Here is a 125,270-nt window from a genome sequence, read left to right as displayed (position 1 = left end):
AGCCTAGTCAAAGGGCCAAAGTGCGCCCTTTCAGCCACAGGAGGGCGCACGAGAGAGAGAGAGCCAAGAAGGGAACCCTGGGAGGGAGAAGAACCACTCGCCCTTCCTGCTGCCACTAGAGGGCGCTCCAGGACACGAGGGAGGAAGAATGGGGTTGCTGCCGGCGCACTTAACGAAGGCAGGGACTTCTTAGCTTTGGACTACAATTCCCATCACCCCCCCAAAAGAAAAGGCACAGGTATTCCTTCCTTCCCGCCTTCCTTGCACCTTGCCTTGAAAAGGGTGCCTTTACAGTGCTGTGTGTAAACTTACAGCGCTATATAAATAAAGCTTAATAATAATAATAATAATAATATTTACCTTCCTGTTGTCATGCGTCGGGTGAGACACAGGAGGGCGCTCGAGAGCAAGAAATGAGGCGCTTTTCCCCAGTGACGTCACAGATGCACAGATGCCTGAGAAGACAAGTTTACCTGGAGAACCTCCATCCATCGGGTATTCGGGGCGCCCAGTGCTGACCCCCTGGACAACTGATTGGCCAGATCGAGCACGTGCTGTGCCTTTTGATGCTTAGAAATCAGGAACTTTCATTATTTAAAAATTTTAATTAATTATTTTTTTATTTTATTTTATATACTTCACTAATTCACAGGTACTTAATGATACTGGGGTACTATATATCCCCCATGACAGAGTGGGTCTGAACCAGGTGGCCTTTCAGGGGTACTTAATAATACTAGGGTGCTATGTTTCCCCCATGGCAGAAGGGGTACTTAATAATACTGGAGTGCTATGTATCCCTGCATAACAGAATGGGTTTTGACCAGGTGGCCTCTGAGGGGCCTTTTAAAATTCTGTGGTGCTATGTATCCCTCAAGATAGAATGGGCTTGGACCAGATGGCCTTTCAGGGGTACTTGATAATACTGAGGTGCTATGTATCCCCCATGACAGATGGGGTTTGGACCAGGCGGCCTTTCAGTGGTTCTTTCAATGGAGATCGCAAATGAGATTGATCTTTTGTGGTCTATATCGCAAATGTGATCATCTTTTGCAGTGGAGATCGCAAATGCGTTTGACTTTTTGCAATCTATATCGGAATTATGATTGACCATCTTTGCACTGGAGACAGCATTTGCGGTGGACAGGATCGCATTTGGGTTGTAGGATCTCCTTCCTGGCTCTCTCTGGGGCGCCCTCCTGTGGCTAAAAGGGTGTACTTTGTCCCCTGGAGGCTTCGGTGCAAACCCCATTCTTCTTCCCTATCCTGGCCCGCCCTCTGGTGGCGGAGAGGGGGCATTGCTGCTGCTTGCCCTCTGGCTCTAAGGGTCTCATGCCAAGCACATGGCCATTGCCCTGGAGAGCTCAAGGATTCTGGGGATTTCCAGAAAGGAGCTTGAAGGAGCCCAGGGCTAGAGGGAGACCTCCCCCAACCTCTGTACGGCCTGGGGATGATAGGAAGGGCCCACCAACCCCAACCCCTCCTACATGCTGTGCCTTATGAGGATGATGGGAAGTGTCCTCCAAGACCCCTAATACTGACATTTAAGTCACCAATAAAATTATGTACGTGTGTTTGTGTGTATACACGCACACACACACACACACATATATAATTATATATGTATATATGTGTGTTTCTATATATATAATTGTATATATATTTATAACTTTGTATATATAATTATATATATGTGTGTATATATATACACACGCACACACACACACACACATATATATATATATATATATATATATATAATGTATCTATACATAACTGTGTGTAATAGTGTGTATGTGTGTGTGTATTAAATTATATATATGTATACATAACCATGTGTGTAATATTATGTATGTAGGAGAGGCAACAAGGAGGTCAGCTATTTTGGATCTGATCCTAACCAACAAGGATGACTTGGTTAATGGGGTGCAAGTGGTGGGATCATTAGGTGGAAGTGATCATGTTCTCCTGGAGTTTGTTATACAGTGGAAAGGAGAAACCAGGCATAGTCAGACATGCATTCTATACTTTAGGAGAGCGGATTTCAGTAAACTTAGAGAAGTATTAAGGGTGATCCTGTGGTCAGAAATACTAAAAGAGAAGGGAGTTCAGGACGGATGGGAGTTTCTGAAAAGGGAGATACTAAAGGCACAATTTCAAACAGTTCCATTGAGAAAGAAAAATGGGAGGTGTTTCAAGAAACCAGGATGGATGAATAAGGAACTTTCAACTGAGCTAAGTTTGAAACGGAACATGTATAAAAAATGTAAAAATGGGGAAATCACCAAAGGGGAATTCAAACAAATAGCAAGCATGTGTAGGGGTAAAGTCAGAAAAGCTAAAGCGCATAATGAACTTAGGCTTGCTAGAGAGGTTAAAAACAATAAAAAGGGCTTTTTTGGATATGTCTGCAGCAAAAGGAAGAAGAAGGAAATGGTAGGGGCCACTACGTGGAGAAGATGGCAAAATGCTAACAGGGGACAGAGAAAAGGCAGAACTACTCAACACATTCTTTGCCTCAGTCTTCTCAGAAAAGGCAAAGGGTGCTCAATCTGAGGAAAATGGAACAGAAGACAGAATAGGGGATTTTCAGCACAGAATAAGAGATAGTACAGGAATACCTTGTTAATCTAAATGAATTTAAGTCTCCAGGACCAGATGAACTACATCCAAGGGTATTAAAAGAACTGCCAAATGTAATATCAGAGCCATTGAGAACTCCTGGAAAAACAGGAGAGATCCCAGCAGACTGGAGGAGGGCAAACGTTATCCCCATCTTCAAAAAGGAGGGGGGGAGAGAGGACCCCAACAATTATCATCCAGTTAGTCTGATATCAATACCAGGAAGGATTCTAGAGCAGATCATTAAACAGAGAGTCTGTGAAAAATGAAATGCACAGATATAGGATGGGGGACACCTGGCTGAATGAAACTACATGTGAAAGGGATCTGGGAGTCCAAGTAGATCACAAGATGAACATGAGTCAACAGTGCGATGCGGCAGCTAACAAGGCCAATGAGACTTTAGGCTGCATCAATAGAAGTATAGTGTCTAGATCAAGGGAAGTAATAGTGCCACTGTATTCTGCTTTGGTCAGGCCCCACCTGGAATATTGTGTCCAACTCTGGGCACCACAATTCAAAAAGGAAATTGAGAAACCAGAGTGTGTCCAAAGGAGGGCGACTAAAATGGTGAAAGGTCTGGAAATGAGAAACAACTCAGGGAGTTGGGGATGTTTAGCCTGGAGAAGAGAAGGTTAAGAGGTGATATGATAGCCCTGTTTAAATACTTGAAGGAATGTTATATTGAGGAGGGAGCAAGCTTGTTTTCTGCTGCTCCAGAGTCTAGGACCCAGAGCAATGGATACAAGCTGCAGGAAAAGAGATTCCACCTCAACATCAGGAGGAACTTCCTGACAGTAAGGGCTGTTCGAGAGTGGAACACACTCCTTCCTCGGAGTGTAGTGGAATCTCCTTCCTTGGAGGTCTTTAAACAGAGGCTGGATGGTCATCTGTCAATGGGGATGCTTTAATTTAGATTTCCTGCATGGCAGGTGGTTGGACTGGCTGGCCCTTGCGGTCTCTTCCAATTCTATGATTATTTCAACTATCGTACCAGTTTCAAAATTCCTTTCCTTAAACTGGAAGAGAGAGACAGAGACAGATTTAGCCATGCTTCAGGGCAGAACCCATTTACTAACAGCAAGGATGAGCAACTATACACCTCCAGATGTTTTGGACAGACTGCAACTCAGCCAGCATAACCAACGGAAAGAGATTATGGGAACTGAAGTCCAGCAACACCTTGAGGGATACACTCACCACTGACTTAAAAGCATAGCTATCTTCAACTGAGAACATTTAAACAAAATGTATTTTGGGCTATGTAGCCAGGTTCTAGAAGTGTTTATTCCTGACATTTCACCAGCATCTGTGGCTGGCATCTTCTTCTCTGGAGATACCAGCCACAGATGCTGGAGGAACGCCAGCAATCAACTCTCCTAGAACTTGACCACAGAGCCCAAAAAACCCACAAAAACCAAAAATTCATTTTCTTGGTAATCTATAGACTCTACTATCCCTGTAAGCCTCCTTGAATCCCATTGTGAGAGAAAGGCGGAATATAAATCTTTGAAATAAATAAATAAATAAATAAATAAACAAACAAACCAACACATCTTCCAGCTGTCCAGATATGTCCTGTCATGCCTGTGGTGCCCGGGTGCTATCTTGGCACATGCCCGTTCAGATGGTTCATGCCATGATGTTGTATCTTTGGTGCAGCACCCAAATGGCGCTGTTCCAAAGGGAAGTTATCAAGCCGCACAGCAGCGGCTATGGTGCCCCTTCATGGGCACAAAAAGAAGAAGCCACCAACCCCCCAAAAAAAAAAACCCGGCTCCTTTTTGTGCTCTGCAGAGGTCAGATTGGTTTTGCGGTGTGCGTTTGCTGCAGCACCAATCCAGGGCTTCCTGCCCATCTGTATAGCCCCTATATTTCAGAGGAAGGAAGTGGCAAAATGACCTCTGAATATTTCTTGCCTAAGGAAGCCCTGGGAAATTCATACAGTTGCCATAAGCTGACAGGTGACTTGGAGGCACACACACATGCACACACAGCCTAACCTGTCAAACTCCTTGGTATTCTCTTCAGTTAAAATATTCATCCTAACCCTCTCAAGCTGGTCTGCACAATGTAGGCCTTTACTATGGAGTTAAAGGAGCGGCTTTTATGTTTAACCCTTATACTTTGAAACATGAATTAATCACAAAGTAATAACCTTTCCCTTCTAAAACCAGAGTTCGTGAACTCTTAATTCCCTCTCAACTAGTTACTTCATTAATATTGTTACCTAAATTGCAATGGGTTCTGAGAGGGCACCCACAATTTGTGTTCAATGGGGAAACTGATTTAGCTCAATAGGAAGCAGCAAGAGGGCTTTGGTAACATAAAGCCAAGATCTTAAGCCTCTGTATATCAGTTCTGAACCCAGAGGACTTCAGATGCAGGTTCCAAATTAGTTCAGTTTATTTATCAAAGGTGGAATCAACACACACACCAAGAAATCTCTCTCTCTCTCTCTCTCTCTCTCTCTCTCTCTCACACACACACACACACACACACACACACACACACACACAGCACACTAAGCACATGGACTAAGGTATATAAAAAGGTGCTAGTGGGTAGCTAATTAAAGTGTTGCAATGAGCAATGCTTGCCAGTCCCCGAAGCCATGCTCCCATCTGGGAGTCGAATGTGACCCACTATGCTGGCTGTTTGGTACTGACAGCAGTACTGAGAGGTCTTACATTTGATAAGAGTTCCTGCCTGGTTGCAACTGGACCAAATTGCTATTGCTCAGGCACATGTATTTACAGCAAGAAATGGATCCTGTGGCAGTGTTTCAGGAGTTAAATGGTTTTTCCAAGAGTTAAATGACTTTCCCAGGGAAGAAGAATAGAATGAGGTATGGAGGAAGGATCACACAGTTAGCGTGAATGTCCTCAAACAAAAAGAGTTTCATTCTCAGAAACAAACTCCCTTTGTCTGTAGTATGCAAGCAATTTCCAGGTTCAGCTCTCATCCTGACACTCCATAGTGAAGTGATTATGCTGGTTCTGATTTGAGCAATCTCATCTCGGCTAAGTGCGCTGGCTTCTCCCATGCAGAGCCAACTGGATTTCCTCATATGGTATGGCTGGTTCCCTGTGCTGTAGAGCCTGCTTTTGGCTACCTGCCTAAACATCCCTTTTTGATATTAATTTGATATCAAGGGTCAAAGAGGGGTGACTTAGGGCTTCATCCTGGGGTAACAGTATATAATCTGAAATGAACAGATTCTACCCAATTCTACCTTATAGGGCAGAGATGGAAAGAAGCTAGAGGGAGATCTTTTGATAGATTTCTCTGATTTGGAGTGTACTAAGAGAGATTTCCATGAATTACCATAATTCATGCTCAACAAGCAAAACTCAACGTTTAAATCCAGGGGTAGAGGGAGAGTTCATAGGCATAGGTGTAGTAACTAAAGGGGGAACAAAATGAGGGCATCACCTGCCACACAGAAATTCTATCTCCCCAAGAATTTTTTTTCAGTCCTCAAACTTCTAACATTTCATTGGGCATTGAAAATCAGTCACACAGAGACTTCTTCTGTTTGTTGTATTTGCATTCCTTTGGGAAATTTGCCTGCACCTTTTCTTTGGATGTCCAAGCTGTGTTTCTAAATGTTTGACTAAAGTTTCAAGGTACTGCAATGCTAGAAATTTGGGGATTGATGGAAAATTTCATTTGGGGAAGCAGAACTCTTGTTTATTAGGACAATACTCTCATTCCCCCCTCCTCAAAGTTACATCACTGTTTGCAGTGGAGATTTAGTGGGTGGGATAAAGATTTTTGCCCACTGCTTTTACCTGCTTGTTAGCTACCTCAGTCTTCAGTTTGGGGAGATAATCCACAGAAGGATGGGAGGAAATTTCAAGTTTCAGGGATTGGGGCATGTTGCAAGAAGAGTTATCAGGTAGTTGAAAGTTGAAGGTGTCATTTTCTATTCCTTGATATTTCTGCAAATGTTTCTGCATCCATCTCTGCCCCCTTCTTATATTAACACTGTGAGAGATACACAGCAGGAGAAAAGAAAGTTGATGCACCACCCTACAAAGAAACCAACTATGTTATGCCATGAGATGCCTCCTCAGAAGCATGACATGGGCAGAAATGCAGCTGGGCTAGCACACCAAGATTGAGATACCATGGGGGGGGGGGGAGTAACAGTCGAGAAGGCAATGAATCTAAAGATTACAGAAATGCAAGAACACACCTCTCAGCAATGGAGGTATAGTAATAAATGGGACCAACGCCTAATAGCATTGGGCTATGACTCTGGAGAACAGGGCTTGAATCCCCACTCGGCCATGAAACCCACTGGATAACCCTGGGAGAGTCACACTTCTTCAGTCTCAGAGGATGGTAATGGCAAACCACCATCACCCCGAAGAAAGTTGCCCAAGAAAACCCTGTGGTTTGGTTGCCTTATAGTCACCATAAGTCGGAAAAGACACATGTAAGTGTTCTTGTTGTTAGCATACATGACGTTACAGGCATCATAGTGCCTACATGAGGGAGAAGGCATCAGACAAGAGGTGTCTTGCACTGCAGGGTGCAACAGTAAACCTTTTTTATGGGCCACTTGGCAATTGGTAGCTACTGTTGGCTGGATTCTTATAAAAATGCTAAGTAGAGTTGGCTCTTCTTACCTTCTTAAGCAAGAATACCTGCTCAGGCAATTCACCCAGATTAGTTTTGCCTCAACAATAAAGAGATTATGAACAGGCCTGCATGCTTTATTGAAAAACAGAATGGTGTGCCATGGGGATTCTGATAATAAGCCATACAAGACTTGATGGAATTGTGGTAGAGATGAGATCTACCACTTGGAAAAACCATGCTGATTAGAGAATGTTGCGAGTTCCAGTCTTTAAAAAAGTGAGTTTTCCAAGGTTTGGTGGGGATTCAGAGCACATACACTGGTTGATCTCCAGGTATAGTTTGCCACAGGATTCATTCTGATGCACATTAGTGAACAGCAGCACCCTAATGACAACCTGCAAATAATTGTAAATAAGTAAATTAAAAGTGTGTCTGATTTGAGTGTGAACTGGTTGCTTTCATCAGAGCCCTGCACTGCACACCTTGGTATGCAGTCCTTGTTAGGCTACAGACAGGATCAACAGATGCTATGCTGAGTAGGAGAGGCTCAGGCTGCATTCTAGGCTAGCTGGTGGGTTTGTACCCTGTTTTTGAGGTACTGTGTCCTACAAATCCCCACTCTGATATAACCAAGGAGCAGATTAGGATGATTTATGAACTACAGGTCATTCCATCCAGGGTATATTGCATGGGATGAGTAGCTAACCATTGGCTTTGGCCTGTGTTTGAACCATGGTATCTTGCATCCTCTTACCCCACTCTTCTCTCAATCACTCTTCTCATCTTGAATTTTGTTGGTGAGCTCAAAGCTCAAAACCAAAACTCATATTGCAACCTCAGAAAGTCTGCCTGCTTGAGTTATTGTTCATAAACATGTATCACAAACAAGGATTGTTTGTCTTACGAAGAACAAATGCAACACGTATTTGCTGGCTGGCAATGTTTTGCAGGATGAAAATGATATCAATCTCTCCCCCTCCACATATCTCTCAATTCCTCTTCATTGATCAGCCTCCCAGCCACTGGGCAGACCCACCAACTAGCCTAGAATGCAGCCAGAGCTTCCCCTACTCAGCATAGCATCTGTTGTTCCTGTCTGTAGCTCAACAAAGACTGGATGCCATACTCCACCAGAGCATACAGATTCCATTCAGCAAATGCATTTGGCATAAACCAGCTGACACACTATACTCAGAGAGCCAGTGTGCAGAAGTAGTTGGACTGCAACCCTGGAAGCTAGGGTTGAATTCTCCACTCAGTCATGGAGAACCACTGGATGGCCTTGGAAACCCTGTGATAGGGTTGCCTTAGGGTTGCCATAAGTTGGAAATGGCTTGAAGGCAGTGGTGTCACAAGGGGGGCACAGGGTGTGTGGGCCACACCAGGTGACATCCTAAGGGGGGTGACTCCACTGCTCCCCAAACATCTGCTTTGTGATAGAAATGGGCTGTGTGATGTTCACCTGCATCCCTTTAAGACACTGAAGAGATTATGCGAGTGGGGTGAGGCTCAGTGGGCAGAGAGGCCCCATGGTTGTGGTTGTTGTTTTAAATAAATTTTTTTATTATTATTTAAAAAAAATAATTAAATTAATTTCTTAAATCTTTTATTCCTTTTCAGTTTTCTATAAAAAATATCACATCTTACCAAATTTTCCCTTTAACTGTATGAAACAATGCACATGTAAATACATTTAGACTGTGTGTATGATATTATCATTCAAAGCTACAATTTTAATTTTGGTAGCTGTTATTGTCACAACTATTGCCATTAAAATGAGGGATATACAAAAACATGACTGCTGCTTGCCTGGAGTAAAGAATGCAATAATGCTTGAGCTGGGAAACAGCAGATATCTCCTCCAGCGGATCCTGCAGTGGTTGTGTATCTGCCTACAACAGGGAAGACAAACAGCAGCTACCTCCAAGACTAGGCCTAAGTCTTGGGCCTAGAGTCACTCCAATCTTGGAAGCTAAGCAGGATCAGCTTTAATTAGTACATGGATGGGAGACTACCAATGAATACCAGGCATTGCAGGCTGTATTTCAGAGGAAGGAACTGGCAAAACTGCCTCTGAGCATTCCTTGCCTAAGAAAACTGGGTGAAATTACTGGAGTCACCATAAGTTGACATGCAACTTGAAGATATGTGCACGCACTCCTACCAAGAGTCTTTCCTGAGTGAACATGAACAGTCAAAAAGATAGAAAAGGGAAGAGCAGAGAAGCTTGCCTCACCAGCTACACGCAGCATGTTAGAAAAACAAACAAACCTAGATCTAGAAGCATGGTCACCAAGATGTAAATCATAAGGAAGGTGGAAGCTGGTGAAAGAAAGAACGAAAAACTATCCCTAGTGAGTGCATTTTGAGAGAAGCTTTCAAACAGTCTCTAGAAATGTTCAAAATGTTTCTTTTGTGCTTCATTTATGCAAAACGTACCTGACTTGGTTGCATTTCACCCACGCATATTATTCGTTTTGGATTGTAAAAGAGTGTTCTGATGTCAACCTGCTCTTCTTTCCATGTTATATCTGCCCCTGGAACCAGATTTTCAGTTAAACAACAACACATCGGCATCATTGACTGAGGTGTACCCGCATCTCCCACATTTGCATCCCTTGGGTCATTTGGCTTGGCCCTTTCCTTTGGATGCCTAGACTGTGTTCCTAGATACTCAGCTGAAGTTTTAACTTTCATCAGCAATAGAAACTTGAAGAATGGAGGAAATTTTCAGAGGGTATGTGGGGGGTTCTTAATAATGTCCTCTTTTTGTCACCCAGACCCCTGGTCACAGTGAGATATATCTGTTATAAATACATTGACAGTGGTGGGTGGGGGTGAGAAGGTGCAGGATGTGCCAGTGGAACTCTGCATACGTTCAGATGCACATCCGTAGGGGCCAGTAGTAATAAAGAAATGATGGCAACCCTAGCAATGAAAAGCAAAGTCATCCCTCATTAGATTCTGTGCAAGGGACAGTGTGTGTGTATATATAAATACAGTATGTATGTATGTATATTGTTGTTATTAACTACTCTCGAGTCAACCTTGGCTCATGATGACCATGTGGATGATGCCTCTCCAAGACCCCTGTCCTCTGCTGCTCTGCTCAGGTCCTGCAGGCTCAAGCCTACGGCATCTCTGAGTGAGTCCAACCATCTGGCATGTGGTCTTCCTCAATTTCTGCTGCCCTCTGCCTTATGACTCTGGAGACTAGGGTTCAATTCCCAGCTAAGTCATGAAACCCATTGGAAGACCCTGGGCAAGAAGTCATACTCTCTCAGCCGCAGGGGGAGGCAAGGGCAAACCTCCTCCAACAATCCTTGCTGAGAAAACGGCATGCTAGGGTCACCTAGGCACACAACAACAAAACCTTTCCCAGCATCATTGTCTTTTCTGATGTTCCATGCCTTCTCATGATGTGTCCAAAGTATAACAGCTTCACTTTAGTCATCCTGGCTTCCAGGGAGAGTTCGGGCTTGGTTTCTTCTAGAACCCATTTGTCCATCTTTTTTGGCTGCCCATGGCATCCTCAGCACTTTTCTCCAGCACCACAAATGAGTTGATTTTCCTTCATTCTGCTTTTTACACTAACCCACTCTCCCATCCATACACTTTGGTGTTCAGATTGAGATCTTTACTCTTTAGCATCTTAGCTTGCCCTTCCTAGTCCTAGTCTTCACCTGATTTCTTGGCTACTGTCTCGCTTCTGATCAATATTTGAGCCAAGGAATGGGAGCTCTTTTAATTCTTTCCAGTTTTCTAGGGTGCATATGAGGTATATTATGTCGTGTAGTATATGTTGCATAACTGGCTATACAAGTATACAATATATGCAATTATATTCAATTATTCATAATTTTACAATTTATATATTTATGGAAGACCTAGGTGGAATTCAAGAGCAATTCTTGCTATCCTGGCGTTTATTTCAATACCATCAACAAGACCTACTTTGCAGAAAGTTTGCAGATTCTTTTTTTCATATGAGTGGGCAGATTATTGGTTCTCAGATCAAATGTATCATGAAAGTGGTTTTGAAAACTTGCCTGCAGTACTGACACCTTACAACAAAGCTCTGCAAACACTGGAAACAGCAGCCATCAGTTACAGAAACACCAAGAAGTAACCAGTGCTCAGAAAGAGCTATTCAAGTGATGCAAGAATTGTATGAAGTTTGCAAAGGCTGAGGATACTGTGGATGGCTGAGAAGACCAAGAAATGGGTCCCGGAACAGATCAAGCCTGAAATCTCCCTGGAAGCCAAGAGATGACTAAATTGAGGCTGTCATCCTTTGGCCACATCATGAGAAGAGACGACTCATCGGTAAAAACAATAATGCTAGGAAAGGTGGAGGGAAGCAGAAAGAGAGGAAGGCCATATGCCAGATGGATGGGCACCATTAAGGAGGCCAGGGGTATGACTTTGCAGGACCTGAGCAGAGCAGTGGAGGACAGGGGTCTTGCAGGTGTCTCATCCACAAGGTTGCCATGAGTGGGATCGACTGGAAAGCAGTTAAAGACCAACAACTACTATAAGAGGTGCAAGATCAGCGGCAGGGCTACAATATTTCTTCTCCTCCTTGACTTCGTTGGACTGAAAGGACCCCGCTTGGGAAGGGCACCCCCACTCTTCTCTCAGCCCCAACTGGGCACCGATCTGAGTGGCAGGAGTGGCATAGATCCTGGGGCTTACTCCGGTTGCAAAGGCTGCGGCGTGAACTGATGGCTCCCTCCCTCCCTCCTGGGTCCCTGGATTGACAGGTAGGGGTCTGCTTTGGGGAGGGGGGAAGAAAAGCAGAGCCCAGACAGGAGCCCACGAAGACCCACACCCACACAAACACACACACACACGCCTTGCGGTGTCTGGGGGGGTGTTTCCACTTGGCAACCTCCCCTCTCCGCTCAGAGGCAAGCTTTAGACAATAGCAGAGGAGCAGCAGCAAGGGAGAGAGGAGGACTCCCCCAGCATCTTCTCCCTCTCCTCCTTCCTACTCCTCCTCTCCTTCTCCGCTCTTTCTTCCTCCGCTGAAGGCAGACGGGACTCGCGCGGAGAGGCAAAGCCAGCCGCTGAGCTCGGTAGGTCGCCGCTCGGAGTGGGCTGGCATTGCAGGGGGAGGTTTCTAAATCGGTTTCATCCCGGTTTCATTCTATGTAGAGAACATAGAGCTGGAGGTTTCTTGTCTCAGAATCGCTTCGGGGTTGTTGTTTTTTTTTGCTGGTGCGCTCCTGATTTCCCTTCCCTGGGAATCTCTCCATTGGGGCTGAGAGAGAAAAAAGGAGGCCGCTTCCTCTGGGTTAGAATCCCGTCCCTGGCTACTTCTTCCCCGGTTTTGGAAGGGGACAGGGGAAAGAGGGAGGGAGCTAAGGAACTGACCCCTTACCAACCTATCTATCTATCTATTGTAAGGTCACGTTTTTCTTGTGGTGTGCCTCCGAGTCGTTTTGGATTCCTTGGTTTTTTTCTTGGCAAGTTTTCTTCAGCCAGGTTTGCCATTGGCATCCCTGCCTGAGGCTGAGAAAGAGTGGGACTTGTCCCCCCAAGTGGGTTGTAAGGCTCAAGCGGGTGGGACTCGAACTCGGGACTCTCACCAACAGCGCTCAAGGAAGCGCTGCGAAACGCTGGCCCTCGGTCAAGGAGGAGCGCTGAATTCCCATTTCTTGTTAACCTGAGTTTCGGTTCAAGACTCCTTTCCCCATCCCAGCATCTCCCACTGATATCATCATCATCATCATCATCATCATCATCATCATCATCATCATCATCATCATCATCATCATCATCATCATCGCGAGGGGAGCGTGTGGATTTCAGACTTCTGGAGCGGGGTCTTTCTCATCCTTTCTTCAGCCTTTTGAGACGCGACCTGTGAATAAAACTGGTCACACAGAGACACACACACACAAAACCAAGATGACCAGAGGTCCCCCCCACAAAGGAGGACAAGGCACCGCGGAATGGAGGACGTTCGATAAAACACAGAGGACAGGACCAAATAAAAGCGAAAGCCGCTAATCTCAATGTAGACTCGTGCGTCTTAGTCCTGCTCAAGATGGAGGTCCTTTTGGAATCCCCTCCTGGACAGAAGGCTGAGATGGAGGGCAGGTCCTGGAAAAGGAGGACCTCTGGTCTCCAGAACCACCCCCTACAGCTAAATCCTTGTTCTGTTCCTTCCAGTCGCTTCCGACTTAGGGCGACCCTAAAGCGAACCTGTCATAGGGTTTTCTTGGCAAGTTTCTGCAGCTAAATCTGGGTGTTCATCCAAAACAGTGGGGGGTAGGAGTGGCAAGAAAGGGGGGCACAGAGAGAACAGAGGAACTTAAGGTTGCTCGTCATTAATATAATAATAATAATAATAATAATAATATAATAATACTTGTCTCAGAATAATAATACTTACGCTTCTAGAGAACCTTCTGCAGGAAAAGAGATTCCAGCTCAACATTAGGAGGACCTTCCTGAGAGTAAGGGCTGTTCGACGGTGGACTATGCTGCTTTGGAGGTCTTTAAGCAGAGGCTGGATGGCCATCTGTCAATGGGGATGCTTTGACTGAGAGTTCCTGCATGGCAGAATGGGGTTGGACTGGATCAGGGCCCTTGGGATCTCTTCCAACTCTACGCTTGTATGATTCTATGAACCTCCATCGGCCGAGGCAATGTACCTGAATGGCAAGTTCTGGAGAGCGACAGAGAGTCTCTCGCCTTCTAATCCTGTCCCATTTGATAGTGGGTTTCTCAGAAGAGGCACCAGGTTGGTCACTATGAGGGGAAAACAGGTTGCTGGACCCCAGCGGCCTCGTTGCTTTGGGCCGGCAGGGCTCTCTCCTTCTTGCTGTGTGCCTTCCAGCCATTTCCGACCCTAAGGTGACCCTATATTGGGTTTTTTTTTTTTTTTGCCAAGGTTTGTTCAGAGGATGTTTCCCTTTGCCGTCTTCCCCTGAGGAGGCTGAGAGAGTGTGACTTCTTGCTCTCTATGGCCGAGCAGGGATTCGAACCCTCTTCTCTGGAGTGGTTTCAAAACACACTACAGATACGATCCAGTTTGAGACCGCTTTAACTGCCCTGGCTCAGTGCTAGGGAATCCTGGGAATTGTAGTTTATTGTGGCAACAGAGCTCTCTGACATCGAAGGCAAAATGTCTCACAAAACTACAGTTCTCTGAATCCCCTAGCATTGAGTGGTTAAAGCGGTCTCAAATTGGATGATTTCTGCCCTATGTTTAGGACCCCAGTCTCAAACCAGGTTATTTATTTTCTCGCCTTGGTCCAAGAAGACACACTGCAAAAATAATCCAGTTTGAGAGCGCTTTAACTGCCCTGGCTCAAGGCTAGGGAATCCTGGGAGCTGTAGTGTATCGTGGCACCAGAGCTATCTCACAAAGCTACAGTTCCCAGGATTCCCTAGCCTTGAGCGAGGGCAGTCAAAGCGGTGCCGAACCGGATTGTTTCTGGAGTGTGTTTTGGACCTCTGTCCAAAGTTGTAACCACTACACCACGCTGCCTCTACAAATCCATAACCTCCCTTTGTAGGTCTTTAGGGCGACTCTCTCTTCCAGGGAAGTAAGCCCTACATGGAAACCCACTGGGTGAGCTTGGGCCAGAAGTCACACTCTCTCAGCCTCAGAGGAAGGCAATGGCAAAACCCCTCTGAAGAAACTTGCCAAGAAAGCCCCATGAGAGGGCTGCCATAAGTCATAAACGACCTGAAGTCACACAACACACAACAGCAACAAGCCTCGCACTGGATGTGATAGCTCAGCCCTAAAAAAGAGCCGTGTAGAAGAAGATAAGTGATTTGAAGGGGAAACTCTTAACCCCTCTTTCTTGGAAATAAGCGGAAATCTCTGGACTCCAAACCTAAAACTCGGGCTAGATCCGCACTGCAGGAATAATCCAGTTTGACACAGCTTTAAGTGCCTGGCTCCATCCATGCTATGGGACCCAGGGAGTTGTAGTTTGTTGTGGCACCAAAGTGATGCCAAACTGTGGATGCAACCACTATGTGATCTAACATTTTTAGGAAACTAAAACTCTTCTGCCATATCTTTTCATTTAAACATTTCCTTCCTCTGTGGGATCGAGAGAGAGAGAAGCCCGAAGGGTCACAGGAAAGGACCTCCCCGTATCATTAAGTTACAATTTTTAACGATAGAGAGAGAGAGAGAAAGAGAGAGAGAGATACACACACACACACACACACACACACACACACACCCTTTGCTTTGTAAAAATACAGGTGTCTAGTCGCAGACAGAGAGGGACCCTTGGACAATTTTTCCCCATGGGTCTTAACAAGTGATCAACTTCAATATCTAAGGATTTCCCAATATAGATTATATTATATTATATCCCACCGCTGCAATCAGACCTTCATGCATCGGAGTGCCATAGTACTTGGGGGGTTGGGGGCCTTTTCTGTTCCGATGACCCTAGCCAAGAAGCTGCCAAATATTTATCCAGGAAGGTGAAGATTTGCACTCAGAGCCGCACAGGCGACTTTGTCCCGGGTTTTTAGAGAAGTCATTTCCAACTTATGGGGTTTTCCTGGCGTGATTGGTTCCGCCGTGTCCATCCTCTGAGGCTGGGAGAGTGTGACTTTTGCCCATAGGGTTTCATGGCCGAGAGGGGACGGAAGAGCCCGGTCTCTAGAGTTGTAGTCCAACCTTCAAACCACTTTGAGAGAGGCGACACAAAGTGTTTAAAACGCGAGGAGGGATTTAAGGCCACGATCCACGCCGCCGCCAGACTTTTCTCTCAAATCCTGCTTCGATCTCTTAAAAATCCAGAGAGATCCTCTCAAAACGTTTCCTCCAGGCTTTTTCCGATGTCAAGAAAGTGGGCCGGCAATCCTTGCTAGAAGTTCGCTATGGTCAGAGCTATAGAAAATTACTATTTTCTTCACATATAACGCGGTTTGACCCCGCTTTAGCTGCCCCGGCTCAGTGCTCTGGCATTCTGGGATTTCTAGTTTTGTGACATCTCTGTCAGAGAGCAGCAAACTGCAAATGTCAGAATCCTAAAGGATGGAACCATGGCAGTTAAAGCGGTGTCAAAGTGCATTATTTCAGCAGTGCGGACGCAGCCTTATTTGAAAGAAACGTGTCTGAAAAACCGACGGGAAGCAGGGCCGATCCGAGGCTTGGTAGAAAACGCCACGGGAGCCAATAATAATAATAATAATAATAATAATAATAGAAATGAAGTAAATAAAAGGAAACCTGGTGTTTCCTTTTGAGTGTTAGGTTGCGACATTGGGAGCCTTGGGTCCAAAACACACTGCAGAAATAATCCAGTTTGAGACCACTTTAACTGCCTTGGCTCAATGCTAGGGAATCCTAGCAATTGTAGTTTTGTGAGCCTTCTCTGTCAGAGAGCTCTGCTGCCACAATAAACTACAATTCCCAGGATTCCCTAGCACTGAGTCACACTCTCTCAGCCTCAGACCAAGGCAAGGGCAAACCCGCCCCTGAACAAATCTCGCCAAGAAAGCCCCGTAATAGGGTCGCCTTAGGGTCGCCATAAACTGGAGGAGACACACCGCAACAACAACCACGGGGGTTTAATCTGCACCGCAGAAATAAATGCCGTTTGGCACCGCTTGAACTGTCATGGCTCCATCCACTATGGAATCCTGGGATTTGTAGTTTGTGGCGGGGCACCACAGGTCTCCGAGAGAGAAGTTTAAACGGCTCCAGAAGTACAAATCCCAGAATGTCATCGCACGAAGCTTCATTACTTTTGCAGCGCAGATGAGATTTATGTCGCTATAATTCATCGCTATGTTGGCAAAATCAGGAGGATCGCAAAGAGGTTGTGCAGAATCCCAAATCTATTTGGTCTGTTACCCGTTTGGTTCTTTTTTCTGAAATGCAGAACAAACAACATCCAGGGCCGAGTTATGTCCATTTTTGAAAGCTTTCAGTCTTGTGCGCATTTACCTAGAAGTCAGTCCCTTATTTCGGAAGAAGTACGAATAAGGAGCAGACCATATGTTTCATAATAGATTCCAGGCCCTTGAAGGAATACTTCGCTGAAGTTGGTATTCCTCGATTGATGAATTATTATTATTATTATTAAAAGGAAATTTTTAGGCAAACGTTTGCCCCGAAACTTGCTAGCCAAGCCTTCCTATCCATCAGGAAATGCGACACCACTCAAAGGGACTGAACGCTTAGATTCAGGGGGACCAGGGCATGCCCTCCACTTCAGCCTTCTGTCCGGGAGGAGCTCCAAAAGATCCTCCATTTGGAGCATGACCAAGAAACATGGATTTATAATCAATCCATATATGGAACACATATATGTATGTGTGTGTGTGTGTGTGTGTGTGTGTGTGTGTGTGTGTGTATATATATATATATATATATGAGAGAGAGAGAGAGCGCTTTTATTTAGCCATGCCCTACATTTTCCTTGAATGTCCTCCATTTGTCCTCCTTTGCGGTGAGGACCCCTGGTCACCCTGGTTCAGATTAAGTATAAAGTCTGCCTTAGTCAGGGCCGGTTTTTATCCAAAAAGGAGACAAAAGGCTCCCTGAGGAGTGGATCTACAGGTGTTCAGTTCTGTTCAGAGTCTAGATAGCTATGCTTCTAATTCCAACGATGTAACGAGGGTCTGAAGGAACGTTACTGTGTGTGCCTTGAAGTCGTTTCCGATTTATGGCTACCCTACGGCTACCCTATTAGGAGGGGCTTGGTTTTGTTTCTTTGGCAAAATTTGTTCAGAGGGGTTTGCCCTTGCCTTCCCCTGAGGCTGAGAGAGTGTGAGTTGAGCAAGGTCACCCAGTGGGTTTACATGGCCAAGCTGGGATTTGAACCCTGATTTCCAGAAGAGTTCAGCTCTAGAAACCACTACACTACACTGGCTCTTAAAAGTTATGAGATCCTCTATAACGGGGGAAGGTGGCCTGCTAAATCTCATTAAGTGGATAGATAGATAGATAGATAGATAGATAGATAGATAGATAGAGCTATAGATACATACACACATACTTTAGGAACCAAGGTAGTGTTGTGGTTTGAGTGTTGGACTAGGATTCCTGGAGAAGAAGTCTTTTCTTGGCCATGGAAAACCACTGTCAAGTCACACTCTCTCAGCCTCAGGGGAAGGCCGTGACAAACCTCCCCGGAACAAATCTTGCCAAGAAAACCCTGTGTGATAGAGTTGCCATAAATCAGAAATGATTTGAAGGCACACATCAAGATGAAGAACAAGACCCAGAACAAAGGACTGTAGCCTAAAACGCTGGATCTGGGATGACTAGTGTTTCCAAAGGGATCGGGCGCCCTAGCAGGAAGCCTATGAACCTGGGAAGTGAAAACGCAATCCCTCAGCAATATCTGTTCTAGATATATGTCCTAAATAGATGACTGTTCTGAAGTATGCCTTTCTGAAGACAGGGAAAGTTGCTGCTGTTGTTGTTGTGTGCCTCTTCAAGTCGTTTCCCATTTATGGAGACTTTTTAAGGCGACCCTGTCCTGGGCTTTTCTTGGCAAAATTTGCTCATACGTACATTATTATTATTATTATTATTATTATTATTATTATTATTATTAATATATGGGGTCTGGAATCCAAGCGAAAATCTCACCCATTTATAGACACCTCAGCAAATCTGTAACACCCATTTATACTCACACACACACCCCTAAGCAAAGAGGTACACAATAGGTACTAAAGAAGAAGGACCCAGCACCTTCTCTCCTTGAAATGTTCCTTCAAATTGCAAAGAAGGGCGGGATATTATTATTATTATTATTATTATTATTATTATTATTATTATTATTATTATTATTATGGCAGTTCAAATGGTGTCAAATCGGGTTATTTCTGCAGTGCGAATGCAGCCCTAAACTCACAACTCACTCAGCAATGTCTGTGTAGAGGATCCACTGCCTTGCGTCCAAGATTGGATTGAGGCTGCATCCGCACTGCTAAAAATAATAATCCCGTACGAAATCGCTTTAACTCTCACGGCTCAAAGCTGTGCGATTCGGGGAATTGTCGTTTGTTACGGCACCAGAACCTTCTGAGAAAGAAGGCTAAAGCGTCTCACACAACTACAAATCCCTGAATCCCACAGCGTTGAGCTGTGGCAGTTAAAATGGTGTCAAACTGGGATTATTCCTGCAGTGCGGATGCAGCCTGTGTTGTATTTAAAAAGCAAGCGTCCCAGGGCTCTTATAAAACGGAGGAAATAGATCTGAGCGACTTTGGGTGTCAGATCGGGATTTTTGAAGTCCCTTAAACGCGTTTCTCCCGACAATTGCTGGTTCCTTTGGTTTCCACTGGTTCCCCACCATCTTTTTCTTAGAAGACCGTCTCCACTTTTAGGGCAATAAGATTTCTTGGTCCCTTGAGCAGCTACGTTTCTAGCCATCCACCCTTTTCTCCAAAGAATTCAAACCTTCCATTTTCCTCCTCCTCACAACCCTGTGAGGTAGGTTAGTCTGAAAGCCATGATGACCTAAAGTCAGCAGGGAATTTGGTGGCAGAGGGAGGATTTGAACCCGCACCTCCCTGGTCTTGCGTTCCACTGGCACCACGGTCCAAATCACACTGGAGAAACAATCCAGTTTGAGACCTCTTGAACTGCCCTGGCTCAATGCTAGGGAATTCCCGAAACTATTATAGCTTTGTGTGCCACAATGAACTACAATTCCCAGGATTCCCTAGCACTGAGCCAGGTCTCGAACTGGATTATTTCTGCACTGTTTTTTTTTTTTTGTTTGTTTGTTTGTTTATAACTTGGTGTTTGATTTTCTTTTTCATTTTAATTACTTTTCAATTGCTTCCACCTTTTCCTGAAAGGCAGTTCCGTGAAATATGTTTTAAGCCCCATCTCGCAACTAAGGAAATCTTCCTAGGTAACACAACTCCTTAGTGGTTAGAATATATTTTTTACAATAAAAGGTATATAAATCCCATACATAACAAAGCCTATCATGTTCGGTGGCTTTTTCTCTCTTGTAAATGTTTTTAAGGTGACAGATCCAAAACGTCGCAGGATATTTTCACGTTAGGCTTTATGTACAATGAAAATACGGAACACTCCTTTCTCATCAGGGCCATTTGCCTTGATTTTTATTTTATATTACTTTATTTGGGGGGGGGGGGGAGACATTTAAACAAGAAACATTTCCAAACAATCGCAATTTCAAACAAAATAATAAAATGATAAATGATAAAATTCAATATAAAATAATGTCAAAACAACCATTCACACGTCTGAAAGAAAAAATACCGCTTTATTTTTATTTGCTTTTTAAAGAAACGGTTGCAATTTTGACTATATAATAATCCATCGTTATATATTATAATAATAGTATATATTAATTATATATTATTATATCATAATATCATAATAATTCATTATTGTTATATGAAGATATATCATATATATGAATATATAATAGCGAGGCTTGGGGGGAGAACCTAAAATTCAAATAAGTCTCTCTGTTAACACTTTCCTATTCGTACTAAAAGGCCAGAATTTTTTTCTTTGGATAAAATTATATTTTTAAAAATCCTTAGGAACCTGAGATTGAACAAAATCCTCAGCTTTTAAAAAATGCGGCAACTATTTAAAGAAAACACAATCCGTTTATTTTATTTTTATTTTGCGTTTTACTATAAATATTATTCGAATTGCATCGATAGACTCACATATATATATATATATATAAAATTGCTGCAAGGCAATGGCAAACTTTTTGGAAAAAGAAAACTCCGGGATAGATCAGCTCTAGGGCCGCTATAAATCAGCAACGACTGCGAGGCACGCAACAACGCCAACTTTGTGGAAGTTGTTGTTGCTTTATTGTTATTGTGTTTCTTCCTGTATATAGACAACCTTTACCTCCCACAAAAAAAGGGGGGTTTCGAAAGAAAAGACCTTAAGGAGACACATCGGTGGGGAGAGATTTTTAGTCCAACAGAAAAGAGGAGCGCGGAGCCCTTGGGCTGAAAAACTTGCGACGCTAAAGGAACGAACCGGGTTCGTTACTTTTGATGCGCCACGTTCCATCGGAAGGCGGCTTTGTCTCTACGTTCCTTTCCCTTCCCCCTACGTTCTTCTTTCCTTCGCACCAAGGAAGGACTCCCTCGCTGAAGGTCCCAGCCGGCTCTTAGGCTCCATCCGCATTGAAGGAATAATCCAGCTTGAAACCTCTTTAGCTGCCATGGCAGCTCAAAGCAATGCAGTTCTGGGGCTGCATCCACACTGGAGAGATAACCCGGTTTGGCACCGCTTTAACTGCCCTGGCTCAAGACTATGGAATTCTGGGAGTTGGAGTTTGCCATGGGCCCAGAGAATTCCTAGAATTCTATATCATTGAGGCAGGGCTGTTAAAGTGGTGTCCAGCCTGGTTATTTTGCAGTGTGGATGCAGCCCTAGAGGAGAGGGAAATGGGACCCTGAGGAATTAGATGGGACCTCGGCCCTTCTCTCTCTCTCTCTCTCTTTCCTTCTCTCTCTTTCTTCCTCTTTCCTTCTCCCTCCCTCCCTCCCTCCCTCCCTCCCTCCCTTTCCTTCTCTCTCTCTCTCCCCCCTTCCTTCCTTCCTTCCTTCCTTTCTTTCTTTCTTTCTTTCTTTCTAATTATTTAGTGTTTATCTCTAGCGGGGAAAGAAAGAAATCCAGATTAGGACAGGCAGGCAAAAAAGAGTCAAGGTGGTCAATGAAGGGCTCCTTTGGGTACCAATAGAGGGTCCTATCTGCTGCTCAGCAATTTCTGCCCATGTTGACCCTGCATCCATTACCCATATCGTCTAAACCTATGACTATTCTGAAGTAAGCCCTTCTGAATTCTGTTGTTGTTGTTGTGTGCCTTCAAGTCCTTTCTGACTTATGGCGACCCTGAGGCCACCCTACCATGGGGTTTTTGTGGCAAGATTTGTTCAGGGGAGGTTAGCCATTGCCTTCCCCTGAGCTGAGAGAGTGTGACTTGCCCAAGTTCACCCAGTGGTTTTCATGGCTTATTTAGGAATAGAAACCCTGGTCTCCAGGGTCATAGTCCAACACTCAAACCACTACAGAGCATCCATTTCAGGAGGGCAGTGAAGCCACAATAGAGTCTAAAGCAAACACGGAAGGAGCTATCCGTGGTGCTGACTATTGGGGGCCCAAATAGGTCCAGAGCCTTGGACAGTTCCTCAAAGTTCAAAGTGAAGCCCAGAGTTATTTTGCCACCCATCCACCTGGAAGCCACCAGACACCTCTTCTTGAAGCTCTAATGAGCTCAGTAGGACCTAATCCCATGAAAACAAATAGAGGTTTAACACAACAAAGTGTTAAAGGCTCCCATGCTGGTCAGTACCACACAGGAATTCTCTGTCTCTCACATTCCTCCAGGTTTGGGCCTTAAAACTAACTAATGTTAGAGCTCATCTGTTCATACTGTTGAGATGATGTGCAAATAGCATGGAGTATTGGTCTGAGCACTGGACTACAACTCTGGAGATCAGGGTTGAAATTCCCATTCAGCTATAAAAACACACTGGGTGGCCCTGGGTAAGTTACATATTCTCATCTCCAGAAAACCCTGTGATAGGTTTGCTTTAGGACTGCCATAAGTCAGAAACAATTTGAAGGCACACAGTGGCTTAATAAATAAGGACAATTTCCCATGACCTCAAGGGTCTCCATCCACATGAGAGGCTCTGTTCTGGCCTTGCCTCTGGCTCAAGATCTGTTGCTGCCTGATGCAAAGGATAGATTCACCCCCCACCGCCAGCATCCCACCTACAAAAGCTAACCAAATTGGCAGCAGAATCTAAATTCAACACTGGCGATAATGAGGATGGCAGACTAGCTCAGGAACTGTAGGGCAGATTGCTTAGAAGTCCACAATTCAGTCCTCCAACCAAAGAGGACAGTCGGGTCAAGTTGCTACCCTGTTCCTGTCTCATCATCCATCATCAGCTGTCTGAAGCAACTGCTTTATGACTGATTTATGGTAGGGCCACCCCATCTTTTTTATTGTAGTTGTGTGCCTTCAAGTTGACTCCAACTTATGGTGACCCTAGCATAGAGGGTTTTTTTTCTTGGCAACATTTATTAAAGAAGGCTTACCACTGCTTTCCTTTTAGGCTGGGAGAGTGTGACTTGCCCCAAGTCACACAGTGGGTTTTCATGGCTGAGTGGGGACTCAAACTCGGTATCCTAGAGTTCTAGTCCAACATTTAATCACTACACCATGCTGACTCCTCATCCTTGTAGTCCTTCTGAATTTTTATTCTATTCTGTATGTATTTTATTGCTGTAACCCATCTGGATTCCTTGTCATTCGGCAGGCTATAAATAAATAATTTATTATTATTATTATTATTATTATTATTATTATTATTATTATTCATCCTGTGTGTGAACCAGAGAACTGATATGAGTCAATAAGCCTACACTATTACTTGGAAGGGCAGCTATGAAGGAACTAGACAAGATCCCGAAGTGTTAAGATATATCATTAGATACGAAAGTTAGGATGGTCCATGCCATCATATTTCCCATTTCTATGTAGGGTTGTGAAAGCTGGACAGTGAAGAAAGCTGACAGGAAGGAAAAATGAAACATGGTGCTGGAGAAGACTTCTATGGATACAGCGGATTGCTCAAAAAGACAAGTTAATGGGTCCTAGAGAAAAGGAAGTCTGAACTCCCTCTGGAATCCAAACCACTAAACTGAGACTCTCACACTTTGGACATATGAAGAGACACACATCACTAGGAAAAACAATAATGCTAGGTAAGGTAGAGGGCAGTAGGAAAAGAAGAAAACCACTTTGCAGATGGATAGATTCAGTTAAGCCAGGGCCCTGAGTCTGCAAGACCTGAGCAGGGCTGCTGAGGCCAGGGTGACTTCAAAGTCCACAGTAAAGACTACTATTGGCTAATGCCTGCTGACCTCAAGTTATTGAATGGCCACTCCAGTTTCCCCTTTTTCCCTTTTAAAGTCTCCCTTTAGTAGATAAGGGAAGTGGAGACTGAGGTTAGATATTGTCCATCTATTGAATTCCTGAGATGAGAAATACTTCATCATTCCTAATTTATACTCTCAAACTATGTATTAGATATATCAGCTCCCTAAAAAGCTTTGTTTTGCCAAATTATGAGTCATATCAAATTCTGTGTAGAGCACCATGTACCATTACTAAAAAGGCTACGATTAAAAAAAAAAAATTAGAAAGTTTAAAAATGGTGGTGGTCTCAATAAGGTTGCCAACTATTTTACTTCTACTTGCTCCTGCGTCTTTAACAAGGGCTTATTCTGCGGCCATGAAAACTCCCATTGGTGGACTTCTGCCAATCATCCTGCTGCCAAAGGCACAGGAACATGTTGTATTGGCTTTTTCTGGCCATTTGACAACGCCTAAATCTTAATATGTCTGACTTAGTTTTACAGACTGGACTTTTCTCATGGCGCAGGACTAAACAACATCTAAGTTTTTGGAGAAGCACCTACTGTATTTCTCATCACTCCTTCTAACTTATAATGGCTGTGGATTCAGAAGGAAGGAAATTTGCACAAATACTGTACCTGGCCAAGATAGGCTACAACCATTAAGCTGTTCTCTCTTCCCTCAAGTGCACCTGATGCCACCATCACTTGTAACCAGTACTTCTAATCTCAACTGAATTAACTGTAAGGTCAGACCAATGAGACAGTGATTATCACACTAAGCTGAAACCTAGGGCCCAGCCTTGGAATATTACTCTAAAGAAAGACATGTCTCTGTTCAGGTCCAGAATGCCTTTGTTTCCTCCATGAATAATCACAGACAACGCTCATATGTCTGGCATTGGAGGCAAATGTTTCCAGGCATGATCCACCACCGCCATAACATTATATGCAGGTGTCAGGTCTGCTAAGAAATGATGACTCTTATCTTTCTGATAAATGTTTGTGGAGATGTGTTTGTGGACAAATAAGAGGGAAGTGGGCAATCTTGCCTTATACAGAGCAGTATTTATGTGGCAAGTAACAAGTAACATGGAAAAGACCATGTTTCAACTCCCACCCTGACCATGGATTCAGCAAGCTACACAATGGAAAATAGCAAGTAGGATCTATTTTGCAGGATACTTACAAAGTCAGCTGAAATAGTGTTGAACACCCCCCCCCCCGCCAAAAAAAAAAAAAAAAAAAAAAAAAAGAAATCCTCACTTTCTGTTGTGATTTTAAGGTGAGGGTTCTCACAGCATGGAGACCAGCATTGTCTCTGGCTTCTGCACACTGATTGGGGTAGGCAAGTCATTTTCCTCCATATGTGTTGGACTGCAAGTCCCCTTTGGAGGAAGGTGCTCAAGTGTGTGTTGGCTGGGCAGCTTCAGATATTTGGCAGGGGAGACAGATTATCTGGATCCATTTCTGACTAGTTGCAGGCCAGCTTTCAGTACCAAAACAGTCTTGGTTGCCCCGATTCATGACTTGCTCCAAAGGAAAGTTGGGGAGTCCTCCTGGATCTCTCACCAGCATTTGGTACCATAGATCATGGCATTTTTGGGGACCACCACAGAGAGAGGGTGATTAGGAGGACCAGCTTTACACTGATTCCATTCTTGCTTACAGGACTGGTTACTGAGAGTCACAAAGAGAGGTATCTGTTCAGCCCCATGACCTTGTCACCACAGAGGTCTATTCCATTGCCTATGCTATTTAACAATTATATGAAGCTGCTGGGTGTTTTGAAGTTGCTGGGAGTTTATGAGTTGGGTGTCATCAGTATGCTGATAACACCCAGCTTTAGTTCTTACCACCAGACTCAGGTGAGACTGTGAAGATGATGAATCAATGTCTGGATACTATAATGTGCTGGATGTGGACCTTTTGGTGCTGAATCCCAACAAGATAGAGGCTATTTGGAATGATGGTTCCCAAGTCAAGGATTGCATAAAGTGACTTAGCCTAGATCGGGGTTCATTTTCTTTTGAAGGAGCAAGTGCATAGTTTAAGAGTACTCCATTATTTTTCACCCTTGCTGCTGGAGGCCTATGTAGACTCTATGGTTCAAAATCCCTAGAGTTCAGACTTCATGGTTCAGAATGGCTGACTACTCTACAAGCTATAGCCTTTCCTGCACTGTGAAAAATTGGACACATGAGAGGTTCAAAAGGGATTGCACTGACTGCCAATACACCTCTGGTCCAAGTGTACATGGGGCTGCTCACGAAGATGATGCAGAGGCTGCAGCTGGTGCAATATGCAACAGCTGGATTGCTAGGAACCACATCAGTGGTTCAAAAGGGATTCTACTGGCTGCCAATATACTTCTGAACCAGTTTTAATGCATCAGTGATGTCATGCAAAACCCTAAACAGCTTGAGACTTTGATACTATCTCTTCCTGCATCCACCTTCCTGAGATCTACTTGAGAAGCCTTCTTTCTCACCAATGGAAAAATTGCACTTCTGGTCCAAGTTCAAGGTGCTGATGGAGACACAGGAGGCAGTTTTCTCTGCAGTTTTACAATGTCTAGATACTGTAGTTGTTCACCCCTATTAATTGCTCAGTCTGTTGCTAGTAGCAGTACAGGGGCAAAACAGTTTTCAGACCTATGTTGAGATGTGAATGGAGTGTTATGAACACTCTAGTTTGAAGGTGAGAAACTCAGGATCATCCAGATAGTTTTGGACTACAATTCCTTTCACCCTTACCCAGCAATAGCAATGTCCTGGGATGGTTGTAGACCAGCAAAGTGTGGAAGGTGATCCCTTATTCTGGAGGATCAGATGGAGTTCTCTGTCATGGAGTTATCAGAGCCATAGAAGTTCTGCTAAATAACCAAAGACGGCAATAACAACTCTACTCCCCAATTCTAAAAACAGTCACCAATAAACTGTACTGACAGCATGCTGAGCACCACTTTGGGAGTTTCCTTGTTGGCAAGATCTTGAGGAGGGAGAAGATGGATTTGTGGAGAACGTAACCATTTCTCATTCCCCTCCTTCATTCTGGTGGAGTGCAGCACTGCCTGCCAGACTCCCTTGTCCTTATCTTTCCTGCTTTTATGACTAGCCATGTCTTTTCTCCTCCTTGGCAGGCCCATCTTCTGCTGCCAGGCCTGGACAATGAAGACTGAAGAGGCCCCTTCTTGTCTGCAGCAGGCCACACCAGTCCTGGGCTATGGTGAGTTTCTGAGCTCTGTGCATAGCTGGAGCACCACAGACGGTGGGGTGAAGTTTGCTGGGCTGTCAAATTCCAGCAGGGTAAAAACCCTCACAATCCAATGGACTTTGTCAAAAGCTTTGATATCCCATCTCTGAGTATGTGCCAGCTGGTCTCAGTTTTGTGTACATTTTTGGAAACTAGTCACTCTCTATACCAGGCAAAGAGAACATTTGGCCCTCACAAGGTTTTAGACTACTCCTCTCAGCAGCTCCACCTAGAATGAACAACGAGAAGAGGTTGCAGGAAGTGTAGAGAGTGGTAATGGATAGTTTTCATGCCAGTGGAGTGGTGAATCAACTGTAGATTTTACTCTGAAGTTTAATGGAGTAATCCAAGGTCCCGAACCCCATCTCCAAAATAGGTCCAACACCTAGAAAGCCCCCTTAAAATTCAGAGGGAAACTTGGAGTAGATTCACCACCCCACTGATATGGGAGCCACCAGGTGCAGCTACTCATATGTTGACTGCATGTTACTCTTTATTCCCCCCCAAATTGCACCATTGGTGCCATAATGTTATATTACTTCTAGGTAACATAAAGTAATGACTAAAAATAATGTCTGAAAGAACTACTGTTAATATACTGCATCCTAGCTCTGACCTAATGGACCATTTCCCTTCCATACCACTCTGGCCACTCAGTTCAATGTGGTGGAGACCTCTGCTGAGCTGATTCTCTCATGGGCTGGAGTAAAGCAGCCACCTCTGAGTAATGGATGCTGTGGATGGCAAATGACACTCAACCTAGCCATCACTTTTTACCCACCCGCAACCGGGCCATTCCAACATTCTCAGCTAGTACCAGCAACAACACTTGCTTGTTGCCAGCTTGAGTTGGCTCCTTATTTGCCCTCTCCTAATACTTCACATATGGCAGTGTTGGAAAAGGCTCCTGAACAACAAGCAGTTGAGGCCATGTTTGCTGTTGTTGTGTGCCTTGAAGTCAGACAACTTGAAAACTTGGTTGTTGTTCTGGTTTTTGTTTCTTTGGAAAGAGTTGTTCAGAGCAGGTTTGCCATTGTCTTCCCCTGAAGCTGAGGCCATGTGACTTATACATTTTTACAAATATTGTATGTATAATGATGCATAATAATAATAATAATACATTTTATTTATAGACCGCTATTCCGCAATGATCATAGCGGTGTACAGTAAAAAATTGCAATACAATACAAAATACAATGTGACAGTTAAAGGAGGGAGAAGTCTCGTCCTTCAGGCAGTCCCTGATGTTGCTGGATCTGCCTGATCGCTCCCTCTGAGGCCAAGATGACAGTTGAGGAGGGAGGGGCCTCTTCCTTCAGGCAGTCCCCGATGTTGCTGGGTCTGCCTGATCGCTCCCTCTGAAGCCGAGATGACAGTTACAAGAGGGAGGAGCCTCTTCCTTCAGGCAGTCCCTGATGTTGCTGGGTCTGCCTGATCGCTCCCTCTGAGGCCAAGATGACAGTTAAGGAGGGAGGGGCCTCTTCCTTCAGGCAGTCCCTGATGTTGCTGGATCTGCCTGATCGCTCCCTCTGAGGCCAAGATGACAGTTAAGGAGGGAGGGGCCTCTTCCTTCAGGCAGTCCCTGATGTTGCTGGGTCTGCCTGATTGCTCCCTCTGAGGCCAAGATGACAGTTAAGGAGGGAGGGCCTCTTCCTTCAGGCAGTACCTGATGTTGCTGGGTCTGCCTGATCGCTCCCTCTGAGGCCAAGATGACAGTTAAGGAGGGAGGGGCCTCTTCCTTCAGGCATGCATTCATACAGGTTGCTGAGCAGCTGCTGCATTGCAACACTGGTTTCATCAGGAAGGCATCACAATAAACCATCAGTGAGATAGGAGGAGGCTTGGAGGCAAAGTTTCCCTAGCCCTGTAGAAGTGAAAGAGTAGGGAACCTCAGGCCCTGGACAGATTGTGCACTCACAGGGTCCCATTCTGGTCCTGGTGGGGTCCATGAGAGCAGCAATGCCTCCTTTCCCAGAACACCGTGAAAGGAGTAAAAGCTTTAAGGTAGACAATGCTGACAGTGGCCCGTTCTACATGGGCCTTTGCTTTGCCCCCAGTACGTACTAGGGGTTGGCCGAGGATGCAACATCCAATTAGGCGTCACCCCTAGGACGTACTGGGTACATCAAAATGGCGGCACCCTATACACCCTATACACATGGGCGCCTCCATTTTGATGTCGTGGATGCTTTGCATCCACATATCACGGCATGGTTATGCCACAAGTGCAGCATTGGCACCTTGCAACGTCATAACTGTGCTGCAAAAGGAACCTGCTTTTTGCGGGTTCTTTTTGCTGCGCCAGGGAATCGCGCGGTTTGTCTGCTGCGATTCCCTGGCCCAGCAAACACAGGCACCAGCAGAGTGCCCTTTCTGGGTGCTCTGTAAAGCGCCATTGTTTTGGTCCCACCACCATAGCTCCCAAGAACCTCACTGAAAATGAATTCAGTTCACAGACTGGACATAGCGCCCTACTTGTAGCCTACCCATAGAAACCTAAACTTGTCTGTTGCACTTGGGAGAAGATGTGACTGAATGAAGAATGTCATACTTTCAGCATATCATGAGATGATGTGACTCATTAGGAAATAAGATACTGCTTGGTAAAGTGGAAAGCTGTAGGAGAAGAGGAAGACCATGTTATAGGCAGCTTGATTGAACCAATTTTACTTTCATAAGTGTTGACTTACTATATTACCGCTAATGCAATGGGTCTGCTCATGTAGGAACTAGCAATAGCATTTACATGAGCATTCCTGCTCATGTAGGAACTAGCAATAGCCTTTAGATTACTGGTGAATGGTTTTGTGTTGACTAATATAGTATAGTAGTTGTTAGTTTGCTGCTAGTTAGCTGTTGTTCTTTCTCTTTTATGCCTTTGATTGTGGTGGTGATTTTATTTTGTTTTGTTGTGTTTTTCAATTGTTTTTGCAATGACTTGATAGTAGTTTTCAGACAGCAGAAACAGGGATTCATTTTACATTAGTAAATAAATAAAGTGGCTTCTAAAGTCCTATACAAAACAAACTTTTAGTAAATTTTTACAAAAATAAAATCAGAATGCCTGTAACCGTTGCAGAAATAGTTACACAAAGAAAAGATTTGTGAACGTAACACTGCAGTTTTATGGGGAATGAAATACTGACAGCTGAAGGAACTGTGTTTATAATCTGTTCTCTTACAAACTAACACAAACAGTTCAGAATCATGATACAATCAACCCATTAATAGTTCATTTAAACCCGGAATTTTCAAGAGCAAGAAGTTGGTTTTCTGGTTTCTAATGCCTTAGCCGCAGTCTGCTTTTTCAGCTTCTGCACACACAACCCATATTTTCCAGTGCATTTTCCTAATAAACATCAGGCCCAGAAGTCTGAAAGCAAACAATCAATTACTGGGGATAAAATATTCAAAACCATAGCTGTAGCCTCTTAAAATGGAGTGGCTCACTGTGAAAAATGTAAAGGGATAATTTTTATCTTCGTTGATAATAGCAATGGAATATATTGCTCAGTGTGTTTTCATTGACATTTCATGCTAAAGGAAAGTGACCTTCCAGTGCATGTTTCTCCCATTCTGTTTGCTATGGCTAGGGGACCCACAGCTGCCTTGATGTTGTTGAACTTGGGTTTCCATTAGCCCTAGCCTTTCTGGGCAATGGGAAAGCATTATAGGAGTAGGAGTTGTTCATCAACATAAAGGAGGGCAACTTCCCCATGCTGCCTTGAATCTCATTTTGGGAGAAAGGTGGGATATTAATGCCATAAACAAACAAACAAATCCTATGGACTTTTCTCTCTAGGATTGCGAGAATGAAAAATGGAAAGGTCTCTATCTCCAGCAGTTGTGTAGAAGCAGGAATTTCAGCAGGTGTTGCTTGTGATCCTGGTTGCCTGTCAAATAGCACCTGCTGAAATTTCCTCTTCTGCACATCCATTAAAAGTATATGAGCTCTTTCCAGTTTTCACTCTGGCAATCCTAGGAAAACTAAAAGTATGAATGAATGAATGAATAATAATAATAATAATAATAATAATAATAATAATAATGTTTAATTCATATAACACCTTTCCAAAAGATCAAGGTGGTTTACAAAATTACATAAAATTACATAAAATACATAAATGATTTACATAAGCAAATAAATAAAATACCTAAACAGTAGATAACGTATACAAACTAAAATTCCATCCCTCAATGAAGGTAAGGTTGCTCTTTTTTTAAAAAAGATTGTGGAGGAAGATGAAATTTCAGCATCCTTTCTTATGCTCCCATCATAAGCTGACTATTCTTTTGAACAACTCTGAAAATACAGGATGTCTTTTCTTGGCATGCAGTTATTTTACTGTGTTTGTGTATGTGCGTATGCATTTATGGGGAAGCAGACTGTGTGCATCCAGCCAGTGTCCCTGCATCTTTACTCTGGAACAAGACTCTCAGTGTTCAGTAGGGCTTACTTTGTTGAGTAACTGGTCATAGAATCAGAGCCCAAATGGTAAGCTTTGCTTGCTTGTGTAAGCAGTGCCAAGCTCTAAGGGGAAAATATATCCCTCTTAGTAACTTTCAAATAAACAAACGGGAAGCAACTAATACAGGGAGGCGAGTACAGAGACCTTTGAAATGGCATCTGTGGGACAATTATGCCAGAGAATTTCTACTAACGCAGCAAACCTCGACATTCTGCAGTTAAATAAACTGGAATAATGCAGCACCAGAGAGGACTGCTTTCATGGAGACCAAACCATCTCCATTTCTTTATGACTTTTAATTTCAGCATAATTATGTGCTCACACAAGCTGAAGGGCTGGCCAGGAAAGTACATTACAAATGGAATAAAAGGTCTTGCTCACAAATATCATACGTAGGGGTGTATGTGTGTGTGTGTGTGTTATATCTGCCAATCAAAGGTAAAGAAATATATAGCAGGGGATGCTAAAATGTGGCTCTGAGGAATTGCAAAGGCTAGTTTTGTGAGCGATGCAACCTTTGTTATTTAGTTATGCTGGAATCTCAGTGCTTTCATTCACTTAAGACTGGATTTGTTCAGCCAAGAAATCAGTCCCCCCCCCCCATTCCCTGTGTATACAAATCTTGAAAAAGTTATTTTAGGACTTCAGCTGTCATACAACTACGGGGGGGGGGGGGGGGGTTGAGTCCCCAAAGTAGTATTCCCAAGCTTTCTCCTGTATATTTGAAGAAATTAGCAGGAAATGCTTGGGGGTGGATTGTTTTGATGCAAAGAAGATCATTCCCTTCTCCTAATTAAAATCTGTGTAGAAGGGGGGAGAAAGGTACCGAATGTTCAAAAGAAATATTATTTCATCTGACCCATAATGCTACCTACCCCGCCATCAAAATTTGTGTGCTGTTTCCTCCCCCTAAAAGGTGAATTTCCACTATTACAGCTTGACATTATTCTCTGTTGTTCAAAAAATGGAAACCCTAATATCAAATCTGCTTCCTAATATCAAAATTTGGACTGTAATTCTTTTGATCACTGTACCCAACACCAGCAGAAACCTAGTGTTTTCTAGTAATATGTTAACCCCAAAGCATATTTCATGATCTTACCATACCACAATGTATGAAAGCACAAATATTTTATATAGCCTTGAGAATACAAGACCCCCCTCCCACCCACCCCCATGAATCTATGGATTTGTAAAATAAATGCACGGAAACATCCAAGACCTTTGATTGAAACAAGTGTCAACGACTGAAGAAATAGACAGATCACCACCTTTTAAATAAATAAATAAATAAATCTTGCTGAAAGTAAAAGAAGCTAATGGACTTCCGCTGGACTCAGGAAGAACAAATTTAAAGCAAAATTCTCCTTCCCAGTTTCACACATTGCTAAATACTATTGAAGGCTGTCATTAGACTCCCTTCATGGATATACTTCCACATACGTTTTAATTTGGGAGATATGCAATACCAGTTATATGCATCGTGCTATTTTATTATCACTTCTGGTATAAATGCTATCAAAAACCAATCGGAGTGGCAACAAAATGTTCCAGTCTAAATCATTCCACACTCCCTGATAGCCAAACATACTGTTTTCTAGGATATTCTATTCCACTCCATCTCCCCCTCATCAGGTTTCCATTTATTTATTCAATGCCCACTGTGCATACTCTCTCCTCAGCAGACTGTTTCGTGGTTCACCACATCTTTGGGCTCTCCCTTCCAAAGATTTTTTTGGACTTTTGCACATTTAGGGATTTTCCCACTCCCCTGTCAACTGAGAGCTCCTTTTTGTGCATGGATGTTGCCAATTTGCCTATATAAAGGTCTGCATTCAAATAATGAGTTTGTTATTAGAAAATATTGCAAGGTAATTATTCATAAAGATTGAAACAAAAGGCCCAGGGGATGGTTAGGGCTGCAATCCTGTACCATCATAGATTGCAATCACAAACACATTTACCTGTAAATGAATTATAGTGAACTCAATGGCACTTAATTATAATTGCACATATAGGCTCGCATTGTTGAGCATTGTTGAGTCTCTAAAGGAAATATGTGAGCTGTTCCCTTTGATTTGAAAATCTCTTTCTTTTAATGCTTGTTTTTTAAAAAAATAATAGGGAGATTGTTTTTCACCTTAAAAGGAAAAGCAACGTAATTGTATAGCACGTTGAGATGACAGATCGTCATTTGGTATTTAACCACTTATTAAAAATCATATTAAAATGTTACAAATGTGCATATTTATCATTCCAGAAATTTAATAAAAGATCACTTTCCTTTAAAAGGTGTTAGCCTCTTGAATGTGTTGAATACACCTTTCAAATGTATTGAATTTCAACACAGTTTTTGGATTTTATATTCAGATTTTTTTTTTTTTTTGTGGGAGGGGGGACTCCAAAGATATTGAATCTCAGAAAACCTGAAATTTGACTGCAAAACCAGATTTACCACTGAAATCTAGATTGCATGGTTTATGTCCAATTGTATATGGCTTAAATTTTCATCAGTCATAGGAACCATTTGTGTAATTATGCCTCCTGGAGACAGTGTTCAATATATTCGCACATGAGCTATATTTTTTCACTAGCTTAAAGTAAAGCTTGTAACATTTCATGGGCTAGCTGGAAAGTGTTTGACCAAGGGCAGCTATCAGTAACTGCATATAGGTCATGTCACAAATAGCACTATGGCAGCATAAATTGCTACAAACAGGCCACTATAAAATAGTAGTGAGCTAAAACAAATTGCAGTGAGGACTTCTGATTGGTATTCCTTGGAGAACCATTCTGCCGTTCTGTTTTTGTTTATCTTTGTTACACTTTTCTTCAGAAAAGTACTGGCTTGGTTTGAAATTTCACAGGCACAGTATCTAGAGAGATAGAGGCTGCATTCGCACTCCAGAAATAACCCCCTTTGACACCACTTTAACTGTCATGGCTCAATGCTATGGAATTCTGGGAACTATAGTTTTGTGAGACATTTAGCCTTCTGTGCAAGAGAGCTCTGGTGCCACAGCCACCTGCAGTTCCCAGAAATCCATAGCATTGAGCCATGGCAGTTGAAGTGGTATCAATCTGGATTATTTCTGCAGTGGAGAAGCAGACAGAGTCTGGTTTTACTAGCAGGAGCACAGAAAATAACCAGTGGTGGATTACACTAAATGTTTGTCTAGTCCAACACCTGAATTTCTCACAGCACCAAACCAGATGCACCAATGGGAAGCCCACATGCAGAATGTGGGCAGAATAACACCCTCCAACTCATGTTACCCAGCAATTGGTATTCACCATGGTGCCTGCAATACCTTTCACACTACACAGTTATAGCACTATGATTCTGCGTTAATGGCCAAGTGCCCATTCTAATAGAATTCTAGGATCTTACGTTTCTCACCAAACTTCTCCAACCCAGGATTCTATAGGATGCAGCCATGGCACTTGAAGCAGAACCACAGGACCTATAGGTACTGTAAACTGGCCCTAGGAAACAATAAATGCAGTTATGGCCACCATCAATAGGCTGCATGAAGTGCCTAAGAGAATGAAAAGAGAAAGCACACTGTGGACTGAAATGGCTGCATTTACCCAACCCAGATATTCTTGTTGCCCCTTTTGCTTTGGATACTGATGAGACTAGGAACTTTGATTACACCAGGAAAGGCCAATGATGGTTGGTAGCTCTCATGTCAGCGGCCTCATTGTGAGTACATTCTGGGCTTTAATCTGAACTCTTCAAGCACTGTATCCACACTGCAGAAATAATCCAGTCTAACACCACTTTAACTACCATTGCCCATTGTTATGGAATTCTGGGATTTGTACTTTTGTGAGACAGTTAGTCTTGTCTGTCAGAAAGCTCTGGTGCCACAACATCTACAATTCCCAGGATTCCATAACTTTGAGCTATGGCAGTTATAGTGGTGTCAACCTGGATTATTTCCGCTGTTCAGATGCAGCCAAGGTGCTAGATCCTGTCCCCCAAATAGGCCCAACGCCTTGAACAGTTCCTTTAAAAATCAGATTGAAACCCAAAGCAGATTCAGCACAGCCATTGAGATGGAGGCAACCAGATGCCACTGGAGGAAAGAACAAAAACAGTACATAGGAGTGAAGACGTCTCTTCCTACAAGTGACATTAACCTCTTAGTCCTGCCTTTAATCAAAGAAAAGAGTTTCCACTTGAATATTGCCTTATCATATCAAAACAGAATATTCACAAATTTCAGACTGTTCTCAATTTGAATGATGAAATGCAGTGCTGGAATTGCAGGAGGAAACAGCCTGGACCCATAACCTTCAGAAAGGACCTCTTAGCTATGGAGATGGGAGCGTGGGGATTTGGACAGAACTGAGAGGAGCTGGGATTCATTCCATAACTGCACCTCTCATTCCTTTAATAATTTGAGTACAGAGGAAATAGAAAGTGTCCGTCATTTGTCTTTCCACCATGTCTCTGCACCTCTTGATTCCCAGTTACAATCCGATTCTATGACAGTGATATAATTCTTCAGTAATTTTCTTTCCAAAGGAAGCAATGAGGAATTTTAGCAATTTTCTTCCTGTTCCAAGAAAGTCTTCAAAAACTGTGCAGTTTTCAAAGATTATTTACAAATCGCTATTTATTGTGTGCAAGATTCACCCTTTTTTTCTGTGCAACTCCTCCTCAGCATTTTCTGTGCAGAAAATACTATTTTTGCCCCGAATTGCTTTCTGTGCAGCAAATGCTGCTTTCTATGCAAAACAACTGTGTGTGAATTTGTGCAGAATACGTCCCAAATAGCAAAAATTCTCATCAGCCCAACATTGGTCTCAATAGGGTTTCTCAGCACTTGAGAAACATGTTTTTTTTAAAAACCATTTCCCAAAAACGTTTGAATATTTTTTCCATCCCTATTGCATGGCTTCTTTTCAACCTACACATGCTAGGATCTTTTATGTTAACCAATCTTTTATACTCCAATTAGTAAAAGGATGGCATTTTCTACATCTTTTCAGTGTTTGAAATGTTGCATGGGTTTCTTGTGTGTTAGACTTATAAGAACTAATAAGTGAAAGAATCAATCCATCAGTACATTTTGTTTGCTTTTTAAGCAGTGGGCTGAAATGCTCAACTCCTTTCATGTTTGTTGAACACCATTATGAAACCGAAGTCCCTTTTTTGGTAGACTACAGGAGGAATGAAGCAAGTGTGAAAGGAAATAAACCTCCCCATTCTTTCATCTTTCCTTGAGTGATTCGATTACCTTCCTTTAAAAATAAAAATTAAGCTACTTCGGGGCCATCAGGCCTGCTGTCCAACAATCTTTGAGGTGTGACTTGTAGCCTAATAATTTATGCCTTGTGCTGTTACACAGTTCATGAGCTTGCTTCTGAGTAAAGAGCAGTATATTGTTGACATGGCAGGCCTTGGTCACATACCATAAACCTTAGCAACCGGATCGCTTAGTTACTTCATCATATAATTTAAAGGCTGCTTAAGCTCAGAAGGAGAAACTTGAATGATTCAGTTTCAATCAAATTAAACTTGCAAGTTTTCTTCCCCCCCCCCCCCCCCCGAATAGGTCCTGTGATTCTTTCTTTAAAAAAGATTATATCACACCATGAGTATGTTGGCCCAAGTAGCACAATGCATCAATCTAGGCATGCCAGACTGAAAACTGGAGAAGTCTCCTCTACCTTTAATGGTTGTGCACAAGGCAGAATTTGAGCAGGTGCTGCTTGTCATGCAACCAGGTAACAAACAACAACACCCACTGAAATTCCCTCACCTACACAACCATTAAAGGTAGAGGAGCCCTCGATAGTTTTCATTCTAGCAACTCTACTGACGACAGGAGCGATGCCTAACATCCTTCATTCCACAAGGAAAAGAGAGTCAGTTCTTCATGGGAGAGACAGTAGCCATTCGTCTTACATTTTAGAGGGTACCGCTATTTGTAGCCATGTTATATAAATTTAAACTCCTGTTTAAAGATAAAGAACCATAAGAAGGAAGAACTGCAGAGGCCTTGAAGTTGCCCATCACCTGGAGACCAGACATTGATTTTTATTCTAAACATAACATAGACCTATGTCCAAATGTTATCCCTGCTTAGAGTAGACCTACTAAATCAATAGTAACTTGGTATGGTAATGCATACGTAAGTTTCACTGATTCAGTAGGATTACTCTGTTTGAGGTTTAAGCGTAAATCTTAATCTAATCCAACATGGGTTTTTAACAATCTATATTGTAAATTACATAGGGAGCAGCTGTGTTATGAATCACTACACTGGTCTTCATTTGTATGTAATTCAGCTACTGAATTTTGACTGACACACCTAAAGGTGTGTGGATATGGATGTGTAACCTAGACACGTGGTGTGATGAAGAGAGACTACAATTGCTATATTTCCTAGGGCATCTATCAAGAAAATAAACTTTACTGCAAGCTATTTCCCCCTGCTTCTATCTAATACTGGCCAGATGCAGTGATTTGGCTCAGTGATCCCCTAGGAGCAAAGAGGAGAGTCATGGTGCGTGTGGTTTATTTGCTTGTTTGTTTGTTTGTTCAGTCCATTCTAAAGATGGCTGAGATCACTGGTTTTATCTGGATGAAGGGAAATAATGGTGTTGTACAGTGCTTTGTACTGGACAGTGTCCCAAGAATATGAACTTTTCTTCTGAGATGTCTTTTTCAAAGTGATGGTATATATGAACCTAAGGGCCTAAACACCCCAAAGGCACCAAATCTTGTCTCATCCTGGAAGCTAAGCTAAGCAGGGTCAGCCCTGGTTAGTACTTGGATGGAACATCACCCACTAAACTGGAATATTTCAGAGGACGGAACTGGCAAAACCACCTCTGAGATTTCCTTGCCTAAGAGACCCTTGGAAATGCATGGGGTTGCTATAAGTCAACAGGCAACTTGAAGGTGCACACACACACACATAGGTGAACCTGTTTCTTTGCACACCTTTACACCCACATTTGGTTTGCTGGAGAAACACTCCACCTTTCCACATATTTAAAAAAGCTATATTTTATGGTTGCCTACAGTACAAATTAGAAGCAACAAAAACACCACCAAACATTTGAAGAATCCAAACAGCATTATAGCCTGTGAAGGCTAACACCACAAGAGCAAAAAGTTTTTTGTTTTTTTAAAAAAATCAAAAACAAACTGCATTATTGAGCTCAAAGTTAAAAATTCAAAAATAAACATTATTATAGTTTGGGAAGGATAACACCAAGGGAACACAAAGTTAAACTGTGGGTCCATACTAGAATGTTTGGATAGCTGGGTTTTGTGCAGTTCAACTATTTGACATCATTCTATCACAATGGGTGTTTTCTGAGTGTTCCTTTTTGTGTACCAGATACTCCCTCGGCTGACTTTGTTTATCCTTCATGGTTCACATGCTTGCCTTTTAGAGAAGCGTCACTATCCAAGCAATGAGCTAGGTCAGCATGGCTTTAATAGAAAGGTTCAAAAGTGGATGTACATGAGTGTCTGCCTGCATTTATCACACATGCACACACACACACACAACCACATGATGTGTATTGGGGTGCACTTTTATTTTTACTTTATTTATTTTATTTTTTTGCAGCATTATGTGAGGCCATAAAATTTCCTAGTAGCTGAAGTGACAGAAACATAGACCGCGATTATTTAGTCTTTAAAGACATTTACAATCTGTTTTTCCTCCAGTGAGCTCAAGGCAGCATATATGACCCTCTTCTTCCCACTTCATCTTCACAACAACCATGTGAGGTAGCTCAGGCTGAGAGATGGGGGAAGGTGCATCTACACTGCCAAATTAATGCAGTTTGACACCACTTTAACTGTCTTGACTCCATCCTGTGGCATCCTGGGATTTATAGTTTGTTTTTGCACCAGAGTTCTCTGAAAGGGAAGGCTAAATATCTCTCAAACTACAAATCTCACCATTCCATAGCATTGAGGCATGCTAGTTGAAGGGGTGTCAAACTGCATTATTTCTGCAGTGCAGACACACCTCTTGAGAAACTAGCCCAAGACTGTCCAGTGCATTTTGTAGCTGAGTGGGACTGGCACGCTGATGCTAATTTTAGATATGGTTTAAATAAATTGTAGTGCTTGATATCACCTTGGAAGACATTTATGCAGTCAAAAGATGGTTTATTTAATGAAGGAATGAATAAGGTGCCCTTGATTTAATCAGGTGGCCTATTTTAAGAACAGCCAACACAGTTTTAGCTTAAGGGTTGCATTCAGATTTAAGCAAATTCACCCAGGATGGCTGAAATTGGTTTCTCCGTCCCATTCACTTGATAGCAGCTCCTTCAATGCTTTCCCCATACCGTCATCACCACAAATGCTTTATGAGAGATTCAAGGATCCTGAAGAATGAAGTAGACTGAAGTTTGAAAAGGAAGGGAGGAAATCACTAAAAATCAAGCAGAGGCACCTTCAAGAAAGTTTTTCATGATTCAGTTTTTAAAAAAAATCAAATAGAGGTTCTTATAACCCACCTTACCCTGTTAAAGTGAAATAAATGTTCCTTTTTAAAATAACACTTGTTATAAAGCATGCCTCAAAGAACCAAGGACACATGCTTCTTGCTTCAAAACCAGTGATAGCCATGTCAGTGGGGTGACAAATCCTCTCCAGGATTTAGCCCAATCTTGAAAGGCATTGTCCAAGGTGCTGAACCTATTCTTAGGGCCCGTACATACAGGCCAAAATAAAGCTGCTTCGGGTCACTTTGGAGGTATGCTGTTTAAATGATGCATGTGTCCTAAGAGGCCAGAAGCCACTCCAAAGCCATGATCCAGTCCTTAGGACTGAAGCATGGCTTTGGCGCAACTTCCAGACTCTTAGGACGCATGCACCACTTAAACAGCATACCTCCAAAGTGACCCAAAACTGGAGGTGATTGCTTTAGTTTATATAGCTCCATTGTTTTCTATTCAGTTCATTTTGCTTTTCTGTCCTCTGAATGCATTCAATTAAAATTATTTGTGTTGGGGAAGCAAAGGAGGAGATGCAAATAACATGGTTTTTTTATCTGTATGGAAATGTATGCAAATCTGACCAACAGTTTAATCAATTAATTTACTTAAAGTTATGCTATTAATTAAGATGCAATTAATTTTCAGGTGTTTTCCTCAAAGCACCACATGTAACCAGAAAGCACACATTCCCTTAGAAGGAAGTACCACCATCTTCCTTTGTTATATGTTAACGGAGGTAGCATGAAGTGAGTGTAGTGAAGCACTCATATGTTAATGCATCTGCCTTGACTTTCTGCTCTGTTCTGTCCTCTTTGTTGATGACAAGGATAACAACACTGAAGTGATACAACATTTGTCTTAGCCCTGGGTTGGAGGGGATCATAATACATTGAGCCCCAATTAAAAACAAAAACATTTCCAAAAGGAAATGAAGAGTGCCTAAGGAAACCCAACAGCCTTAGCAGAGAAGGGTCCTGTGGTGGAAGGAGGAATGGAAGCCACTAGGCAGATGCCAACACTCCCTAATATTCACTTTGTTTCTAAGGGAAACCTTCCACACCGGCTGGGATGTTCTTTATTACCCACCTGCTCTTCCCTTATCTTTCACATTCTCTGCTACAGGGGCCTTTGAAGAGCTGCCATAGATGGATGTACTGATAATCCTGACTGGTTTCATATCTCTCTCTCTCTCTCTCTCTCTCTCACACACACACACACAGAGTTTGGAAACTGCTATCTCTTGACTGAGTAAAAGTTAACCAGTCAGGGGCTGCCCTGAGGGGTTCTGCTGCCCAAAGCAAACAAGTGGATGGTGCCACTGACTTAAAGGAACCAATTGCACTGGAAGCTGAATTTGATTTAACAAGAAGCTAGTTTAGGTCAGAGGTGCCAGATCCCATTTGATTCTGGAAGCTAAGTGGGGCCAGTCCTGGTTAGTACTTGGGTGAGAGACTACTGCGGGCTATATTTCAGAGGAAAGAACTGGCAAAAGCACCTCTTGAGTATTCCTTGCCTAAGAAAACCCCATTACATTCATGTGATTGCCATAAATCTGCAGATGACTTGAAAATACCCCTCCCCCCGCCCCAAGATTCTTTACTGAGGGTGCATGAACAACAAAACAGAAGAAATGGAAGAGTAGTTAAGCCTGCCTCACCAGCTACACATAGCATTGTTAAGGAAAAAGAAACCATAGATCTGGATTCAAGTGCAAAACAGGCCAAGTGACACATGTCACTCTCACAAAAGGGAAAGGCTGGGTGGGGAATCAAGAGAAAGAGACAGGAGGCTGCCTCTGCTGCTGCGTCCCGCCAGCGACTGCTTCCGGGGCAGTTGCCTCGTTCTGCCTATTGGGAGGGCCAGCCCTGAAATGAGGAATAGACGTGTTATCAGTGCTAGATCCATGTTGTTCTATGTGCCTTCAAGTAATTTCTGACATGTGGCGACCCTATCATGGTCAAACCTGATATCATGGGTTTTTCTTGGCAAGATTTTTTCAGAGGGGATTTGCCACTGCCTCCCCCTGAGGTCGAGAGTGTGTGACTTTCCCAAGGTCACCCAATGGGTTTCAAGTCCAACACTCAAAGCACTACACCCCACTGGCTCAACTCACCCACTAAGGACTGAAAATGGAAATGCATGGGGCAATAGTGGCATCCTGTGGCTCTGAGGTCAGCAGGGCAGTAATTCCACTCCAGGTTCTAATTGGACCATTAAGGGATTTAACCAAGGTGCTGACTCCTCAAATAGATCCAGCACCTTCAGTAACATCTTTAACGTTTGGTTTAAAATCCCAAACATCCTACCAACATTGGAGCCACTAGTAAGAAGATGAAAATATGGGTGATTCCAGGTGAAGGGATCCCAATGCTAGGAGCCAAAAGCCACTGTGCAACTATTTCAGCTTTTCTTTCTTAATTTTTTTTAATTACTACTATTTTCAATGTTATTATTGTGGGGAAAAAGAAAAAGAAGGAAGTAGTAGTGAGGAAAAACAGTTAAAAATGGAAGACAATGATGTGTAAAATTCGTTGAGCATAGTCAGGTGGAGTCTAGGTAGACAGAGAAGGAGGAGAGAGATGACAGGTCCAGGGAATGGCATAAAGAAACTTTTCCAGAATATTGCCATGAATCATGGGGTGAACCTCTCCCTAAGTGCTGCCCCAATAAGCACCATTGGACTGCCAGGCAAACCTTTTGTATCCAAGGAGATATTTATCCGAGGAGATACTTATCCAAGGTCATGAGAAGCATTACCCTCAGTTATGCTATCATTGGGTAGTTTATCAAACGGGAGGAATTTCTCTTAAATTCGAATGAAAAGAAAGTGGGGCCACAACGCATTCACTTAAAGTCGCTAGTTTAGCGCAATTACGTGAATACACATTGCATTCGAACTGGCTTCTCTTTGCCCGAAAATAGCATGCCACTGCCTGAATTTGCGTGTGGCAGTCTATCACGCAATAACGCGAAACTACATGATTGCGTTTGGACTGACTTCCCATTGCCCGAATTTGTGTGTGGCAGTCTATCACGCAATAACGTTAAACCCCATGATTGCGTTCAGATTGCCATCAGATTATACTTCCAATTCCCCTTTTCTGATAAACTTGGAAGCCTCAAAAGGATTCCAAACATAGTGTGCAAATAAAAATACAACTGTAGGTTTTGTACAATAACACAAAGAGAATATACTACTTCTAACAATTTTTTTCTGGGGCAGGATCCACCAGGAAGTTCTGCTGCAACAGTTTCTTATAGATACACACACATTTATCCAGGAATAAGCCCCTTTGGATGCAATGGAACTTACTTCTGAATAGACAAATTAAAAAAACTGCACATGCAGAACATTCTGATAAATTGTGTTCCAGGCCTTCATCCTAATCAGAGAACTGAGAAATTGTTTTTGGGGACTACTACTCCCATAATTTCCCTGTCAGCTTGGTGAGTGGGCATGCTGGTTGGGGATTCTGGGAGTTGTAGTCAAAAAAGTATAATTCCCAAGCTCTACCCCAGCTGGCTTCCTTGCTCCTTTGTAAGTATGCAATGCATTTTACTTATTTATTTTTGTCTTTTGTCCTTCCTCCCTGCCACCTAGGCTCAGAGTCCAAAATGCGAGAGGTCTGTGCCGGGTGCAACACCCCGATCTCTGACCGCTTCCTACTGCGGGTGAACGAACGTTCCTGGCATGAAGGCTGTGTGAAGTGTACCGCGTGCCTCCAGCCTCTCTCAGGCACATGCTACTGTCGCAACAGGCAGCTGTACTGCAAGCATGACTATGAAAAGTAAGTTGCATCTGCTTTTTGATTTCCTCCTGTTTGGCCAATGGATTTGTCTGGGTTTGGAGTGGCATGAGCTGAGTATGGTGTAAAGTCTATTGCTGGAGAATTATCAACATAGGTAGAGGCTGATTTGGAGAACCTTATTACCCATGTTATGGTGCTTTTATTTTTCACCCAGTAGTTGGTTATGTCTACAGCTTGCAGTTTGTAAGTGGTATCTGGAGCAAGTGTCTGATGTTATCTGATGTCACTGCAAAACTTGATAGGGTTGTGGTTGCCATGCACTTAACTGCTGTGATATGAAAATTTGGGTGTAATTTTGTAGGGCTAAGCAACTAATTGGGAACTGGGAGTAGCATTTGCTCCTCCAGTCAAGTATCATCTTTTGCTCAATTATAGACATCCCATAGAATGGTTCATTGTTAGTGCCAATAGTTTTGTTAAATGCCATTAAGCAAGTTTTGGAGTGTTTGGGGGAAGATGCTATTTTTGGTGTGGTTGCAGATTTTATCACATGTGAGCTTGCTGGAGGAAAGGAGAGCAGAATCGTTGCTTGTGTAAGAAAAGTAATCCACAAAGAGAAGGAGAATCCCAGAGTATGAATTTACTGGCATGTGGATAGATCATTAATAGGCTGTTGAATTCAATTTTGAGATGGGTTGATGAACAGCAGCACAATAAATATAAATATTCTTCAAACAGCAAAAACAATTTTAAGTTGAGACAAAAGATTATGAACAGGAAATAATACTGCAGAATGCTGTCGGCATGCTTTTGGCATAATTTAATTTCCTGCCTTGAGTTTGGTTTTCAAAGAACTATTTGGCAAAACAGAGAATAACAGGAATGGGGTAAGGGGGAGCATGGAGACATCCCCTAGCTAGTTTTATTTCATTCCTAAAAGGCCTAAAGACATCCTTTTTATTAATAAAAATTAAAATAATAAAAGAAGCAGAATTCCATGTCAGACAGCAGACTTATGTTTGTACAGCAAAAGCATGGGTTCAACAAATGTGTACATCATGAATGATATTGATCAGCTAATCAGCATCACTGTCTAGAGAGCATGAGATATTGACAGGACATAATGCAGGGCACAAGAGACAGTGTGGTGTAATGGTTTGACTGTTATGCTATGCTTGGTTTGAATCTTTGCTCAGCCTTAGAAACCCACTGGGGGAACTTGGGCAAGTAACACACTCTCAGCCCCAGAAAACCACATGATAGGTTTGCCTTAGGGTCTCTATAACTCCATCACTAGCTCTAACTGCCTGCCTGAAGAAGAAAAGCCCTCCCTTCAGCCACCATCTTGGGGGGAGAGAGGCAGGCTGGCCCAACTGCCTGCCTGAAGAAGACAAAGCCCTCCCTTCAGCCACCATCTTGGGGGGAGAGAGGCAGGCGAGCTCCAGCTGCCTGCCTGAAGAAGAAAAGCCCTCCCTTCAGCCACCATCTTGGGGGGAGAGAGGCAGGCGAGCTCCAGCTGCCTGCCTGAAGAAGAAAAGCCCTCCCTTCAGCCACCATCTCGGGGGGAGAGGGGCAGGCGAGCTCCAGCTGCCTGCCTGAAGAAGAAAAGCCCTCCCTTCAGCCACCATCTCGGGGGGAGAGGGGCAGGCGAGCTCCAGCTGCCTGCCTGAAGAAGAAAAGCCCTCCCTTCAGCCACCATCTCGGGGGGAGAGGGGCAGGCGAGCTCCAGCTGCCTGCCTGAAGAAGAAAAGCCCTCCCTTCAGCCACCATCTCGGGGGGAGAGGGGCAGGCGAGCTCCAGCTGCCTGCCTGAAGAAGAAAAGCCCTCCCTTCAGCCACCATCTTGGGGGGAGAGAGGCAGGCTAGCTCCAGCTGCCTGCCTGAAAGACTAAGAGCCCTCTTCCGACCACCATCTTGAGGGGGAGAGAGGCCTGTTATGTTTGTTTGTTTGTTTGTTTTACTTTGTATTGTACTTCCTGTTGTACACTGCTTTGATCTAATTTGGAAAAGCGGTATATAAATAAACATTATTATTATTATTTATTATTATAAGCCAGAAACAACAACAAAGGTCAGAAGAGTGATGCCACTGCAGCTGGTATGAAGTCAGAAGTTGCTCATGCAATAGTTTCACTTGCTCCATCTCCCAGCACATGAGATAAGCAATCTCCATGGCATCATACACACACACACACACACACACACACACACCCCAAAGCAACCAATTTCCATTGAGAGGTAGGGGAAAGATTATTTGACATTCATCTTCTTCCATGTGCATTTCTATTGCTTACTGATTTTTCAGTACTTCACTTTAATGTAGGTCCCCCAATATGACTGCACAAGACCCACAATTTCATTCATATTGTGTTGAGCATTTGAAAATGTTAATGTACTGGTATTTTTTAAAATGTGTACATGGTTTTGCTCAAGTCATATTGCTGCATGGCTTTTGTAGATTTCTGTTCTCACTTAGAATTGAACTAATCTAGACACGCTGAATTGATCTTCAGAAGTAACACCATGAGATAGCATCATAGAACTGAAAGAGCTGGGCAGAGCAGTCTTATATTCACACTATTCCACAGTTTGAGAAAGTTTGTAATGCAAACACTATCTAGGTTGACCCGATAGTTCCAATCCTTGGGCGCCTATCTCTCACCTTGCCCTTTTACCTTTAGGATTCCTCCCTGAATCTGGTACTTGGGCTTCAAGGTGACCACTATACTGTGGCTGTTGCTGTTTAGTGGATTCAGTGTGGGAAAACATGACCAGTTCTCCCTCTCAGTTCTTAGATGAAAACAGTCAAAACACAGGTGTAGGAAATAAAACTGGTAAAGATTTATTGTATGGCAAAAAAAAACAAAAAACAAACAAACCATGAACTCTCTGAACTCTTTCTACATTCCCAGCTCCCAAGAACTTGTTCAGCTTTTATTAAGTCCCCTCTCCCTAACTGCTCTTAACTCTGTCTCTGACTGCCGTAATGCACTCCTTTTTCAGACTATTTTATATTTTTTGCCCCATAAGACAAGCCTCCCCTCACAGCATTCTGAAGGTTGTAATTGGCTGGCACTGTAGCATGCAGCATGGTGTAGTGGTTTGAGTGTTGAGCTGAGATTCTGGAGACCAGGGTTTGAATCCCCACTTGGCCATGGAAACCCATTGGGTGACCTTGGGCAAGTGACACTCTCTCAGCCTCAGAGGAAGGCAATGGCAACCCCCCTCTGAAGAAACTTGCCATGGAAACCTTGTGACAGTCACCACAAGTCAGAAATGACTTGTAGGCAAGCAACACACAAACAATCAGGTTTGCGTTTGCCCAGCTTCTCACTTAACAGAGATGCCACTGCTAGACCAGTAGAACAGTCGCTATATCCAGTGTATGTTTTAGCTGGAAGGGAAGCAAAAATACCCAACTAATTACTTTACTATACATACCCCATTCTTGTAGCAGGCACACTAGTAAAAATAAAATGGGAACATACCACCTGTAGAGAAGCCATCACTGCGCCTCCTCTCAATCGCAGGGCCAGGACTGCTTCCCTTATTGCACTCTCTTCTTGGCTATCCATTAAACCCGTCCCTACCTTGCACCCTCCCCAGTATGCTTGTATTCATTTATTTACACTTTTTTGTGCAATTCCGGCACTCTGCTACCATGACTGAAGTAAAAAAGAAAGAAAGAAAGAAAGAAAGAAAGAAAGAAAGAAAGAAAGAAAGAAAATCAGGGTGACTGGGAATAGCAAGAAGGTGGTGCGACAGGGGGAAGAAGGGACACTGACATCACATAACTGGATATTGTGCAACTTGCCTGAAAGTGTCATTTTGCACCCAGGGACGTGTGCATTTGCCAGGTCATTGATGAGTTTTGCCTATCAATGAAAAGGGGACAGGTCAGGGAGAGAGCAGCTATGGGTCCGATGCGTCATCGTGTGATATGTATCGCCAAAGCCGCTTCTTTCCTGGTGTAATCATGGTTTAAAAGCCTTGTGTAGTAATGTCAGAAGAAATACAAAAAATGGTGTGGCAATGACAGTGCCCCGGAAATGCCATCAGCACCTACAAACTGGGTACTTCACTGGCAATGATTTACCAACTCTGCCTAAATACACAGAGGCAGCCAGTGAACTCAAGACAATGGAAACATGATACTAGCATCTTATGTCATAGTGAAATACCCATGGTTTTCACTGACACAGGGATGGCCATTTTTTACATTCCACCCTTCCACTGACATCAGTGTGAGGGAAATTTTTGGCATCAAGACTGAGGGGGATGTAAAGCGGCAACAGCACAGCAATGTGAGCACTGACTGAGAATTGAGATCTGTTGGAGGGTCCTTTTTCTGAGTTCTGCCACTAGTGGAAATATACTATGGAAGGATGTGGGAGAGGTCCTTTTCTGTGGTGGCATCCTAGTTGTGGAATTCCCTCTTCCTGTAGGCCTCATTGGTGCCAATGTTGGCATCATTTCAGAGCCAAATCAAAACATGTGCTTCTTATTAAAGCCTATGGCTCTAACTGATTTTATCCAGGCTGCACATATCTTATGGTTGTATCCTTTAAAACTGTTTTAAATTGTCTGGTTTTTAATTGACGAGCTGTTCAATATATTTTAAATATTTTTTGAAATTATTGTGAGCATATATTATGTGAAATTGATTACAGTCAGGCCTCTGTATCCGTGGATACCTTGAAATTACCTTTTTATATATGGGACACCATTTTACTATGCCATTGTATTTAGTGGGACTTGAACATCCACAGATTTTGGTATCCACAGTGAGTTCTAGAACCAAACCCCAGAGAATACTAAAGGACCACTGTATATTGTAAGCTGCCTGGAGATCTTTGGATATTGGTTGGTATATAAATATTTTAATAAATAAGTAGTAAATAAACAAACAAATAAGGATTGACAGGTTACAGGTTATGATGTCACTGTGTTTATTTCCTAATCCATCCATGCCCTGCCCATGACTCTGCCCTATTTTATCCACTCCCCCAAGCTTTCCTTTAAGGTACAGTGGCTCTGCCAATAACAAGTTGCACCAATGTATCAAGGCTATTTCATCTCACATATCTACCATGGTGGAAGCGTATGAATCCCAGCCACATCAAAACAGGGGGTCCTCCTGATGTAGTAGACTACAACTCCCAACATCCCTATGGAGGCTGTGGGCAATGAGCATTGCAGTCCAGCCATCTGGAGGGAGCCAGGTTAGGAAAGACTGTCAGAACTTCTCAGACTACAGACCTCAAGTGGAGGATTGCATCCAAATGAAGTGGTTTGATTTGAAAGGGTTAAAAAATTAGCCCTAGACTAGAAGGTATTTGTTGCCATGGTGTTGAGAAACACTGCTCCCGGATGTGTGCAGTGTACTTAAACCAAACTAAGGAGCAAACATAGCAGACTTCAGGAATTTTGGAAACAGCATTTTCTGGCTGATTTGGGAGAGGTTGTGCCCAAAATGTAGTAAGCCAAGCTATCCACAGCTGGAGGCCCTCTTGTATTCTGCTGAGAGGAATCCTGGGCATCTGGCCCAAAGCTCTCCTGTGATGGCACCCAGCAACCACATTAACTCCAAAAGTATGTGCAATTTCACTTATCCACTTCCATCCCTTTTAAACACCTGCCTCCCTCTTCCCTTGGCTATTTCCCATTATCATCACTGTCCAGATTCAGTTTAGACTGGATGTTCCTTGGGGCAAGGACCTCCCCTAACCCACCTCTTTTGCTTACATGATCCATAAAACACTCTATTACCTTGATAACTATTAATTCTTCCCTCTTCTTATTCCCTTCAAGAAAATTTCAGCCCTCACCAACTTACCACTCTCCAGATGTGCATGTGCTAGACTTTGGCTACATCTGCAATGCAGAAAAAATACAGTTTGACACCATTAACTCTCATGGCCCCATGCAATAGAATTCTAGGATCTGTAGTTTTGTGAGATATTTAGCTTTCTCTGTCAGAGCGCTCTGGCACCACAAAAACTACAAATCCCAGGATTCCATAGCATGCAGCCATGGCAGTTAAAGCGGTGCCAAACTGCATTATTTCTGCAGTGCAGATGCAGCCGAAACCCTCTCAACTGCCCTGTCTGGGGTTTGCTCAGGTTGTAGTCCTTTGCATCGAGAGGGCACCAGGTTGAAGTCTGTCCCAGGTGGCCTTGCAATCCTTCTCCCAGCTGCCTGGGTTAAGTTACTATGGATTCCTAATAGAAGGGCTTTCAGATAGTAAGGGAAGCCAAGATAATCCACTGCCTTGACCGTGTTTCCTTCAAAACTTGGAGGCGTAGTGATAAGCTGCAAGAAAGGCTGTAAGGATTGCTCACCCTTAACATGTCTTAGAATGATTAACCAGCACTCCAAACCCATTCCATTCTGCTGCCAGGCCAAGTATGGGACCTGAATGTACAAAACTGCAGGAGAAGAGGTGGGAGGTTTCTACGTCTCCTGACACCCAGAGCTTTGATCGTGGCAGCAGAAACCAAGGGGGAATGTGTCTCCTTGTTCCACTAAGTTTCACACTCCCGTCACCTGCAAAAGAAGGTTACATACTTTGGGTTTTATGCTTCAAGGCTTCAGCAACACCACTAAAGCTTGTTCAGGGAGGCCTACTGGGAACTCTCACCAGAATAAGCCTTTTTGAGGGAGGGTGAACCTGTGTCCTATTTAACAGAGAGCAGTCCTCTATCTGAAGACACCCCAGGGGCGGAGGTATTTGGGTTCTGAAGGTGTTTGTGGACAACCACTGCCACAATCCTTTTTATGGCCCTGGTGACTGAGGCTTCTGGGAAATGAGGTCAAAAAAATCTGGAGGGAGGCCAAAGTTTCCTCACCCCTGGCCTGTTTGAAGGCAGTGATAATCTAAGGCCAGTGTACAGCCCAATAATCATAAGCATGGAGGACAGGAAAGGCCCCTGAAGTTGGCCATCAAGAGCTAGTACTTGGACAGGAGACTGAAGAGGGAGGCACACAGCTCAGCTGGTGACAGTCTGCCATCCCCATTCTTGTGAAATGTATTCTAGGTTGTTGTTTTCAACCAGGGATGGGAAACTTGATCAGGTCTAATGGGGCTAAACATCTACCCCTAGGTTGTTCTGCAGACTTGCGCCGACTACCCCCCCCCCCCCCATGCCTCCAAAATGAAAAGGAAGTGAGTAATGGAGAGAGGGAAGGAGGGGAAAGGGTGAGCAGACATCCACTTTTGGTTTTAAAGGGTGTGAGCAGTGTAAAACAGTGCAGAGCCAGCATGGTGTAGTGGTCTGAGCAATGGACTATGACTCTGGAGATCAGGGTTTGAATCCCTGCTTGGCTATTAAAACCCAGTGGGTAACCTTGGGCAAATCACCCACTCTCATCCTTAGAAGAAGATAAGGGAACCCCCCTTCTCAACAATTCTTGCCAAGAAAGCAATAGGCTCACCTTAGGTTCCCATAAGTCGGAAATAACTTGAAGGCACACAACAACAAAATGCAGTGGGTGCCATCTAGGAATGACAGCTCACAATTTTTGCTGCCTTCCCTCCCTCCCTCCTGGCAGAAGTATGGGTCTGCACTGTGCATCTACACTGTAGAAATAATGCAGTTTAACACCACTCTAACTGCAGCAGCTCCCATGGAATCATATGGAATAATGGGATTGGTAGTTTTACAGGGTCGTTGGCTTTCTCTTCCAAAGAGTGTCGGTGCCTCACAAAACTACAAATCCCAGGATACAGTAATAGAGTTTATGTAGCTGGATTACAGGATATTCTTCTGCTACTTTTGTCTCCCCAATGTCAAAAGAGAGCCAGTGTGGTTGAATGCTGGACCAGAACTCTGGGAGACCAGGATTTAAATCCCCAAACAGCCATGGAAACCAGTGGGTGACCTTGGGTAAATCACTCTCTCTCAGCCTCAAAGGAAAGTTATTGCAAACCTCCTCTGAATCAATCTTGCCAATAAAAACTAGTGATAGGGCCACCTTAAAATCAGCGTTAACTTGAAAGCAACTGTAAGCATGATGGAAATTGTAATTCAACACATCTGGATGTTTTGATTGGTAGTGGTTATGTTGTTTTGGAATGATGGGCATTGTAGTCCAAACTCATTTTAATGGTACCCTAATTGGTGGTGGTAATGTGTGTGCTGTTTGGGGATGATAGTATTTGTGGTTCAGCACATCTGGGATGTACTGAGTCGAGAAACGCTGCTGTAACTTATTAAGCAGCCTTTGTGTTGTGAGGCGGAGGGATGACAACCGTGTTGTTTTGAAAAGGGAGAGCTGCAGTCCTCCTTTGGCAGACAGCCCTGACAGGAAAGGAAATGCAGAGACAGCAGACAAGACTTTTGAGAAGATTTCGGGAAGAGTTTGTGCATTACTCAGGAGAGCTCTCTGAATCTTGGCAGTCTCCTTGAAAGTTTTCTTTTAACTGTCCTGCCTTATCTCTCTCTTCAGAAGAGAGAGCGCAGCCTCCTCCACTACACTATGCTCAGTCACTGACGCAAAGCTTTGGCAGCAGAACTGGACGGGGGTAATAAAAATACCAGCATTTGCCCATTTCTTAGTGATGCATAGCCAGAGGTCATAAGAAAGAAAGGGAGAGATACACAAGCAAGAAACACACAGGGCCTTGGCTGCTTCACTTTAAAGTAGCTTTTGCAGAAAAGGAGTTGGGAGTCGTAAATGGGTCATAAATTCAAGGCAAGTCTGCAATGCTGATGAAAGAACATGCAGGGGATGTTGTGGAACTGTTTCATTCAAAATCTGAACTGGTGTCCTGGTCTCAGTATTTGAAGAAAGATGTACATACATTGAGGAGGCAAAAATGTTATCTTGGCCTCCATTAATAGAAGCGTCTGGAGTACTGTGTCCAATTCTGTGTTTAGTTCTGTGCATCTTTTTAAAACAAGTGGGAGCAGGTTCAGAAAAGGGCAACAAGGATGATAAGACATATGAGGAACAAAACATACGAGGAAAGATTGAAAGAAATGGCATGTTCAGCTTGAGGAGAAGACTGAGGGTTGACATGCACTCTTTTAGTACTTTAAGGGCTGCCACAAAAAGAAGCATGCAGGTTTATTCTTTGCTGTCTCAGAGAGTAGAACTAGATCTAATGGTTAGTTTACAGGAGAGTAGATTTCAGTTGACCCTGGTGGCTCACTGGGTAAGATGTTGACCTTGACGATCGCAAGATGAGCAGGTTGGCAGTTTGAGGCCCAAGTGCTACCTGACGGACTGAGCTCCCATCACTAGTCCTGACTTCTGCCAACCTATCAGTTTGAAAACATGTGAAAGTGCAAGTAGATAAATAGGTGGGAAGGTAACAGCATCCTGTGCAGATATGCTGGCCCCATGATCATGGTCATCTTTGAAATGCTGGCTCTTCAGCTTAGTAATGGAGACAAGCACTACCCACTACAGACCTTTTTTAAACATAGATTTCAATTGAACAATAGAAGGAACTTCTTAGTGGTAAAAGCAGTTTGGCAACAGAACCAATGGTCTCGAAAGGTGATGGGGCCTTCTTCCCTGGACATCTTCAGTGAAGGTGATAACAAGGTTGAGGCTTCTAGAGACAGAATTTTGAAAGAAACTAAGGCCTACTTTTACACAAGTCTTACAACACTGAACTGACACTGTTGATCCCTCTTGATTTCATAGATACCTATAGTAGGTGTGTGTAAGTGCCTTCAAGTCAACATTTGGTGACCCTAAGAATTTCATGGGATTTTCTCGGGCAGGGAATATTCAGAGGTGGTTTTGCCAGTTTCTTCCTCTGAAATATTGTAATTTACCATGATATGTAATTTCCACCCACCCACCTAGAAATTAACTCTCTGCCATGTGCGTGCACACAGAGTAATACATACAAGAAACCTTTCTAACTGCATGAAAATAAAGCAGTGATAGCTTTCTCGAGGGGTCTTTGTTAAAGCTGCACTTAGTGGCTATTTCATAGCATAGCAATATCAATATCAAATACATTTCTATACTGCTTATCAGTGCACTTAAGCACTCCCTAAGCAGTTAACCATGTATAAGCCAATTGCCTCCAACAAGCTGGGTACTCATTTTAGTGACCTCGGTTGACCCTGAGCCACTGGCTGGTATTGAACTCATAATCTTGTGGTTTATGAGTGAGTGGCTGCAGGGCAGGCATTTAACCATTGTGCCACAAGGGCACAGGGGTGGAAGTCCCATGACTTTTCAGAAGTTGTTAGACTGCAACACCCATCCATCTTAACCAGCATAGTCAGTGGCAAGAAGTGCTGGGATTTGCAGTCCAGCAACACCTGGAGGGATACGAGATCCTCACTGTTACCTAGTTATTGGATTCTTTTAATAAACAACTTTGAAAGATGCATTACACAATGATGTTGTTTATATACAGTTTGTTGTGTTAGTTAAACCAAAGTTCTTACTCTGAAAAATAGTAAAAGCCCAACTGTGTTGAATGCTCCATTGTAAAAAAATTGGGCTGGCATTCTGTTCAGCAGTTACAGGATGGTAAACTAGATTTACTGTCTCATAACTGCAGGGCATTCAGGTTTACGGTTGTGAACTGTGGAATAAAACCCCTACCCCCAAAAAACCTACCTTTGCAGCCTGACACTGCACCAACAGAAGTGTTTCTGAAACGTTGGAGTCTGGGGTGCTTGGAAATGGCATTTGCAAAACTCTCCTGGTCACAAAACTCTCCTGTGGCAGGACCCTCGGGTCTCTTTAAATGTCTATTCTGGATGCACCACACAACTGAGAGAGCATTGCAGATGTCATCCACAAGCACCCCATTTCCAGCACTTCAGTAACCTTTCAGTTAAGGTGCTGCCAGGCTACAAAAAATAAATTTTGTGGGGATAGCATCATCAGACTTAACTACAGGATCTTGGCCGTGGTTTTTGAATCAACTTTAAGGTTATTTTTGGACTGTAGTTTGCTGTGCTCCTTAGCTTACCACATTTGGCTCGCTCCATTTGGTTCATTCATTTGGTTTGGATACTGACAGGTTTCCCCCACATTCCCTAGCGTAAATCTATTAGAACTGTGGAAACAATAATGCTGAAGCCAATGAAAATGTTACAAAATGGGAGCAGAGGATGCCAATGGGCCTTTTCCCATGATGACCTTCCATGTGATGCATTTTATATTTAAACAGGAGTGGGGGAAATTTGGCTCTTCAGATGTTTTGGACATGAACTCCTAGAAGCCCAGCCAGTGTGGCCAGTGGTAAGGGATAATGGGAACTACTGTGCAAAACATCTGTAAGAGGAACAGCTTCCCACCCCTGCTTTAAAACTTCAGAACAGATGGGGAGGGAGCCCTTTCTGGTCACATGCAGTGTCCATTACTCTTGCAAATTTGTTGTGATGGTGTGTGCATTAAGAGTAGACTCTGTATGTAAAGAGGGTATTTATTAGTTTTTTGTGGTTTTTTCAGGCTATGTGGCCATGTTCAGGAGGAGTTTATTCCTATGCTGGTGAAACATTAGGAATAAACTCTTCCAGAACACAGCCTCATAGCCCAAAAAACCCACAAAAAACTATAGATGTCGGCCATGAAGCCTTCGACTTCACATCATCATCATCATCATCATCATCATCATCAATGTAATGCCCTCGTGATTTTTTCCTCAGCAAATATGCTTCTCAATGCTGCCTAAAAAAGGATCATAGTGTTTAAATATGCTGTTAAATAAAATAGGAAAATCTACTTCTCCCCTTTAAAAAAGCAGAGAGACTTACACTGACCCACTGAGTTCAGAAGGTTTTACTCCCAGTGTAAATGGGTAAATGGGTAGAGGGCTGCAGATTTTGTGATAACATTGCAAAAAAGAAAAAAGGGGAAAAGAAAGGAAAAAAAGGGGGGGGGGAGTGAGAAAATGAATACAGTCACCATGATCTCTTATAGAAAATAGTAACAAAATAGGTGAAGATTCTATTTTTAAGTGCTACCTTGCCATTTCACAGTAACTGAAGGAATGTAGGAATTATAATCCAAAAAGGTAACTTCTTCAAGTGCTGGTCATAGGTATACACACACTGATATATGAGAGAGATACAGAGATTATAGAGAGAACATGTATCCCTGACTGTAGCTATACTTCACAGTGAAGATTTTCTGTAGTAATGTTACTCATAAAGCATCATTCCTATATATCACTGAATCTAATGGGAGTTTATCGCATCGCGTTCCGAGAACATTTTTGGAACCCGATTGGAACGGAACACTTTCAACTTTACCGCACGGTTTTGTCCCCATCGGGTTCCCATCGGGTTCTACATACCCCTCAAAGTGTTCCATATGTGTTCCTCGGAGGGAACGGATTAGAAAGTGATCCAAGCTTGTGGAAACGTTTTTAAAACGGTCCAAGAAATGTCAGAGCGGTAATGTAATCCGTTCTTACTTCCGTTCCCATGTTCTGCCTTGTTGTGATTGGCTGAAAGGACTTCCCTCCCTGAATTCTGTTTCCCAAGCTCTGGCCTGGCCCTGGATGGGGCTCCTCGACTGCAGAGTCCTCCAAAGCCTGGCTGGAGCTTGAGAGAGGCTGTCTCCCCAGCTCTAGCCTGGCCCTGGACAAGGTTTAAAAATGTAGGACCTTCTTTTTAAAATTTCCTGACCAGGAAATTTTTTTTTAAAAGTCTTACATTTTAAAACATTGTCCTACATTTTTCCTAGTTTGGAGGTCCCCAGGGATGGCAACCCTATGTTTATGTATATGTATAACACACACACACACACACATATATATATATATATGTGTGTGTGTGTGTGTGTGTGTGTGTGTGTGTGTGTCTAAAAGTATACATACAATATATATACAATATACATATTTTAAATATGTAATATATACAAAATATATATTATATATAATATAAATATATTACACACAATATATACATATATATGCATATTATATATATATATATATATATATATATATATATATAAAAATTTTTGTATATATAGATTGCGGACTATATGTGTGTATACATGTGTGTGTGTGTGTGTGTGTGTGTGTCTATATGTATCTTGTATATAAAAAGATTAGGTTGTGTTTGCACAAATATCTCCCTGTAAAAGCCTTTTGTTCTGTGTATGTGGTACTCATGAACAAGAATACACAGTTACAAATACGCATGTGCAAATATTGAAACGTTCTCATACTTAACACGCTTCCTATAAGGACAAATGCGGTAAATTGTGTTCCCGTTACGTTCTCGGAACGCTTTACATTTTCGAATGCGATAATATCCGTTCCCATAACGTTACATCTTGAAACGTTTTCGGAACAGAATAGAAACGTTTCAGGCACTGATGCGATAACCTTCATGGTAATAGTTGTGACATAAACAACTAGCAAAATTAAAATTATACCTTTAAATAATAGTATCTTACCACAATGCATTTACAAATATAGTTGCCTCTCCTTTTTCGCAGGGGATCCATTCTGGGCCCCCTCACGAAAACGGAGTTTCGCCTGTATTCAAGCCCCTGGGATTTGCAGTTTGTTGTGGCATGGAAGGTTAAATATCTCACAAAACTACAAATCCCAGAATTCCATAGCATTGAGCCATGGCAGTTATAATGATGTCAAACTACATTCATTCCGGAGTGTAGATGCAACCCGTTACTTTCCTATTTTTCTAAAATCTTATGCTGATCGTTGGTTTAGAGGGAATGGAGGGGGGATTTGGGCCACCTGCTGTCTCTTTCTGCCTCTGGAGCAGATTCTTGGTATTGATGCCAATTATCTGACTAGGGTTATACTGCTGCGGAGTCCCTGGGAGTGTCAGCCATGTGCTTGGCTTCTGTGGAGGGAGGAATCATTTCTATCATTGGCTGAAATCTACTCCCTGTTAATGCAATCTGTGTTTAGATACCCTACCGTGGTTATAGCTGGGATGGGGAGGACAAATGAGCACATGGTCTATAAGAACTCTGCCCCTTCAGTGAAATTTTCCTTCAGTCCCCAAATTCTTAGTATTGCAGGGCACTGATATATTGGAAACCATTTACAGCAAGAACTAATCTACTTATTGCGTTCACATTTCCTTGGTCACTTTGCATGCCCATATTCTTTGGATACCTAAGCTGTATTACTAAACACTTACTGAAGCTTTAAGGTACTGCAATGCAAAATAAAATAAAATAAAATAAAATAGGGACCAAAAGAAAAATTTCATAGGGAAGGACAAAGAATTTTTATGGGGGGAGCAATGTCCTTATTTTGCCCACCTCCCTGTAACTACATCCCTATATCATCCTGATGAGTAGGATGTTTTAGATATTTGGGATTGTTTCCATTGTAAATGGCTTACATGTTGCTAACTGAATGGTGAGAGATGTTTGATGCTCCAGGAAAAACACAAAAACGTAACCATGGGGAAAATCCTACTGCCTTGCCATTTTGCAAATTGTATGTGCCTTCAAGTCACTGGTCGACTTATGGTGACCCCATGAATTTCACAGGGTTTTCTTAGGCGAGGAATATTCAGAACTAGTTTTGCAAGTTCCTTCCTCTGAAATATGGCTTATGGCACCTGGAATTTCTTGGCAGTCTCCCATTCCAGTGCCAACCAGGCATAACCCTGCTTAGCTTCCAAGATCAGACAGGATCTGGTGCCTTTAGGAATTTAGGCCTCATTTAACCATGTTATTATTGCATTGCTTTGGTATGAGAGACATTCTGTTTGATCTGGCCTCACTGCTGTTGCTTCTTACTGCAGCTTCATCAGTGTAGATGCATTTTGAGTATGAGGACAGTTTCCCTGCCCTAATTAGCTTACAGTCAAAAGGCCACAAATTGTTGCAGCAAAAAAAACCCTCCAAACCACAACAAACAGGTTTGCAGGATACTACAGTTTAACAAACTTTAGGTGTAAAGATTTGTTAACTAGACTCCAGTTTATCAGATGCATGGAGATATGTATGGAGAGAAGGCAGAAATATAGTGAGGTTAAAAAATGGCAAGAAAGAAAAGAAAGAAGAGCACAGCCAGTGACAATTCAGCTAAAGCTTAAAAGTATGTAAAGCAGGCAGAGAGTGACAATACATAACAGCAGTATCCAGTGATAAAACACAATCCCCTTAGCTCTGCTAAGTAAATTAATGCCTTTAGTGTACAACAGAAAACCACTGCTTTTATTTGAGTCCAGATCAATAGAATCACACTTTGTCGGTCCTAATTCAACTATTTCCTAGTGGAGTCTCCCTTTGAAATTGCTCTGATACAGGAAGCTGGAGAGAGCCTTAATAAGTGTGTCTGCATTGAAGATACTACAGTACTAGACTTCCTTAACTGCATGGCAGAGGGGATGTTTCACAGATGACAATTTGCTGTGTTAAAGTAAAAATAAATTTGTGAGTGCTTGAACTTAAGTGCATGGGCATTTTATCCTTCTGTGTCTCTAAAGTATACTGCCTTATTCTGTGTCAGGTGCCTGGTTCATTTAGCCTAGGGTTGTTTGCCTCAGCCTTCTTTAACTGGTACTTTAGACACATTAGACTGTAACTCCCATCCTCCTGAGAAATGGATGGGGAAGGCTGGTCTACACTGACTGGGGAAGCCTGGTTCATACTCACAAGCTGTGGTTTTCCAGGATTTCAAACCTGATTCAACCTAGGAAGGCCTAGGACAGACTTTTGCATTCAAAAACCTGTGCTCTAATACTGAGTAGCATTCCTGGCTTCATTTCCACTTACAGATAACTCAGTGTGTGATCCTAATCGATGGATCAATTCTACACAGGATCGTGGTTTACACTACACTTGCCCCAATCTCATTTTCTGCCATTTCTGGCATTAAAATAACCCACTTGTGGTTCCCATTCATGAATGAATCGATTCAAAATGATTCGGTTCCAGCCAGCCGAAGGGGAAATTTGAATCGATTCCGATCCGCTTGTGGCTCACACTTGTGCGGAATTGATTTATTGAAAAAGAAATGGAAAAAATCTGCATCAAAAAGATGTGGGTTAAATGGGTCTGGAGCACGGTACCCCTCCCGGAATTGCTTTAGCAATTTGGATTAAGTGGGAACCAGGATCATTTGAACTGGTTCAAACCAATTTGTGATCTGGTTTAAAAGGTAGTGGGAGTGAGGCCCCTGTTACAGAGCTTGGAAAGTGTTTTGGGGTTTTGTGGCTTACAATTCCCAGAACCCCAAAAGTGACTCTTTGAAACTCTGCTCCTTCCCTAACTACCCCTTTTCCATATAAAACCAGTGTATTTCCATAAACCATACCTTCTCTTTCTAAAGTGCGCTCTTTGAAAGGGAAAGGAAATGTTTAAAGTGGGGAAAGATAAGCAGACAGCTGCAGCTGGTTGCGGGGGAAGGAGGAGAATCCCTTGGCTGCAGAGAGATGAGATGTTCAAAAGGAAGATGGATGTTGTGCTCCAGTCTGGCAGCTTCCAAGGCTTGGGGTGCAACCTGCTCTCTCCTCCCTCCCTCTGTTCCAGCCCATCCTGTCTTTCAGTCCCCCTGTTTGCCCTCCACTGCATCCCCACCGCACAGCAATCCTGGCCACTACCTCTGGGCACCTGCCTTATAAATCCTGATTCATCAGGGGAGGAAACATGCCTGCCTGGCCCCATGATAAAGTGGATGCAGCTCCTCCATCCTGGACACCCTTCCTTGGCTTTGAAGTCTGTTTTTATAGAATGGCAGGCGAAGGCGGGGGATGGCGAGGAGCCGTCAGGAAGGACCTGAATGGGCAGCCCTCCAGTGCCAGGGGCCTCCCCTTCCCCTTCCCCTCCCTCCCCCAGGGCTGTCCCATGTGGAGATGATTTCCTCATCCAGGGTGAACTTGACTCGAACCTGGTTCATCCTGGCTGATACTGGAGCAGTGCAAGGAAGCTGGTGGGGAGGAGGAGTACAGCACTGAGGACTCCTAAGAAGGAAAAGCACTAAAGAATTCAGATCCATTGGTTTATACAAATGCAGCCCTTTAAATCAGGAGCATTGCTCGTGCGACCCTCCAAATAATGCAGGACAGCAATTCCCTGGTTTGCTCCCCATTAACTTGGCTGTCTGCTGGGAACTGCAGTCCAACAAGAGGGGGGCCAGACAATTCCCATCCTTCATTTAAATCATATTAGTGGTACCTTATACTGAGGAACCAGCATGGCATAGTGGTTTGAGGGTTGGACTACAACTCTGGAGACCAGGGTTCAATTCCCAGCTTGGTCATGAAACCCACTCGGTGACATTGGGCAAGGCTGCATTTCTCAGCCTCAAAAAGGCAGTGGCAAACTTCTTCTGAACAAATCTTGCCCCAAAAACCCCACGACAGGTTCGCCTTGGGGTTGTCATAAGTTGGAAGTATCTTGAAGGCACATGACATGCACACATATTCAGGAGGCTTCTAGTTTTGTAAAGAACTTCTTCTTTTTCAAAAATAAGACACTATGCAGACTCAGCAGTATCATCTCTTATTTCTAAGGATGTGTCTACACAAGCCAAATAAAACAGTCTCATCTAGTGTTCACTCCAGCAGTCTAAATAATGTATGGGATGACTAGGGCTGAATCCAAGCCTTTCCATTGCCTCAGGGCCTTAATCAAGGGGTGGATGGGAATTTATACCAGTTTTGAGCGGAAAATCTGAATATTCATGTATGCTGATCGACTGTGGTCCATAGCGGCATTGGTGAGAGGCTTGGGAGATGAGTTCAGAAATACATACATGTGCATATAGGGGGGATGGTGGGGAAAACTGGAGCCAAAGCTGTATGGCTGCGCATACTATGATTTATCAGACTAGAGTGAGTTTGAAAAGGAGAACGATGTCTGGACAGTGCTATGAAACTCACTTTGGCATGTGTAGACAAGCCCATGGTCACTGCAGATTGGGGTAACCTGAAGGTGAACTGGATTTTCCTTTCAGTGTAGATGTGCCCTAAGTCTCTACAGTGCAAAACATTTTGCATCAGATCAACCTCACTTTTCTCTTCCTGCTTCAAAACACAAATGTCAGTACATCTCATTTAGTTTGGCCTCAGTGTACCAGGGCTTGAAAGGCATACAAGGGTAAAAAGACCATTTTAGTAAGCTCTGGTGCCTGATGGGAACAGGATAGGAAAAGGGTCAGTTTGACTTCCAGAGGAAGAAAAATGAAGCCTGACTTGGGGTGGTGAGACGAAAGCAGAGATAGGCTGCTCCTGTTGCTTTTGGAGACTGACACAATTTCTACACTGTTACTCTCTCTTTGGGTAAGCTCTTTGCTTACCACCTACTCAACCTGTGTATTTGTAAACAAACAGCAATGGCCAAAAAACAAAACAAAATACCATGCCTCATCCACAATCCAATACAAAGTTAAACACACTTAAGCCCTTTAAAAATCAATGTACTTAAAGTGTGCTTAACTTTGTGTTGGTGAACTGCGATCCATACACCTCCATTACCGACACATCATTTGACCCTTGGAAAAAACCTAGCCTTGGACCTTCCTTCTGCTAGGTGGAAGAGGGGGACAGGGAGCATGGACATTTTATCTTAAGGGTAAAAGTGTAAAAGCTCACTATTTTGCTCAGCCCAGATACTGTAGATAGGGAAGGCATTTCACAGCAACAACATGGTTATGAATCTATCTCTGGCCCATCTGAATGTGTGTTTTATTTATAGAGCTGCCATGATTATGAAGTTTGTGCATTTATGTTCTGGGCTCTGTCAGTTTGGGAATGGTGTGAACAAAGAGAAGGATAAAATTGCATGTAATTAACATCATTAATCATAAGCTTGATAGTGTAGGGGGTGAGATGTCTTTCCGTCCTCTTGTGTCTAAGTGAAAGGAAGATAATCTGAAGCATGAGGGAAGAATCTGGATTATTATTATTACTATCTGATACAGGAGTTGGCAAGAAAAGCAAATTTGCTTGCTCAATGGGTCCCTTGTTAAAGTTAAAAGCAGCAACAGAAACGGCAGCATTTAAGACTCAATCTCTGCAAACGACCATTCAGTTCCGTGCAAAATTTTTCCCAGACTGCAAATCAGAGTGCCATTCCATGCAACTCAAGGAGCTCAGTGTCATACAAAACCTACTCAGGCTGCAAAGTAGGTTCGTTTCTAAGTTTCATGAGTTTAAATAAACTCAGCTTTGATCAATCATCAGAGACTGGGGGTGCATCTGCACTGTAGAAATAATGCAATTTGACACCACTTTAACTGCCGTGGCTCCATCCTACAGAATCTTGAAGAAGGCTAAAGATCTTGTAAAATTACAAATCCCAGGATTCCATAGGATGGAGCTACAGCATCCAAAGTGGTATCAAATTGCATTATTTCTACAGTGTAGATAGCAATAGCAAATACATTTCTATACTGCTTTTCAGTGCACTTAAGCACTCCCTAAACGGTTTCAATGTGTAAACTAATTGCCCCCAACAAGCTGGGTACTCATTTTAGCAACCTTGAAAGAATGCTAGGCTGAGTCAACCCTGAGTCCCTGGATGTATTGCACTCACAACCTTATGGTTTTTGTGAGCAAGTGGCTGCAGTACATGCATTTGACCACTGTGCCACCAGGGCTCCTTTCAGATGCACTCAAGATCAGAAGAAACATGGGACCTGGATGAAGGAACACTGCAGGCTGCATCCATCCAATGGCTCAGAGGCTCTCTGTTCCTGCTTCAAAGTCACATATACATCCTTTTCAGTATAATATCATACACACACCTGAGTCCACTGCTCAGCAGGTATACCTGGACCTGGCTCATATCAGTGACAGATTCACAGAGCAGCCAACTACACATACACACATACACACCAGCTCAGTCTGTTTAGTCTTGATCTGAAATCTGCACAGTCAGCATGCCCCATAGAGCAAGTGCACTACAGCAAGGCTTCCACCAATGATTCTTTTCAAATGAAACTGACACCCTTTCATCTGTTTTATATAGTTCTTCTGTGTATTGTTTGCATTGTCTTTTTATTTCTTCTTAGTCATGTAATATGTGGCTTAAATATCCTAAATATCCTGTCTGATCTTGGAAGCTAAGCAAAGTCAGCCCTGGTTAGTATTTTAATGGTAGTCTATATTTCAGAGGAAGAAATTGGCAAACCACCTGAGTCATCCGTGCCTAAGAAAACCCTAAGAAATTCATTGGGTCACCATAAGTCAACATGTGATTTGAAGGCACAGACACGCCTATGGAATGTTTTCCTCTGATGGCCATACAGCATCCCCACTCTTGGTTTAAATTTCCCTTTGATTTCTTGGATCTTCTGGAAGAGATCTATTGTTAAGTTGAAGGCTTTCATGGCCGGCATCCATAGTTTTTTCTGTGTTTTTTGGGCTATGTGGCCATGTACTAGAAGAGTTTCTTCCTGACAGATGCTGGCAAAACGTCAGGAAGAACCTCTTCTAGAACAGACCTATTGTTCTTCCTTTTTTGTTGTCATTTTCTATTTCTCTGTCTTGATTATTATAGTATTCTGACTCTGTTTCTATGTACAGTATTTTACTTTTCCTTCTTGCCTGTCCTTAACTGCTGGAAGAGTCTCATCTGTCATCCACTCAGGCATCTTTTTTCTTTTTAGCTACAATAGAGTCTTTTTGCATTCCTCCCTGACAATGTCCCTGCCTTCAATTTAAAGTTCTTCTGGCTGATGGTCAATTAGGCACATTGTCTTTAAATTCTACTGGGATGTTCTTCAAGTGGTATTTCATCACAATGATTAGTTTAATGTTCTTCTTTAGCTTTACTCTAAATTTAGATATTAGTAGTTCCTCACTATAAATGCCATCCCATTTTTTCTTAGATTTTCATTTCCTGGGTAAAGCACTGTGTAATTATCTGACTCAAAATGTCTCATGCTTGTCCACTTTAGCTCACTCATCCCAAGTATTGCAATGCTTATTTGCTCCATTTCTTGTTTTACAAAGTCTAGTTCCCCCTGATTTATCTCATTTTTGTCTCTGAGCATATGAACAGCTGAACAGCCTTTTGGTTTGAGCCCAGTTGCATCATTAACCACAGTGCTATTCATAGTTGTCCTCTGCTCTACCACAGTAGCTCATTGAGTGCCATCCAATCTGGGAGTCTCATCTTCTGGCTCTATCTCTTGTTTCATTGTTTTTAATTGTTTCATCATGGGAATTTTGTGACAAAATCTCTCCAAAGGAGGTTCATGGGGCCTCTCTGTGTAACTAACAAGTGTTAGCTATGGTGCCACTGCTGTTGTCTCTGACTGCTGTTACCTTCCACTACGGCTGCTGACCAGTAGATGTTTGGCACATTTACTCTGGCTCCTCAGCAAAAGGTATTCTGGATGTATTCCAAATGTAGAATACTGGCCAACAATTTCATGATGTCCCTGAGATATGAAAATGATTGCAAGGGTTCCTCTAGGATAAAAAGGTTGAGAGATGATGCTCTAACCACTTTACCACACATGCATAGGGTTCTGTTGCTAAACTCTCAATCACAAGGCATCCATCATAAACGTAACCAGCACTATAGAGTCTAGCAAGGATTTTCATTTCCACCACCCAAATAGTTGCTCCTCAGAGACAGGACCTATATTTCCTGTGGGGCTCAGAGTCAAGTGTTTTTCCTCAAATGCAGTGCTTATTTTTCTGCTGCCACTGTCTGCCATGCTTCTTGTACTCCTGTTCTGCTTTGAACAAGGTCGAGAGCACCTCCTATACATCACTGCCTTGTTGGAGCTGTTCTTGATCTCATTTGCTCATTCTGCTCTTTGCTGTGCAGCCGTCACTTTTCATTAGCCCTTTCCCTAGACTGTGGGTTGTCTTGGGGCTCCCACTCAGCAAATCAAGAATTTAATACAAACTTTTTGCAAAGGAGAATGGGAGGCTGGAATTAAATTTAGGAGATGGAAAGGTGTTTGGTAGACAGATCAAGGAGACTGGGGCAGGGGAAGTTATGCTTTCAACAAATGGAGGCAAGGGTAGCTGCAAAATAATTATGAAGAAACATGAGAGATGTGTCTCATTATCACACACCAAAGTATCCTGTGTCATCATGCACTAAGTACAAAAATACACAAGGGAGTGATATCTTCATTGGCCAACCAAAATACACAAAATACATCATTTTGAAGCTTCACTGGTTCTTCATCAAGCAAAGATGCTAAAAATCAAACAGGAGAAGAAAAGTGATGATGGTAGAGTCACAGGCCAACTTTTTGTCTCAGATGATCTTCTGTTGTCAGTTAAGGCCTATAGGGCTTTCAGTGTGGGCAGAGGCCACTCTCCTTTTGATAATGTGGGGGCTAGGGACAAAGGGAAATAAAAGACAGGTAATATAATTTCAACTCTGTTAGCAACAGAAAAGTAACATCCCTTGGACAAAAAATGCAGATTTGTTTGTTTGAATTAAATTGTACTGGATGAAAGGTCTGGGGGCTTCTATGAAAAAGGTGAGATGTACAAACTCTTAGTGTCTGAATATCTTGATGTCCTTAGGGACCCCTGGAGTAGTGACTCAAAGGGGAAGGGGTCCCAACTAGAGATGCTAGGACAGTAGTAGTTTGCTTTGATGATTTTACTATGCCAAAATCTGTACAAAGCCCCAGTCCAAGGGAAAATGACCCTGAAGAAGAGGGCTTGATGCTTCACTTAGATTTTTTTGGTCCCATACATCATACTCCTTCTGTGAAGAACTCTGAATCTGCTGCCCTGAACTCTCACTAACGGGCCAAAGTTTATCATTCATCTGTAGGTTCCTGGATGAGAGGATATATCAGGAGACAGCCGAGTGACTGTGATACGCATGAATCAGTCTACGTCAGAGCTCTTCCTCTTTCTCTCACTCTCTGTCCTAAGGATCAGGACTTCATAACGCATCAAGTCATCATGGCCAACTTGTCCCATTGATTGCTGTTGCATCTATGCTAAGCATAGTCGAGTTTTAAGCCAACTTTATTTAAGTATATATTGTTTAACATTTATGAAACACACCTTCTGTCTATCAATTATTAGGGTGATATCAAACAAGACTACTGTACAATAATGCTAAGTAGAGATGCATATATATTAAACAAAGGAAGGAAAGCATTCAGTTAAAAAGAATCAAAGAGTAACAGCAAAGAGGAAGACCATGAACATTACAAGTCTATCAAAATCCATGTCCCACCCAAAACATCAAGAATGAGAAGGACCAGTCTTCTTGTTGTTAAGTGCTCTATCTTCTCACTGACCTCTTTCTATAAATGCATTTACAATGACATGAGGATTTATACATCACCATTTGTTGTTGTTGTGGTTGTCAGTGTTAACTGCTCTCAAGTCAGCCTCGACTCTTGGTGACCCTGTGGATGAAACATTTCCAAGACGCCCTGTCCTCATCTGGATGATTCTAACTTTAGTGCTTAGTTATAAATCTTTACACTTTAGGATCTTGTCTAGTTCTTTCATAGCTGCATTTCCATTCCTAGTCTTCTTATTTCTTGACTACAGTCTCCATTCTGATCTAGAGGAGGAAATTTGATAATCTGCCTTCCCTGGGAGCTCTCCTAGGTCCTAAAAGGTCTACAGATGTCTTGCTTCTGTGTCCCTGCTCAGCCCTGCTGTTTAAGGCCTATCTTCCCAGGAACCTTGCACAGTAATATACTGACTGATCAGCACAGCTTTCAGGGATCACTACAAGTTACTTGGGGTTAAGTACTTGTGACTGTCTCCTCCTCAAAGCATCTCCAACTTCTTTAGAACTTCTCTACCACTGTCATTATTCTGACCTACTGGAACATGGCAGCTGTTTGATAGGGTTTGTTAGCTTACTTAAATAAACTTTGTGAAAATTAATGTAAAATGTTGGGTTGAAATTAGAGATTATATTAGTTAATTATTTATGTTATTCATTCACATCCCACTTATTATTATTATTATTATTATTATTATTTATATAGCGCTGTAGATTTGCACAGTGCTGTACATAAAAACAATAAATATAAAAGAGTAAACCTGGCTATGGCGTACAATCTAAGAAATAATAGGATAATACATATAAAATACATAGCAGTACAGGAAATGGGACTCAATATGGTGTACAACTTATTAAAAACAGTATAATTGGCCTCTGTATCCATGGATTCTGTACCCAAAGATTCAGTCATTCATAGCTTGAAAATATTGCCCCCTCTCCCCCAAAAAGCAAACCTTAATTTTGCCATTTTATATTAGGGACACCATTTTACTATGCCATTGTATATAATAAGATTTGAGTATCCACAGATTTTGGTATCCACAAGGGATCCTGGTACCAAGGGACCACTGTATTGATTTAAAACTACAGTCATTCCTTCTTATCCGCAGGGGATCCTCAGATTTGCGGATGGCAGGGTCATGGATAAGAAGAGCCTACTATATATAGAAAATCAACAGTAATAAATATAAAAATTATTTTGAAAAGAATTAAATATTCTGTAAAGTTAATATCATTAATATTTTCTAAAAGACTACGTAAAACCCAATAAAACAGCTCAGCACAGCATTAAAAGCAGCTCCATATCAACTTCATGAGAAATAAAGATTTAAGCTGGCATCTCCCAGCACAAACAAGAAATGTGTCCAAAGTTGTGGTGATGCTCAGGAGAAACTAATAGGATTTTTCATCATTCAGACGTCTCTTGGGAAATTTAAGAGCATTGATCACTTTGCTTAGCACTTTCCCCAGATATATGTGACATTCAACCTGAATTTCCCTATAGTGGCACATCAAGGTTTAGGTGATAGAACAGTTGTTGTTGTTGCCATTGCTCTTGTTGTTATTATTTTATTTTTATTTCTGGTATTGATGGTGCTATTAAATGTTGACGTGTGAGTTGCACTCCAAAATGGTCCAGTCTCCAGCACCCAGACACTATGAAGGCAAACACACAACTCCTACAAAAATAAAATTCTCTTCTTTGCTTATATCCATTGGCCATTAGGTCTATGGATGAGATCCCTTCTCAAATTGCCATTCAGTAGAGACAGCCAGCATTATCAAAACAACCTTCCAGAGATGCTGCTGCAGGAAGAAAAGATGAATGAGCTGAGAAAGCATCAGGGAAACGTGAATGAGTTCTGCCTCAAAATCCAGAGAATCTAATAAAAGAGGTTTTTTTTTTCATTCTTGTTCCAACAAACAAAAAGGAACAGTATTCATACCAACACAGATATATACACAGCCCATAATTAATTGTTCTGTTTTACAAACTGCTTTTTAAAAAACTTTTTAATTATATATTTTAAATTGTTTTTAGTGCTGCCCATAGTTTAATTCCATTTTAATGATAATATATTCTATTTTGTAACTATATTGTACTTGCGTTAACACATAAGCTGCCTTAAGGTGGAGTATAATTAAAGGGAATAGCAGCAACAAGTGCAGGAGTTGTTTTATAAGTGCACATTGTTGTTGCTGTTGTTCGTGTCATTTCCAATTTATGATGACCCTATCATGAAATTTTCTTGGCATGTTTCTTCAGAGGGGGATTGCCATTGCCATCCTCTGAGGCTGTTATTTCTATATGCATCTGAGGAATAGACTGAATTCTGCGAAACCTCATGCTGCCAACTTCTTTATTTCAGTTAGTCTCAAAGGTGCCACAAGAGCTCTCTACATACTTACTTATCCAAGGTCACGCAGTAGGTTTCCATAGCCAAGCCGGAATTTGAACCCTGGTCTCCAGAGTCATAGTTCAGCACTCAAACCACTGCACCATGCTGGCTCTCAAATGTGCACATTCCCAAGGAAATACCAGCATTACAAAATCCAAATCCCAACTCATGTATTTATTAATGCTTAGGCCAAAGGCCATTCACATACCAAGTGTTAAGATACAATACAACATGTAAGAGCAGCATTATAAAAGTAGTACATAAAATACATAGCATAACAATCTTGCATCTAAAGAATTTAACATTCAATTCAATTAAACACATAAAATATAAACAATAATACTGTAATTAAATGAAAACATCCCCAAAGCAATCAACAGCAATATCAGCAATATATCTTACCCGAATTCTCAATGCTGCATGGGCAAACAGAGAAACCTTGAGAGTTACCATAGAATCAGTATCAGACAGTATGAAACAATATTAGAATCTAAATAAGGCAGAATAGATCCCAGAAATTTGGCTCTAGGTTCAGAATATAATGAACAGGAAAACAAATAATGAGGTACATCCTCAATTTCTGGGGGCCCACAAATACACAGGTGGAGGGCCAAAGGGGTGTGCAAATATCTGCCATCAGTCACAACTTAGGCATGGTTTGAAATGGAAGGGCTGTAAAAGCTTGCCTGAGTTTTCAAAAGGCGAGCTTTGTGAAGTAAGTAGACAGCCCTTTGATGGTCAAGTTTATAGTGTCTATACCATTTGGAAAATTTAGAATTATTAACAGCCTGTCTGTCCAACTGAGCACCATGGTTAAAAATGTATTCACAAAGCTGCTCTTTTGAATTAAAGATAAGAAAATTGTCAGGTGGATAGGATACAAATCAAGCAACTCGTGATATTTTGTACTCGAACCTTTGTAATTTGATAGTTGTTTAAAATGTAACTTGAGGAAAACCCTGACTGAGGAATCTTTTACAATTCTCTAGTCGTTAAATAAAATAAAATGAATGTGAGATCTAATGGAAGAAAACCCAACCTCTGCCAAAACAGGAGTTGCAGGGATACCCAGAGAAAGTATTAACAATTTCTTAAGAAACATAATGTGGAGGGACTCCAGTTTAGATATCTCAGAGTCATCCCATCCCCAAACAGCAGCACCATAGAGAATCTGGGCAATGACTTTACTCTGGGATGTTTTCAGGGCTGGAACAACCAGATGACCTGCTGCAGTGTCATAAAATCTAAGGATTTCTCCAATAGATCTCAGGGCCACTGCTCTGGTAGCTGCTATATGGGGCTCTCAGGGGAGGTTTTCTATGAAATGAATGCCAAGGTAAAAATCAAAACTAGTTGCCATGTGCAGGCTGAAGCAGCCCCTGTGAAATGTTCACATTCATCTTGCCTTTTCTGACATTAAGGTTTTCAGAATATTTCATTTTTAAGGGATATATTTTGTCTTAGAGAAGTTATAGGCTACCAACATCCATTTTTCCACCAGCCTATAACTTGTGTGGCAGCCAAATAACTGTCTTGCATGTCCCTTGTGTAGTTCCAGATATCCCACTACCAGCATGGTGATAAGTCTCTGAGTGCCATGCAAATTATTGTAGTGGGAAGGCATACCATTGAAGGAATCAGTCTGGGGCTTTGTGCAAGGCAAGGATGTGTTCTCACTAGTGATGGACAACTCTGACAGCTTTGTTCCTCTCTATTTCCCATTTTTCCATTTTATGCAAAGCCTGTCTCAGACTTCAAGAACCCGTTTTTAAAATCTCATGAAAATTCCTATGCATTTTTGGTGCATGTTTTTCCAATACATTTAACTATCCATATAATCTATATCTTAGAGAGCCAGCATGTAGGGGTTTAAGTGCAGACTTATTGGACCAATAACAACTTGTTTAAGACAACACCAAAGTTAGTTCCATTGCTTCTGTGAGTCTATTCTAGTAAGAACTAAAATTTGGAATCATGCCTTTGTTTTTACCTGCTGGCAACTGAAAAATATGACTTAGAAGGAGTTTTTATGAATTTCAGTCCACTTCATAGCATCACAGGATCTTTAAATTGGGAGGGACTACAAGGGCCAAACCCTTGCCATGCAGGGATACATAATCCACACTGTAGAAATAATAATAATAATAATAATAATAATAATAATAATAATAATTTGTTTTATTTATATACCGCTATTCCAAAGATCATAGCGGTGTATTAGCGACCTCGGAAGGATGCAAGCCTGAGTCAAGCTTGGGCCCTTTTGCTGGTCTTGAACTCGCAACCTTGTGGTTTTGAGTGAATGGCTGCAGTACAGGCATTTAACCACTGCGCCACCAGGTCTCAAATCCAGTTTGAGACCATTTTAACTGTCCTGGCTCAATGCTAGGGAATTCTGGAAACTGTAGTTTTGTGAGACATTTAACCTTCTCTGTCAGATAGCTCTGGTGCCACAATAAACACAATTTCCAGGATTCTCTAGCACTGAGCCAAGTCTCAAACTGGATTGTTTCTGTAGTGTGTTTTGAACCTAAGACACTCCCGAAAGAACCTAAGGCACAACCAATCTCCATTTGAAGATCTTCAAAGAAAGGGGTCCACCATCATCTGAGGCAGTTAATTCTACTATTGAACAGCTCTTACCATCCGGAAGTTCTTCCTAATATTTAGGTGGAATATCTTTTTATGTAATTTGAATCCATTGCTCTATGTCCTAGTCTCTGGAGCAGCAGAAAAGAAGCTTGCTCCATCTTCTATATGGCATCCCTTCAGATATTTATATGTATCATGTCATCTGTCAGGCTGCATTTGCACTGCAGAAATAATGGAGTTTTGACTTTAATTTCCAAGGCTTAATGCTAGGAATGCTGGGGCCTGTGGTTTTATGAGCTATTTAGAGCTCTCTGTCAGAGAGCTGTGGTGCTACTACAGACTACAAATTCCAGAATTTCATAGCATTGAGCCATGGCAGTTAAAGTGGTGTCAAACTGCATTACTTCTGCAGTGCAGATGATGCCCCAGCCTTCTCCAAATTGAACATACCCAGCCCTTTAGTTGTTCCTCACAAGGCATGGTTTCCAGAACTTTGATCATTGAGGTTACCCTTCATTGCATCAGTGGAATACAGTTTTCAAGCCGCTGGTGTGTACATATACATACAATCACAAAAGAAACACAAGTGATTCTGTACCAAGGAAACTGTACCTGAGGAAAGAAAACTGTACCCAAAACTATACATTGGTTTTTTGTTGTTGTTCATTTTTAATATTATATTTGGTACCTTGTAGTTTTTCCTGAATTTGATTGGAGTGAAAGGGGCTACAGAAAAAGACCATTGTCACATTGGTTATAAATTGGGTCATTTTAATGGTGCTGTAGGACTTCTCAGGAGCCAGTGTGATGTCGTGGTTTGAGTCTAGGACTATGACTCTGAAGACCAGAGTTCAAATCCCCGCTCAGCCATGAAAACTCACTGGGTGACCTTGGACAAGTCACAGTCTCTCAGCCTCAGAGGATGGCAATGGCAAATCTCCCCTCTGAAGAATCTTGTCTAGAAAATCCTGAGCCTTAGGGTTGCCATAAGGCAGAAATGGCTTGAAGGCACACAACACACAGGACTTCTTGGTTATTTTTGTTTCTTTCCTCTATTTCTTTCTTTTTATTGAAACGCATAAGAATGGGTACCTTTTTGAAATGTTCTCATGGGAACACTGAACCACAATTATGGCTTCACCACCTTGTCTGTAGACCAAGCAGAATATCTATTCCTTTGGTCTCACCCTCCCACATACACACAAAAACACATTTCTAATATCAGCAGCAAGCCTGAACATACTCCTTTACAGGAAGCCATCCTTTCTGTGGCTACCTTGTGACAGTTTCAGCATGTGTATCTACTCTTTCTTTATATATATAAAAAATCATCATCATCATCATCATCATCATCATCATCACACCACTACCATCAAAAATTAAGACAGAAAGGAGCACCCAGTTTAATTTAAACCCTGCGCTCTCCTGCTTGTTCTTTTCTCAATCAATATGGCATGCATCATATCTAATCTCTCTCTCTCTCATTTTCACCCCTTCCCAAGCAAAATTTAATTAAATAATTCTAATGAATGTTTAATGATGTTCTTTTGTCATTATTAAATCTGTAATATAAAAAAAGGAGCAGCAGCAGCCACAGACAGTGTCTCGCCACCCCTTTCTTTCTATAATCTCCCCCTCTCTCTTGTCCCCTCTTTCTTTCTCCCTCTCTCTTCTCTCTCTGACAACGGCTGGCATTCAGGCCCGCAAACAGGAAATGAGAAAGGGAGAAACAGGATATTGAGTTTGAATACTATCTGGATCAGTAATATCACCCCTAGCTACTAGGAGGTGGGTGGAGAGGGAGCCTTTCCCCATGCCGAGAATATTAATATAGCCCACCACGGCTTGGCATGAAGCGGCAAAGAAATCAATAGGAATTGATTAGCTCGCACAGAAATTCTCATATCTTGGAGGCCGATCCTAGCCTGGCTTCCTGGTGACCCCATAGCTAAGAGCTTGTTGTGAGGCCTGTGTTTGGGGGGTCAGGGGAATGGCTGGAAAGCGGGCCTCAGAATGATCTTGCTTGGTTGTGAGATCAATTTTTTCCACCATCCATTGAGTGGAGAAGCGAATCTTCAGGACAGCTTTGGCTTCTGAACAAATGTTTGCAAGAATGGGTTGCTCTTAAACCAGGACAGGGCAATTGTGGTGGGTCTTTGGGCCAGTTTTCTCCCATAATATGAACCAACAACAACAACAACAAAAACAAAAATCTGAGAAATGGCCAGAAGTCTTCTTTTGATTTTGAAAAAATGTTTATTTTGCAGGGCAGTACTGCAACCCTTTGTCTCTCTCTGTGTGTGTGTATGTGTTGTGTGACTTCAAGTCGTTTTCTGACTTATGGTGACTCTATAATGGGATTTTCTTGGCAAAATTCTTCAGAGACGGTTTGTCATTGCCATCCTCTGAAGCCGAGGTTGTGTGACTTGCCCAAAGTCACTTTGTGGGTTTCCATGGCCTGCTAGGATTCAAACCTTGGTCTCCAAAGTCCTAGGAGTGAGTTTATCAGACAAGGGAAACTGGAAGTATAATCCAGTGGCAATCCAAACACAATCATGGTGTTTAACGTTATTGTGTGATAGACTACCACACGCAATTTTGGGCAATGGGAAGTCAGTCCGAACGCAATCATGGGGTTTCAAATTATTGCGTGATAGACGACCACACACAATTTCGGGCAATGGCAAGCTATTTTCACGCAATGAGAAGTCAGTTTGAATGCAATTCGAATTCACGTAAATTTGCTGAACTAGCAAATTCACATGAATGCGTTCTGGCCCCACTTTCTTTTCATTCAATATTAAGAGAAATTCCTCCCGTGTGATAAACTCCCTAGTCCAGCACTCAAACAATTATACCATGTTGGCTCCTGCAAGTTGCAACCCCTTAAAAAGATAAATGGCCACATTTAGAGGCTTCTAATAGAAGTAGAGCAGGAGTAGAAATAACAGTTTCACAGGCTAAAAAGTGGCCCCAGGGTTACACTTTGTCCCTCCCCGCACCATGTCCTAAAGCAAAACTGTGCTCTCTTTGGGTAGGAAGAGAGTGGCTCTGTAACTTTGGTGGCATCAGCATTATGGACCCACAACTGTTCACAGAGTTCTCTTGCCCGTATTTGCATAGACAGACATGTTGGTGGAAGGCAAGAGCTGTTCAAAGTCTCTAGTTTGGTCTGAGATTTTGACAAGAGTGGAGACTGACCTGAGTTTACATGTTCCCCCACTAATATTCCATTATTGGGGTACATCTAAAAATGTAAAGAGGGACTGTGACATTTGCAAGCTAACAAATCTATGTCTGCCAAATAAGTGTTAGGGTCAGCTGACATGATGGGTTTGCCCTGTGTGGAGTTTGATGGAATATGTCCAAAAAGGACCAATGTCTGTGGCTTTGAGCAAGTAACTATCTTCCCACTTCATCTGTTAAATGGGAACAATGAGAGTATGTATTTTCCCTGGAAGATTAACCATCCATTATGAAACCAAGCCCTCCCTCCAGTCCATCTGCCTTGGTCCAGGCCTCGGAGGTAGAGAGGAACTGCTGGACCTCTTACCCTTTCCCTCCACCACTCCCTTCTCCTTCTGTGTCATGTCTTGAGGGCAGGGATCTGTCTAGCTAAAAAGATTGCATGTACAGCGCTGTGTAAATTTACAGCACTTCATAAATAAAGGTTAATAATAATAATAATAACAATGGTGGCCTTCCTTGCCAGTAGAGGAGGGAGCGGTGACAATCAGATGTTCATGTACCTGAGTTCAATATACACATCCAAACTTCTCAAAGCACCTGGTTCCAAGCTTTTTCTGGGGTTCTTGCTGCCATAGCAATCCTTATTTATACCACTACCCTTCTCCCCCCCCAAAAGCCACCATAACTCAAGTTGGCTTACAAAAGCCACATATTTAAAAAGAGGTCCAATACCATGCTTCTTGCATTACAAGGTCCCATTTTATGTAAACAGACTGGCAGCCCACTTCTCAGAAATGCTGTGAGTGAATTTGCCTTCAAACTACCTTGACTGTAAGAATCTTCCTGCATTCTTCTCTAGCCAGAGGCTATTTCCGCCTTTTCACTCACCAGCTGTGTCATTCTCCTACACAGTGTCGGTATCTGAAAGGTCAGGTCAGAATGGCCCAGAGGGACACTTGGTGTTGGATGGTGGGGGACAGGAGGATAAGGAAAGCTCTGCATCCCTGACCGACAGTCCAGCCTCCATACTGCTTTTTCCATGATATGCTCAGGTGGTCTGCTTTTTCCCTGTCCCTTCTCCTTGGCAGCCATGTTGCTTTCCAGGAGACCACTATCCTCCCTCAGGCAAAATCACTGGATTCTGAGTGAGTGTCAGCACTTTGTGTTCAGAAACAGCCAAGAAGCCTGTTACCAGTGGAGACAAGACATCACAATGGGCCGGATCCCTGCACTTGGTATTCCATAATCCAGTCTTTCCTTACTACAGTGAAGGCCAGTGTCCATGGGGCAGATAATCATCCCCAGGGTTTAATATAATCTTTAAAGAACTATTCAGGGTACTAGTCCTGTTTTAAGAATAGGATTCAGTTACTTGTATGGCTTCCTTAGGATTCAGATTACAACCCAAAGTGAATTCACCATCTCATGGTCACGGAAGCCACCAGCTGGCATCATATTATTCTAAAGGTATGGTGAGGATAATTCTTTGGGTTTGAATTTGGTTTAGAAGTACTCATAATTTAAAATCCTAAGCCAGGGGTTCTCAGACTTTTTATCTTGTGACATCACAAACCCGTATTCAGTGTAGCATTTTGTTTGTTTGTTTTGTGCATATTTTGGTTCACACATTCATGTATATTCATATTTTAATATTTTATAAGGAAATAGTTTTCCACCTCCTCCTCCTACTACTACTACTCCTTCAGGAAGAGACTCCAAGCATCCTCCTTTTCTTTCTCTTCCTATTCAGGAGGGAAAAATGTTTGGGAAGCAGAGGAGGGATCAGGTTTGGCAAGTCTTGTGCCACCCGCTGGGGGTCTTGCCCCAGTTTGGGAACCACTGTCCTAACTTATTTAACTTGTATACAAATCTGACAATGTTGTTGTTGTTGTTATTGTTACTATCATTGTTGTCATCATTCTTGGTAACCTTACATTATTTGAATAATTTTGCACCAAGCTGTCATCATCAAAAGTCCTGCAAAATGTTGCAGAATGGAGTGTTTATGCCCAGCTAGCAGCTGTGCCCTCATCAGTGGCACTCCATTCCATTCTTCTACTGAACATGTTCAGTCCTCATTCAGCAGAGGGTGGGATCTTTTTTTTATTTTGTTTCTCTCCTGCAAATCTCAGAATTCCCTAGAACTACTGATACCTCCCTTTTGTTTATCAGTAGGCCTGTTGTTTAGGCTACACTTGTTGTGTGATTTCAAGTTGTTTCCAACCTATGGCAACTCTAAGGCAAACCTGTTGGGGTTTTCTTTACAAGTTTTTTTCAGAAGGGATTTGCCATTGCCATCCTCTGAGGCTGAGGGAGTATGACTTGCCAAAGATCACCAGTGGGTTTTCATGGCTGAGCAGGGATTCGAAGAGCTGACTGATCTCCAGAGTCATAGTCCGACACTCAAACCACTACACCACACTGGCTCACCCATCTATACACAGTCATCATAATTAAGCCATAGAGTTCAATATTAGCATGATTTCAGTGTCTTTGCATCAACCCACCTTTATTCTCAACAAGATGGGCTTTTGTCACCCCATCAGCCATCGTACTGACTATTCTGAAGAGCAGGACCAGCCCTGTCATTAGGTAGAATAAAGCACTGAAGTAGCCATTCAGATAGCAGATGCTGGTAGGTGGCAGCATGGATGAGAGGTGGGTGTCGCACATACCCTACCCTGAACCCACTAAGGCAGGCTGCTGAATTCAGGTGCAGCTGAAAACACTGTTTGATCAATTGAGTGCAGAAGGCTCCAACTGCCTGTCCAGTCAGCTCTTGTGTGTGGAAAAGGAAGGCTCATCATCTTGTTCTTGGGCAGAAAAATATTTTGGGCTCGTCCTGCCAAAGAGGAGGTCAGATGAGCGATGACATATACTTTTTTCACCATTTCTCTGCATTCTATCTTGTTTCTCATACTGACCTTTAAAATACACTTGCCAGTACTGGTCTTTCTAAGAACTAGAGAGAAGCAGCATAATGAGTCTATCTGAATGTCACAGAGAAGGGCCTAAATTCAATGGTTTCTTCCAACTAGAGTAGACCCACTGAATCAACTGAACTTACATATGGATTGATTTACCAGCAGTTAGCAATAGCAATAGCAGCTTCATTTATATACTGCTTCATATCACCTAAGCAGTCTCTAAGCCATTTATAACTGTAAACTAATTGCCCCCAACAAGCTGGGTACTCATTTTAGCAACCTCAGAAGGATGCAAGCCTGAGTCGACCTGGAGCCCCTGACTGGTATTGAACTCACCAACATATGGTTTGTGGGTGAGTGGCAGCAGTACAGGCATTTAACCTCTGCAGCACTAGGGCTCTTACCAAATTCCTGTTGATTCAGTCGGTCTATTCTAGCTGACACTAAAAGCTTGATTTAGGCCAAGATAACTAATTTGCTATACTAACAATATCATCTATACTGTACAATGGAGCCTTGCCTTACACGGGGATCTGTTTTGTATCCCCCCCCCCCATGTAAGGCATATACCGCGTAAGCTCAAGCCCTATTCAATAGAATGGGGCTTGTGCTTGTGGCGGCGTGGCACGTGCATGGCCAGTCAATGAACAACAGCACGGCTTCCACATAAAGTGGAAGCCGCATATGGCATGCCCGCGTATGGAGCGGGCACGCTGCATAATCTATAATAACAGGTGAATTAAAGCACAGTGATATGTCTTTGATATTCAAAGTTTCCTGAACACAGAGAGCCAATGAAATCCAAGAAAAAAACCATTAAAAATGGTATTTTAAGGGCAAGGAGACATCCATGTCAGATTGTTTCAGCAATCTGGGGAGGAGACACCATTTGACAATTTAATACCAGTAGGTTTACTTTAGGATGACATGGAGGAAGTGGTTAGTAATCTATAAAACTTCATGCTAAAATAAATCTGTTAGTCTTGAAAGTGCCACAATTTTTTTAAATATATAAAACAAGGCTCATTTCTTCTTATATTCTTCTTATATTAAAAAGACAGAGAGGGGAGGGAGAGTAATCAACCCAGTCGAAAATATTGGAGCATCATTCTGGCCTTTTATTGAAAGGATGGGTGGCCTGTATTGGCATGTCTGGGTTCCCTTTGACCTTCTTGAGGCTGCACAGATTGTCAAAAAAAAAAAAGCCAGGAAAAAATGAAAGTTAGAAGTCCACTACCAGTTTGATTAGGAATTTTAAAAATGTTGAACAGTGCACAGTGGGCGAGAGCCTACTCTTAAAGGCTTCCATGAGAGGCAATTCATACTCTCTTTTTCCAGAAAAAGGGTGGTCCAGGTGTCTCTGGTGAGATAGTAACCTGTCCTAGGGGACCACATGTCACCCCATGGCTGTACTTTGCCCACTTTGACTTGAAGAGTGAAAACATCTCAGGCTAGTATGATTTCTCCAGAATGCAAGGGGTTTTTTGTTCCAAGTCTGGGATAGCATAGAGATACATCCTCCAGTGCTTCACAAATAAAAACTGGAACATGTGTGACCAAACAAAAACAGAATGTGGTCAAGATGGCAAAAGTCATTAATGAAAAAAACAGATAAGAAGCTGCATCAGTTTATTTTTACCCGAACCCATTGGGAAGTGCAAGATTCTGCCCTCTCCTCTTCTTTTCCCCCTTCTGGGTTAACTAGGTGCAAACTACTTTTGCACTTTGACTTGAGTTTGCAGCAGCTGAAGAGTGAGAAGAAAATTGGTGTGGAGGAGACAGAAACTGGGACATTTTAAAAGCAGCTGAAAATGTGGAACAATAGAGGATTAATTGGGACTGTGCTTGCCAAATCGGAAGAGTTCAAAGAAAACTGAACTTTACCAGCACATTGGATGGAATAGCTTCAGTGGGTTGATATTCGGAATGTAGAGTAAAATGAGAGAATAGCATCATGCAAAGATGAGGAAGCTGTCTTGGAATGTGGTGACACTATCCTCTTTTTTTTTTTTTCCAAAAAACCCCAACCCCCCCAAAATTTGAATGATGACGCACCCACTCACTGCAATTTTGGTATTTGGCTGCCTTGCCTGTCCCACATTCTGGGCAACTTCTCCTCAGATGGATCGTGTTGCTGAGAGAGATAGGAGGAAATACTCACACCATTCCCCACCCCAGTACTTTCTGTGTTTGATATGACAGGAACCCTATGCATTCTGGGAGATTTTAATAAAGAAGACAGGCCTGTGAAATTTAATAAAAGAGTTCATCAGATTATACAGCAATGGCTTCGTGCCACCGCACCGGCAATAATATCCACACAGCAGGGGGGCTTTAACCCCTTGAGGGGTAGCACGGCGGCACCGTATTAAATCTTTTGCCGGCATCAAGCTTGTGGAGCTTTAATATTTATGAATCTCTGCAGCTTTGGGAACACAAGACCGGCAGTTTGTTTGTGTGCTGGGGTGTCTATGTGTCCCCCCACACCCACTTTCAAGAAGTGCCAATTTTATGTCTGAGATGGTGGAAGGACTCACATCCTAGGTGCTCACTAGTGGAATTTAAATTAACTCCCCCCTGATTTTGTCAGGGATTAAGAAAGGTAGGATAAAAATCAGGCTGAAAGAAAGTCCCCCTCCTGACATGGGGACTTCTTCCACCATATTTACCACCTTCCTAGGTGGCTGGTTACAGTCACATTGCTGGGGAGTGAATAGCACTTTACAGATGTTCAGAGGCACTATGCAAGGATATCAACTTGAAAACACACACTCTTGGTTGCTTTCCTCACATGGATCATGTGAAGAATTCCCAAAGCTCTAAGTTCTAACTTCTATTCAGTGACTCTGCGGTCACCTACCCACAACAGCCATCAGTGATTATTTTCTACCAGCATCCAAAATACAAAACAGATCCTTTGGAAAGTCTTTAAATTCCTCAGGCTGTCCCAGAGAGGAAGGGGGAATCTTGTTTTATGATGTCCCCGAGAGTAGGGCCAGGTCTAATGGTTTGAAGTTGCAGAAGAATAGATTTCAACTGAACAACAGAAGGAGCTTATTTTACAGTAATAGTGGTTTGGCAATAGAACCAATTGCTTAGCGAGGTTGCAAGGTCTTCTTCTCTGGAGGCTGCACAGCTACTTGCTGGGAATGCTTTAGCTGGAGATTCTGCATTGAGCTGGGGATTGGATTCAATGGCCCATGAGCAAGCTAAGCGGATGTCATAACCACAAAAGAGGACAAGGCACCGCAAAATATAGGACATTCAAGAAAAATGTAGGACACTGCAAAATAAAAGCTTAAAACATGAGTATAAATATAAATTCATGCTTCTTAAGCATGCTCAGAATGGAGGACATGTCATAATTCCTCCTGCACAGAAGGCTGAAATGTAGAATATGTCTTGGAAAAAAAGGACATCGGGTCACCCTGCCCATGAGGCCTCTTGTAACTCTCTGGTTCTATGCAACCTAACAAGAGGTTGAGCAGACTGTAATAGGTTGAGCAGAGCACAGGCTGAAAATTTAGCCTCATAATTCTTTATCAGGCTCTTAACAAAGCTGGTTTCTTCTTTTGTTGGTGGCTCAATCTAAAGAGAGAGGCTGGAGAAAAAACAGGGAAAATGCAGAGCTCCAGATCTACTAAGTGTCTTCACCCAGAAGCTTTTATACAGGTTATGATGTGTCACATGACTGGTTTTGGCATATTGGAGTTCAGGGATAATTTCTGTGGATTTGACTGGCCTTTGTGCTGCTCCCTCTCAAGGTGCATCTACAGTGTAGAAATAATGCAGTTTGACGCCACTTTAAGTGCTGTAGCTCTATCCTATGGAGTCCTGGGACTTTTAGTTTTGCAAAGCCTTCTCTGATGGATGATTGCCTGGTCCTTTGCCATAAGACCCTTGGCTCTCTTTGAGAGAAATGCAGAATATAACATATTAACAATAATTTATGTCTTAGTTAGCTTGTTCAACATACTTTTGACTCATCTGTCCAATCATGACTGCTTGAGGTTATCTACCCCCTCAAAAAAAAGGGGGAGGAGGGAAAATAAACAGATAAAGTTTCAAAATACATTTAAAAAACAAAGACAAAAGGCACACAATAAAACAGGAGAACTGTCTAAAATCAGAGCATGGCACTGATCACTCACACCATAGGGAAAGAGGATCATTTCAGCCACCTGTCTAAAGAATAGTTTCCTTAAAAGTCATTGGTGAATAATCCCTGGGTGCAATCCAAAATCACAGTTTCCCTGTGAGCAGAACCTTCAAATTTCTTGAAGAATAGAAATCAAGCCTTACTTGGTGGAATGTAAGAGCTCAGCCTAGCATTGAACTACATTTGTAGCATCATAACGCACTATACTCACCCAACCTCATCTGATTTCTGAAGCCTAGTACAGCTAGCTCTAGTGATTACATGGATGGGATTCCACAAGATCTCAAAGTAGGGCTGGGAAGAATTCTGCCTGAAACCACAGAGAGCAACTTGCCAATCAGAACTGGCAACACTGGATCAAGGGTCCAACTGAGTAGTTGGGGGCCTCCTGAGTTCCTATTGGACAGTTTTGGGTCTGCTTAGGAGCTGTCCCTGGTCCTGCAAGTTTCTGAATCTAACCAGCATTCCATAGCCAGCTAAAAGCTATTGTTATTTGAGAGAATCACCTTGATATCCCAGTCTCATTGCTTACTGATACATAATCTCTGTTCCTACTTGGAAATTGTTTAGCCCATTCCTGGGGCTTTGTCACATGAGAAACAGGGGAAGGAGTGGGCAAGGGAAGAGGATAATTAGTCTAGGACTACAGTTCAGGAAAGTATGCATTGTAGTAAACCTGACTGGCTTGCCAGACTCACCCAAACTTTTAGTCTAATCCAGAATATATATCTCTATGTAGCACAGATAGTCAGAAGAACGGTCTGTGACAATGGTCTCCAGCCATTAGTCTTCCAGATGTTTGGGCCTTCAGCTACCATGGTCAATGATGATGGATTCTGGGAGGCTGTGGTCCAAAATATCTGGAGGACTAACATTTGAGAACACTGGTCTAGGGTCTAATGAGAGTTAGAGGTACCCAGAAAGGAAAACTGAAGAAAGGCTTAGTTGAAGTACAGTCCCTATTAGATGTTTGATGCTGGTCAGTTGGCCAAAACCTCTCTGACGTACGAACCAAGGTTTGCTGAGCCACATCCTAGTGAGGGCAAGTCTCTGACCACCAAGGGGGTATCACACATGGGCACAGATCCAAAAGTGTGCTGGTGGAGCATAAATCTCATAGAATAAATAATCAGGAGCATATGGTGCTCCTTCCTTCCTGGTTTCTCCCCTGTATGTGCAGCAGCAACCAGGAGACCCCTGGGTACAGCTCCATCTCCTTGGCTGCTGATTGACTGCAGAGATGTGCCAGACACATTCCAGTTCCCTTGCACACCTGGAGCCAGAACACAGCCAGTTACACCTCTACAGTCAAAGGGCAGCTGAGGGAACCGAGCTGGGTCTGGGAGATCCTTGGCTGCTGCTGCATCACCAAGAAAGGAGCCTTGTGAAGGAGGTACTGAGGATCTCTTGCGGTAGCACCCTTGAAAGTAGCCTCTGGTTTAACTAGGTGTATACCAGTTTGAGCACTGGACTATGACTCTGGAGATCAGGGTTCCGTTCCTCCCTCAGCAATGGAAACCCACTGCCTGACTTTGGGCAAGTCACACACTCTCAACCCCAGAAAATCCCATGAAAGGGCTGTCACAGTGTCACCATAAAAGAAGAATCCCATCATATGTTACCTACAGGATTCTGGCCTTGTAGTAGTTTTCAACTGAGGAGGTAGCAGTATTGTGCCACATGGTTCTCAGAGTTATAATTCAGTCCAGCTGTCCAGCTTCAGTGGCATTTGAGCAATGGTCGTGGATGAGTTAGACCAGTGGTTCCCAAACATTGTTCCTCTAGACATTTTGACCAGGCAGGCCCAGCTCCACCAGGGCTAGCCTAAAGACGAAGAGCCCTCCCTCCAGTCCATCTGCTTTGGTCCAGGCCTCACAGGGAGAGAAGAATGCTGGACCTGATCCCCTCCTCCCCACCATTACCTTCTTCTTTTGTGTCATGTCTTTTTAGATTGTAAGCCTGAGGGCAGGGAACCATCTATTATCCCCTCTGTTGTAAGCTGCCCAGATTCCCAGTGATTGGGCGGCATATAAATAAATCCTATTATTATTATTATTATTATTATTATTATTATTATTATTATTATTATTTTGGACTTCATCTCTCAGCATTTCTGGCCATTGGCCAAGCTGGCTGGGGCTTCTGGGAGTTGAAGTCCAAAACACCTGGAGGACCACAAAGTTTGGGAATCACTGGGTTAGACAGACACAGCCTTTATCTGTGTTGCTCCACTGTGGAACTAAAGAAACAAGGCCAGGGATGATGAGAGAGAGAGAGAGAGAGAGAGAGAGAGAGAGAGAGAGGAGAGTTAATTATTTGAAACCTCACATCATCGTATCATGGTCAAGAGGTACTCCAGTCAAAACTCCTGGAAAGGAAGAAAAGCATATTGTTGTATTTCCAGGCTCCCAGCATCCCTTGTTCCCCCTGGTCCCAGCCAGCAATCTGGTGAGCAGCTTTCAACCTTCCTACTTCAATATTTCAGGCAGCGAAGGGTGGATTTTGGAGCTCAGTGCTGAATAAACAGACCCTCTCTTAAGCTGGGGACTGCTTCGTTTTGACTAAATCCTAAATAAACAAGGTGCCTTCATGAAGCAGGGACCCAAGTAGGCTTTGAGGTGACTTCAAGTCCTGCTTCATTAACACCTTTTAATCCCACTGGTACAATTTTATATTCTCTAAATTACCCTTCCCAGGCTCAGGTCAGGGCCCTCCATGCTGTTACAACAACGGGGACAAAGGACTTCACAATAGCTCCCGCTGTTCCTTCCAGCCACTTGAGAAGTGGAGTTTCTCCGTTTAGTCTCTGCTGCTTTGGACCAAGTTTTCATTCAGAACACTAAGGATAGAGCTTGGGGATGTTCCTCTTTTCTGGACGCCCAGAAATCCCCATCATAGCTAAGAATTTCTTGAGGTTGTAGTCCCCTTAAGTAGCTTTTCTAGTCCCTCAGGTGGAATTTTTTTAAAGGTTGCAGCAGTCCTTAAATATATTTACTTGAAGGTAAAAATCAGAATTGCCTACTTTCAGAGAAAATATATTTAGGATGAGACAGTTAAATCCAAAGATACTGTTATTAATGTTTCAGAAATCTGCCTCAAAGTACACACTGACCTCACTTTGGTGTAGCTTTTCGGGTGCAGCTATCAGTCATTGCCATGATACTCTTCTTGTGCTATTAGGCAGATCTACATAATTGCATTCATTCTAGATGCTTATTTTTGTCACTTAAGTGACTTTGCCTATGTTGTTGTTGCTGCTGTTATTTGCTGTGGAGTTGACTTCAATGTCTGATCTTGTTAATTACTGAGAGCCAACTTATAGTGATCTTATAAATGGGAGACCTCCAAGTCACTCTGTTTTGAATCGTTCAAGTCCTTCAAACTCAGGGCTGTGGCTCCCTTGAGTGAACCTTTCCCCCTGTAATGTAGTCTTCCTCTTTTCAAACTGCCTTCCATCTTACAAAGCATTATTATCTTTTCTAATGAATCATGCCTTCTTATGATACTAGCCAAATCAAAAACTATACTCAGGTGGATTTGCATCACTGCATCCATTCACCTAAACATCTTTGCTTACTAGCCAAACTGAAAACCTGCTGCTTCACTGTCTCATCACAAGCTACCCATCCATCTTCTTTATCAGCATACTTTATTCAACTTACTGGCATGGATATGGTTGCTGTTGTATGAAGATGTCCACCTCTGTTGCAGTTGTGTGGTATAATTGTGAAAAACTTCTTTTTACAAATGGGGACTTACATAAATTTGCAGCATTGTATATATGGTGTATATTTCATTTGCATCCATTCTCCTTTTCCTTTCTCATACACTGCCCTGTTTTGAAACACTGACATTCATTTGGCAGCCATTTATACTAATTGTATAAAGTAGAATAATCGTGTATGATCACAGCATTCAGAAAGGGAAGGGTACAGTGAGAATCATCACAGTAGAACTGCTTCAGAGCAAGCCCAAGTTGATCAGTGTCTGAAGTGAAAGACAAGATGGCATGTACACCCATTCCATACTGGTAGTTGAATTTACGTCCATGCTAGATGCCTCTACCACACCTGAAGGCTTCAGGGGCAGAGACTCTACAGTACACATACAGCTCTGTGCTTCAACACCTTGATACTACTCTCCACCTACTTGCTCTATCACCTGAAGTAGCTGCCTCACTCAGCTTCACAGTAGGTTCCACCATTTACTGCCAATTGCTTTCTTTTTTGCAAACTTTCCATCAAAATCATACGGCCTCACTAATTTTTAGACTAATTTTTAAAAAATTAGTTCTGAATAGCTGGAATGTTCTTGAACATTCCCCAACACTTCAGCAGTTGAGCAAACAGCTGGTCTGATGGAAAGTCGTAATTTCAGTTTGAGCCAATGGCTCCAAGGTTCAAAGCCTGGTTGATCTCAATACCCCCTGCTTTGTATTTCATTGTTGTGTAAGTTCAAGTGGCACAACTACTTTTTTCCCCTTCTCATGTTCTGAGATTTAATATGATACCTCATTTGTTCTCCCTGATTATATAGCAAGTGTCTTAAAAGGCAAAATTGGAGAGGGTTTCTATTGTACAGAAAAGGGAATTTCAGTAAATGTTGCTTATCACACAACCAGGTAAGAAACAACTCCTGCTGAAATTCCCTCTTCTATTTCTTGTTAGCTGCCCTTGAATCAACCATACGGTGACCCTCTGGATTAGATATCTCCAAGACTCCCTTGTCTTCTACTTGCACCCTTTCCACTTTTCACTCTCGCAGTCCAATAAGGAAGTCATGTTGGTCCAAAAGAAAAAGGGGGAAATGCACAACCAGATAGTGTTTCTGTTACAGTCAACCAAAAAGAGTGAATAAGCTCTCCTATTCTCCAGAATTCTTTGTCAAGTAGCTGAGTCAGAGGGATGAGGTGGTGGGTAAAGCAACTGGTGGGCAAGAGTGCAAGGAAGAAGGGGTTTGGTACTGAAGTCACATTGTAACCTGAATCATACAGAGAATCCATGTGAAAGTCCTTAAACTTAGTAGAAATGTTGAACTCTGCCAAAGATCATTATGATATGAATCCTACTGTTGGTTTCAGCAAGAAGGAACCTGCTGAATCAAATATTTAATAGCAATTCAACATTTCACAGAATCATAGAATCACAGATTTGGAAGAGACAACAAAGGCCATCCAGTCCAACCCCCCTGCCATGCAGGAACTCACAATCAAAGCACTCTCAATAGATGGCCATCCAGCCTGTGTTTAAAAATCTCCAAAGAAGGAAACTCCACCGCTCTCTGAGGCAGCGTGTGTCACTGTCAAACAGCAATTACTCTTCAGGGAATTCTTCTTGATGTTTAGGTGGAGTCTCTTTTCCTGTAGCTTGAATCCATTGAATCCACTGGGAATCCATGTCCCAGTCTCAGGAGCAGCAGCTTGCTCCATCCTCAATATGATATCCCATCAAATATTTAAGCATAACTATCATATCATTTATGCAAATCCCAGTGAGCCAATGTGTCTAGTCACCTTAGGACTACAAACAAGATTCAGACTTCTGTGTTTTGCATTCTAGTGGATTTACAAAAGATATGGGACTCTAGAGTGCTTACACCTGATGCAGTGATGACAGGTGGCTCCCATGTCAGTGGAACAGTGAGCCCAAGTATTAAAGGAACTCTCCAAGATGCTGAACCATACTCCCAATTAGCGCCTTGAATAGCACTTCTAAAGCTAGTCAAAACCTGGAATGCATTCACTGCCCTTCTGACATGGAAGCCACAGACCATCACTGATCTGAGATCTTCAATATGTTATTTTGGACAGATACTAGAGTCCTTTCAGCCATAATGGCCACTGGCTGAGGCTTCTGGGGGGCTGTAATCCTTATTCTTAACTGTCTTAGCCATGGCACCCCAATTGTGGAATGCCCTCTCCCTGGAAGCCTGACTGCTGCTTATCAAGTCTTTGGATCTCATTAACTCACCCCAAATACAGTGTACATAGTTGTGTTTTAATTTAAAATTTTTGAATATGTTTTTATCTTCTTCATCTTGTGTGCCTTCAAGTCATTTCCAACTTATGGCGACCCTAAGGCAACCTATCATAGGTTTTTCTAGGGCTGAGAGTGTGTGCATCACCTAAGGTCAGCCTCGCAAGTTTCCATGGCTGAACAGGGCCAGAGTCCTGGCTCTGTGGTCAAATCACTACACCACACTTGCTCTCTTTTAATGTATTACTGCAGTTTAATATGTTTTTAATTTGCTGAACTATATTATTGTTTTAAACTGTGTCACTTGTTTCAATGCTCTCTGTAAGCTGTCTTTTGATGTAGGGTGGATGGAATATAAATATTTTAATTAATAAATAAGCCCCAAAACATGCTTTCCTCATTTCTCATCTTAATCTGTAAACACTCTGACTTAAACACAGACCACCCACCTTTAAAGAAGAAGTAAAAGTCAGGTGAAACCTAATTCAGTCTTTGGTTGTTTTATTTGCTTCATTCCCTGGTACTGCCATTTCGTCTTTGCTTACTTTTTATGGAGCACTTAGATGACAATCTTATCAGAGCTATCTGGGTCCAGTGTAACCCGTTGTGCTCTCTTTTCTTTTCAAAATTGAACCATAGCACTGTTTTTCCAATGAAAAGCAATTGCTGCCCCAGCTAGCAGGCAACAAAAATGTATCTAAGGCTTTCAAGGATCCTGTACATTTAATTAGACTTGTCCTGTTTCCAAGTTTGTTGCTTTTTTCCTGATGAGTCCAAGGAGAGTACCACACAAGCATGGTTTTGCATTGCATTCACGCAAATCTTTTCATGTGATTATGATATTTTCAGTAACATTATAGAAACAGTTCTTTCTGGATTACCTGTTAATTCTGGGATTATCTTGGTTTTTTGATGAATATGTTTGTGATCTGTTTCTTGCATGCTCTGCACTCCACCAATCCTCTAGGGAAAGAAAACATAAAGCTCCCTCAAATTTTCAAAATACAAATGTAAAATAACATATTATTTATAGAGGGAAAATCAAAATCTCACCGATTGCAGGATACACACTCTTCCTCCAAGACAGAGAGCAAAGAAGGGAAATGGCATGACGTAACTGAAGTGGGGAGAACAGTTGAAGTCATGCCTACTGTCACATAATGTGAGAAACACAGTCTCAACACTGTAGTGCTAAAGAGATCTGCACATGCATAATTGCATGAGTAAAGCAAGATTGGTGGTCATTCACGGGTTTCTTTCATGAATGCGAAGTTGCACTGTAATAATGATAGAACAACTGGTTAACAACAGATCAGCAACAACGTTGTGCAGCAAGAGGTGGGAGAAGTTGTAATTCCACTTCAATGCCGTTTCCAGAGCCTTGTGTGGTAATCTCCCAAAATGGGAATTAATGGCGGGGTACAGACGGGCAGGGGAAGACGTCTTGGAGGTGTATTCTGCTGAATACGGAGCCTCCAGACCGCCCGCCTCGGGGGCGTGGCTCAGGTGTATGGGGCTTCCACATGGGGGGCAGTGAAGACGCCTCACCTGGGGCCATTTCTGACCCGCAGTTTCCATACCGCCGCCTCGGAGGACGCTGCAAAGAGAGAGGCAGCTTCTGCACGGGCGGCCAAAAACAGGGCTTTTTTTTTCTTTTGCCGGCTGGCGGATGAGCAGCTGCGCAGCTGTGGCGCTCAGCACCGGCGGCAGAAAGCCTATGTGCACATTTAAAGTGCCCAGGCCCCTTTAAACTTTTTCCCTCACCCTGCCCAAGAACAATGGTGGTCTCCTGCCAGCTGGTGATCAGCTGGTGTTGGCATCCTTGTCCTCTTGCACTTTGCCAGTGTCACCAGCATCATGGATGCCTCCTCTCCTTTGGTCCCCACGCTCTTGCTGAATCTGCAATGCACAGCCACAGCTGTCGCCGCTGCCACCGCTGTCCCCCTGCCATCCCCCATCACCTCCCTTGTACATATGTAAATATTTAAAGTTTTAGAGGTTTTTTATTGTTAGGTGAAAATGGCACAGGAATGTGTGTAGGGGCTCACTTTAAAGTTCAAACTTTCCCCAATTCTAGCAGCGCATGCGTACATGTTGCTCTAGGGTTAGGGTTAGGGTTAGGGTTAGGGTTACGAGCATTAAAATAGAGTGCAGCTGTGCTGCAGCTTCCACATCTGCATGGCATCTGACGCTCTAATTAGAGCCTCGGTGCAAACTGCGCATGTTCCAGGACCCCGACTCATTATGCGACGCAGCAGACACGGAGCTTTTAAATGGGCAACTTAAATTAGCAGCGTAACAATTCTGGTGTACTGGTGCAGCAGCTTATAGACGGAGATGCGCAGCTGCGCAGTATATAGAAAAGAAGCGGGGAAAAGCAGCACCTTTTTAATGCCGCTTCTTCCCGCTTGGGGCGTGCGGGCGGCGTGTTCATGGCGGCATTCAGGTAAGGGCCGTCTGAAGGCTATACCTTCATGATGTCATGAACACACCCCTTTTTGCCCGTCTGTATCCCGCCAATGACTCCCAGAATAGCCCTTCTTAACTGCCCCATGTCAGTTTCTGTTCCTAGAAGGAGAGATGGTTTCAGCTACTGTTTTTTTCTAACCATCCTTTCTGATTTTAATATTTGTAGTAAAATAGCACTGTCTCACTACTCAAGAGAAAATCATAGGAAATCAGTAATAAAATCCTCTTCCCTTGTTGGAATGTAAACTGACAGTGGGGGAATTCAAAGGTCAATTAATAGGCTATTTAGTCTCATGCCGATACTGATCAGACAGCACTAAAATGATCTTCACATATAAGAAGGAAACGTTTGAGTGACATTGCTGGGGATCTTTAGTGAATGGAACACATTTGTTAGTAAGCATCTTGGCCATGGAAATCTTGCCAAAGGATCTTGGCCATGGAAAAAGGGCATTGCCAGATAATTCAGTACTATATTAAACACATGTGTGGAACTTCTGTCTTAATTCCACTTTCAGCTGATCACAGAAAGCAATGTCTTGGTAGCACTGCAGAGTTCTAGCTTGAAAGCAACCTCTGCTGCGTTACCCAAAATGACGGTTGTCCCATCTTCCAGGTAATGCACAGACTCCCCCCAGTTACCTTGTCTGTCAATCTGGCACCAATAATAAACCAGTTTTCAATCCACCAGTGGCTAACAGAGCTGCCTTCAGTTCCCATGGTAACCTAAACAATATTACCCAGGCTTAAACGGATTCGGACGATATTAAAAAAGCAGCCTCTTTAGGAATTCCTGGTGCTGAGAATTTTAATTTTGCGTAATGCGAGCTGACACCGTGTTTATGAGGCACTCGCTGCCTGTTTTCTTCAATTAGTGCAAAGAGGTGTAGATTTGTTTTCGGGGCTTAAGGGAGGAGGCGTTATTGAGTTACGGAGTAAGGAGAAGAACCGATAGACACAGGTCACTCTGCCACCACCATCAATCCCACAAGATGTAAATTCAGGGGAGATTTCTGGTAAATACCATGGTTTTTTAAAGACCCACGGAGCTAACTACCTCATCCCAATAAGGGTGGATAAGCAATAGGCTGGCAGTTCTGTGTAAACTTCTACAGAGACTTCATGTAACCTCATAAAAGATAAGGCAACAACAATAGGAGCGGGAAAAATATCAAAGATAGCCATGCTCATCAAATGAGATGTAAAGGGGAGGGGGCAAAATTCATAGCTGGGTACTACCAACTCTCTTGTGGAGAGGCAATACACACAACCGACGAAAAACAACAAGAAAATTTTCCATTGTCCCTCTCACTGTAGATTGATTCTCAAGGATACAAACTGCACAGTTCTCCCAAACCTCTCCCAGTTAGTAGTCTCTGCCTGCACCAGGGACTTAGGCCAATTGGACCCAGAGGCAGTGGTGTCACTAGGGGGTGTAAGGGGTGTGGACCACACCAAGTGACATCCTGGAGGGGGGTGACACCCTGCACAGCTGCTGGGTGCAGTGGTGTCACTAGGATTGGTGTCACCCGGTGCGGTTACTCATGGTGTCATCAACCCCCCACCACCACCACTGACGTCCTTTTGTACCACACCATACAGAATTCTTAGTCATGTATTTTGGACTAATGTTACTCATAAATCATAATTCCCCTATATCACTGGATAATAACAGCAATCGTTGTGACATAAACAATGAGCACAATTAAAATTGTACTTTTCAATTACAATATCATATGTCCAGCATAAATGTATTTACATATACTAATCTCATGTGCTTTTTAATTTTTTAAAAAATATATATTAAAACTATTTTTAAATTTTAAAAAAATTGAAATTTGATTTTTTAAAACAAACAAACCTGAAGCCTTTCTTTTCTCCTCCCACTATGTCTCACCCCACTCACACCATTCTTCAGTATTTTAATCGGACACAGGTGAATGTCACAGCCTGTTTCTGCCAGAAGGTAGATGTTTGAGGAGCAGTGGTATCACCCCCTCTTAGGGCGTCACCTGGTGTCATCCACACTCCCCGCACTCCTTCTAATGATGCCACTGGCTGAGTCAACAAGAAAGGATGATGCATCCCTTTCTTGCTTGGCCAGCAGCCACATTAGTCAATTCCGTTTGGGCCTTGCCATGGTTGCACCCATGCCCAAAGCCCAAATGGACCCCCAGAGGGCTGAAGCAGACTGCTTTCCCACACACACAACAGGTGACACCAACCCCTAGTACATCACTAGTACACCACTGCCCAGGGCTGTCTCTCACAGAGGAAAATGGCCCTAGTAAACTTAGTCCATCTAGTGGAAGTGGCATGGGTGTGGGGGGTGTGGGGTGGTGGGGGTGGAAAGCAGCCCCATAGGTTTTGTGTAACAGACAGAGCTTTGGAGTTTATTAAACAGGACGGGAGTCTCTCGATTTCTAAAGAGAAGATAGAGAGGTCAATTCAAAAATTCATGCAATTAAGTGATTACTTATCACACCTTAAATTTGCTGTAATGGCCTCCCCGAACGTGACCCAGAGTCTGTGCAAAGTAAGCCATCACATTGGTGGGTTCTTAATTGCAAATTGGCACCCTTGTGCATGCTCAGTGAGACTCCAGATGACTGGAGCATAGCATATTTAGACAAGTGAGAGAGAGGAACCAAGGAACCCCACAGTTTACAAAAGAGGTTGGGGGGGGGGCAGGAAGAATGGTTGAGAGAACATGCTCTATTCACGTTAAAATGAGCATATATTCACTCTTGCCACGTTAAAACGTGAATATAATGGTTATCCAATAGCTCCCGGTCCATACCTCTTAATTAGCAGGCAGAAGCCCCCCCCCCCCCCCCAAGCAATGCTGAAGGACAAGCGGAAGCAAAATTGAAGCGGAATTGCAGCGTGGCTTCATGGGAACCCCCCCTTACAAATTGGGGGGGGGGGCAGGACCAAAGAAAACATGCACATCACACCAAACAACAGCGCACTGAGTGTGAAGTTGCCTAGGAATAGGGTTTGTGACTTCACTAGTTCACTGAATTTACTTAACTGTGGATTGACGCGTGATTGCGTTCGGAGTGCGTTTGGACTGCCAGTGATCACATGTGGTAACCTTTCGCGCATTAATGTGAATACGCATGATTGTGTTCAGGATGACACTGGATTATACTTCCAATTTCAGTCGTGTGATATCCTCTAGTGAAATGTTACTTTTTGGGACTACAACTAGAATCTTCCAGATAGCATGGCTAGACTCACCAATAAGCAGGGAGTGCTTCAAAAAGCCAGATTTGAAAGGATGCAGGTTTTGCCCATAGGGAAGTGCTTCAGGCTGTGTAAAGAGTCCTTCCCAGAAAACAAGGGCCCAGAAAGGTGTAGGGTGGAAAAAATACAGCCATTCCAATGTTCTTGGGCTGCAGTTCTTGTTGTTGGGTTGCAGTCATTGTTGTTTCTGTTTGAAGCTGATGGGAGCTGCAATCTAAGAACATCTGAAGGGCTGTGAGTTGCCCAGTAGGACGTTACATACACATTGTATGGGGATGTATATAAGAGAAGCATGAGACAGTGCTGGGGGCAGGGGTAGTCTAAGCATCGTTTTACATGACTGAAGCAGATCTAGATTTATTCTTACAGAGGGACTACTATCACATCCTAAGACTAGTCTAGGAGATGAGATAAAAAGGTGGCGGTAAGAATTTACACCACTCTCCATTGCAGGTACTGACAGAATCTACTTTGAAATACTTCTCCATGTAAACCAGAAGCGAGGCTGCCCCCTTCCTCCTTTCCTTTTGCCAGCAGGCAAATACCTTTTGCAGGGAGTTACATCAAGGGAAACAATCCATATTCCTCCATTTCAGCTTGAAGTGGCCTGGTCCATTCTGTCATCTTGTTCTGTATGTTTGGCCTAGTGGCAGGTTGTTTTTTGTTTTGCCTTTCCTTGCCTTGCCTAAATGGGAGGAGAAATGCAGCATTCCAGATGTCGCTGGGTTGCAGCTCCCGACATTCCTTGCCATTGGCTATGCTAGCTAGAGCTGCTGGGACTTGCAATCCAACAACATCCGGAAGGCTACATGGCTAACACCATCGCTGCACAAAATACGAGATTGCAGAAGAGGGAAATGGCCCCTGGAAACATATTTTGGACATGGTGTCTTGAATAAGGTAAGCAATAGCCTGACAAAAGTAGTCTGCCTTGTAGTCTTAACTGACTGGACTTCAAGCATGCAGTGCTTCTGCCTATGGATTACCACAGTCCCTGAGTGTCTGTTGTTCCCTTCCAGGCCATAAATAAATAATCTTTGCAGTAATCCTCCACTTCCAAAGGATGACCTGTCAGTCACCACCCCATTCAGGAAAGGGATTCACAGAGCTTTCCACTTTATATGCCACCCAGCTTGGAAAAGCTATGTGGGCTGTGGCTGGAGTGCAAATCATGCATCAAAAATCATGTCATAAGTTGAAATCTTCTTTAAAAGTTTTCATATTAGAAAGCTAGCAGAGGTTTCATAAGGCAGCAGCCTTGGCAGCCTGGTACTTATCAGGTTTGGCTTCATGCTTACTGCCTAACGGAAGTAATTCACATCCAACTGTTGGCTACTGCTGCTAAGAGAAGAGGACATAAAAGGCAAGTGATACTGGACTGCAGTTGTGGACCAAAAAGGAAGGTCCTTGTACTGCGCTGTAGAAATAATGCAGTTTGACACCACCTTAAATGCCATGGCTCCATCCTACAGAATCCTGGGATTTGTAGTTTTGTGAGACACCAGCACCCTTTGGCAGAGAAGGCTAAAGACCTTGTGAAACTACAAATCCCAGGATTCCATAGGATGGAGCTACAGCACTTAAAGTGGTGTCAAACTGCATTATTTCTACAGTGTAGATGCATTTTCAGACACAGAAAGAAATAACTGATGTTGATTCTGGAGTTAGATAGCACTCCTTTGCTATGTAACAGTGATTATGAACAATTAAGAAACAGGACAAAATACAGTGGACCTTTAGTATTCACTGGGGTTTGGTTCTAGGATCCCACATGGATACCAAAATCCATGGATGCTCAACTCCCCTTAAATGCAATGGCATTGTAATCACGGTTTGTTTGTTTTTTGGAATTTTTATATATTTTTCAGTATTTTTAAACCACGGATGTTTGATGGATATGGATATGGAGAGCCTACTATACATTGAGGCCTTATTCACTCAAAATTTCACTCCAAAAAGGAACTTCTTGGTTGCTGCTCCCAGGTCAAGGAACTCCCTTCCAAGGGAGGGTATTACTGGTCCCCTTCTTGGTCCAAAACACTCTGCACAAACAATCCTGTTTGAGACTACTTTAACGGCCCTGGCTCAATGCTAGGGAAATCTGGGAACTGTAGTTTTGTGAGACATTTAGCCTTCTCTGTCAAAGACCTCTGGTGTCACAATAAATTACAATTCCCAGGATTCCCTAGCACTGAGTCAGGACAGTTATAGCAGTCTCAAACTGGATTATTTCTGCAGTGTGTGTTTGGATCCTTGTTGACCTTCTGCAAGCAAGGAAAAAGTTTTTTACTCCAGTAGGCTTTGGGCAATTAAAAAAGAGATTTGAATGAGTGATGCTATGTCTGTCTGTCTGTCTATCTATCTATCTATCTATCTATCTATCTATCTATCTATCTAAAAGTGATTTTTGATTTCAGTAATTAGATGGCATGGTTCATTAGAAATGAAAATAATGCTTGGTAAGATAAAAGGCAGAAAGAAAGGAAGAAGAACGCACTACAGATGATTTGACTCAATCAAGGAAGCCACAGCCCTGAGTCTGCAAGACCACAGCAGAGCTGTTGAGGACAAGGTGACTTGGAGGTGCCTCATCCATAGGGTTGCCAGGGGTTGAGGTTGACTTCAAGCCAGCTAACAATAATAGTCAAAGTTATATTTTAACATTATAACTTTGTGTTTTTTATTTCTGTCTCTTTTTAAGCTACTTGTAAGACCAGAAAGATTATTGTTAACTCCCATTCTTTGCGAAGGACAGGGAAAGGACTTATCTGGCTAAGATTGGGTCACAATGCCTCCTGTCTGAGGATGGAGGTGTGCATTAACACCTGATCTAAGGAAATTTGACAAAATTTTAGCCTGCGCTCATCCTGGGCTCAGCACAGCCAATTTGGCTGTGCAATTATCTCGCAGGATTTAGGATAAAGGTAGCATATAAATAAAATAAATAAGCAATCAAATTCACTACCACGTTAGTGCCTCTGTGATCCAGCTTGCCTTGGAGTATGACACTCCATTCACTCTGTACAGTATTCTCTCTTTTTCAGAGCTAAAATTAATTTAATAATAAAAATAATAATAAAACTTTTATTTATATCCCGCTTTTCTGTGACAGGACAATCAAAGCGGCTTACAACACGTTAAAATCCACATTTACAAATTTATACCCCAAATTCCCCCCCTTAAAACAGGATTAAACAAGTTACAATTAAAACATCTGTTAAAAACACAATAAAAATACAGCGAGGACAGAGCGGTGGGCTGATACATGATGTGAGGGGCAGTCATTCTGTGGCTGGGCACTTTTATTCAGGAAAGGCCTGCCGGAAGAGATCCGTCTTGACAGCTTTTTAAAAGCTGTCTAAGCTGGCAATTTGATGGATCTTGTCTGGCAGACCGTGCCATAGTTTGGGAGCAATTGCAGAGAAGGCCCTCTGAGAGGTAGCAGTTAGTCTGGTTTTTAAAGGCTGCAATAGATTCCTCTCAGAGGACTAGAGGGTGTGGGGCAGATTATATGGAAGCAGGCGATCCCTCAAATAGGTTGGACCCAAGCCATGTAGGGCTTTAAAGGTTATAACCAACACCTTGTACTGTGCCCGGAAACTAATAGGCAGCCAGTGAAGAGATTTTAAGATGGGTGTTATTCGGTCACACCTAGTTTTTCCGGCGACCAGCCTGGCTGCCATATTTTGCACTAGTTGAAGTTTCTGGACTAGGCACAAGGGTAGCCCCATGTAGAGTGCATTACAGAAATCAAGTCGTGAAGTTACCAGTGAATGTACAACAGTTTCTAGGTCCTTTACTTCCAGGAAAGGGCACAGCTGGCGCAACACACACACACACAATTTTCATTTGCGTATGTTGTTGGTAAACATTCACTCAAGAATTCAGAACGTGCAGTCAACATTTGATAACATCTGAGAGATGACATGCAATAGCATATGGTATTTGGCAGCATATCAAAGTTGGCTTGCACCACCACATCATTCTCTGATAGCATCAAATTTGACATGCAGTAGCAAATAGTGTTTGTCAGCATCTGAAATGTAGCAAGTCATGGTTTGGACTTGTAGGAAGTCAGTATCTAATTTCTATAAGGTGTCAACCAGTTCTGAAGATGCAGCAGTCAACATTGGGCAATATGTGCTATAGCACTGGCAAACTTTTACATTCAGCTTCTTTGAACCCAGCTAAACAATAGAATATCAGTGGCATGCCAAAAGTCACATTTTGACAACCAATTATGAAATCAATACCTGCGTTGCAAACACTGAGTGCATTGTTGTTGTTCTTGTTAACTGCTGTGAAGTTGACTTTGACTGATGGAAACCCTATGAATGAGAGACCTCCAAGTCCCCTCTCATCAGCCATCCTGAGCATGTCTTGCAGAATCAGGGCTGTGGCTTCATTGATTGAGTCCATCTGTCTGGAATGTGGTGTTCCTCTTTCTATTTTTCTAAGAATACCTTGCCACCTTTATATTCTTGCTCTCAGTTTACATGTATGCAATTATAGGAATGGTGTGTGCCCACTTCTCCATATTTATTTACATCCCATCTTTCTCCCAAAGAGGTCAATGCTCAAAGTTCTCTCTCCACTGCCAGAAAGGAAGTTAGGCTACCCCCATTTTTAAAGCTTCCAGCAGGCAGCCCAAACAGTGCTGTTCCACATAGCATTCGGTGTTTGAAATTGCTGCTTTAACTGTTTTAAAGCTGGATTCTAGGATTTTTAGACCACTTGGGAGGTTTTTGAAAGAGTATTTTGATGTGTTTTTAAAATGTTTTTATCTCTTGTCTTGTTTCCATTGTTTTTTATTTGTTCATCGCCTGTGGAACCTTTGTAGGCTGGGAGTGTTGTGTGCCTTCAAGGCATCTTGAACTTATGGAAATCCAATAGTGGAGTTTTCTTGGTGGGATTGGTTCAGAGGAGGTTTGCCATTGCTTTCCCCTGAGGCTGAGAGCCTGTGACTTGTCCAAGGGCACCCATTTGGTTTCATGGTCTCCAGAGTTGTAGTCTAATGGTCAAAACTTGAAACTATGCTGGCTCTTCGTAGGCTGGGAGGCAATACAAAAACACTTTAAATGGGAAAAAAAAGTGTGTTCCCCAACAGGAGCCTTTCAAGAGAAGGCTGGCTGAAATATGATTACTGTTCTTAAACCATTTAATGAGTGGAGATTTGACAGCAGAATTCCTTCATCTTACTCCTCAAATCAGAGTTTGAGAAAAACAGGTTTTTGGACTGCAACTCTCAGAATCCCCCAACAGCATGCTCAATGCTCATGCTGAGGGCAATTCTAGAAATTATAGCTGAAGGCCCCATTCACACTACAAAATAACCCGGTTTGGAAACTGGGTTATTTCCTTGTAATTCAGACTTGCGCCAATTCTAAAACCATTTAAACCGGTGCATTTGGCACTGGATCCCTTAGCGGTTCTTTTTTATGTTTTAGAACTGCAACAGTCTGCATCTCCGATAGTGTGAGTAAGCTATCAGATCAATTTGGATCATACAGCCACCATTCAGTAAATGGAGGTGCCTCCGTTTTTATCCGGAATGGTGGTGAATGGGAACTTTAGACTGGATTTAAACGTCGCGGAGAGATTCACTGCTTTAAAACTTAGTGAGAACGGTGAATCAATTTTGAATCGATTCACAGATGTGAATCTCTCCATGCAAAAAAACATAAGTGTGACTGTCTTTGATCCTAAACTCTCACGCTGGCTTTCTAGGACTCATTCTTTATATTCTCTCTCTTCATCTGCCCTACCTTTACATGCTTCTCTTTCTCATATGCAATAAATCCAAGAAAGAAAAGGAGAAATGGGCAGGAATCTGGGCCAGCCCACCCAATCAAAACAGTCCCAGCCTATTCAAGCCAAAGTGCAAAATCCAGGCAGGGTGGTATTAGGTAAGGATGCGCCAGCCCTTCCCCAGTAAAATCCCCCTCCATTCCTTGCTCGGCAAGAGTTTGCTAGGAGGATTAACCCACGTCTTGTTCTCAATCCCAGTTTATGAGTTTTCCCGCTGGCTGGGAGGATCCTGTGTGTTTAAACAACAGCCTAATTAATCCTCATTTTATTACTTTCTCTTGTCAAGTGGCTAAAGAGAAGCTGTCAGCCCGGTGAGCCGCCCCACTCACGTTTGTTTAGCTCCCAAATTACTTCATCAGAACCATCTGCTGCAAGCTTCTTGGCCGAGGCCCTTTATTTCTCTATTCAGACTCCTCTCTTGTCTGTCTGCTGGGGAGACAAGGGGCAGAAGACTCTAAAAGGCAGCTTTAGGGTCATGGATCCAAGAATTGTTGGTATGTGTGTGTGTGTTTTTAAGCATTATTATTCAGTGGCAGTGGAAAGAATGCTTCTCAGATTGGTTGGCAATGCAGCTACAGGTGAAGCCAGCCAGCCAAGAGTTTGGAGAGACGTCTGGCTGCATCCACACTGCAGAAATAATCCAGTTTGACACCACTTTAACTGCCATGGCTCACTGCTATGGAATGCATGGCTTTGTTGTTTGTTAGGACACCAGAGCTCTCTGACACAGAAGGCTAAATATCTCACAAAACTACTGTCCCCAGAATTCCATAACACTGAGCCATGGAAATTAAAGTGGTGTCGAATTGGATTATTTCTGCCATGCAGATACAACCTCTAGGTGGACTTGGATCTTGCCAAAATAAAAGGATTTCCTTGATGATCCAACTCAGGAAGCAAAATGCAAAGTGTCAGGTTTTGAGGATGGGGAAAAACAAGCGCTTAGGCCCACAGTGGGTGATGCCTACTTTATCTGGGAAGTTGTTTGAAATGATAGCTCCTGCTCCATTTTGTTTTTTCTCAAGGCAACGTGCCACTGCTTCTCAGTTTTGCAAAAGAAAAAAAAGAAAAGAAAGATAAGCCACTTTTTAAAAAAGGTATGATTCTTAATGATGACAGCACAAGAATGAAAACTAGGTTTTCCAGAGTGAAAACTGGACACGACTCCTGATCTTTAACAGTTGGGCAGAAAAGGACATTTTAACAGGTAATGCTTGTTACCTGGTTATGTGATAACACCTACTGAAATTCCCTTTCCTGTGCAACCATTAAAGGTACAGGAGCCCTACAGCCAGCCATTGTTAGTGGTGAGTCTTACCTTGAAGAGATTTTTGAAGAATTTCCTCGCCTGCGGGGAAATTTGGTGAAATTGCCTCCAACCCCTTCATTCTTCGCCGTAAATACAGTTGACATTTTTGAGGAGCCATTTACTTACACCCATAATTTTGCTGCTTTAAATCTGTGAGCTGTTTTGTCTCTTAAACAGGAGTTGGTTACACATTATCAATAAACAGAAAGTCACTTTATTTCTGCAGCAGGAAATGTAACCTATCTGCTTGATTTCTGCACTGTTCATTTGATTCTTTGCTCATCCTTCCTGTCTACTATATAAAAGGGATTATCTGTTTGCATAGCCTATTTCTGCTAAAGTTCTATAGCAATCTATGGAGAAAGCTTTTTTTGGTTCATTTCTCCCATCTACACAAAGAAAGGACTCTTTAAAATGTAGTGAAAAAACAAATGTATTTACTGCACTTCTAAAATTCTCACCATGCAAATTCTTTTGGTGGTACATAGTATATTGAAAATATAAAATAGAGCAATAAACCAATGAGTAGAGACAGCAGAATATAAAACCAAGATTAAAAAGCAACAAAGAAGATAAATATTACTGCTTATAAACCCAAATTAAAACCAAAACCACATTAAATTCCCTTTGTGGAAAGCCATAATCACTCTTCCTTAGCAAAGTTAGTTTATGGATTATACACTTTCCCCATCTTCTTCTATTTCTCAATGTTTGGAAGTTTTATTTAATAAATAAATAAATAAATAAATAAATAAATAGTCCTCAGTGCAACCATTAGTTAAACAAGTCATACAGGGGGGGAAAGGCTTCCATTGTATCGCTTATATAAATACACCTATTGAACTAATAAGTTAAAATTTGGTATGTAGTAGTTAGACTGAGGAGTCCTGGGTTCAATTCAGTACCTCAGCCACAAAGTTTACAAGAGGTAAGATCCAGTAATATATACTGGACAATAAACATCCAGTGTGGAATCCAGAGGAACCAGAAGGAGACAATCTGTGCTTCTCTTGCAGTTTCCCCCATCTCCAAAATTGGTTGTGGGGGATTTGAAAAACAACCAGAAGGTGAAGAATGGGAAGAAAAGCTGAAACATTCTGCCAGCTGGAATTTAGTCTAGAACTGACATTGGAACAGCCACTGTTTCTCAGACTGCATCCACATTTTGGAAGTAATTCACTTTGACACCACGTTAACTGCCATGGTTCAATGCTGTGGAATTCTGGGAATTGTAATTTTGTGAGACATTTAGCCTTCTCTGACAGAGAGATCTGGTATCACAACCTATCTTACAAATAAAAATGACAAGCTGAACCTTGCACACACCTTGAGCACCTTTGTAGAAAAGCAGGATACAAATTTCACACAGAAACACAGTTGGTGAGGTCTATAATTGTGTCACTTTTCAAACTGATTATTAAGGTGCCAGATGAATGGTAAACTAAAAGGTATCTGGAGATTAACATATTTACCTTTTCATTCCATTTACTGTGCAAGCATCTCATTATAGTTCCAATACATATTTGGGGAAATTAAGAAAGCGCTTTTTGCAAGCTTGTCAGGCAAAGCCAATCTTTCCTTAGTTTGGGGTCAAATCCGAAAGTCCACCTTCTCTCACATGAGCCGTCCTGCAATTCAAGAGCCTCAGTAGAAGACCTGTTGCATGTTCAGCTGCCCTGAGCTCCTAGGATATTGAGCAGATGGGAGAGGACTTTGTTTGAGGTGGCACCTCAGTTTTGGAACTTCCTCTCAAGGGAGATCAGTCTGGCCCCATCCCTACTGAGCTTCCCATGGATGTCCAGAACTATATTTTGTTTGGTCTTTGGTCACTGAACTTGGTTTTAAACAGTGGTGTCATTGGGGTTGGTGTCACCTGGTGCAGTAACTCATGGTGTCACCCCCTCCCCTACTACACCATACAGAATCTTTAGTAATGTTTTTTGTACTAATGTTACTCATAAATTGTAATTCCTTCATTTTACTGAATGTAATGGCAACTGGAGTGTGGCTTCTGGACTCTTAGGATGCATGCATCATTTAAACAGCATACCTCCAAAGTGACCCGAAGCAGCTTTATTTTGGCCTGTCTGTATGGGGGCCTAAGACACTTTTATTCAGATAGGCTTTTAAAACAGAAAGTCTTCAAAGAACTGGCTGGGGATTTTATACTGTTCTACTTGCATTGTTTTTAAGCCCTTTTATCTTTTTAACTGCATTTTATTCTTTTAATGAATAATGTGTTTTAACATTATATCAGTTGAATTCTATTTTAATGTTCACTTTTGTATGTTTTTAATTGTTGTTGTTTTTTTAAATTGTAAGCCTCTTTGAGTTCCCCTTTGGAGAAAAAAAAGTGGGATATAAATAAATATAGTAATAGCAAAATTAAAATTGTGACTTTAAAGCATAGCATATATGCACAGCCTAAATGGATCTGCATGTACACAGTTTCATGTGATTAAAGTGAAAATTTGGTAAAGTGTAAGGAAAATTTTAAAGTAAAGATTTTATTTATTTTTTTAAATGTAAACTTAAAAATGTAAAATGTACAATTTTTAATTTTAAAAAAACCCCTAAGGTCTCTCCTTTTTCCTCCCACTGAGCCTTGTGCCACTCACACCATCTCTTCTGCTGAGCTCCACCGTTTTAAAGAGACATAGGCAATTGTCACAGTCCATTTCTGGCCAGAGGCAGATGTTTGGGGATCAATGGTGTCATCCCTCTTAGGGTTTCACCTGGTGTGGCCTAAACTCCCCACACTCCTCTAGTGATGCCCCTAGTTTTGCTGGCTTTTGAAATTGCTTTTGACTATCCGTTTAAAAGTTTTGTTTAACTTTTTGTTCTTGCTATTCAGCATTGCTTTTTAGGAGCCCTGCTGAGAAGAAAAGTGATGAGGAAATACTTTTAATAAATAATTTAGTGAGGTGATGAACAGTGGTTCCAGAGCTATGTAAGCAAGAAGCTGATGTAAACCAACATACAGGCATGGCTCAGCTCCCAGGAGACATATCTAGCATTATAGTAGGATTCATCAGAGGCTAAGGCAACACAGGACTTGGACAGGTAGGGCATCTGTGCTGGATACAGGCTCTCTATCTGGCCCACCTGAATTTAATCCACACTCAGAAATAATCCAGTTTGACACCACTTTAACTGCCATGACTCAGTGCTGAGGAATGTTGAGAACTGTGGCTTTGTCAGGCATTTAGCCTTCTCTGTCAGAGAGCTCTAGTGCCATAACAAACTACAATTCCCAGAATTCGATAGCATTGAGCCATGGCAGTTAAGGTGGTATCAAACTGGATTATTTCTGCATTGCAGATGAAGCCCCAGACAAAGTGTGGGTACATGAAGGGTAAGTTATAAGTGAGCACAATATATAACTAGGGGTGAATTTTTTTAAAAAAAATTGGAAAATGGTAGCAAAGCAGATTTTTCAAGTGTCGGGAAACCGCAAGCAGAAGACTCCTTGACAGATATGAATCTTCACAACTGATTCTGCGTGGAAAATGCACATAGTTTTTTGTGTGCAAAAAAACAGCATTTTCTGCACATAAGTGTTTTCTCCTGCACAGAAATTCCATTTTTGTACAAATGTGCACTGATGGTTTAATTGTTTTTTTAATGTTTGTATTTTGTGGATTTTTAACAGTGTTTTCAATTGTTGTTAACTGCTTTGAGTCCCAGTCTGGGAGAAAGATGGGATACAAATAAATAAAGAACAACACAAAGACGGGAGACTTGCCATGAAATCTTTCTGCCCAGTTTACTAGTTTACATAGGCCCATATTTAAAATTCTGCATTTAAAATCCACAGTTTAAAAATCATCTGGATAAGCCTGCCAAAGAGACTGGTCTTTAATGCTCTTTTAAATTGGGACAGCGCATTCAACTGTTGAATCTCTTCCTGCAGTTTTGTATGATCTCCAAAGCTGATAAGGATTGTGGTAGAGCCTAAACTTAGTCTTCCAGCAGAGATCAGGATTACTAAAGTTCCTATAACTACTAGTCATTGCTTATTAGAGATTTCTGAGATATGTTTCTGAAGAGCATCATCCACCACCTCCTCTTGATTTGGTTGCCTGAAGTAAACTCCCACCACAGTGTTGTTTTTATTTATTTCTCCATTTATCTTTACTCAAATGCTCTCAACTGGTGCAGTGAGATCACTTCTGTGGATTTTTGTACAAGTTAATTTGTCTTTGAGATATAATGTTGCTCCCCTTCCTTTACTACCATATCTATTCTTATTGAACTGATTATATCCTTCAATTATTATATTCCAATCATGGGACTCATCCTATAAACATCCTACCTATAAAGTCTCCGTTATGCCTATAAAGTCATATTTACCTTTCTGCACTAGGCCTTCAAGCTCATCTTGTTTGTTTCCCAAACTCTGTGCATTGGTGTATAGACATCTAAAGCCTTGTTTGCTCACATCTTTTATTTTACTGTGAGTTTTATGTCGCTGTCATCCTCTCCCTCAGCTTCTCCTCTAGAAATCCATGTTCTTGTATTTAGAGCTAGATTTTGGGCTGATGATTGAGCTACCATCTCCAAACGTTCAAGGATTTAGTTTAAAGCCCTCTTGATCAGTTTCACCATGTTCTTTATGGGCTCTTTATGCTGTGTGGTGTGGTTTTAAAGTTTTTTAAGGATCTGTATGTAGTTTCTATTTCTATTTTTATTGTTTTATGACATTTTAGTATTTTTGTTTTAAAATATATGATTGTTTAATTACATATATTATACTTTCATATACCTTTTTGTAGTGTTTTTAGCCTATATTGTTTAAATGTTGTTAGTTGCCTTGAGTCCCATTACTTGGGAAAAGGTGAGATACAAAAGAATAAAATAAATTAAAATAAAATAAAAAAGTTTGCCAAAACCATTCCTTCACGTCTTTGTGAGGTACAGCCCATCTGTAGCCAGTAGTCCTTCATCTAAAAGTAAAACCCATGGTCCCAGAACCAAACCGTCTGCGTAGCCAGGTGTTCACTTTCAGTATCTTCCTGCTTCTATGTGCACCACTATCTTTCACTTGTAGAACTGACAAGAATACCACCTGTGCCCCCAAACCATTCACTTCCTTCCAAGGGCTTCATAGTCCGAGGTAATGGGGCCAAAGGTATTCTTCTCAGTGTCCTTGGTACCCACATAAATAAGGAGATAGGGATACTGATCTGTGTTCTTGATGAGCTTCTGCAAGTTCTTAGTGACATCCTGAATGGGTGTACCTGGGAGACAGCACACTTCCCAATTCATCTTGTCAGGCTGGCACATAGGTGCCTCTACATGCATGAGTACCCAAACCACCAGAACCTTTCTTCTTTTGCTGCAGTTAGCAATAGCAATAGCAGCTTCATTTATATACTGCTGCATACCACCCTAAGCAGTCTCTAACTGTAAGCTAATTGCCTCCAACACGCTGGGTACACATTTTAGCGAACTTGGAAGGATGCAAGGCTGAGTCAACCCTGAGCCCCTGGCTGGGATTGAATTCACAACTTTGTGGTATGTGAGTGATTGGCTGCAGTACTGGCGTTTAACCACTGCGCCACCAGGGCTCTTAGTTAGGGTTTAAGTAAACTCCTTCTTTGGTTTGCAATGTCTTTTATTGCTGATGTCCTGTCTGACCATCTCCACCACCGTTATGTTTAGAAAGATGTAGTTGGAGGGGTTCTGGATATCCCTTGTATATGGTTTGCTCCTGACAGTGACTGTCCTCCAGGGTGCTTCTTCACTGACAGAGTCTTCTTCATTTTCCTTGACAGTTTCTTTTTGTTGATTTTATAAAACCAATTCTCCCTCTGTTCTACCCATGAAGTCTTATGCAGTCCAATGCACTAAAGGGTGTCACTCTGTTCCTGAAGTGAGACACACGAAAGACAAAGAGGGCAATAAAGAGATGATCACACAGAGAAAGCACGTGGCAAGGCTATGTTTCCTCTGACATTTGCCAATAGAAGATGCTTGATGGGTATCAGAAGGCAAAACAATCCCCCAGTAAGGAGCAGCAGAGAGAAAGATGAGCAAATGGGTTACAGAAGATGCAATCTTCAGAACCAGAGTAATGAGCAAGGCAAGGAGGGAGGGTACAAGGTGAGAGGAGAAGAGGAGAAGAAAGGGAGCAATAAAATGAAGATGGGAAAAGTTAACAGTAGACCTTTAATTTAAGGAGGAGGAGGAGGCCGATGTAAGGAACCATGGAAAAGGAGCAATAGCAAGTATGCTGTCAAAACAGTGAGAGGAACAGTCTCACTGGAAAAGTCATTTATTTCTGTTAGGATATATAGGTCTGGCACCCTCATGGTTAAGTGCAGCTAAAGTAGACCCATTCAATCAATGGTTGAATGGTGAGTCAACACATAGATAAATCTAAGGGAATAAATGTACATACCCTAGTCAGCACTAAAGGAATTTAGGCCATACTCTAATAAGAGTTTAGATGTTTTTGTGCTCACTGGCCTTCCCTTCTGAGGCATATTTTCTCTCATATACAGTTTGAGTCTCCCTTATCTGGAATTCCAAAATCTGAATATTCCCAGTCCAAATTTCTGACACCTTTGTTCTCTGGTGGTTCAGTTTACACAAACTTTGTTTCATGTACAAAATTTTATAAAATATTGTGTGTAACATTACCTTCAGGCTATATGTATAAAGTATATAAGCTACATAAACAAATTTAATGTTTAGACTTGTGTCCCATCTCCAAAATATCTCATTATGTATATGCAAATATTCCAAAATCCTGAAAAAATCCCAAATCCCAAATACTTCTGGTCTCAAGCATTTCAGATAAGGCAGACTCAACCTGTACCACTCTTGAGAGTCTCCACTTGCTTTTCTGTTTTGTGGCAGGGAAAGCAATCATGTTTCCAATCCTTATGACATGATGATATGACAGCAATGCCTTTCCAAGTAATGAAATCTTAGGAAAATTTCCCATAATTGTTGTATAAGAATAATACTTTGCATGCAAATAACTTCCACAACATTTCAACGGGGTTTGCTGATAGGTAAGTCAGTAGAAAATTAATTCAAGCTTAAGTTATGTTACATAAGTTTCACCATCCACCCCCTTTTATTTCTTCAGGCTCTTCCAGACCAAATGCAGCGGTTGCCTCAAGGCAGTGGCTCCTTCTGAGTTCATCATGCGAGTACTGGAGAACGTCTACCATGTCCACTGCTTCTCCTGCTGCGAATGCGAACGACGGCTGCAGCGTGGTGATGAGTTTGTGCTGAAGGAAGGGCAGCTGCTATGTCGCAGTGACTATGAGAAGGAGAGGGAGATGCTGAGTGCCATCAGCCCAGCTCCCACTGAGTCAGGTGAGAGAAAAAGTGCTGCATGGAGACCCCCTCTTAGACAGTTGCAATCATGGAATAGTCCACCCACAACAACAAGCAAGTTTATTGTATTTTAGCAATTTGCTGTGTGCCTCCAAGTCATTTCCAACTTACGGTGACCCCCAAAACAAACCTATAATGGGGTTTTCTTGGGAAAGTTTCTTCACAGGAGTTTTGCCATTGCAATCCTTTGAGGCCAAGAGTGTGACTTGTCCAAGGTCACCCAGTGGCTTTCATGGCTGTGTCGGGATTTGAACCCTGGTTGCCAGAGTCCTTCCTAGTCCAGCACTCACACCACAACATCGCACTGGCTCCCATAATTTGTCATTACACATTATTAAAACAGGACAAATAATTCATTGTAGCATTATAGGATTCAAAACATTTCCCATGGACCATCAGATATCGGGTGGTTTTGCACAGACTCTTTGCATTGTACAACTGCAAAGCATTGACAAGAAATTTAGATATTCTAAAAATACATATTTCTTAACATTAGACAGTAGAAAACAAACTTTCGCACAATATGATTTTCCCTTCACTGATTTTAACAGTGGCTGGATGCATTTCATGACCTTTAAAGGAGATGGCCAAGCTGTTGACCCCTAACATTGCGCACATATGCACAAGATTCAGCACTTTGAATGGCTGCTTTGAAGTTCTGATTAAAAAACTACAACTACAATCCATGCAGGTGAACAGAGCAAAAAAGACCCATGACTAGTGAAGAGTGTTACTCAATCCCCTGGATATTGTCACTGCTTGTCCATGAACACAGACAGTGACAGCGAGGGAGGAAGAAGGGGCAGCGGGTCCAGCCATTGGTCACTGTCCCATTTGCTGTTGTGGAAGTAGAGAAAATATTCAACTACACTTACACAAACAGCTATGCACTTACAGGGGTCAGTAGAGGTAGGGGCAAATGATTAGTATTCTCTGGTGTTCCCCCTCTTTGTTTTGCTTGATCTATTCCCTCCTTGCCTTTGAAGTGATATTCTCAGATCTAACTTCACTTTCTATCACTCCTCCTCTTCTCCTGTCTTTGTCTTAGACTCCTGCCACACTGTAGAATTAATGCAGTTTGACACCACTTTAACTGCCATGGCTGCATTTTATTTGTAGTGTGTTGTGGCACCTGAGCTCTATGACAGAAAAGGCTAAATATCTCACAAAACTACAAATTCCTGAATTCCATAGCATTCAGCCATGCCAGTTAAAGCAATATGAAACTGCATTAATTCTACAGTGTAGGTGCAGCATGAGTCATATAGAAGAAACCAATTGATCCCATCCTTCTCTATCAGGTATGTTGCTTTTTAAATAGATACTTTCTCTTTTCTGAGAAAGGTCTTTGATGCTGATTCCAAGCTGCTAGCTTTACACACCAAACCAATACTTTGCAAGAGTTTTGGTTTCAGCAAGTGGGTACTTGATGCCAGCCTGTAAAGCAATGCAATTGGTGAAGCCTTCCTTACCCTGTTCTTCTGCCCCTATCACTAATCTTTGTGCAGGAAGACAGGCATCACTTTAATTCCTGAGCATAAAACTGTTGATTAAAATTAACAGTTGGTTATAATAAAGGAAATTTATACGATCTTGTAGCAGCAGTTGGGCAAATGTGGCTCTCTAGATGTTGTGGGACTACAGCTTTTATCAGCCCTAGTCATCATAACCACGGTTAAAGGATGCTAACAATTGGTAATCCAAAACCTTTAGAATGGTCACAGGTGATCTTCCCTGTTGTAATAGGATCTGTCATGCAAGATACAGTAAGAATGATGTGGCCCTCTAGGTGTTGTTGGACATCAACTCCCATCTTTCTTCAACATTGGGTATGTTGGCTAGGACTGCTGAGAGCTGAAGTCTAGCAGCTCCTGGATGTTTGCATGATTTCTGCTCCTGACACAAGAAATTTTGATTTTGAACATTCACTGAGGAAGTGAACCTGAAATTTTGAAAAAGGGCAAATACCTCTGGAAAGTCCATCTCTCTTGGTATCATCTCCTGTTGGGTACCAGCTTCTTTAGTAACATGGTTTTCTTTCATAGTGAAGAGTGAAGATGAGGATGGGAGCCACCCACACAGCAAGGGAGGTGAGGAAGGAAAGGACCACAAGCGCTCCAAGCGCCCACGAACCATCCTTACCACACAACAACGGCGAGCTTTCAAGGCCTCCTTTGAAGTCTCTTCCAAGCCCTGCCGGAAGGTTGAGTATCACTTGCTACTCTCTCTCATTCTCATAGGGAACACCCAACCCAACACTGCTATTTATTTACTTATGTAGTTAGTTGGAACATCTATTATGCCCCTTACAAGATAAAAGAAAAGAGGCACCCAGAGCAGCGTACAAGATAACAGTCTCTGCCATCAGGCTTACAATTTAAATTTAAGACATGACACAGAAAAACTAAGCATTGGGGAGGGAAAAAAAGGGTAAAGATTATGTGACGTTAAGCCTTTACAATACAAAGCCATAGAAAGTTTGTGGGAAAACCTCCAGCCTTGAGGATAGCCAGCCTCCTGAGGAAAGCAATCACCACCAGGAAAACCATTTCCAATAAAGCTTGTTGTCAGAAAAGTGGGGAAGAGAAGGTGGTAAACTACCCATGGTGGTGGTCAGTCAGAGGAGCTGCTTACAGTAAAGTTTCTAAGCAAGGAAGGTGGTCAGATAGCAAGGAAGGTCTTTGATTTACTTTCATTAATTGCATGTGCAGTTCTCATGCTACCATGTAGGCTTGGAGTAAATGTGTATGCTGGCTCTGTGGCCTAAAGCACATGGAGTGGAGGTCAGGGAAGGTTATCCCTCCAACTAAGCTGGAGGTGTAAACCCCCTCCTGAAATGATCTGGCAGAAGTGGACCACCAAGTGTCCTATGTAGTTGAGTTTCCTCCGGCATTAACAAACAGAAGTTTACTAAATGACTGAGCTTTAAAAAAATATTAAGACAGCTGTTGTCAACATCATTGGAGTTATCCCAGAAGTATTAAAACCTGCCTTCAGGCTAACCTGTGGGCTCTAACATGGGAGTAAGTTACACTCAGGCTTCATCTACACTGCAGAATGAATGCAGGACACTGTTTTAACTGCAAAGGCTCGATGCTTTGGAATTCTGGGATTTGTAGTTTGGTGACGCACCAGAATTCTCTGACAGAGAAGGCTAAATATCTCACAAAACTACAAATCCCGGAATTCCATAGCATTGAGTCATGGCTGCAGTGCAGATCCAGCCCTTGTTAAACTAACTAAAATTCAGAAAGAGCCATGCACTGTTCCTGGTATAAAGTCAGTGTTCAGATTTGGGAAATAGGAAATGATTAGTCTTTTTCTTAACCCTCCTCCATAATGGTTTATTTATGTTTGGATGAAAAATGGCATATGCCATTAAATAATCCTATGGGGTGGGGGGAACTGCACAATTTCAGGTGAGTAGCTGGCATAGCCACAGAAAGTGCAATAGGACAGGCTTGGGTGGATGATTAATACAGAACATACAATGACAGAAGCAAAGAGACTAGAATGGGCAGCATTTTCCAAGCAGCCATCCACTGCTATATTCAAACTCCCTTTTCACATCCTTGCTCCTGGGAGAAAGAACTAGAAAAGAACACGGCGCATTGGATCACTAACACAATGATGCACTATTTCAACATCCATTCCCCCAAAGCAGGGGACTATTCACTGTGATGAGAATCTTAAGGTGTCCATCACAAAACCATACTCTTTTTCTCTCCCAGCCTTTCTGTTTTCCTTACATACAGAGCCTACTCTTTCCCACTTTTATGACAATAAGCTTTACATACAGAGCCACAAGAAGAAATATACAAGTGTTTACAGACATATTGTCTATTTTTCTGTTTTTTTCCAAAGCCAACAAACATTTAGGTGTGTTCAGATTTGGATCAGTCCTGTACAGAGCAGTCCTGCCATGATCTACATGTCTGTCACTTCTGTCTGAGTCTGCCAGATTTGGTACAGGGGTTCATCTGAATCCACCAGTAGTGTATTTATGCATGTATGTGTGTGACTGGATCAAGGGGAAGGATTTGTTAGATCCTCCGGAGCACATTGTTGTAGTGTGATATGAGGGCTCTGCAACACCTATGCTGAAGTTAGTTTCTTCAAATTAACCTGTCCTTTTCTCCACAATGGGCAGGTGAGGGAGACGTTAGCGGCTGAGACTGGCTTGACTGTTCGGGTTGTACAAGTTTGGTTCCAGAACCAAAGGGCCAAGGTGAGTGAGTAACTCAGAGCTCTTGCATATTATGCATGAAAACCCATCTCTGATGAACAGGGCTGAGAGTTGGATCCATCTCTGGGTGCCAGAATTTTGATCTCCCAGAGGTGGGTTCTTTTCCTCCCACCAGAGACCACGCCATATGATTGCCATGGCCTCCTTCTGCAGCAAAAACAGGTGGCAGGCTCTCGGATAGTCTGGAGTGGACCCAAGCTGTTTCAGGCTTTAAGTGCTAAAATCAGCACAGTAGTTCTGCCTGGAAACAGTCCAGTATCCAGAGAAGCTTTTTCAACAGAGTAGACATGTGATCCCTGTAACCAGCCCCAATGAACAGCCCAGCTCAAGCATTTTGCACTTACTCAAGTTTCCAAACAGTTTCCAAAAATAGCCCCATGTAGAGATGACTTTTCAAGGAATGAGTGCAGCTGATGCAATAGCACTAATTTTAAATGTGCAAGTGCACTCCTGGCCAAAGCTGAAACCTGGGCATTCAGGATCAGTCCAGGAATACGCCAAGCTATGCACTCCTGGAAGCCTCCAGGATATGAGATTTACCTTTCAATTATGCCCTTTGCAGTTTCTTTTTAAAGCGAAAAGGAATTTATTTCTTTTTACTAGAGATGAACTCCCAACTCTTCCACGTTTCATCAGATGGGAGTGGTGCAGCTTGCAATGACTTGTAGGGAATGGGCCCCAAACCCCCTTAGGTTTGCCCATCCCCTGCTTTAAAGACACAGAAGCTGTCCACAAATACAACTGATATTCCTTGCTTAGAATCTCAGGATGCATCAGTACTGTAGAAATAATGCAGCTTGATAACATTTTAAGTGCTGTAGCTCCATCCTATGGAATCCTGGGTTCTGAGGTTTTACAAGGTCTTTGGCCTTCTCTGCCAAAGAGTGCTGGTGTCTCACCTAACTACGAATCCCAGGATCCTGTAGGATGGAGGCATGGCCGGTGTCAACCTGCATTATTTCCACAATGTAGATTCATCCTATCATTTCAAAACAGGTCTTAAATAGATTCAATAGGAGAATAAGGGGAAGGGGTCCAACTTTAAAACTAGCCCTAGAGCTGTTACTTTAAAAGTGGTTTGGTCTTTTAAAAAAAAACCCCAAAACAACAACAGGGGGACAATGTTCAATTACTTTACTATCATTATTGCAGTCTTTTTTCTGGTCAGTTAACAACCCTGGTCAGTGCAGCAGTAGAGCACATTGAAAGATTATGTAGGGGAAGGTTGGGGTCTACAAGGCAGAGTCAAGTGGCACCTGCCTTGGGAACTGGAATTCTCCTCACCCCAATTTAGGAGGAGGATTCTGTCCTCCCTTCCCCCTTTTGTTGCACCCCTGCCCAGGAGCATCCATACTCCTCCTTACAGATGAAGAAGATTGCCCGCAGGCAGCAGCAACAGCAGCAGCAGCAACAGCAGGAGCAGGAACAGCTAGGAAACCCCCGTCTAGGCACAGGAAGGGGGAACGGCCGCAGTAGCAGGCAAAGCAACGAGGACAGCGAAGGTAAGAAGGACTGGGAACAACTGAAGAGCATCTGAGGGTCAAAGTAGTGCAATCAGTTCACTTTTAGACACTTTCACCTCAAGAGGTGAAAAATATCTGTTTGTCACAGCACATGATATTCCTGGGGTATATTACTCATACTCACATATAAGTCTAGAAAGTTTAGTCAAAAAATCGACCCAAAAAATCTGGGTCAGCATATCCATGGGTCAGTGTAAATAACAGTGGCATAACTAGAGGGGGTGTGGTCTACACTAGGTGATACCCCAGAAGAGGGGTGACATCTGGTTAGGCCGATCTCCCACCATGGAGTGAGAAGGGGCAAGCGTTCCCTGCCCAGCTTTGCAACAGTGGCGACTTCTTTCTCAGGAGGAGGTTGCCAACGAGGCAAAGGAGAAGGGCGAGCATGCTCCTCTTGGCCTGGGTTGTGTCCTGGGCCTGGTGTTGTTTAATATCTTTATAGATTAATTTAATGATAGAACAGAAGGCATAGTTATTAAATTTGCAGATGATACTAAATTCGGATGGGCAGCTAATGATCCAGAGGACAGGATCAGAATCCCATATGAACTTGATAGATTGAAGAACTGGGCCAAGACTAACAAAATTAATTTCAGTAGAAATAAATGTAAGATATTATATCTCAGCAGGAAAAAAAAATGAAGTGCACAAACATAGGATGGGCAACACCTGGCTTTAAAACAGTACCTGTTTGAAGGTTCTAGAGGGCTTAGTAGACTACAAGCTAAATATCAGTCAATGATGTAATGCAACTAACAAAACAACAACAACAACAACACACACACACAATGCAATTCTGGCTGTATCAATAGGATCATAGTGTCCTGACTGATGAAAATATTAGTGCTACTCTATCCTGCTTTGGTCAGACCTCACCTGGAATACTGTGTCCAGTTTTGGGCATCACAGTTCAAGGAGGAGATTGACAAGCAGGAATGTCTACAGAGAAGGATGATCAAAGGTCTGGAAACCAAGTCTTAAGTGGAACAACCTAGGGAGCTGGATATCTTTGGCTTAGAGAACAGAAGACTGCGGGTTCATATGATAGCCACCTTTAAATATCTGAAGGGCTCTCATATAGAAGATAGACCCATTTCGTTTCCTGCTGCTCCAGATACTAGAACACAAACCAATGGATTCAAATTACAAAAAAATAAAAATAAAATAAAATAAAATAAAAATAAAAAAATCAAAATAAAAAAAAAATCCATGTAAACATTAGGAACTGTTTTTTATTATAAGATTTGTTAGATAGTGGAATAGATTGCTTCAGAGGATAGTGGACGCTGTCTTTGAAGGTCTTTAACCGGAGGATGGATGGGGAGCTCTCACAGATCCTTTAGTTGTTTTTCCTGCATGCCATTCCAGTCATTCCAGCTGCAGAGTCTATGATTCTGTTATTCAAAATCCTTTTGCATTTTGGACTATTATACCTAGAATTAGGCATGCTGGCTGGGATACCTGTAAACTTTATTTTTTAATTTTTTTAAAAAAGGCTAATCTTCCCAAGTTCTGAATAAAAAGTAACTTTCAGAAGCTCCACTTCAGATGGTCTCAATAATCCACATTCTTAAGAGAATATACATGGTACACATTAAACAGGTAGAGAAGTTGAAAGTTCACCCTGTTTTTATAAGCTGTAGCCTCTGCTCAGCTTTATGCAACTTGATCTATGTATTTTAATCAAATCCTAATATGTATGATGGCAGCATCCCGTCCACACAGGTGCCGCCATCTTGACGTAAGGGACGCACAGTGTATGCACGTTGCTGCACGTCAGTTACATCACAAGTGCACCAGTGGCGCACTCGCGATGTAACCCAAGCGCTGCAAGAAGAACCCGGAAGAACCAGGTTCTTTTTACTCCTCAGGGATGTTGCACTGTTTGGCGGCTGTGGCATCCCTCTGGAGTTAAAATGGGAGCCTGCAGACCGTCATTTTTGGGCAGTCTGTCTTGGACCCTAGTTTTCTTCTCTTTTTAAAAATTGTCTAAATCCAAAGTACACCTATAGTTAGATATATTTCTGTTGTTGTGTGCCTTCAAGTCATTTCTGACATAAGGCAACCCTAAAGCAAACCTATCGCAGGGTTTTCTTGGCAGAGATTTGTTTAGAGGGGTTTTGCCTTTGCCCTCCTCTGAGGCCAAGAGATTGTGACTTGCCCAAGGTCACCCACTGGGTTTCCATGAATGAGCAGGGTTTCAAACACTGATCTCAGGTGTGTTTTACACTCTCCTTTGTTTCTGCCTCACCAATTGCTCAATAGATGGAGCAAGTGTTCACGGAATAGATGGGCTCATGGTGCCGTATTCCAGGATTGCTCAACAGCAGTTGCTTCCCCTGGACCAAAACAGCTATAGCACAGACTTGTACCGGCAAGGGCTCACACCGCCCCAGTTGCCCGGAGACCATCTTCATCCCTATGGTGAGCTTGCATCCTCTAAACCTTGTTCTACATAAGCACTTCTACCCTTCTGTTTCTCTTCCCAAATATGCACTATAATACGCTATTGTGATATTTTTGCAGGATAAATGTGGAATGTTTATCCTAAAAAAGCATAGTTCTTAGTTTGTTCCAATCTCCCTTTTGTTTTTCTTTTCTTCTTTCCTGTATTGCTGTATTGTAGCATTTTATTTGTCATCCATGGTTTTTTCTCTTTCTTTTTTTATTATGTCCCTGGCTTCAGTCCATAGTTCTTCTGGTTCTTGGTCTATTATGCTTAGTAGTGCAAATCTGTTCCTTCTGATGTCTATGAATTCTATTGATACGTATGTTGTTTAGATCATATTTTGGTTATGTTTTCTTTTTGAGTTTTACTCTTATTTTTGATATGAGTAATTTGTGACCTGTGCCACTGTCGGTGCCTGGTGTGGTCTTGACCACTAGGAGGGCACTTCACCATCTTTTACTTCCGATTATATAATTTATTTCATTATATTATATAATCTATTATAAAGAAAGGAAGAGGCACTAGGGATCACATTGCAAACATACAGGGGCTAATGGAGTGCACCAGATAATTCCAAAACAGTATGTGCAAAACAGCAGATTGTAGTAAAATCTTTGACTGCATAGATCATGAAAGGCTATGGAACGCCCTTAAAGACATGAGAGTGCCAACACATATAATAGTCCTGATGAGAAACCTGTACTTAGGGCAAGAAGCTACTGTCAGAACAGAATACAGACAAATAGAATGGTTTCCAATTGGCAAAGCGGTCAGACAAGGCTGCATCTTATTACTCTATCTGTTCAACTTACGTGCTGAACATATTTTAAGGAAAGCAAGCTTGGACTCAGAAGGAGGAGTGAAAATACGAGAAAGGAATATCAACAACACCATAATATTAGCTGAAAACCTCCCAGACCTGGAACAACTACTAAGGGAGATCAAGGAAGAAAGTGCAAAGGGCAGGATTACTGTTGAACATAAAGAAAACAAAAATAATGATAATGGAGATTCTAGACAAATTCAACCTAGACAATGAATAAATAGAAGTAGTAAAAAACTTCTCATACCTGGGATCAAACATTGATAGAAATGGGAACTGCAGCCAGGAAATCAGAAGAAGATTAAGAATGGGAAAGGTGGCTATGAAAGAACCAGAAAAGATTCTAAAGTGCAAAGATATACAACTGAGCACAAAAGTTAGAACCACAGAAGCCATTGTATTCCCTATTACCATGTATGGATGCGAAAGCTCGACAGTGAAGAAAGAAGATAGGAAGAAAATCCATTCATTTGAGATATGGTGCTAGAGAAGAGTGCAGAGGATCCTGTGGACAGTCAAAAAGACAAACAATTGAGTCCTAGAGCAGATCAAGCTAGAAATCTCCCTAGATGCCAAGATTACAAAACCAAAGCTGTCATACTTCAGATATATCATGAGAAGGTATGACGCATTGGAAAAAACAATAATGCTGGGGAAAGTGGAGGGAAGTAGAAAGAGAGGAAGGCGGCATGCTAAATGGATGGGGTCTATTAAGGAGGTTAGGGGTATGATGCTGCAGGAACCAAGCAGAGCAGTGAAAGAGAGGTAGTCTTGGAAATATCTCATTCACAGGGTCACCATGGGTCATAATCGACTTGAAGGCAGTTAACAATGAAAATGTGGAGCACATAGACCATAACCTGTGCACTGCATGTGGTCCGCTCCTGTTTTTCTGCGAATGCCCCTGTTGTTAAATATGCCGCTGTGTGGTGGAGCAATAGCAAAACTACTCCCCTCAACCTCTGTATACTGACCTGATTTGGGAGGCACAGTCCCAATTAATCCTCTATCATCCCATTTTTCAGCTGCTTTTGAAATATTTGGATTTCTCTCCCCTACTGCACCCTTTTGTCCTTGCCTTACTTCAGTTGCAGAAAATTTAGTTCAAAGTGTAAAATAGTTTTCAAAGCATTAATTCGGGGGTAGGGAAGGAGAGAAGGAGGCAGAGTCTTGTCCTTCCCTTTATTCTCAGGCAATAGCAAACTGATGCAGGCTCTTGTAGCTTGTATGTTCTTTCTCATTGATAACTTTCACATCTTGATTACAAATATGCGTCCTGTTTTTCATCTGTGAAATTCTGTAGAGTATGCTACTCCTGTACCTTTCATCAGCACCTCTGCTGCTCCCTTTCAAAAAGTCATATAGAAACATCTGCCATGGTGTGTGCTTGAAACAAAGTGAAGCATCTAGGATAAATGGTTTTGAAGGCCTTTAAGACAATACAGTTGCCACTCTGTTTTCGTGGACTTCAGATCTGCGTCTCTCACCTGTTCATGAGTGGCAAACGGAGAGGGACAAAATAGGATGTGGGCCACCATTCAAGCCAATGGAGTTTGAATATAGGCAAATTTCCATTTTTGTCCGGGGTGTGTGTATGTCTAGAACAGATCCCCTTCAAAAACAGAGGGGCAATTGTACTTACCAAAAGCAACATGAAAATTAGCAAGGCTCTCCTCCCACCCCTACCACAAACACTGCCTCTTTGCAGACAGTCTGCAGAAACTGGGTGAAAACTGTCAAGCTCTGTTTTATTAGTGTGAATGGCTTTGGGAGACAATCCTTATCTGAAAAGCAGGATAAAAAATGTAGCTACTGAATAAATCTTCATAAATGCTTCCCGGTCAGAGGGTCCACTGATATTGCAATGCCCAAGAGCTGGCAACAGTTGGAAATCATGTTTCCTCAAACCCCTTGATGTTGGTGGACAGGACCTTCCATCGGCTTAAGTCAATATTCCCAATGGTGAGGAATGCTGGGGGTTGCAGTCCAGGAACATCTGGAGTGCACAGGATTTCCACTTCATCCCTAGAGGGAGGGGGGCTTCTTTTGATTTAAATGTTCTGGTCCTTCAATGCAACTGTCACTCTTTGTGTGTCATTCTCTTTCGTTCCCTCTTTCCCTCCTTTAGATTCAGAAGGTGTCTTCCACGACATGGACAGCGAGACCATTGGTCACTTGGGCGACTGCCTGTTGTCAGCTGCGGAAGCCAACCTCCTGCAAACCCGAGTGGGAAACCCTATTGACCGGCTCTACTCCATGCAGAGCTCCTATTTCACCTCCTGACCATGGGGACATTTCTTGGCTCTCCCACCTGATATATGCCACACTCTGGGCTAGAAGAAGGGGAAATGGCACGGAGGAGCAAGCCCTAAATATCTATCTGTTTGGAAGAACTCCCTGGACCCTTCAAAGCCAATAAGGCATGTGAGGCTGTCTCACAGGCTTTTGGGTGCTACCTCCTGGGTATTGACCACAGAGTCTTGGAGGACCTGGCTACACTGCCTCTCTCTTCTCCTCACCCAACATTCAATTGATGGACAATTTCTCATTGTGTAGCTATACTTATACAAGTGTGTTTTTGTGTTTAAACTGTAGGGCATTAAGGCTAGCTTGACTCATAGGCAGAAGAAGATGGTGGGAGCTCTAGATTTTCCTAAGGGCAAGATTTCAGGGGCTCTTGTGCAGCTTTTCATGACTTGGCTCTATCTGGTTTTTTCCTTATTAATTTCCTTTAACAGTGGTAAAACTTAGAAGTTCCCTTTTCATGAATTATCAACATAGAGGTGGAAAAAAGATTAGATGTCAAAGAATAAAGTCACCTGATGAAATAAGATTGTCAAACTGAAGACTCAAGACAGTCCCTATACCTTTAATAGTTGTGTATTAGAAGGAATTTCAGTAGGCAAGAAGTGATACCTTCTTCTATATAACCATTAATGGTACAGGATCCCTCTCCAATTTTCACTCTTGCAACCCTATGATGAAATGGTGTCTTAGAGATACTGCTGCATCAAAAATCTATAATCTTTTTCATGCCACTTTAACTGCTGTGGTTGTCCTCCCCTAAAGAATCTGGGAACTGGACTCTAGTAAAGGTGCTGAGAATTCTTGGTTCATAGATAGTACACAAGGCTGCTTGTGGAGAAGCACATGCCTGGTTATGAGGCATGGGAACATGTTTGAAAGGAGATTTTGGTCACAGTTGTACCAATGCTGCCAGTGCTCAGAGGTGTAGTAGAAAATGTTGGACACTTTGGCTATCATCACAGCTGTAAATTGGGCAGCAGCAGTAGGGATAGTGGGGAAGGGGATGTGAAATAAACAGCCAGTAGCCCACACACAGTTTATGTATTGCATGCTGCCCATCCCTGCTGAATATCACCAAGGATTTGTATAAGTGTAGCATGATATTGTACTCTTCTCTAGAAGTCCTATGTTCAAAAGGAGGAAAATCCACCTTCAAGACATCTACAGTGGAACAGTAATACATTTTGATGTGCCAGCTTTCATCATGACCATCCCAAGTGACAGTTTGCCATGGAAAGTAAAAAAGGCAGGCAGCTGTATTGAAAACTAAAAGTTTTCATCTCCACCAACAGGGCTTTTATCATACACTTGGGTCTCAATCGCCCATTCACAACCAAATCACCAATATCCTCATAATTACTGTACAGTACTGGGTTGCCTGGTCAGGACTATTCCAGGCCTTGAGATTTGAGGGCCAAAACCTATGACCTAGGGCTGTGATGATGAATTTATGGCTGGTGTGCCAGAGAGGGCATGTGCTTGTTCCTCCTCCTTCCTGACCTTCCCTGGCTTCCAGTTGCCTCTCTGAAGGCAGCTAAAGGCCAGGGTTGGTGGCGGGGGGGGGGGAAGGAGGAGGAAGAGTTGTGTGCCTGTTCATTTTCATTTTTGCTTGCCCCCGCAGGGCCTTTAGCTATCTCTTGAGAGGCATCTGAAGGTCTGGGAGGGTGGGGGGGAGAAGTCTCACCCCAGAAATTTTGCCCACAGCACCAGGTAACACCCAGTGCCGGAAAGCCTTTCAGTTTGGGCACTTGGCCCCTAAAAGGTTCGCCATCACTGATGTAGGGAATGACCCCTTGTTATGTCACAGTAGGTGGATGCTGGTGATGTGACAAAGGACAGCCCCATATGATGTCATTAAGTATGACACGGTTCTCCTGTTGATTGGGACACAGCAGACTGACATTTCCATCTTTCTTCTACTAATGATCTCCTCTATGAGAAATTGGCAAAAGGGAACCTACTTTGGATTGTTTCACTGGAAATTGCTGGTGGATGGTGGTAGAAATGTCAGCCTGCTGCCTCATGGTCAACAAGAGAACAGACGCCCATTGCTCACAGCAGCGGCTGCTGCTAAGTCACAGTAGATTGGGCACTTCTTAGCTACATAACTAAGATAGTTAGGCAACTACGTAGCACATCTAGAATACCAGTCATTGGGTCTAATAATGAGGAAAATATATATGGACACACTTTTCAAGGCTGAGATCCCTCTTCCCTCATTCGGAGGACTGAGAAAGAGTGCCCAAGCTCTAAGATATGGAAACTCTAATTACAACAAGGATAGCTCATGGCTCTACCTTATTGCTGGCAGAAAATTCATTGCTACCTCCCCTATTTACTATGACAATTTCAGCTAAACCTAGAGAAGGCTAAGGAAGGGGAGGAGTAGCAGGTGACTTCAAATTCCTGGCACTTTGACTCTCTGGGAGCTCTGGCTTACATTAGTAGTCACTAGGCCTGGCCTAAATACATTTTGATGGAGGTGGGAAGGGAGAGTTAGTTATGTGTTGTTGTGTGCCTTCAAGTCATTTCTGACTTATGCCAACCCTAAGGTGAGCTTATCACAGGGGTTTCTTAGCAAGAGTATTTTATAGAGGGTTTACCTTTGCCTTCCTCTGAGGCTCAGAGAATGTGTTCTGCCAAAGGTCACCCAGTGGGTTTCCATGGTCGAGCAAGGATTCGAACCATAGTCTCCAGAGCTGTAGTCCATTGCTCAAACCACTGTGCCATGTGGCTCTCCATTAAAGGAAAGAAAGAAAGCTCTTCTGAGAGTTACATCTTTTGATGTGGGCATATCTGAACAGTTCCTAAAATGTCTAGCCACATGTAAGCAGAATGTAATAGTGCTAACCTTGTTATGGTGAGCCAGTGTGGCTTAGTGGTTTGACTATTGGACTACAACTCTGGAGACCAATTCCCAGCTTGGCTATGGAAACCCACTGGGTAACCATGGGCAAGTGACGGTCTCAGTCTCAGGTAAAGGTAATGGCAAAGCTCCTCTGAACCAATCCCACCAAGAAAACTCCATCATAGGGTCATATTAGAGTTATCATAAGTTGGAAACAACCTGAAGGCACACAACAACAATCTGAGTGCAAGAGGTGTGGAGGACTGAAAGTACAGCTTCAGCCCCCTAGGCATCCTACTCTAGCAAGGTGAAAATTGTGTGCCATTCTGCATATTGCTGGAGCTCAATTTCCAGCAGCCCTAGCCAGCATTTGCAATCCAACATCTGTAGGGCTGCCCAATTCCCACCTTGTCTTGAAGTATCTAATGGGGAAGGAGGGGGATTCAATCCAGGATTTTCAACTATAATCAAGACGAAGGATGCTGGTCTCAGTGAACAAGCAGACAAAACAACTTGGTTGTTGCAGAATCTGAAACTACGTTCCAGATCTCAGGAAGCATATACATGCTGAATTGAGCTTGATAGGGAAGACACATGTAACAGAAAAGTAATCTCACAGCATGTCCTTCATCTGGCTTTGTAACTGAAATTATAGACACTCACAGCAGCAATTTGAATGCCAGCTCTGCTGTCGGTTTTGCCCTTCTCTCAAGTGCTTCCAGTGAATTTGACCACTTTTAAAACAAATATTGCATGGGTTTTCATGTATTTATCCCTTCTTTCACCACTGTTTTATCATTTGTTAAAATTGTTTTTAAAATGTGCATCAATTCTAGCAGGTTGCAGCAGGCATCCATTTATGATATCATGGAATGGGAAAGCCAAGCCTTGAAATTTGTAGTCATTTTCCAGAGTCCAAACCCATGGTGAAATATTATGTTCAGATTCAGCACAGTGAGAACATATCTAGAACAGCTCTACTGTTTTTGATGGAAGAACAAAGCAGATATGTTCAAATGTAGGGCATGGAAAACATCCCCAGGTATATCCTCATTGCAGAATTATAGTAGTCTGATACTGCTTTAACAATCATTCCTCCGTACTACAGAATCATAGGATTTCTAGTTTTAGTGACACAATTGAGTTCTTTCACAGAGAAGTTCCAAAACCTCACGAAACTACAGATACCAGGGTTCCATAAGAGAGAACCATGGCAGTTAAAGTGACATCAAAGGGGTATAATTGTGTGGTGTGGATACACTCCTTAACACTGATGATCCATGATCCATATTACTATCTAATTTGATTAGAAAGCTAAACCTGAAAGCTGCATTGGTGCAATCAACCAAAAAGCTCCCCTATCTGAATATCTAGGTGTATATATCACTTTCTGTATATATATATATCTATACTGTGCCCATTGAGAACTTTCCACTAGATTTGGAATAAAATGTTAGTTTTGATAGCATTTCCAGGATGAAAATTGCCCTCCAGATGTCAGGCCTGCTGGGAAAATATCACCTTTTTATGCCCGTTGTGATCCAGTGTTGTGTTGTGCTAATGTCTTTTGCATGAACGTTTGGGAATAAAACAGCGAACATTAAATGCCAAGCCTCCCTAAGAGAACTGTCTCTACTTCCAATCGTTTAGCACTGAAGCTGAGCCCAGGTGAAATCCTAGAAAGTGTTCATCATAATGTCCCTTCCCCACACAGTATCAAACAAGCATGGACTGACCTATTAAAATTGGAAAAGCTGTACAAGCAGGGTCCAACAAAAGAAAACCTTTTCTATTATTATGTTTTATTATAATTCTTATTACTTCTCTGCCTTCCTGCATACACAGTAGCAATGGCTGTTTCTCTTTCCATTTATGTATTTATTTGAAGAATGAGAGAGAGAACTCTGCAGGACGAGTGGTGCACCTAAAGGAAATTCTACAGTCATTTCCAGCTATTTTCATTTCTCAATTATAAAATGCTTTGGGAAATCAAGAAGACAGTGGGCAAGACTGTTTGGCCCTTTATTTTTCTTTTTGCCACTGGCCATTGTTGGCACAAGTTGCTCTGAGGTCACCAGGGCTCAGTGCCGCCATGTGGCATCCTTGGGAAACTGCCAGGGATTCAGCACTCTGGAAGTGCCAGGCACTGCATTGATGTGCATTATCCCCTCATCAACCTACCCTCTCACACATCATAGGGCTGGAAGCCATCATTTAAAACTTCCCACAGTACCTTCGAATGAAATTACATAAAGGGCATTATGGCAAATTTAACATGGCAGCTGTAAAACACTTGCAAATAAAGATAACTCTGCTGCTGGCTGCTATGGACTGGTAGACAGGACCAGGAAGTGAATCATTTGCCAGTTAAGAGCCTCCAAATACTTGGTAAAGGGTATCCTAGGAAACATTTCAAATGCTTGGCT

General features: G+C 42.5%; 1 protein-coding gene across 1 annotated transcript; it reads left to right on the top strand.

Annotated features, from left to right (window-relative positions):
- Nucleotides 1-27,273: 27,273 nt before the first annotated feature.
- On the top strand, nt 27,274-121,494 carry LOC149322800 (LIM homeobox transcription factor 1-alpha-like). The gene is made up of 8 exons (XM_089509385.1): nt 27,274-27,331; nt 43,913-44,099; nt 108,395-108,627; nt 110,694-110,851; nt 112,799-112,876; nt 114,237-114,396; nt 116,683-116,841; nt 119,818-121,494. The coding sequence occupies exons 1-8, from the start codon at nt 27,274-27,276 to the stop codon at nt 119,970-119,972; spliced, it is 1,188 nt and encodes a 395-aa protein (XP_089365511.1). The 3' UTR covers nt 119,973-121,494.
- The last annotated feature ends 3,776 nt before the right edge of the window (nt 121,495-125,270 follow it).

Source organism: Sceloporus occidentalis, unplaced genomic scaffold, assembly GCF_023333645.1.
Source record: "Sceloporus occidentalis isolate IW3139 unplaced genomic scaffold, rSceOcc1.0.p SCAF_1, whole genome shotgun sequence".
Lineage (NCBI taxonomy): Eukaryota > Metazoa > Chordata > Lepidosauria > Squamata > Phrynosomatidae > Sceloporus > Sceloporus occidentalis.
This window is presented reverse-complemented; position numbering and strand designations above follow the sequence as displayed.

Bases quoted from the DNA above. Each gene is read 5' to 3' on its own strand.
- LOC149322800 (XM_089509385.1), top strand. From the start codon at position 27,274: ATGAAGACTGAAGAGGCCCCTTCTTGTCTGCAGCAGGCCACACCAGTC. The intron at 110,852-112,798 runs GTTGAGTATCAC...CACAATGGGCAG, and splicing joins CTTCCAAGCCCTGCCGGAAG to GTGAGGGAGACGTTAGCGGC. The intron at 112,877-114,236 runs GTGAGTGAGTAA...ACCCCTGCCCAG, and splicing joins TCCAGAACCAAAGGGCCAAG to GAGCATCCATACTCCTCCTT.